The sequence below is a fragment of the Magnolia sinica genome, chromosome 15 (genome assembly GCF_029962835.1).
Source record: "Magnolia sinica isolate HGM2019 chromosome 15, MsV1, whole genome shotgun sequence".
NCBI classification, from domain to species: domain Eukaryota; kingdom Viridiplantae; phylum Streptophyta; class Magnoliopsida; order Magnoliales; family Magnoliaceae; genus Magnolia; species Magnolia sinica.
This window is the reverse complement of record NC_080587.1, coordinates 15,308,994-15,453,172: the sequence shown is the minus strand read 5'-3', so window position 1 is coordinate 15,453,172 and position 144,179 is coordinate 15,308,994. Positions and strand designations below refer to the sequence as shown.

At 40.0% G+C, this 144,179-nt stretch overlaps 5 protein-coding genes across 16 annotated transcripts; all 5 read right to left on the bottom strand.

Annotated features, from left to right (window-relative positions):
- Positions 1–2,785: 2,785 nt before the first annotated feature.
- LOC131227511 (glutathione transferase GST 23-like) lies at positions 2,786–4,318 on the bottom strand. The gene is made up of 2 exons (XM_058223296.1): positions 3,976–4,318; positions 2,786–3,249 (listed from the first exon to the last, which is right to left on the bottom strand). Exons 1-2 carry the CDS (start codon positions 4,282–4,284, stop codon positions 2,887–2,889), a joined length of 672 nt encoding a protein of 223 aa, XP_058079279.1. The 5' UTR covers positions 4,285–4,318; the 3' UTR covers positions 2,786–2,886.
- A 5,248-nt stretch (positions 4,319–9,566) lies between these two features.
- Positions 9,567–14,272, bottom strand: LOC131227651 (G2/mitotic-specific cyclin S13-7-like). Its single transcript, XM_058223451.1, has 8 exons — positions 14,096–14,272; positions 13,111–13,222; positions 12,912–13,005; positions 11,946–12,281; positions 11,517–11,765; positions 10,948–11,102; positions 9,993–10,178; positions 9,567–9,907 (listed from the first exon to the last, which is right to left on the bottom strand). The coding sequence occupies exons 1-8, from the start codon at positions 14,130–14,132 to the stop codon at positions 9,766–9,768; spliced, it is 1,311 nt and encodes a 436-aa protein (XP_058079434.1). The 5' UTR covers positions 14,133–14,272; the 3' UTR covers positions 9,567–9,765.
- Positions 14,273–33,691: 19,419 nt separating this feature from the next.
- On the bottom strand, positions 33,692–75,051 carry LOC131228196 (stomatal closure-related actin-binding protein 1-like). 9 transcript variants are annotated; one of them, XM_058224065.1, is made up of 14 exons: positions 74,882–75,050; positions 71,348–71,648; positions 70,563–70,691; positions 67,726–67,818; positions 64,638–64,778; positions 64,162–64,230; positions 56,405–56,488; positions 51,522–51,702; positions 47,677–47,793; positions 41,370–41,428; positions 38,395–38,529; positions 36,222–36,371; positions 34,751–34,825; positions 33,692–34,139 (listed from the first exon to the last, which is right to left on the bottom strand). In XM_058224065.1, the coding sequence occupies exons 2-13, from the start codon at positions 71,627–71,629 to the stop codon at positions 34,778–34,780; spliced, it is 1,488 nt and encodes a 495-aa protein (XP_058080048.1). In that variant the 5' UTR covers positions 71,630–71,648; positions 74,882–75,050; the 3' UTR covers positions 33,692–34,139; positions 34,751–34,777. The 9 variants fall into 9 exon arrangements, with proteins under 9 accessions (XP_058080048.1, XP_058080047.1, XP_058080053.1 ...); XM_058224064.1 differs by having other exon boundaries at positions 33,692–34,114; XM_058224062.1 differs by lacking the exon at positions 33,692–34,139 and adding an exon at positions 74,400–74,708 and having other exon boundaries at positions 34,233–34,825.
- Positions 75,052–101,694: 26,643 nt separating this feature from the next.
- LOC131226772 (uncharacterized) lies at positions 101,695–133,318 on the bottom strand. 4 transcript variants are annotated; one of them, XM_058222492.1, is made up of 10 exons: positions 133,181–133,318; positions 130,972–131,095; positions 130,799–130,882; positions 127,416–127,525; positions 127,254–127,304; positions 125,528–125,671; positions 125,357–125,446; positions 117,822–117,928; positions 115,593–115,677; positions 101,695–102,050 (listed from the first exon to the last, which is right to left on the bottom strand). In XM_058222492.1, the coding sequence occupies exons 2-10, from the start codon at positions 131,081–131,083 to the stop codon at positions 101,952–101,954; spliced, it is 882 nt and encodes a 293-aa protein (XP_058078475.1). In that variant the 5' UTR covers positions 131,084–131,095; positions 133,181–133,318; the 3' UTR covers positions 101,695–101,951. The 4 variants fall into 4 exon arrangements, with proteins under 4 accessions (XP_058078475.1, XP_058078477.1, XP_058078476.1 ...); XM_058222494.1 differs by having other exon boundaries at positions 130,972–131,090; positions 133,161–133,307; XM_058222493.1 differs by lacking the exon at positions 133,181–133,318 and adding an exon at positions 131,337–131,470 and having other exon boundaries at positions 130,972–131,115.
- Positions 133,319–138,690: 5,372 nt separating this feature from the next.
- On the bottom strand, positions 138,691–140,236 carry LOC131226775 (shaggy-related protein kinase NtK-1-like). The gene is made up of 3 exons (XM_058222499.1): positions 139,525–140,236; positions 139,353–139,445; positions 138,691–139,163 (listed from the first exon to the last, which is right to left on the bottom strand). Exons 1-3 carry the CDS (start codon positions 139,636–139,638, stop codon positions 139,110–139,112), a joined length of 261 nt encoding a protein of 86 aa, XP_058078482.1. The 5' UTR covers positions 139,639–140,236; the 3' UTR covers positions 138,691–139,109.
- Positions 140,237–144,179: the final 3,943 nt, after the last annotated feature.

The following is a 144,179-nucleotide window of genomic DNA, read 5'->3' as shown; positions in this document are numbered from 1 at the left end:
TCAGTTTTGAGTCTGAATGGATCCTACAAGTGGATTCTGTTACAGAAATTGACAAAAATGACGAATCCGTGGTGAAGTTGATAGAATCAAAAGAGGCTTCCGTTGCGGTTCTCAAATGTCGGAGAGTATTATCAAAGCATGCCTGCCCTGTCGCCGGCTGGTCTCATCTTCTGTTTGTGGTTGTGATTTGCCGAGGAGATGCTACAGCTATTTTTAGTCCCCAGTTTATGTACGGTTTTGCTTGTTTGGTTGTTTGGCTGTACGGGGCTACTTTCAATCCCAGTCCCTAGCTTCTTCAAGCTTGTTTTGAAAACTTTAAATAGACCATTAACTGTTTTATTGGTATCGTGCCGGTTGTTTTATGTCGAATGTTAAATGGGTGAAACATGCACAGGTTTGATCAACGGTTTATTGTGATATTGTTAGCTTCGGTTGATAGAAACCTAGGCTGAAGATGAATTTAGTCTCGGTTGGGATCAGCCGAGATGAAAAACTAAATTTAGCCTCATTTGTTGAGAAATGAGGTTAAAAACTGCCAACGGAGGCTAAATTCATCTTTAGTCTTAATTTTGTCTCAGTTACCTAAAATGAGACTACAACTCCTGTAGATAAGGGCTTTAAATTTGGTTGTTGAGAATCGAGGTTAAAAATAAATTTAGCTTCGGTTGGACACAACTAAGGCTAAATTTTGGATTTAGTCTTTGTTGGAAACAACGGAGGCTAAAATTTTGATTTAGCCTCATTTTGAAGCAACTGAAGCTAAAAAGGTTCTTTTAGCTTCACTTGAAGAACCGAGGCTATAAAAGCCTTTTTAGCCTCGGTTATTAAAATTGAGGTTAAAGCCTTTAGCCACAGGGGTTCCAGCTAGGGGTGTACACGAACCAAGCTAGCTCAGTTAGCTCGCTCGACTCGACTCGACTCAAAAAAGCTCGATTTGACTCGGTTCGAAGCTGAGTTCGAGTTGTGTTGAGCTGATTTTTTTAGCTTGAAAATGAGTTCGAGTTGGCCTCAGCTCAACGCGACTCGAATCAAATCCAACTCGAATTGAACTCAGATCAAACCAATTCGGCGACTCGGTTACGTTGATATTGATGTTGCTTACCAAGTGTTTGATGAAATGACTCAACGAAGTGTGGTTGGTGGCGTGGCTGGTGGCACGGAAGGTATGTACATGAAATAAATACCCTTTTTTCTTGGTTTTTATGTTGCTTAGAAGGTGTTTAATAAAATACCTTGAAAATCATTGATGTTATTTCCCATACAGTGGGATTTTGAAGGTGCAATCCAGGTGTTTGTGGAAATGTTGCACAGACGAACTCAGCTCAATCTTAGCTCGAACTGGTCCGAACTGTTGACTGAACCGAGCTGAGCTAGCCAGTCAAGTTCGAGGATCGAGCTGAGCTAAGTTCAAGCTGAGGTCAGCTAGTGGCCGAGCCAAGTCAAGATGAGGCCAGCTCGACTCAGTTCCACTCAATGTACACCACTAGTTCCAGCCTCGGTTTGGATAATTGAGGCAAAACTGAAGTTAAAGGCTTTTGCCTTAGTTTTAAACCTTTTTAGCCACGATTTTGAATTAAGGCTAAATGCCTTTTTTGTTGTAGCGAAATCAATTTCAATATTGTGAGAATTTTCAGATCTGTAAATTCGTAATTATGAAAATTCAGAATTAAAAATTAATTATAACAAAAATATTAAAACAAAATTAAAATTTTGAATAAGGAGGAATTTAGAAAACTTATTTGATTCAAGGCATGACAAAAGTCACTCGACTTGAAATTGATTTGTCCTCCTTTGGACGATGTCCGTACTACAATAGAAATACTGGACAATCAATCTCCAAGATACCCTCGAATGTTGTCTCGTCACACCGATACACTCGATGTACGAAGACCCGAACCATCACTATATGTATATACCAAAGATTGAACTAGATGAAATAGCTGTAGATATTAGAAGTGTGAGAGAGACAGTCAAAAAATTAAACTTAATTAAAAATTCGAAACCAAAGAAGTCTACTATAGACTTCAAAGGTTGCCTCAAATGGGTGTGTACGCACCCCTACTAATAGTCATGGCTATCAGGTTTTTTGAAAAAAGAAGCTTTTTCGTTTTTCGCCTCTGTTCGAAAATTAAAAAAACAAATAACTGTTGCAAATAGAAATTTTAAAAAAGCAACAAAAATTTTTAAGCTGTACCACACAACACCGCACTATGCCACTCTATGTTTCGGCCTGCACGTGCATATGGTTCATGGAATAGATTGGTGCCGATGGCATAGCCCCCAAACAACCAAATTCACAAGCCCCCTAAAAAGGGCCTAAGCCCTATACAAAATCTTCTTCTTATAAATGAAAAGATTTCTTCTTGCCTATCCAACATGAGACTAAACTCACACCACTACAAGACAAAATATCTTTGTTGCTTTTATAAAAACTTAAGAGAGAATTTTTCAAATCATTTTAATTATTTATTCTGAAACACGAGATTACAACAAAATCAACATCGAGGATATGCTTACAGCCCAGCTGATGAACCCACCATATCCATCTTTTTGGAGCGTCACCTAAGGGTGGGGCCCACCAGATACATAGCTTGAAAAGCCTTCAAAGGTTGCGAAATGTGGCCACAGAGATGCATCTCGCCAAAAACGTGTAGCCCACCTGTTTGTTCGATGGTTTACACCATTTGTAAGGCCCCATCTAAGCCCAAATCTCACTACACCTAATGAATGGCCCACACATGTGCTACAATCACTTCATCAAAATTTTCTCACAAGTTGCCCAAAATAAAGAGAAGGAAAGAAACCTTCTAAACTCCTAATCAATGCATTTTTTGGGAAATACATGGACTTAATTTCAACTACATCATATAAAAAAGAAAAGCTAGTTTATTTGCTGGTGGCTGATGAAACCATGTTCTTCATCTTGCCGTGGTAGGCTGTCATCATCTTATCACGAGGTGGGAGATTCTCTTTGATAACTGGAACTTCGTTGATATTCTTGGCCCATGCATCGAGTGATGGGAATCGATGAGCGTCTAATAGCTTCATGTCCGACACTTCCTCTAACACAGGGAGCCAATGCGGGATCCAACCAGCCACTATATCTACGAACCCGATCGTCTCTCCTCCGAAGAATTTCTTCCCTTCAAGCTCTGCATCGAGGGTCTTGAGCGCTTCTAATATGGATTCTATTGCTTGTTCTTGCTCTTTTCCTTGCGAAAATAAAGCAGTGCGAATGCTAGAGAAACACTGCATCATTATATAGGAATGTATCATTAGATCTAATTAACCAACTGAACAGATCTATAATCTTGTTTGGATTCTTCTTAACTTGTGGCATTGTAAGTTCCCATGTGGGGCCCACCAAAATGAGTGCAGTATGACCACAACAACCCATATCATGACCCCCAAAGAATACACTGAATGGAAGATCACAACCACTTGGACAAGGGTCTTCCATCTTACTTAGGACTTGGATGGTTACAATCATCTAATTAGCATGACTTTGGGATCATGTGCAATCCATGGTGGAACCCAACTACCCAAATGTACCATGATCGTAGGTGGGCCCACTCGAACACCACATTGGATACCAATTGAGTTATCAAGATTTGATTATGGATCATTGCAACCTTAGAATATATAACTGAAAGAAATTGATCTAATTCTCTAAAAAGCTCAACTTGAACGCGTAATCGGGTTGTGTTTGGATGCTCAATTGAATTAAATTCCAATAATTTGATTCAATTAAGAGTAACAACTAGCTTGACTCCAACTCTACTTTGCATCCCTTTTCATGTTAGAGGTAAGGGTGCGTTTGGTTGCATATAATATATTGAAATTTTGTGATATTTTATAATTAAATAGTCTAATTTAGTGCAATTTTTCATGTTATTTCATAAAACTTAGCGCAACCAAACACCCCCAAAAATGAATAAAATTAAAAACTTGAATAACAAATGATAAAAAGATTACCTTCTCATCAGCGAACTTGGCCCAGAACCGTGCCATTGCTCGCTTATAAGGATCTTCAGGCAATATGGGATTTTCCTTCCATGTTTCATCGATGTATTCGAGAATGACAAGCGATTCCGTGACTGGATTTCCATCGTGCAAGAGCACTGGAACCTTCTTGTAAACAGGATTGTACTTCAAAAGCAATGGACTTTTGTTACGTAGATCTTCATCGACGTATTCGTATGTGATTCCCTTGTGCTTAAGGGCCCATTCAATCCTATAACAGAAAGGGCTTGCGAATGCTCCAAAAACCTTCACTTCTCCCATTTCAATTGAAATTTCAAGCTGTGGAAGCTCATCTTCTTCCCCTCCCTATTTATATAGATAAATTCAAAGAACTGAACATGATGCATGCACGTACGTCATCACTCTGGCTATAAGAAGAATGGACCCCATTTGGGTAGACCTTTGCGTTGATTTGATGATCTCAACCATCTGATTTGGACTTTTTATGAAATTGGGCTCTTGATTATTTTATTTTTAACCATCCATTTGACTAAGTCAACAATAGTTGGATGGTTAGGACCATATGATCTTCGTGAGTCATTTCTACCATTTGGGCAGTCCAGATTGCAGTATATCTCCAACATGTGTTGATAGGATGGCCGCCAACCGATCGAATGAGGGTGATGGGGATGGTGATGGTGTCTGTTCAGTCAAACATGGACAGTTGTACCGACGAAACAAATGGTTTCATGGGCTAAGTGTATGAAAACCTTCCAATGCATATAGTTTCATTTGGACATGTCCAAAATCCATATCATCAATCTGGACCGTCCACTAGGTCAATGATACTCTACCATGCTTCTATTGAAAAATATCAGCAATTGAATGCTTCTAAATATCCCTGACTGGATCTCGTCCATTCATTTGTGATGCCACTGTCTAGGCTTTTTGGGTCATCTGAGTAGAATTATTTGTCAATATAGCCTATTAAGAGCAGCCTATACCAAATGGGCGGTCCAGATTGATGATATGGATGATCGATATGTTCAAATGCAATTAATTGCATTGGAAGGCTGTCATCCACTTTTGACGGCTCTTTAGCTAAATGCGACAAGTCAACTTCCTATGGCATCATCGCATACGCAACATTGAATAGAAGGGAATTTTACAAATAACTACCTTACCTTTTTCAAAAAGGCTTTCCAAAAGCTACTATTAATGTTATACTTATCATTCCACTGGCTTCGTTGAGTAAATGGCGTGGCCCATTATAATGTTTTCAACGGTGGGCATTCAATCGCTATTGTTTCCGGTGGTATGGTCCACCATCGCCGGTTGTCTCAACCAGCGTCGAGAAAAACAGAAAACCTTCATCCAGGTCTTTGTGACCTTATCCAATGGTTGCATGGCAGAAAAACATAATGCCGGGCTCTAGGAGATTTTAATGGTGAACGTTCAATCAACACTATTTCATATGGTGTGGTCCACTTGAGATTTGGATCTGATTCTCTTTTGGGTTCATGCCCTAAAATGAGCTGGCAAAACAGATAGACGGAGTGGATATACAAAACACACATCAAGGTGGGCCTATGAACAGGCTCAGATTCAATACTGGTTGGTGCACAATGACATGCGTTTTCCACTTAAAATAATCCTTTTGACCCCTCATTTCAGGGCATTATCTATTTTTTTTCCCCTAAACCCCAGCTGATCGGACTCAGATTTAGGGTTGTACATCGATCCGAGTCAAGTTGAGGTGGGCCTAGCTTGGCTTAACTTGTCCATGCTATACTCGAGTTTGAGCTCACCCTGGAGCTCAACATTGAAGCTTGGCTTGTTTGCCAAAGCTTTCGAGTCGAGTTCAAGTCGAGCCCGTGGTTCAAGTTGAGTCGAGTTTATCTCAAGTTGAGTCAAGTTTACCTTAGTAGGGTAAGGGAAAGAAAAAGAGGAAATGGGGACGGGTAAAGTCGGATAGAGTTTTTTAGTAAAAACTTTTAAATTTTAACTTCTTTTTTTTTTAACTTATATATATATATATATATATATATATATATATAAAATTAAAATATATTGCTTGACTCGCCTTGAGTCGGCCTTTCAAGCTAAGTCGAGCCGAGTCAAGCGAGCTTTTCGAGCTAGCTTGACTCGTGTACAGCCCTACTCAGATATGATAACAGTCAGTGTTGGGCCCACAATGATGCAAGGGAGAGCATTGCCTGTGACCTTGGTTGGGTTCCACGGAGAAGTTCATGACAAATCCAACTCCGTCCATCTGTTTTGAAAGATAATATAATAGGATCAGATTTTAAAAATAAGGCAGATCCTAAACTCATTTGGGCCACACCACACATCAAACTGTGGGAACATCGACATCCATCATTAAAACCTTCCTAGAGCTGACCATGATGATTAAATGCCATGGGCCACACCAACAAGACAGTAGGAACAGCAACATCCACCGTTGAAACCTTCCCGGAGCTGGCCATGATGTTTATATGCCATCCAAACTGTTCGTATAAAAGTTGTGTCACCACCAAGCATTCAACCCCCACTGTTTCAGATGGTATGGCCCACATATGTTTTTGGATCTGCCTTATTTTTATAATCGTGTTTTATTGTGGTCTTTTAAAATAGATGGACAGAGTATGATTGTCATGGATATCTCTGTGGCCCCACCCGGCCCCAGCCAGGCACAAAGATACACCCCTGTGGCAGGGTCACAGGCGATCCACTTCTATATGACGTATATGTTTTTTTTCTCCATGCTATCTATCCATCCATTTTGCAAAGGCATTTTAGTGCATTATCCTAAAAATGAAGTAGATCCAAATCTCAGTTGGACCACACCACAGGAAATAGTGGTCACTTGATGCCCACCATTACAAACTTCTTAGAAGCCATGGGAGTGTATCAAACTAATATTTCTGTTTTCCTTTCACCCAGGCCTGTGTGACCTAATCAACAGGTTGGATGGCTAAAAAACACTTCAGGGGCCTAGGAACTTTAAAATGGGGAGTGTTTAATCACCATTATTTTCCTATGGTGTGGTCCACTTGAGGCTTGGATCTACCTTATTTTTGGGCTCAAAGCTTAAAATAATTATCCAAAATGGACGGAGGTGTAGATAAAATACATACATCATGATGGACCCACAAAGCTTTTCCAGCACGGACGGGTAAGGAGATCTCAGCACGGGAGGAGTCACTACCAATCCCAATCCCAATCCCGTTTCCCTTAGTGTGGCCCACCTGAATCACGAGTTCTCTTGATGTTTTGGCCTTGGCTAAAATGTTTTTATTTTTTGAGTGGATATCACGTAATCATCACATTGGGCTTTTGTAAAAAAAATCACGGTGATATCTCTTTGGTGTGGCCCATCTAAATAACAGGTCAGCCTGATTTATCCAATGGTCGGAATGAATTTCACATGCACATCAGTGGGTTCATGTGCGTGTCACTGCACATTTTTCTTTAATACATGAAAGCAGTTGTGGCAGAGACACTGTATGGATTCTTGTCAGGGACCCTTTTTTTTAAGGTGCACTCATACCCCCACACACCCAAGCACTCACACCACAATGCGACTTGAAACCATAACATTGTGTTGAAACTCTTGTGAGTAGACCACTAAGGCATGAGTAAAGACCTGTGCACCATGATGTGATGTGATGTTCACTTCAAATATTAGATGTGTAATCCCGCATTAGATACAAGGCTAAATAAAATAAGCTGGCCCATTTTTCTGATGGTGATGTAGAGCGGGTTGCAGACACTTTCATGGAAAAGATAGACTAGAGAAAGTCCGATTGGATACGGAAATGATCCGGACTATCATAACTTTATATCAGTCATATCTTGCAAACCGGGATGAGATTTTTGACATTATATGTGATTTTAGGGTATGAGAACCTACTTAAGTCAACCAAACCCACTATGCCAGTTCCCCACCCAGGATTTGCGAAATTCCATCACATCAAAAGTCAAAAGTCCCATTTAATTTTGTTTTTTACTATAAATAGTAAGTTTTAGACCAAGTATAACTTTTCATCTATAACTTCTAGAAGTCATGCCAAACATGAAAATGGCTTAGAAAAATTAGGAGAATAACATAGTTGGGCCAAATTGGACACTTAATTTTTGGCTGAAAACCATGAAGTCTCTATTAGAAATAAAGGTCAAACTTACAGTAAGAGTTAGAATCTAAGTCTTTACTCTTTCCTAGATTATTCCTAAATTATTTCAAATTATTAGAATTATTCTTACTTTTATCTCTCGTGGATTCGAGGAATCTCTTTGAGAAGTCTAGAGAGCTCTATGGATTTGGAGTAGTTATCCCCTGAGGAAGACAGTGATCAACCTCATCACATCTCTCCCTGCGCCAAGTGGTATCAGAGCAAAGACTCCTATCGGTCCGATGACAACTAATGATGGAATGAACCAAAATCATGTCAACTAACGATTCATTATCTATCGAAAAGAATGGAAGCTTTCCACTGGGAGAGTCAATTGACATGCAAAGACTTCAGGCAACACTCGACCGTATTACGGATACACTAATTCCACCCCGAGCTTAGGGCGGCGCTCAGCCACAAGAAATCTGATACTTCTGCATGGTGGGAGCAATTATAACTCTCACTTGCTCAACAGAACAAGGCACTATCTGATCATGACCGCGGATGAGATGCCTTCTTCGATCACAATTCCTCTCCAATGATACCATGGTGGTCAACCAAGCAACTTATCAAACACCTGCCACCTGCACTTAACGCCCACTTGTTGGGACTTTGTTTTACACACACCACAATGGGTACTCGAACCCATGACCTCTCTATGTTGGAAACTCTTACGAGTACACTAAGTCATAAGGACCCAAAGAAAGAAAGACACGCAACTAAATGATGAGTAGCATACGGTGAGAGAGCAAAAACACTTTTGATGTGGACCGAATGCTTTAAAAGAGCTGACCAATGATTTTAATGGCACTTTCCATAGCTTAGATTTCAATCATTACTTTTTCGGTGGAGCACTCACTGGATCAACCATTTACTCTTTCAATAGCTTTAAATGTTTCAGGATCAAAGAAAAAACATATTCAATCGTAATGGCCAGCACAATATAAACAAGTCCAAATGAGAGGGGTTACAATTGAGAGGGGAAAAACACAATGGAACTAAATCAAAAAAATACCCAAATCAAACCCAAAATGGACTTTTGCAACCCAGTAACACAAAACCCCAGATCAAACCTGAAAACCAGCCTTTGCAACCTACTGTTGAAATGCAGAGTCTGAGCCATGAGAGTAGGATCCAGCATTTTGGAATTGGAGCCCTCAACCTGAAAATTGAATATCAATCAGGTGTTTTGACTGAAAAAATTCAGGTTTCAGATTAACTGTCCACTGCATCATTGTTTTTGGAGCGAAATTCACTCCCTTCTTTATCATGATGGTTCTTATGAAAGAAAAAACTAGGATTCCACTCCATTTCACTCACTTAATGATTTCAAACTTCAAAAACTATATTTAATGTATGGTATGAATTGGATAAGCTGAAAGAAACATGGATGACATCTCAAATTTCTCACAAGAGTTCAATCTCACAAATCAAAAAATCTTGGACATCATACATAAAAAATTCCAATTGAAATTTCAATCTCTCTTTTTTTGTTTCATCATCAAATTAGATGATTACAATCTTCATGCTCCATGACATGAAACTAATCACCAAATAAATCAAAAGAATTTGACCACCACCCCCTCATCCGAAGCTTGCCATGGCTTTTACATTGATCAGCAACCCACCTTCAACTCCTCTCTAGTAGCTTTTCCGCAGGAGGATGCAAAGCAACGGCCCCTCGTTGAGGGCACGAATACTTCCTGTAAACCACCTTCAGTTTGCCCTCTCCCCCCAAGGAATGGAATTTCACCAACGTCTTGGCACAATCCCTATATTAAGGCAGCAAACACAATTTACTCACAGAAGCTAGTATATGGTGGTGCATGTCTAGTAGGAAAAAATAAAATCACATACATGAGTTGTGGCTCAGAGAACCCTGTGTGGTGCTTGAGTGTTTCACTCCAAGAAGGAGTCTTTTTGAGAGTGCAGTGGGCCGCATAGACTGCAGAAGCTGCAACCATTGATGGGCAATACATTATTATTGTGGAGTACTGCATCAAAGCCAACTCCGCGTAGAAGCAAACCATATTCTCCATCTGCATTTTTTGTTCAAAGGATCAGCCGCATCCAACCGAATTTTTTATATATCAAGCAGATTGTTGTAGACCAAGATTCATGTGGGACCTGTTGGTTGGTCATCCAAAGTTTCCAAATTGTTGATAGGACCAATCAAATTAATGACATGAATCTTATCATGAGACCACTCACAAGCTAGGTGAATATGGGAAAAGAACAAGAGATTTTCATGCATGGGACCACATACAAGATCAATGGCATTCCCCTATGCTAGCTTGATTCATGCCTTAGCAGATATTGTGGACAATTCATGTGGGACCCGTTGTTTGGTCAACCAAAGTTTCCGAACTGTTGATAGGACCCATCAAATTAACGGCATGAATCACCTCTTATCATGGGACCACTCACAAGATAGGTGAATATAGGAAAGAACATGAGATTTTCATGCATGGGACCACATACAAGATCAATGGCATTCCCCTATGCTAGCTTGAGCATGTCTTATCAATCATGAGACCACATACAAGATGATCCTACATTCCCCTATTCTAGATAGGTGAATATAGGAAAAGAACATTTAGATTCATGTGGGACCCATCATTTGGTCGTCCAAACTGTTCATGTGGGACCCATCATTTGGTCATCCAAACCGTTGATAGACATCAATCAATGGGACCTAGTAGAATCAAACGCTTCCAGGAAAAAAAAAATGCATTAGCTGATACATCAAGCAAATTGTGGAACTAATAGAATCATGTGGGACCCATCGTTTGATTCATGCTATTTGATCTGATGGGATGCAGCAGCAGCTTTGAGAAACCGCACGAGGAATTGGTATTGTGTTGGGAAAGTTAAGCTCCATTCAAGCTTGTTCAAAATGCTTTTCTCCATACCCAGAATCTGTTCTCTGTTGTAAGCCCTGTCTGATATGCAAATGAAATCGTTCACCTGCCAATGTCCACAACCCAGGCCACCATCAATCAATCTATCACAATAACAGAATCAGAAATTGTAATGGTGTTTTTCCATTCAATTATCAGCTGTGTTTTTCCATTTGGGTCCATCTTTCAGTGATCCATATCATTAATCCGGCGGCCAATCCAGCATGATCTGATGTGGGGACTAGGATCCATTATGTAGAGTAATGGAAGAATGATTTTGGGACCCAGCATATAATGATCTGCATCACTGAAATGTAAGTGTGCGAGAACCGAATGAAAAAAATAAATAAATCATATGGCCCATCTTGATCTCCCCCATGGATTTGCCAAGGATGGGGTAGGGTGGACTGATCTCCACCATGTACTGATGTAGTGCACACATGTTCATTGTATATTTTGTATATTTTTCCTTGTTAAATACCTCTGGGGCCCAAATCTCCTCGTATTTGCAGGCGATGAGCATCGCAGTCATGCCCACCAACTGTAACTCCCTTCGCAGCACCGTTTTCATTGAAAGGTATCGATCGACGATGTGGATGGTAAGGTAGAGGGTTTCTGGCATAAGTTCAAATTTTTTATGGACTTCAATCAGCCAGTCGACAAGGATCGACCGCATCTTTTCGTTGATCTCGACCTGTGTGTCCATGTAGTCATGAACCCGACTGGCAGTCTGCATTAGAAATTTAAAAACCCATTCAATTAGCTAAAACAGAAAGGATTCAACATAAGATGAACTCTACCCAGGCAGCCCATCAGGTGGCTCACTTGCATTCTGCATTTGAACAATGGTTCACATTCACCAACATACACATATGGCCCACCTGACGAACAGCAAGGAGATTCTCAATACCTCAGCAAGCCTGTAAAATTTGTAAATGTCTTCAACATAATCGACAACCGCCAACTGATCCTCCGCATCCGCCGCATCAATATCTGTGACTCGCGTTGTTAGTCCACAGGCGACCTTGCTTCGTGCGGTGAGGATCGAAGTGAGGGTCACCACTTTCTTCCTTGATGATCCTTCATGTAATTTAGTCTTGTTTTCAAATTTCTTAGCTTCCTCCTCCGTATCGGGGCTTATCTCAATTACCTTCTCTGGTTTCGGCTTCACAGTAACTTTCTGTTTGGCTACCTTGGCGCCACCCTTTGCTTTGACTCCAACATCTGCAACAACTGCAACTGATTTCTGCACATGGGAAACCAACTCAATGAATGTGACATGATCATCGATCGAAAGAACATTATAGGTGGGACCCACCATCTCAATCAAAAGAACATTACAGATGGGACCCGCCATATCGATTATTAACCCACCATCTCAGTAAGCACAATATTGTCATCTGGGTAGGGGCCACATATCAGTAACAATGAATGTGACATGATCATCGATCGAAAGAACGTTATAGGTGGGACCCACCATCTCAATCAAAAGAACGTTACAGATGGGACCCGCCATATCGATTATTAACCCACCATCTCAGTAAGCACAATATTGTCATCTGGGTAGGGGCCACATATCAGTAACATAATAATTCATGGGATGGGCCATCATTGCATCTCCTGCTTTAAAATGAACATCAACCAAATGACCATCAAATTATAATGGGACCCACCATCTAAGGTTCTGGGGCCCACATATCAGTAACATAATAATCATGGGGTGGGCCATTCCATTGTATCATTGTGCGAGGAAAAATGAAGAATTACAATTGACAACCAATGGTCCAGATTTACTGGGGTACCAAAATCATCAGGACCATCAATTTAATCAATCCCAATTAAGAAAACAAAGAGAATGATTAGGAATTCCTATTACCTTATTATTAGCTGCAGCAGCTGCCTGCGCATTCGCAAGAAGCTGAGCGCAGAAACTCCTTGTGATGGGGCGAGTGATCTGCTGCTGCGGCTTCCTTAATCAATTAAGAACAGAAACGTTAGCAAAGGCTATGAAAAACCTGCAATGGCAGACAGAAATGCAATATTCCAGGTTGAGATTAGAGGCGGATGCAATTCACCCTTCAATGGCAGTGCCTCGAACATTGACAAGATTGCCAATATCTCCAAGAGCTCGCCGGTTGTTTCCGTCGGCTGGGACGGCCTTCTGTTTTCCTACGGCAGCCGCCCCACCTGCAGATTTTCGTGAGAGAAGGCATTTTTCGTTAACGGAATTCAGCAACAACAGCAAATGACAAAAGAAGATCCAATGAAGAGTTTGTCTAGAAAAGGAGAGGGATTGTATGATTCTCGGTTGAAAGAAACCATGATCTTTGTTCACCCCAAGTATCCTGACCATTAGATAGGTAGGCTTTTGCATCTGGTAGGCCCAATCGTTGGATAGCACATTATCTCCCTCTGTCCAACAATCCTACCCATCCAGTGGCAGCAATAAACGGATCCAATCATCCAATTCGGGGGTGTGACCTCATGAACGATTTTGATCAACAGAAGGTGGGCCCCACATTAAAGTTTGTTGAGCCCAGAAAATTGCTGAAAAGTGGCAAAATACAAGAGAAATCTCTAAGAAGAAAGAGATCCCCGCCAGATGTAAAAACAACATGACACTAGAATTCCAAATGGGGAAGAAAATCTATAACCCTTGAAAAACCGAAATCCCATGGAGAAACATTCAAAAAGAAAACCCACATTAAGAATTCCAGAGAGAGAGAAAGAGAAAGAAATTCCTTGGCAGAAACATTGAAATTTGTTTTTGGGCAGCTTGCAATTTGGGGTCAGACATCGCAAAATCCGAGCACCATAAAACATCAGCGGAGATGCATGAAAAAGAAGAATCTACGAAATGGGAAAACCCCCACATCTTTCCGATAAAAGAAAGGAGAAAAACCAAAGAGAAGATTCAAAGAACAGAGAAAGCAAACAATGCAAATCGCTTCGAATCAAAGAAACCCCACCAAAGAAAAGGAGGAAAACCGATCGAAAATAAAACAAAGAAAGGCACCCGACATTTCTTTTATCTCAGAAGCTATGGGAAATCTGCAATACCTCTCTGTTGCTGAGGAACTATAGCTCTTGATGCCATCTCTCCCTCCTTGAATTTATCCCAACACCCCTTTCAGATTCGATTCACGGGCTCGATCAATCGATCAACGGCAGAGAGAAGATGTCCCAATACAAAAATCCTCTCTCTCTCTCTCTCTCTCTCTCTCTCTCTCTGTGTTATGAAAAGGGTTAGGAGAAGTAGCTTTACTTTTATAAGATTGAAACGAGGAGACGCCTACCCCAACGGTCGACTTCCCTCGAATCTCCACCGTCCGGTATTCTAATCCAACGGTCCGAAACGGTTTTTATATAAAAAGAAGGATATGTAGCCGTTGTGGCGCTTTTGAATGCTAGCGGTCTGTTGACATGAGAGAAGAATAATCCGGTAGACTCGTCTCTCCATAGTACACGTGGCATGGATTCATATAATCTGAACCGTCCATCTAATGGGGAATATAATAGATGGGTCACTGTTCAAAAACTATCTATCAATTTTCTCGCTTACTCCTACTCGATGTCGGCAGTCCACTATTTTTGTTTTCAACCGTCGGTTTATAGTCCATTAATTAGATTGATGGGATAATCCAATCCCTTCGATTTTTTGCAATCCTTTTATTTAGAGTACGTTTGACTGGATGGACGGTACAGATTGATAAATTCCCTTTCCAGGTTCTCCGGATCTGCCGTATCCGTTGGTTGCTTGCCTCTCTACGAGCAAGGAGGTACAATACCGTCAAGTTTGAACAGGAAGCGGACTGCAGGGAGCCCAGTGACCTCCTCTGTGGGGCCCACCGTGATGTATTTATTTTATCCACGCCATCCATCTGCTTTTCCAGATCATTTCAGTGCTTGAGCCTAACAATGAGGCAGATCCAACGCTCTGAGTGGCCCACGCCACAGGAAATGGAGGAGATTGAATGCCTACCGTTGAAATTTTCTCGGGGCCATAGAAGTTTTGGATCAAGCTGATATTTGTATTTTCCATTCATCCTGGTCTTTGTGACCTTATCAACAGGTTCGATGGAAACCAAACATCATGGTGGGCCCTGTGAAGGTTTCAACGGTGAAGTCATCATCCCCACTGTTTCTCATGTTGTGGTGCACTTGAGATTTTTATCTACCTCATTTTTGGGCTCCTTCACTAAAATGAGCTGTTAAAATGGATGAACCGTGTGGATAAGCACATACATCACGGTGGGCCACAAATAGTTGGGTGGTCTAGAGGCAATGCCTGTCCGTTTGAACAGGGGCTATCACCTACGGTTAGGTGATCAAACCATTGGCATGGTGGGACCCACAGTAGATGGTCCATACACCAAAATCCATGTACTGGAGGCTCCTATCAAAATAATCTTTGGCCTTTGATGAATGCCAGCCGTTGCTCCATTTTCTGTCTGAATGTTCTATCTGCTAGACTGACAGTTAGGGTTTCCGATTGTTAAGATTTATGGGCCATCCAAAGTGGGTCCAATTATATTAACGGTTTGGATTACTTAACCATAGCCCCATTTGTAAAAACTGAAAATGGGGGGCCCATCTAAAAAGGAGGAAAATGACTTGAAGATATTCAGTGTAAACCACTAACCAGCTTAATCTAGAACGTCTGTGGCCCGCAAAAAGTTTTCAATGGCACGCATTCAATCCCCACTGTTTCCTATGGTGTGGTCCACCTGTATCTTGGATATGCTTCAATGTTATAATCAGGGCTTTAAATGAACTGGAAAAACGGATGAACGGTTCGGATGAATACAAACATCAGTGTAGCCCCACATAATCCTGCCACCATGGAGATCGGTGATGGCAAGGTAAACACCCAATCCGCGTCCGTTAATACCTGGGTCGAGTATTAGGGGAGCGGATTAGGTGAGAAACCCGCCTCACCCAAGATGTCACGGACTTACTGTGGGGCCCACCTTGATGTAAGTATTACGTGTCAACATCGTCCATTCATTTTTTCCGGATCATCTCAGATCATTATTCCAAAAAATTAGGCAGATTTAATAATCAGGTGGACCATATATCTTAGGAAACAGTGGTGATTGAATGCTCTACCATTAAAAACGTAGTGTTTATTTTCCATCATCCGTTGATAAGGTCACATGAGCCTGGAATAAGGGAAAAAATAAATATCAACTCAATTCAAAACTTTTGTGCCCATTAATAGTCAATGAGCAATGTTTCTTATGGTATGGTCCACCTATTCATTGGATCTGCTTCATTTTTTGTATGATGCCTAAAATAGTCTTAAAAACCGGATGAACGGTGTGGATACAGAATACATACATCAAGGTAGGCCCCACAGTAAGGGCCGCACCGTCTTGGGTGAGTCCGGGGGCACACTTAATCCGCTCCAGAGGATTGGATGTGCAACGTTGTACACGCAGGACAGAGAGTATTGTGCACATCCTCGGGCGGGGAATCATGCGAAGAGCAAGAAAAGGCGAGAATTAGTCAAAATATCACAAAAACATCGGGATAATTTGAAGTGAAATGGACGGACGAAAATGAATGCGCACACTTGTAGGGAGCCATGTGGTCCATGGAGGCCTGGTAGCTCATGGCAGGATGTGAGCACGATAATCGGGAGCAAATTAGGTGTGACCCATGTTCGAATATTTGGTTGAATTAAATATACTATAGAAAATTGAGAACAAAAAAGAAATTAAAGTTTTGAGAAAGAGGACTTATTGAATTGAGTCGAGACGTGAGCGAGTCACTCAGCTTGAATTTGAATTTGTTGTAACATCTTATCCAACCAGCACAGTGTCCTGGGGCATTCACATAGGATTTTCCGTAAGAACCCGGTCCCAGCGGTGCACTCACTGTATATGGGCTCGAACCACTTGCAGTTTAACCCGAAAGTGCTGAGTTGACTCAGCGACGAATTTAGCAATCAAAATGCTTAAAACAGAATATCAGAGAGTGTTTTATAAGAGAGAATGATTTTCATATTTGCAAACATAAATCGAAAGTCTTTATATAGACTTCGAAGTGGTGCATAAGCACCCTTTACAAAGGGTTAGGTCCGTTGGGTTTAAACCCAACAGATGCGACCAACCGGAACGGACAAACCTCTCTGGTTTAAAATGAAAAGGCGCAAGTGCGAGTACACTCTTGCAAATAAAGTCCTGCGAGTACCCATATACACACACACACACACACCCACGTGAGTACACTCACACCGCACCTGCACCCACACCCAGTCCAGCCTGTCCCGTCCCGTCGCATCGCATCGCGCACATGAACACGGACACGGACGTGAACTCGGCTCGGCACGGCTCGGCTCGGCTCAATCTGGCTCAGCTTGGCGCATGCGTGCGTGTGCGGTCAATGGTATAGATTAGAGCTATTGGCACCCCCCACAAGACTAAATTCACATGCCCCCTAGATAGGGGATTTTCTTTGTCAAATCCGATGTGAGACAAAACCCACAACTCAAAAACACCAACAATTTCAAAATGTGGAGGGAAACCAAAAATTGAAAAATCAAATTTTAATATTTACTTTTAAAACAAAATACAACAATCCCCCACATGTTTTAAAATAAAACTCTTTCAGGTTAAAGCATAATAGTTGTGCAATGATGTCGGTATCACCATAGACTTGAACCAACATTAGAGTAAGCAAGACAGGTCTATAGGAATCAGGTAACATCATAGTCTTGAACCTGAATCCTTTTAATGTAAATCGTAAGTACATGTCACTCACACAACTCTTCCTCTGCAAGTGACTTTGTGGTTTGGTGCGTTTCGGTGATACACCATTACCTGGATTTCTTAAGTGCTCTAGAGAATTCGACTAAATTCTCATAGGAAGCGGCCTCCACCTTCACACCCATATTGGTGAATTCCATCAAGTGTATGTAGCAATTGTATACACTACCAAATATATAGTTATGGATCCATTAAGAGTTCTGAAAACTCATCCTTTTGCGTTGCTGCTTGCACTGTACACCATAAAAGGGGCTCATATAATCAGTGCAATCGTCTACCTCATGTTTTGTTGTTTACCCATTGAACCTATCTCATGGGATCTCCACTTGTATAGGTTGGGTTGCCGACACTGGCAGTTCATATATTAGGCTCAGCCCCATTCCCTTTAATGTATCATTGACTAACTTTTTAGATAGTCTTTTGGTTAGAGGTCTGCAAGATTCTTTTCTAACTTCACGAAATCAATAGATATGACTCCATCACGCAACATGTGTTTCACTATATTGTGTCTGAGTCTAATATGGCTGATCCTTCCATTATATATTTTACTATTTGCTTTTGCTATAACTGCTTGACAGTCACAATGAATAGACACGGCCGATACAGGATTTGACCACAATGGTATATTAGCTAAGAGATTTCTAAGCCACTCGGCTTCTGATTCAGCCTTTTTTAAGGCAATAAACTTGGATTCCATAATCGACCGAGTGATACATGTTTGCTTGGTAGACTTCCAAGAGACTGCTCCTCCACCTAAAGTGAAGATATATCCGCTAGTGAATTTTGTCTCATTTGAATCACTGATCCAATTAGTATCATTGTATCTTTCCAATATAGGGAAATAACCGTTATAATGTAAACCATAGGCCATACTACCTTTTAGATATCTCAAAATCTTAGATAAGGCATTCTACTGCTCTTTTCCAGGGTTATGTGTATATCTACTTAGCCTTACTTCTGTAAAAGCTATGTCTGGTCTAGTGTAGTTTGTTAGATACATGAGGTTACCAATTATTTTGGAATACTCTAATTGAGACATTATTTTCTGTATTCTTCATGAGAGTCACACTATAATCATAAGGAGTACTGACAGGTAAACAGTAAAAATAGTTAAAATTTCTCAATATTTTCTCAATATAATGAGATTGTGATAATATAATAACACCATTTTTCCTGTTTACTTCAATACCCAAGATTACACTAGCCTCTCCTAAGTCTTTCATGTCAAACTTAGATGATAAGAATTTCTTAATTGCATTAACTAATTTAATATTAGTTCCAAAAATAAGCATATTATCAATATAAAGGCATATAATAACATAATCATTTTAAAAATTTTTACTATATACATATCTATCTACATCATTTATATGATAATCATTTGATTTTAAAATACCATCAAATTTTTTATGTCATTGTTTAGGAGCCTATTTTAAACTATATAGTGATTTAATTAGTCTACATACTTTATTTTCTTTATCTGATTTCTTATAACTCTTAGGTTGCTCCATATATATTTCTTCTTTTAAGTCTCCATTTAGGAAAGCCGTCTTAACGTCCATCTGGTGTATCACCAGTTTATATATGAAGGTTATCGCTATTAAGATCTTAACAGTTGTAATCCTAGTTACAGGAAAATATGTATCAAAGTAATCTATTTCTTCATTTTATTTAATACCTTTCGCTACCAACCTACCCTTAAACTTATCAATAGTCTCATCTGGTTTTAGTTTCTTTCTAAACACCCATTTACAGCCTATTGATTTGTTTCCAAGTAGTAGGTCCACAAGTTCCCAAGTGTTATTAGATATTATAGATTCCAATTCATCATTTATTGCTTCATTCCAAAAAGTTACATCTGAAAAGTTAATCGCTTCTGTATAAGTTGTAGGATCATCTTCTACTAAGAAGGTAAAAAACCATCTCCTAAGTTAGTTTCTCTTCTAACCCTATTACCTTTTCTTGGTTGTATCTCTTCTTCTACTTTCTCGTATGCATTTTTACTAGTAGATGTAATATTTAATTCATTGACTTCCTCTATTCCTATAAATTTAGATTTTATAGGGAATACATTTTCAAAGAACTCTGCATCCCTGGCTTCTATAATTGTATTAGGATCTATAATATTATCCTTAGTTTTTAAAACTAGAAACCTGTAGGCTGTACTGTTTTGTGCGTATCATATAAATACACAGTCGGTTGTTTTAGGACCTAACTTTCTTTTCTTAGTTTCAAGTAATCTTACTTTAGTAAGACACCCTCATACTTTAATATATTTATAGCTAGGAACATGATTCTTCCAAAGTTCATAAGGTGTTTGTTCAGAAGATTTAGAATAAATCTTATTTGAGATATAACTAGTAGACAGAATTATTTCTCCCCACATATTTAAGGGTAAGCCTAAACTATTTAACATAGCATTCATCATCTCCTTTAGAGTTCTATTCTTACGTTCTGCTATTCCGTTTTGTTCTGGTGTATAAGGAGCTGTAGTTTTGTGAACTATTATACTCTTTTCACATAATTCTCTAAATTGAGAAGATTCATATTTACCTCCTCTATCTATTCTAAGTCTTTTAATTTTTATATTTAATTGATTTTCAACTTCAATTTTGTATTTAGAAAAAACATATAAAGCTTCATCTTTGTTCTTTAATAGATAGACTCTAGTGAACCTAGAGTAGTCATCTACAAAAGTTATGTAATATCTTTTTCCTTCTTTAGACATGTGATTTTTAAAATCACCTAAGTCATTGTGTATCAACTCTAATAAAACAGATGATCTTTCTATTCGTTTAAAAGGTTTTCTAATAAATTTTGATTCTACACATATTTCACATTTATCGAATTCCTCATTAGATATATTAGCTAATAAACCTAATCTTTTCATTTTCTTCAAAGATACTACATTCATATGACCTAATCTACTATGCCATAGATAAAAAGGTTCAACGATATAAACAGAACTGGATGTCTTCTTATTATTATCATTGGATACATTTACAATGAATAAACCATCACTACAGTATTCCTTTACCAACAAAAGTTTCATTCTTAGTCATTAAAAGCTTATCTCGAATCAAATACTAACTTGACACGAGCCTTATTGAGGAGCAAATTAGAAACCAAGTTTCTTCTAATATCGTGCACATGTAGGACATCATTCAACATTAGAATCTTTCCAAAAGTGAGTTTCAAAAGTATTTTCTCTTTCCCTACACTGAAAACGTTCTAACATTACCCATAAACACATGTTCATCATCTCCCGATACTTGGTATGAGGTAAACATGCTACGATCCTTACACACGTGCCTAATTGTACCAAGTGTCTAGTATCCACTCCAAGTTATTTATAAGGAAGACTTCTAACACCATAACTACTACTATGTCAGACTCATTATCTGTTTCTTAAAAGTTTTATTAGCAATTGGTCTTTCATTTTTCTTAAGCTTGTATGTTTTAATATGATGCCCATACTTTCCATAGTTGTAACAATTTTTCTTTTCTTAAATTGATTATTTACATTCTTCTTTTGAGCCTACATTCATTTGTGTAATGTCCAGGTTTACCACAGTTATGACATTTGCTCTTTTTCTTATTATTTTTTTGACTTGATTCCACAAGATTCGCCTTTGAATCCATCTCATTTCCATTTTCTTTTTGGTCCCTGATTCTATTGGCCTCCTCTATTCGTATGTGTACGATAATAATTTTCAAAGAAACACCATTCTTTTTATGTTTAATTCTATTCTTATATTCTTGACATGAGGATGGTAACTTTTCTATTAGTGCTCAAAAATGCTTCATCTAACTTAATTCCTTCACTCGATAGTTCATGAACTAGATTTTGAAAATCATAAATCTGATTAGTGATAGGTTTATGAAAGAAATTAGCAATTGCATGTTTCTTAGCACATGCATCTTCCAATGTGGACTTCTTTTCTAAAGCAGTCCATATGTCTTTAGCAGACACGTAAGAAACATACATGTCATATAGTTCGTTGGATAAAGAGTTTATAATATAATTTTTATAATTATTTTCATCTGCTACTTCGGTTTTATTTACTGGATCTATAATAAATGATTCAGATAAAATGTATGAAACTTTAAGAGTGGTTAATGCGAACATTAGTTTCTGTTTCCACCGTTTAAAGCATTGTCTAGCGAACGGTTCGATTTTAGCTAACTCAGCAGAAGCATTTATTGTTACTGTAGTCATATACTATGTAATTTAATAATTCGATTTCAAGATTGTTGGAATATTTGGTTGAATTAAATAGACAATAGAAAATTGAGAACCAAAAAAGAAAATAAAATTTTGAGAAAGATGACTTATTGAATTGAGTCGAGGCGTGACTGAGTCACTCGGCTTGAAATCGAATTTACTCTCCTTGGACAGCGTCCTAAGTGCAACAAGTTTCCAGAGCAATCAACCTCAAGGATACAACAACTATGACACGGTCCTAATGATGCACTCACTGTACATGGGCTTGAACCACTTGCAGTTTAACCCGAAAGTGCTGAGTTGACTCAGTGATGAATTCAGCAATCACAATGCTTAAAACAGAATATCAGAGAGTGTTTTATAAGAGAGAATGATTTTCATAATTGCAAACATAAATCGGAAGTCTTTATATAGACTCCAAAGTGGTGCATAAGTACCATTTACAAAGGGTTAGGTTCGTTCGGTTTAAACCCAACAGATGTGACCAACCGAAACAGACACACCTCTCTGATTTAAAATGAAAAGGCGCAAGTGCGAGTACACTCTCACAAATAAAGTCCTATGAGTACCCATACACACACGTCCACGCGAGTACACTCACACCGCACCCGCGCCCACGCCTAGCCCAGCCCATCCCGTCGCGTCACGCACGCGCACGCGAACACGGACATGGACTCAAACTCGAACTCGGACTCGGCTTGGCACGGCATGGCTCGGCTCGGCGCATGCGCCCATTGAAAATCAAATTTTAGTATTTATTTTTAAAACAAAATATAACAACCCTTACCTTGGGGCTTACATTGATGATGTGTTGTATATCCATACCGTCAATACGTTTTAATAGACAATTTTAGGACATGGTCCTAAAATTTAAGCAGATTGAAATCTAAGGTGGATTACACTATAGGAAACAGTGGTTATTGAGCCATAAGAAGAGTTATAATATTTATCTTCCATCCAACCGGTTGATATGGTTTAACAGAAATTAATGAAAGGAAAATTAAAATAAAACAAATAAGCTTGTTCCAAAATTTTGTGGCTTTCAAAAGTTTTTAATTGTCATTCACCAGTTTTTTTCAATGATATGCACCACCAAAAATTTGGGTGTATATATATATAAAATAATCATATGAAGTCCACACAGTGGGGATAACACCACTAAAGCGTCACCCGGGTAAGAATAATCAGCCCTTACCAAAACTCAGGGCCTGTTTGAATCATGGGTCACAGGAGAAGCGGAATGCGAGGTGTGCCGTACACAATGTAATGTATGTGTTATATCCACACCATTCAATCATTATGCGAGTTCATTGTCATTGTAGGGCATGGGCATTCAATGGGAGGTGTTATATCTCCACTACTTTCTGCGGTGTAGTCCAATTGAGCTTTCTATTTGTCTCAATTTTTTGGTCCGTGGCCTAAAATGATCTTTCAAAATGAATGGACAATGTAGATATAACACACTACATTATAGTGGGGCTCACAAAACTTGGTGCCGTTAACACATCCACACCACGCAATCCGCTTCCCGATCCCAATGGAATGGAAAGTTAAAGTAACAATGATTTCCACAATCAGATGACTAACAATGGATTTCAAAAGTTGGGTTGTAAAACATATATAAAATCCTATATTAATTGGATGGTTTTTACCTCATTTCTTATATAGGTGAAAGGGAGCTGATTGGGTGTAGTCCTTACCATGACGCCCAACTTGATGTATGTATTTTATATCCATATCCTCCATCCATTTTGTCAGGTTATTTTAGGGTATCATTGAAAAATGAATTGAGATCCAATTCTCAAGTATGCTATGCTATGGGAAATAATGGTGATAGACAATTAATAAACCACAAAGTTTTGGATCAAGTTGTTATTTGCTTCTTTCCCCTTTGCCCAGGTTTATGTGATTTATCGATGGGTTATATGAAAAATAAGCATCAAGGAGACATTACAGTGAGCCCTAGAAAATTTTTAATGGTAAGGCGTTTAGTCACCATTGCTTCTTATGGTATGGTCAACTTGAGATTTGGATCTTTTTCATTTTTTGGAATCATGTTCTAAAATAACTAGTACAAATGATGGACAGATAGGCTGGATTACGTGTTACCCTTACCGTTTGGGGCCCAACTTGATGAGTTTCTTGTATATCCACACTGTCCATCCATTTTCCCGTATCACTTTAGGATGTGATCCCAAATTTTAAGTAGATTCAAATCTCAAGTGGACCACACAATAGAAACAATGGTGAATGACCATTAAAAGCTTTTTGTGGGCCACAAAAGTTTTGTATCAAGTTGATTTTTATATGTTTTCCTTCATCTAGTTTTGATTGACCTTATCAACTTGTTGGGGGTGGAAAGGAAATGTTATGGTGGGCATTACTGTGGGCCCAGTAAAGCTTTTAATGGTGAATATTCAATCAGCACAGTTTCCTTTGATGTCGTCCAAATAAGATTTGGATCTGCTTAATTTTTTAGAACAAGTCCTGAAGTGGGCTGTAGAAATGTATGGACCGCGTGGATATACAGAAAATCATTAAGGTGGCCCTCATGGCCTTGGTTAATCACCTTGAGCCGTACATTTATTTTGTACATGTGTGGGCCCACTTAACAAGCAAACTGGTTTCATTTTTGGGACGGAATGAGCAGCTTGATCTCGCTCATGTCCTCATGCTAGCACGTGTGAGACATGAGTGCCTAAAATGTATACTTGTGGGTTCAGTAGTGATGTACGACATGTCATCGTACATTTGTAGCATGGTTGGACCAAAAGAACACCTTGATCCAAAGCTCAAGTGGTAGACCGAATGGCAGATACCTCCTTTCAACACTGAGGTCTTGGTATCGATTCCCTAAAAAATGGTTGGACCAAACGAAGGCTTTCAACTCAAAAACTAAAATTTAAGAAAAAATTACAATTTTTAGTAATTTCGAGTTTTGTAATATTTTTTTTGTTTTTAAAATTTTAGATTTTTTATTTATTTTTTAGAAATAACTTTTAATCAACTCTTCTAACAAAAGTTTATTTGGAATTTTTAATTTAAAAAATTAGGCTTTAAAAGAGTTTTACTAGAACTAGGATTTTTACTATAGTTAGAATGTTGATATTTTTTATAATTACGAATTTTAGTTTTTTTCTTTATTAATGGTGTAACAGGTACCCCCATTAGACAATTTTATCAATCAATTTATTATGAATTTCTAAAATTTATTATATTTTCTTACTTTCCTAGTGGATTCCAGAAGTTCGGTGGATTCGGAATACTTATCCCTGTGGAAGATGGTGCTCGACCTCAAATGTCCTCCCTTGTGTAAGTAGTAGAGGACTGTACGATGCATGGCCCATGTATTTCTACTGTATTAATTCATGAATTCTCTACTAGGGTGGGGCCCATTACTCTGTACTCCGGGCCAATTGACTGGTTGAGTCAGACGGTTGATGGTCCACGTATTTCTACTGTATTAATTCATGAATTCTCTACTAGGGTGGGGCCCATTACTCTGTACTCCGGGCCAATTGACTGGTTGAGTCAGACGGTTGATGGAGCATTCCTCCTGAGTGTGCCAGATTGGGAAACCCCACCAACGAATATGAAGACCTTTTTTCAGTTAAATGTGGACCGTTATTTGATTGGGTAAGGAGATTTCAGGTGAAACAAAAGCCAAAACAAACGATGATCTAGATTATAAAACCAGAAGCTCCACTTGATCCAGACCTGTTATATTTTCACTCTCTCTAAACTATAATCTTGATGTAGAGCAGGTCACGGACACTTTCATGTCAAGATGGACTAGGGAAGGCCCAATTGGAGGCCGAAGTGATCCGGACCATTAGAACCTTAAAACAGGCGTATCTCACAAGCCGGAATGAGTTATTCGATATATCATATATGATTTTGGGGTAGGAGAAACTACTTTAGCCACCCAACGCTGGGTTGCCCACGCCGATTTTACAAGATTCCATCAAATCGACTGTTGAAAATACTTTTTAATTTCATTTTTATCATTTATAGTACATTTATTATTTATAGTAAGTCATGAAATTTAGGGAGGTTTGCGTTGGAGTTTGATTCTGAGACTTCTTCCAATGTTTGATATCACTATTTAAAGGGTTCCATCATGGATTCAAGGTATCTCTGTGAGGTCACACATGTGCCATATTCACATGTTGGTTGGTGTGCCATGGAAATGGTTTTTTATTCAACTTTCTTTTTTGATAAAGCTAGGAAATTTTTCCACATCATTTTTTATTCCTCAAACTTATGCAAATTGACTATAACCCTACAAATACCACTGTAACCTCACATAACGCAATGAAAAAGCTGTCACATGCAGCCCGCAATTGGGGGCAAAATCATCATTTCAAATAGGAGAATCTTCACTTTAGGGGTCATTTGAGAGCATGAAATATACTAAAAAGCTTATTTTCTTTTATTTTTTTTAAATCACAGCAACATCATGTAACTTCATTTCACATGGATTCTAATTCCCACCAGTTCATGTCACGGACTTCTCTGACTCTCTCTCCACCAACATATTTCAAATACAAGCTCTCAAATACATACACATATATAGATTCCTGTAGATTCCAATTACAAACTGCCAAAATTCCAATTCACATGAATACCATAGTAATTGCTAATACACATCAAATACAAGCTCCCAAATGACTCCGGTGCGTTTAGTCGCACCAAATATTAAAATTTTCATGATTTTGGTGTAACGAAACGCACCCTTAACCAAAGTTTCTCTTGGCTGCTTTGTGGTGCCAATGGGTGTGACTTCCCTGTCATAGTAACATTGTTATAAGCTGTGTAAATCTCCTCAGCTCCCTCTCTACTTATTTCCGAGTTGAAGATCTGAAATATGAATATTGAGCCACCACCCTTTTTACAAGTTCAAAAGGGTATTTCAAAATTCAAATTATTTGACTTGAAAGCTATCCCTGTCTAACATACAACAAGTTGGAAGATTCATTACTTTCCAGCCAGCAGCCAGCTAATAAATTCACAATGTACCAAGCATATACCACATCCAATCCATCTAAACGGTTGGCCCAAACTATGTAGAATATGCCATCTGTTTGGACGGTTGACACGTTATTATTTATGGGCTGTCAATGTACCAAAGATATACCACAGCTAATCCATCTAAACCATTGGCCCAACCATGCAGAATATGCCAGCTGTTTGGACGGATCAGATGTTGTGAACGGTTGACACATTGTTATTTATGAGCTAGTTGGTGGGTAACTTTTCAACCAACTTGCAATTTATGGCTTTGAGATCTCATCTCTATTAACTAGTGAAAATACCATCAGAGAGTATTTGAACAACACACTTTTGCATCTCCTCCACCAAGAAGAATGATTGATGGGTACTGTAAGAGTGTCTTGATGTGCTCAGTCCCTTTCATTGTAGCTCATGCTTGGGTTATCCAAACTGGGTTGATCAAACCGTAAGGATTGTTCCCCGGATCAATCAGGTGCACCCACTTGTGCTGGGATTCATAGGGACTAGATGGGAGCAATATCAACCGTTGGATTGAACTGGATTGGAGTGTATCTCATCAATTGGATTGCACATGGGTGCTATTGTTGTTTTTATGTGCACTAAAAAGCCAACCATGATGACTATAACCATATAAATATTTATGACTACATGCATTTGGTATACAAGCTATGATTTTGCAGGTTTTCAGGGAAGGATTCCTACAATTGCTTTAGGAGAAGATTAGTTTGTACACAACAGACATTAGTTAAGGGAGAGTTACGTTTCATAGATCTCATCTTATGACCATATTAGCAAATTTCGATAATCGAGCAACAAGTTTGGATGGAAAGTTGTGGGTCAAATATTGCATATCAGACCCGTTATTGCATGAATTTACAAGCATGATACCGTTTAATGGCTGCTTTAATTGTGTTTGTGATGCAGAGTGTATTTATGAGCATGGGTGAAAAAGGATGCTTAAAGCATGGATTTAACGCCCTCTGATGACACCAAAGCATGGAATGAATTCCAGGACCAAGATCAAAGGAATTACACGCCAGGATTCGAGAAAATTGAGAACTGAAGCTTAAGTGGCACGAAAGTTAGTCGAATGCAAGATCACGGGGTTTCCACCATCCACTCGCTCGAAACTTCATACATGGCACGAAGACCATAAATTAACCGTACACGTCAAATTTCAGCCATTAGATCCTTGTGGAAGTGGCCCAACAGAGAGATCAGAGGACAATAACCATTAAGAAAGCATCTTGGACATCCTTGGGAGATCTGGACCCAAACTGAACTGATGGAAAGAGCACGAAAAACGGTGGATATTTGTCAAATTTCACTTCTTTTGGATGGTGCAGTAGGGAGAAACAAACGGCAGAAGATATAACAAAAGAGAATGGCAAATCTGTAAATAGATGTGCCATGCATGCATACGTGAATCAAATTATATTTCTAACGGTGAATGTTGTCCATACATTGGTTAAGCGTGTGGCCCACCCTGAAGTCAAATCTACTTTAAACTAGAGGCCATGGGCCAACACTACGTACAGGAGCTAATGGAGGGAGTGGATTTCTACGACAGGCATCACAGTGGACCCCACCAGTTTTTTGCACAAAATGTCCAAAATGAGACTTTCGCACGTCACTGGAGGGACGTGCTCTCACCGGCTAATCACAGTGGGCCACATCCATCGCCCAAACGGACGATCTGAACCATCTATTTTCTTCATAGGGTGGCCAAGACCCTGTCCAATGTCTTCTTCTGTTCCCATGCGCGCACACACATGTAACTCATGATCAAATGCAAGACGGACGACTAGAAGATCTGGTACCATGGGCCGCATCAAACTCGAGACAAATCAGCCTGTCCCGAACGGTTTTCGAGGAGAATGCAATGGACGTGGTGGATTTCTCCTCTGACATTGATTTTGGACCCCACCAACGTCATAGCACGAGTCGCGCAGGCTCTGTTTCGCAATAGAGCCTGCAGTCGAATGTTGTGGGCCACCCTCTGCATTGATCAGTCCGATTTGGACCATTCAGTGGACTCCAAAGGGCCCTGTAACCATCGCCTAGGTGGCAGAATCCCAGAAGGCATCGAGAAGACGATTTCCAACCGTCTAAATGCGGGTTGGACGGCGGAGTGAAAAAGCCTAAGGACCACACTGTGATCAGTCAAGAACCGTCCTTTCCCGACTAGTATTTCGCCACGCTTCCAATGAACGGAGTAAATTTCTCCGTTAAGTTCAATAATAGGCCCCACCAATCAATCAGCGTAAACACCGTAAAGAATTACGCCTGCGTAAGAAAACTTACGCATGAAGTTTTCTTCAGCCGGCCCTCACAACTACAAAAGGAAGGGAGAGTGAGGGAGAGGGGCATTGAACTCGAGGAGGAAGATTGAAGATCGAAGCTTGGCGTGGGCAGCCGTGGAGGCCAGGAGAGTGGAACGTGTGCTCGGTCTTGGGTTTTGACGTGAGGAAGAAAAGGAAGAAAGGAAGAAAAAGTGAAAGAAGGAGAGCGCTGGAGCAAGGTTGCTGAGCCGCGGGGAGAGTGCAGCCGTGGAAAGAAAAGGGAAAAAGAGAAGTTGGCTGCTGGCAGCGTCACTCGAGCTGGACCTGGACCTGGTTTTTCTTGGCTCTTTTCTTTCTCCTTCTTCTATTTTTGATACTTGAATTTAGCCCATTCATGTGTGGCTAAACCTCTTAGCTAGGGCTAAGAGGTGAAGCCTGTAGTGAGATGGGAGATTCTACTTTGTGCCTTTAAATTTCATAAACTGAATTTGATTTAGTGATTATTATAAAGAATATTTTTCTTAGTCTTTAATGGTCTGTTGTGACTGAAATTACAATGGGTTTGCAATGGCTCTGAATATTTCTTTCCCTTTTTATGTTTATGAAGTCGGGAAGCCCTGTTGTTCATCATTGCTCCATGGGCATGGTAGGATGACAGAATCCTTCCCGATCCTCATACATTGTTGATTGGTTGGTAATTAGTTTAATCCTCTTGTTTGCTTGTCTCCTCGGCATGGTTAGATGATGGAATCCATTCTAATTCATATACCATTCACCTCTTGAAAACTATATCAAAGGAAGTCTAGTTAAATTCCATGATTTCTGAAGCAGGCATAATTTCTCCCTGATCTCTACAAGTGGATCCTCTGAATCCCTAGTTTCTTTCCTTTGAATTCCTTAAAAGTTTTACATTAATCTCTCACCATTATTCATCAAATTCTATTTGGTTTAGATCACATCTTAGTCTAGTTCTATTTCTAGCTAGTTTCAGATAACGTACAGGTATCAGTCCCTGTGGATTCGACCTCGGTCTTACCGAGTTTATTACTACATCACAACCCTATACTTGGGGAGTGAACAAGGAGAGTTGAGAATCACTTCTCATGTATACACCAGTTAAGCACTTGCATTGGATGATCGCATCAAGTCTTTGGTCTGGAAGACTCATCATATGCCTAGACTAAATCAATTTGATCATGTTTTAGCTTTGACTAATCTCTATACTTGAGAATATAAGGGAACACGAACACATGGTGTTTTAAGCTTTGGCTCAACTTGCACACGCTGCATCAATGACTAACATACAAATGTAGTTGAGTACATGCATTAAGAATACAATTATGGTCCATATGCTCCAATGTGGGATCCATTAGTTACCATGCGGAACTTATTAGTGGCTTAGGTCATGGCAATTAGACCATCCATCAAGTTTCTAGCTAGGCATGGCACTTAAAAAAGTTGTACAACTTTAACCAAATATTTTTAATTATTATTTTTGTGTTTTAACTATTAAAAGTATTTTATCATACTTACTGAGCACCTGACGATTAAGATCTTGAGGTCCACATCTTAATTAAGATGAGATTATGGTCAAGATTAGATACATCCGGATGGTAGAAGTAATTGGTTAATTTGGGTACATGGGTAAGACAGACAAGCATACAAACTTTTTATGTAATCAGACAGATTAAAGTCTATAGGGATAAAGAGCACCATAACTAGTGCATTCCTTTTAAAACCTAATTATCTTTCTAAATAGGTCTTATCCAAAGGTGGAAAGAACTAAGAGAGCCTTGAACATCTCCAACCCGAAGGACATTTGAGTGAGAGAGAGTGTTGAGGGTCAAATATTGCATATTATCCCCCATTTATATCTTGGTTTTATGAATATGATAATGTTTAATGTTCTATTTTACTCATGTTTGTGTTGCAAGGTGAATTTAAGAGATTGGATTGAAAATGGTACTAAAAGCATAGATTTGATGCTCAAGAATCACCAAGGCAATGGATGAATCTTATGAGACCAAGATTGAAGAATTCACATGCTAAAGATCCAAGAAAACTAAGAGAGGAATGAAGATAATCAAATATTTAAAGTGAAGAAAAGGAATCCTGAAATCGTCCTGAAAAAACGTATTTTGAAACTCTGGGTCATTTTGTAAAATTACGCGGAGTGAAGTCTATTTTGAGAAACCGCATAGAGTAAAGTCTATTTTAGCAAACTACGTAAATTTGAGGCGGTTTCTAGAGTTTTCCAACTAGGTGCAAAAGTTAGAGTTCTACAACTATAAATAGTACTCCCTAGGATGTTCATAGGCATCTTCTAGGATTTAAGGAGTGGAGCAAAAAGGTGGAGAAGCCGTCGCCAAGAGTTTTTCTTTTTCTTCCTTGGTTGTTTTCATGTTTTTCTTAAGAGACTTTGGTCCAATCATGTCTATGGTTGGCTAAACCTCTTAGCTAGGGCTAAGAGGTGAAGCTTGTAGCATGATTGGATGTTTCTATTGCTTTGATTCATGTTTATGTTGAACTCCATAGATTCTAATTTGATATTTAAGGAATACTTTCAGTTTTTAATGGTTTATTGTAACTCAAATTACAGTAGATCTGCAATAGTTTTAAGTATCTTCTTTTCATAATTTGAGAATGTAAAATTAGTACGTCATGTTGTTCCCCATCGTCCCTTAGGCATGGTAGGGTGATGGAATCCTTCCTAATCTTCACAATTCTCCTGCTTTGAGATTATGAGATTAGTAAATCCTATTGTTTGTCATTGTCTCCCGAGCATGGATTGGTGATAGAATCCCTGCCAATTATTATAGTTCTCCTTCATTGAGAATTAGGTCAATGGAAATTCAGATTTGGTTTTATTGATATATTTTTCAATTGGATAGAATAGAACTCCAATTCTAATTGTGTTACTTGAATCAAGCAAGAGGGCTCCCTGATATCTACAAGTGTATCCTTGGCACCCTAATTCCCACATTTAAATTCTTAGTTTTAATTACTCTATTCACAATTACTCTCTCAAATACTTTAAAATTAGTTTCACATCTTCTTCTAGTTCTATTTCTAGTTAATTTTAGAAACGTACAAGTTTCAGTATCTGTGGATTCAACCTCGGTCTTACCGAGATTATTACTACATCGCAACCCTACACTTGAGGTTGTGAACAGAGAGAGCGGAAAAGAGAATTAAAGGGAAAAGATGATTAGAGAGAAATCTCTCCCCTCCCTTCTATCACATGTTCACGTGTTGGATCTACCCTTTAGACGACTTTTAAAGGAAAAAGATGATCACATAGACCTACTATAGGGGTATTTTCACACTGGACTTTGAGTGGAGTGGCCTGTAGGAAGCAGGGGCACACTTGAGGTAGGCAGCCCATGTGAGGCGGGTGGCTCGTGGGAGACGGGCCCCACCCATGTGAGGCGGGTGGCTCGTGTGAGGCAAATCCTAACCCATGGGATGTAGGGCATGGGCTGTGAGATAAAGGGATTAATTCACCATGCTCTGTCAGTTCGAGCTTTTAGATCAAGTGGTTAATTGTCCTGCATCATCTCCTACATTAAAAAACAGGCATCGGACTTTTGCAACAATCATAGGCACAAATCTAAAGTAACATCTTGACCATTCGGTTTAGTATTTTAGGACTAGATTATCTAAATTGGGATCCTCAATTAACTTCTAGAATCTGGACTTGTGAGAAGTTTAACATTTCCATGTAGTTTGAAAATTCACCAATTGCATAGAAAATTCACCAATAGCCATAACATCTCTTGGTGGGTTATAACTATAAGAGGCATTCAAATTGAATAGGTGCAATGGTTGGCAGAATCATAACTATAATGAACCACCAAGAGAGACCAACAACAAGAGTTTATCTATTCATTTTGAATGAACAAGCACCTAAAGAAGCACCAAAGTGACACATCCAGGTCAATAAAAAAGAAAACATGGATCATTCCAGGATCAAAAGAACTTCCTCTCTAGTCTCTTTACTCCTCCAAAATCTCCTAACAGTTTGTTTATTTTAGAATTTCCAAGTTAGGCGTTTGAGAATTCTATAAAAACATTACAAAATACAGAGATTAAGGTGCATTCATTGCTAGAGTGTGTTCAGGGTAAGGTCTTTGGTTTCACAGCTAAAGCACACATTTCTATCACTTGAGAGGAAGGCCTGTTGTATCTTGAAGGTAGATATGCATCAGCCATCTTGAAAGCTGATTCTTTTATTGATATAGGATGCAAATATCACCTTAAAGATAGCAACACTGTACCCCATGCAACTCCCTCTCAAAGTACACATGAGAAAAATCTACCACGATCGGGACCATTGATCTAGTGGGCACCAAGTCGATGGGCTATATTACAAAATCAGCCATCTTGAAAGCTGATTCTTTTATTGATATAGGATGCAAATATCACCTTAAAGATAGCAACACTGTACCCCATGCAACTCCCTCTCAAAGTATACATGAGAAAAATCTACCACGATCAGGACCATTGATCTAGTGGGCACCAAGTCGATGGGCTAAATTACAAAATCCAGCGGCTGGAGTTGAGTCAACTCAGCTGAGTTTGGAGCAAGTCTACTCTTCCTACTTTCGAATCTACTAACCAAGTTTTAGAACTACAGTTGAATGTGGATCATTCCTCTATTTCCTCTATTTTGGTAGCTACCACAGTCAAATCCCCATGATTTTGGGACATGACCTATTCACATGGTGGGCCACCAGATCACCAGTAACGACCACTGTACATATTTGCCACATGTACGGTGCAGAGGGAGCTGCATAGAACTTCCATGAGGTTAGCTGCATAATAGCAAACCATTTATGCATTTAAAAATATTTATTAAAATTTTAAAAAAAAAAAAAAAATCTCTTATTCAACATCTGAAAGCTGGGTAAAGATAAGAAGGCAAATAAAAGGATGCCTTGGTGGGGGTGAGAAGCAACCATTGTAATGGTGGATGCCTCAACATCAAATTTATTTAAACTGTTACAACCATATATAGATAGTCATACATTTCACTGGAGTAATAGGATCCCCGGCCCAAGGATATGCAAAGAATCCCCAGGACCCTTTTTTTGTACAAGTGGACCCCATGGTTCATTACTCCAGACCATTGATATTATGGACCCCACCACAGGTGATGCCCCAGATATCTTACAGAGTGTAGCCTATCTGTTGAATGCAGATTGTTGATGTATGTTTTGTATTATTTGTCATTTTTCTTGCTGCCAATCGAAGGGTTTTGATTGTTCTAATGGAGATTTCAGCGCATGACCTATCCTTTGGTGTGGCCCACCAGATCAAGAAATCAAGAGAACTGGCCATGTCCAGAGGCCAAAGGATGTCATACATATATCCTCGTGCTGAGGATCATATAATTCCTCCAGTCCGAAAGCCTTGGAATACTTACATTAGTACAAGGAGAAGCTGAGCTAGTTTATTGGGTTCCTAGAGGAGCTCGATCATCCGGTCCAGCAAGCATGACCTGCGATTAAACATTTAAATCTTAGAGTTTGTATAAGCCAAAGATATAAAGATGATGAAACAAGTGATAAAGGGAAATGATCCATTGCCAAACAGCCGTTTGGGAAGCTTTTCTATCAGCAATTTGCCATCTAATCAAAGATAAGAGTGGCGATGGGAAGTGTGGTCGATCTTAACCCACCTGCTAAAAATGGTGCAGGTTGGCCCACTTCCCATCAGTTGCTGATAAGGTTCACCCTCTGAGAACTTCAGCCATAGGCATTTTGCATGGGTCATTTCCCATATTCATGTCTAACACGCATCTGAGCTTTGAATACCAGAGGCTGCATTAAAAAATTGCCGATTCAAGAAAAATTCAGTGAGACAATTATGCACAATCTGGAAAATGTGGGCGAAAGCTCCAAGGAAAAAAAAATTTTCAAGGTCTCACACGAAACAAGTTGTAGATGAAAAAAACATGCAACTAGCTGCGTGTGGGGCCCACCATCATGTATGTCTGCCATCCAATCTAACCAACATGGTAGCCCCATCATGAAAATAGTATGGCCCAAAATTCATACGAGTACAATCAATGGACAACCACTCAACAGTTTAGATTGCCGAACCATAGTGCCCTGCTCAGACGAAGTAAAAGCCTCAGGCTGTAAAAAGGTCAGGTTTGGGTCGGGTACTATAATACCCATAGCCGTAGGCCAACCATGTTTGGGTCTAGTTCTTGAAGCCCCAGACATGGATTCAATCAGGTCTAGATGCCCAATCTGGTCTTTGGATCTAAGTTCCGAGTTCAGTTTGGGACAAATAAGACCATTTACATGGTTGGGCCAACAGATAGATAGATGAGATCACACACGGATGTGCCACTTTAACACGTGCATGGTGTGTAAACGGTCTCACTTGCATGTGTGTGACTTAGGAAACCTCAGTTTTTTTGCTAGAATAATCAATATATAGTAAATATATAATTGTACTATAAAAACTAACTGGACCTGAACTGACCCAACCTTAACCAAGTCCATCACATGGACCCAACCCGAACCAGATTAGACCCGATTTTAATGGGGTCCAAAAGGTGAAACCCGAACCTGACCTACTTTCTTAGTGGGTCCAAAAAATGGGACTCAGACCCATTAAAATCGGGCTGGGTCCATCAGGTGCCCTCGGGTCTGGGTACGCATTGACAGCCCTATAAAAACCCTAGTGTACTGCAAAAAATCTCGGCCTGACTTATGTATAAACTATAACCTCAAAATCTGCCATGCTGACGTTTTCATATCTTGAAAGCCATGCTGGCTAGTTTCTGGCACGTGTCGATGATGTGCATGGCAGAGTAATCTATTAGAAAAATAGAGTATCATTTTTACATAGATTTGTATGATTTACAATCAAGAGATACTTACATTGCAATCAAATGCGAACCTCCTTGCAAGCATGATTGCCGCATTCCTTTCTCGGTCCGACTCGAAGGCTAACATGAAGAAAAGTCCTTTCTTCACTTGCCAAAACAATGCCTGAGCTGCAGCATTACCACCCCCTCTAACTCCGCAAATCTAGAATGGGGCAACCAAAACGAATATATCATAAATATCCCAGAAATACTATAAAAAGCTACTATTGGTGGAAAGAATTCAAATAAACAATGGGAAAATTGTTACCATTCAATTAGAGCCACATGGATCATAGTTCTAAAATTCAGTAACTCGAGAAATTCAGCCAAGTTGACTCAACTAGGCAAGATTTTGAGCCAGGTCATCATGAAACTCAGTTGTAAGCCTGACTCGGCACAACTCGTCAAGACCACCCTCTGACTCAGTCGATTTGACTTTACTCAACATGACTCAAAGCGAGTCACTCGCTCAAGAAGCGTTTTCAACAACAAATGTAATGAAAATGTAAGAACTGGGCTCAAACCTGAGACCTCAAACAGAAGGAGCAATGTTCTTACTAACGAGTCAAGAATTTGTTTGCATATATTTCCCTTGTGTATTTATCAACATTTAACTATCTAAAATATTCATAAATACTGTTAATTTAATTATTAAATAACGAATCGAGACAAGTAAAGATTTGTTTGAGTCTTCGAGTCAACCCAACCCGACAAACATCGAGTCAAGTCGAGTTTTCGAATTTTTAAACTACTCCAAGGATTGGTAATGCCACACCTGTACAAGGAAGCTCTTCTACATGACCCCCACTGAAGCTGTTCATCAGGTCCGCCCCACCATGCCCAAATCAGGCCACTAATCAAAGTGGTCACAGTTTATGAAACTATGAAATAAATGGACTGTTTAAAAAAATTGCTGTTTTTCAAATCCATTCATTTGTCTCTAATATTTGGGCTGACCTGATGACTGAACCGGCCTGATTTCCAGATCATGACAACTCTAAAGTCAACCCACCTGATGAACAGCTTGAACCTCACGCCAACGGGTAGAAGAGCTGCCCTAAGCATGCATGTTGAATAACAAAACCACTTTGGTGAGTTGCACACAAGACACCATGTCATTCTAATCGTAATCACATCATTATGGAATCACATAATAACGGTTTTGAAACATGGCAGTACTGCTTTAACACTGCAATTTTATCCTATCATGCTGAAGAAGTGCAGGATTCCATATATGTGGTGTGTGTTCAGTGATGCGGCCCATTGATCTATTTGGCTTTGCAGGTGGGGAAAGCCTCAACAAAAAAAACAAAAAGGGTCCCAGATTGGACGATCCAAGCCTTTTGATCTTTAGCCTTTCCTGGCTAAAATGATTGATGTATTTTATTCTCAAGAATCCATCTGTAAGCCACCGATCAAAGGATTTGCTTCTTCCACTCTAAGAGATTTTTGAGCATCACGCATTTGTAGCACAGTTCAACAGATCAATGATCAACAGGTCCCACCGCATGTTAAAAATCCAGTCTAAGGAAACTATAAATCAGCTGAGATACAGGACCCAATTATTCCACCATGCTGAAACTCACTAATCCTCATAACTACACTATGGCTAGATAACATAGGACAAGATCATCAAACAACATGAAGCTTATGTACTATGGCCTTGCACATCCATCAACAGGAATGAATTCGGATCAGCTCAATGGTTGCCAGGATCTTTGATGCAAGACAATTAACCACTTGCTCTAAAAGCTCGAACTGATAGAGCATAGCGAATTGATCCTTTTATCTCATAGCTTAGGCCCCACATCGCATAGGTTAGGACCTCAGCCGAACCCCCCTCGTGGGCCCCACGTCACATGGGTTCTGCCTCACACAAGCCACCCACCTCTCACGGGTGGCGCCCGCCTCACACGGGCCGCCCACCCCGAGTATGCCCCTGCATCCCACAGGCAACCCCACTCGAGCCCGACGTGAAAATGCCCCTGCATTAATCATCCAACTGGTGTGACCAGTCCATATCCAATTACCCATGCCACATGTACGATAAAGAGTGCATGCTATCTGACTTCAAAAGTTATAGCACCAGATTCATTCCAACTTGGAAATTCCTCATTTTGAATAATGAAATCTCAACTATAACCATCGAGTATGACATTCATTCTTCAGAATAAGTCTGCCAATACCTGCATTGAAGTGGAGTAAGGCTCTTTTGCCTTAGTAACCTTTCCCTTCCGAAGCTTTATCCTCATTTTTCCAACATGAAACACATGAATGGACTGCGATGGATGAACAAGTCCATTCATATGAGTAACAACTACCTGCCGAGCAACATGATAAACATCAAAAGATATATGAATATAAACAGTAAAAAGACAGCATGTATTATAATGTATTCTAGAGAGACAGCCTATACAAGTTGTCATATAATAAGCCAAGTACCTGGCATAAAATAATCTAAAACTGACTGGATGATTCCCCTTTTAGCATATTCAACTGAAGGATTAACTGTGGTTCTAAAACTTGTTGAATCAAAACAAAACCAGGCCGACTTGACCCAGTTAAATTTTTAGCTCGGTAACTTGGGAGGTAGTTAATTTTATTAACATATTTAAATAGAGAAAAATGGTTTATTCTGGATCTTTTCTAGAAATTTGTCATTTCATGTTTATTTAGTTTTGTTACGCCATACTTAATTATGAATAATGTTTTGCAGTTTAACTACATTCTTATGTTAATTCATGGATTACATTTAAAGGTTTTTGTTAACGTTTCCACTTTTATGAGGACATTAGCAACATCCCCCAACCTTCTGAAAGTCACGCAGTATGCCCAATCATTAATCGGGACGGTTCATTCAGTAGTACCATTGGGAGCAAGCCATGCTGCAAGAATCATGCCAATTAGATGATCCTAACTCTTTGAATGGGACCAATTTGTTTCAACCGTCCGTTCTTTATGAGCCATAGATCACATGGTTAGAATCATCAAACCAAAGTGCTACTTTGGAATCATAAGCAATACAAAGTGGGATCTACCAAACAGATGTTTAAAGATAATGGTCGGGACCTACTTTGTTTCGCTGCTCAACCTTGACTGCCCATTTTCCGTGCTATTGATTGTTGGTTTAGTATCATCCAATTGGCATGATTTTGGCGCCATGGCTTGTTCTAGCTGTACGAACAAATGAATGGTTCAAATTGATGATAGGTCAGCCCAAGTGGCATTTAAAAGCTATGGGGACATTGCTAACATCCCAATGAAGGTGGGGATGTTATCAAAACGTATATTTAAATATTTTATTTTTCTACCTAATTGAATCTTTCATTTGAGCTGGCAGTGTCTTCGAATCAACCCAGCCCAACTGGACATCAAGTTCCAGGTGACTCAATGATTTTATTTTTTTAAGCCAAAAATCTGAGAAAAAGAAAAGATAAATCAGAAAGAATGGAAATGTCTACTTACATATTTCATTTTTTGTTTTACGTATTGATCCAGTTTCTGAGATGGCCTATAGCAATTGGGTCTAGATAGTCTTTAATACTGAGTTCTGACTTTTTTAATAACTATATTTACTTTGTTTCTAGATTTGGAGTAGAGGATCCCCCAAATTGAGGGTAAGACTAATCCCAATTTTGGCAGGGCCAATGCCCACAACATCAGATTTGCCGCACCTTTCCTCTGATTTCTGCCTCTTAAATGTAATTAAGGAAGTTCTAAAAAATTAAAAACTAGCATAATTAAAATTAGCAGAGGAAAGGCACATCAAATCCGACATGGAGGCAAATAGGCCCGCCAAAATCAGCATTATACTTAATCCTAATTTCACGAGATCCCCTACACAAACTTAAGGGACTTAGTAGTTCACAAATCAGGCAACAGACAAATAAATGTATGCGTGTGAGAATGAGAAACATATGAACTAATATAAAGTTATAAACTTTTCATTGTCTATAACAACCTTACAACTCGTGGTTGCCAAAAAGAGAAGAACAAACACGACAAAACATGACAATCCCATGACAATAATTTTGTCGACAGAAATAAAATTCTATACGAATGATCTAACATCGACATCATGCAAACATAACGAATGTCTATGATAATGAAATTTGGAGAGCTTTGTGAAATATATCTGAGTGGTGCCTCCGGTATCAAAAATCCAACCCCCCGGTTTTAAGGGAAGAGTTTTTTTTTTTTTTAATAATGACAATAGGGTGTCCCGACCCTTTTTAAGGTGATACTAATCCCTGCGAATGTGCGCAATCACCCACAAACCACATGCATCGGGTAAATCACAAGGAGGAGAATCGATCTTTTGTCTAGGGGGACACAATGCTAGCCATTCGCCCAAACCCCGGGCGGGTTTTAGGGGAAGAGGTTTACCAAACTTTTTTAAGGTCCACCCATCTGGAAATGTGCAGTTTCCTAAGAGGCCGAGACTCGGAATTCCATATACATGGGGCATATTTTTCAGTAAAATCCCAACTGTGATATGATAGATCCGATGTAGGATGGAGGATGCCATGGAGATCTCTTATAACAGAAGATCCTGAACCCTTGGATAATCAGCCAATGTTCCCATTGAATGTGGGACCTTGATTATTCTCCTACCCAAATATCTGTCGGCAACTAATCAAGGGGTTGGGATTGTCCAATCTAGGCTATTTGGGAGCAAAGCTCGCCCACAATGGGACCCATCAGATAATAGTTCCAATTACCAAAAAAATAAGGGCCCCACATGTTATTCACTAAATGTTTGCACTGGCACATGTTATCTATTCCCCCAGATAAAAATGCACACACCAATAGACCGCCATGTGCTATTCAATAAATGCCTGGAAATCAGAACATAGAAAATGATGGCGGTGGTGATGATGGTAGTGATTATGATGTTGGTGGTGATGATGATGGCAATTATGATTATGACCATAAAAAAATAGAAGATCAAAGCACTGAAACAACTTAAATCCCATATCAAACATGCTAAAAGGAAAACCAATTTGCACCACCACAAAATTATTATCATGACTAATTAAGTTTTCAACCAAATCTTATCAGGGGCATACTACTAGAATAATCATTTTTTGTTAGTTGTTAAAGAGTATAACACTTGGGTATCTAAACACAAAGAAGTGTCAGAAGTGATGAGACTACATACATTGAACTCAGTATCAGGTTTCCTTACAAGTGCCTCTACATAGCTTCCCAACCCTGCAGCTGTTAACGATATGAGTCAGACAATTATGATAGAAGAAATGTTAACAAAATTGAGACAATACACACGATACTATAGCAAGACAATAAATGGGTTATTATACCAATTAGTACTTACAATACTCGCATGATTTAAGTCCAAAGCAAGGAATAAAGCCATGAGGACTGCCACTGTGACGAGCAGTTCATGATAGTCCCATCCCATGAAGCGCGGAAAAACCTCTCTAGTGTACATGTGGCACTTTTTTGTGGTGGTCAGGACCGTGAATTTAGTGGGCACCGTGAGGACAGCTGTTGAGGGTCAAATATTGCATATTAGACCCCAGTTATTACCTGAATTTACGAACATGATATTGTTTAACGGCCTATTTTAATTGTGTTTGTGATGTAGGGTGTATTTAGGAGCCTAGACTGAACAAGGGTACTAAAAGAGTGGATTTGATGCTCTGAAGTCACCAAGGCGAGGGACTGACTCCAGGGGATTGAAATCGAAGAATTTACACGCCCGGGATTCGAGAAATTCCAGTATGTCACGCTAAAGAGGCCTAAAATTCGTCCAGAATGCAAAATCACAGGGTTCTCACCATCCGTTTGGCTTGAAACTTTATATCTGGCCTAGGGACCCTAAATTAACCGTACACGTTGAATTTCAGCTCTTGGATCCCTGTGGAAGTGGGCCAACGGACAGATCAGCCCATAAACCGTCGATTTTGGGCCCACTTGATATCTGAGTGTGCTTCAATTTTGGTCTCAGCCCCTTAAATATGATGACAAAATGGATGGACAGAGCGGATTTTATCTAGACATCACGGTGGACCCCATCATTGAGTGCGTGTGCATGCACCGCACGCACACCAGCAATGCACTAAAACCGTAGGACCGGTCAGCGCATGCTAACCCGTCCTCTGTTTTACAGAAACGGAAGTTTCTTTTTTTTTTCACCAAACAGAGCTCGTAGTTGGGTTCTTGTGGGCCACCACCATGCATCAACAATTTGATCCGGACCGTCCATTAGAATCCCTCGGTCCTTCTCATCCAAGCCTAGGTGGCGGAATTGAAGAAGATAACGGCGATCTGTTTTTAACCGTCCAAACAGAAGATTGACGGTTCCATGAGAAATCCCGTGGGCCACACCGAATTCGATCTAAAAACCGTCCATCTTGCTGAATTTCCAAGGGTGATCCAACGGACGGACTGGATTTCACAGATAAGTATCAATCATGGCCCAACTGACGCCAAAAACAATCCAAATTTCGCATTCCTTACGCAGGAACGTGCGCAACGCTGTCTGATTTTTGCGGGTCATTCTGCGATCATTGACGTGATCAGATGACCGATTTGGACCGTCCAGAAACTCAGAAAGATGGGGCCGACCACCATTACAAAGGCAGATCCAATCTCTTTTGGCCACCGACTTCACCCACAGCCGTCAAACGTGGCTGTATTCCGTGTTTTCTACTGCTTAATGAAAGAAGCTGCGTATAAACACCTTCCACCGACTCCAGCCAAACAACCGACTCCATTCCCAGCCTCTATAAAAGGAAAGAGAGAAGGACATGGAGGAGGGTGAGGGCAGCCGTGGAGGCTTTTTGGACGTGAGAATTTGGGACGTGAAGTGGAGCATCTAACGTGGAAGAAAATAGAGGAAGAGAGAGAGAGAACTAGGTACTGCTAGCAAGAGGAGTCTTCTCTCCTTTCCCTTTCATTATTTTATTCATGTTGTTTAAGAGATTTAGCATGATCTTGTCAGGCTAAACCTCTTAGCTAGGGGTAAGAGGTGAAGCTTATAGCGTGATGGAGTGATTTTTACGGCTTTCATCCATGTTTTATGAAGTCTCTTTGATTATAGTTTGATTATAAGGAATATTCGTAGTTTTTAATGGTTTATTGTGACTTAAATTACAATGGATCTGCGATAGCTTCGGGTATGTTCATCGCATTATAGGGATTGTGAACATGGGACGCCTGTTGTTCACCATCGTCTCCTGGGCATGGTTGGATGATGGAATCCTTCATAACATTCATACATCTCTTAGATTGGATGTGAATTGGCTAAATTCTGTTGTTTGCTTTGTCTCATGGGCATAGTTTTGTGATAGAATCAATTCTAATTCTCATACCTATCTTCTATTGAAAACTATATCAAAGGAAGTTCAGATTTGAATTTTAATGTTATACCTTCCAACTGGATGAAGATGGGACTCTAAATCCAGTTGTGTTCTTGAATCAAGCGTAGATCTCCCTTATGTCTACAAGTGGATCCTTGAAAACCTTAGTTCCCAACTTTAATTTCATTAGTTTTACTCACTTTAATGACAATTATTTCCTCAAATTATTCCAGATTTAGATTTCATCTTCGCCTAGTTCTAGTTCTAGTTACTTTCAGATTACATACAAGGTTCAGTCCCTGTGGATTCGACCTTGGCTTACTGAGATTATTACTAAATCACAACCCTATAATTGGGGTGTGAACAACAGCAAAAAATCCACAATCCGATCGGGAACATGAAAGGGGTCTGCTGACTCAAAAGGAGCAAAAAATCCACAATCAACAGGCCAAACTCACAACAATCGGATGATAAAGGTCTACAATCACTAATATTTTTTAATTATGGATATCAGTAACTCACCAAATCAATGAGCTAGATCACCACACACATTATGCGACGAGCATGGCATGATAGCATTTCTTAGAACGCACATCTCAAAACACTTTTTTTGGTCTTGTTCCAGAACAAAAAAACTCAATTAAGACAGGTTGGGATGTCTCAGTACAGCATCCCAGCACAACCTATTATCTAAATATACGATTAGAAGAAAGCTATATGCCAAAAGTGTGAAGCAAAGCAGTGACCGGTTCGAGTGCAGGAGATGGGAAGCACTTGTTTCAAAATGTTACCAGGTAATAGTATAAACAACCATGGGGCGATGCTGGGGTGTGTTGAGTCCAAAGCATGATTCGAACAGGGAGCAGGACCTAGGTCCCTAATCCCACCTCCCAAACAGGTGGTATGGAATTGCATTCGGTCCTAAGAATTGAAATTGACGTTGGAAACCAAAGGATTGGATTAATTCAGGTATCATACCATCCAGTCCTAACCAGTGTTCGAAATATCGGTATCGCACAATGTATCGCACCCTTGGGATACAGATACGTATCGGTTATCGCACGGGATATATCGTTTGTATCGCATAGTTTATCGCACTTTTTGGGAAACATGGGGAAACATTGAGAAAATGGTTGAATTTTTTAATGAAACTTTGAGGATTGTTAAAAAGGCCCTTAATACACACTTTTAAATCATAATATCTCAAAAAAAAGATGCACATAATAAATTTCCTTTGTATAGGTTCCTAAGTTATGCGATGTTTAACTGAACTAACGCAACTATTTTTAAATTGAACGGTGTAGATATTGCTCTAATATGATCTAATATGATCTCTAAAAATAGATGAACGGTGTAGATATAATAAATACATCACTTTGGGCCCATGTAACTTTAATCTCCTTTGAACCGTTCGTGCAACCGGAGCACGAGGAGCATCAGTGCTCGTCTTTGCACGTCACGGACGCGGATTGCGTCCTACCCCTGCCCGTCTCTAGCCCCGAACGGGCAGTTCTGTGGGTTGGGCCCACCTTGAATGTATGTGATCTATCCACACCATCCATTCGTTTTTCCATCTAATTTAAGGGGTTGAGCCAAAAATTGAATCATATCCAAAGATCAAGTGGACCATACCAGAGGAAACAGCAGGGATAATGATATCCACCGTTGAAACCTTGTTAGGCCCAACAATGATGTTTATTTGTCATCCAACCTATTCATAAGATCGTACAGACATGGATGAAGGGAAAAAATAAATATAAACTTGATCCAAAATTTATGTGGCCCCCAAGAAATTTTCAACGGTAGACGTTCAATTCAACTGTTTCCTATGGTGTGGTCCATTTGAACATTGTATATGTTTCATTTTTGGGTTGAAGCCCTAGAATTATCTATTAAAATAGATGGACGGAGCAGATAAAATACATAAATCATGGTGGACCATACAGAGTTTACTCAGCACACTAAGCGTAGTGAGTTACTCCGTACAGTAATTGGATTGCGTACTAAGTTACTCAGTATGCTTTTATCGTACTGAGTAAACTCAATTGGGCCTACTATGAATTTATGTGGTTTATCCACACCGTCCATCCATTTTTACAGATAATTTTAGGGGTTGATCCCAAAATTGAAGTAAATACAAAGCTCAAGTGGACCATTACATAGGAAACAGTGTGGAATAATGATTTCCACCGTTGAAACCTTCCTAGTGTCTAAAGTAATTTTTATTTGTCATCCAACCTGTTCGTAAGATCACAAAGACATGGATGAAGAGAAACCACAAACTTCAGCTTGATCCAAAACTTCTTTGGCCTCCAAAATTTTTTTAATGGTAGAGGTTCAATCAAACTATTTCCTGTGGTGTGGTCCACTTGAGATTTTAATTTGCTTCGTTTTTAGGTCAAGCCCTAAAATTATCTTTTAACATAGATTAACGAAGTGGATAAAATAAATAAATAACAGCGGACCCCACACAGTTTACTCAGTACTTACTCACTCAGTACGCAATCCGCTTCTCAGTACGCAATCCGCTTCTAGCGCGGATTACTGAAGTCACGTCACCAAGTTACGTGGGTCCCACCACGATGTATTTTTTCTATCCACACCGTCCATCCATTTGAACAGATCATTTTAGGGGTGAGCCAAAAAATGAGTCAGATCCAGAGCTCGAGTGGACCCCACCACAGAAAACAGTGGAGAGAGTGACGTTCACCATTAAAAATTTCTTGAGGGCCACAAGAGATGGATGATTAAGATGATATTTGTGTTTTCCATTATTCCATATCTTTCTGGACTTATGAACAGATTAGATCACAAATAAACATTATGATGGGACCTCAAGAATGCTACGAGTTTCAATGGTGGGCGTCACTCTCTCCACTTTTTTCTGTGGCGGGCTCCACTAAGTATTTATATCTACATCATTGTTTGTGTCATGCCCTAAAAAATTATTTCCAAATTAATGAACGGTGTAGATACGACACACACATTACCGTAGGACCCACAAAACATGGACACCACTTCATATGATTGTACATTGAGTAACTCAGTACGCTTAGCGTACTGTGTAAACTCATGTGAGGTCCACCACGATTTATGTATTTTATCTGCTCCGTCCATACATTTTAATAGATAATTTCAGGTCTTTAGCCCAAAAATAAACCATATACAATGTTTGAATGGGCCACACCTTACAAAATAGTTGAATTGAACATCCACCGTTGAAATGCCATTTTTGGCCACAAAATATTAAATTTAGATGACTAATAAACATCACTGCAGGGCCCATATGATCTTATTAAATTCGTATTTTCTTTTAATCCACGTCCATATGATCTTATTAACGGTTTCGATGACTGATAAACATCACTGCAGGGGCCAGAAAGGTTTCAACGGTGGAAATCAGTGTCACCACTGTTTCCTGTGGTATGATCCACTTCCCGTTCTAATTTTTGGGATCAACCCATTAATTTAGATGGGAAAACAGATGGACGGTGTGGATAGACCACATACATTAAAGGTGGGCCCCAACTGAGTTTACTGAGTACGATAGGAGCGTGCTCAGTAAACCACACCCGCGCTGATCCCCATTTTCACCCCTCCCGCCCCATCTTCTTCATTATCCCTCTCTGTCACGAGCGCTCTCCCTCTCCTTCACGCAGCGAGGTACTCTCTCTCTCTCTCTCTCTCTCTCTCTCTCTCTCTCTCTCTTCTAATTCAAATTTTTTTTATTTTCCACAACCCACGGCATCGGGGTGGGTTGTATTGGTGATATCGGCGATATCGACGATGTATCGCATGATGTCGACGATATATCGCACGATATCGACGATAATATCGTACGATATCTGAAGTTTTGGATTTTTGGTATCTTCCGGGTGTTATCGGCGGAGTTTCGTCTCGCACTAGTGCGATACCGACAATATCGGCCGATATATCGGCCGATAGTATCGATATTTCGAACACTGGTCCTAACAGAACAACTGTATTCCTCTTAGACCAGTAATATTTTCTAATCAGTAATGCTTATATACAAGATAGTTACGGACTTTCCTAGTTACAAGTTAATTTGGAAGCAGAATCACAGCATTGACCTTTCTGTATTGTGTGTCACAACAAAGAAAAAGAACCAGATCAAAATCAAACCAGGATCTATGGGGCCAGTGGTTGTTACTACAACTCTTTGGTCATCTGAAACAATTTCAGCTTGCAAAAATCGCCCAACATCAAAAGGTTCTGGAGCATAAACTGATTTTGTGGCCCCTGTATATAGATGAAAGTTTAAACAAAGAAGAGTTAGCACAAACTTATTTCAGACATTGTAATGAAATTATAGAAGGCATTTGCTGCAAGAAAAATTCAATGTATAAATGATAATGGCCTGATAAATATGTGCCACGAGGTGTGGGATATGATGCTACACTGGAACACAGAAATTACAACGTCTCGATACATGATGATAATCATGACATCTCCTGCAATATTTGTAATATTTCCCATGACCATGCCACCCTTGACCCCTTCATTATATTGAAGGGTTTTCTTCCTTTTGTTTCTAGTTGAACAAACAATAGACTGCTGCATATTAATTCCGCAATCCATTTTTGGATATTTTCTTGTGTATTTAGGGTAATTAAGCAGGAGTCCGGAATCTAAAGTTGCTTCTATATACCTTCTTGCCTCAATATATGTTCAATCCTTCGCCCGTCAGGCGATAATAATAATAATAATAATAATAAAAGAGGAAAAAGTTCAATTCCTCTCTTTGCTACTTCACAAGGGCAACAATGTGATTGATTAAGAATAGTGTTGGAGATTACATTTACCCCTCTCTCAACAGGGTCAAACAAAATGTAGGTCCTTGAAGCTAAATCATGCATTTCTTCAATCATAACAGCCAATCTCCCTGGTTGCATAACTCCATGTGGATCTAAGGACAAGGTATATTTTTTGTTCCTTTTAGTTTTTGGTTCTATTAATTGTGTTTTATTGCTTGTATCGTATGACATTTGAATAATTTGAACTCATGCAATATTATCAAAGATGACATGTAACCAAGGTGTCCCGTATCGGTATCAGTTGGCGTAACGGTGTCCTCCGAAACCGATACGGATACGGGGGCGTAATGGCAATACGAGGGAAGTAACGGCCCGTAACGGCGCAAATTATTATTTTTTTGCCAAAAAAAATATGAAAAATATGGATTAAATCCAAAATATTCTAAGCATTCCAAATATACATTCATTTATAAATTGAAACATGTTTATGGTGGTGTAACGGTCCACTCTTTGGTGAGAAGTTGTATCGGACTGTCTGATTAATTTTTTAACCAGGTAACTTGAATTTGACTACAAAATTCATATATTTAATTCTCTAAATATGTAATTTATATACTTAACAACTTGATATCATTTCTCCCAATAGTTCTTTAAAAAAATGAAATTAAATTCAGGTAGATGGCGTTGCCAATTTGGGGCTGACTTGGAGGACCAATCTATTCTCCAAATTAGCCTCAAATTCATGCCATTTATTGTCATTATCCCACTTATAAATTGGTGGACATTTATTGGATAGTGAATCATAAAAAATCAAAAATCAAAAAATCAAAAGGCCCTATTTAAAAAATAAAAGTTCACAAATTAACAATTAAAACTATTCAAATAATTTGATTTTGGTATTGTGAGTTAGCAATTGCAGTCCATAATTTAATTGCCAAATTTTAAGTTAATATGTCTCTTGTACAATTTTTTAAGGCTTGAATTAGGAGGGACTCAGATTATAAAGTGCAGCACACGTGTCGAAGTTTTTTGGGCCCCACCCGTGATGAATGTGTTATATCCACACCGTCCATCCATTTTGCCAAATAATTTTAGGGCATGAGCCCAAAAATGAGGCACATCAAAGCTCAAGTGGATTGCACCATAAGAAACAACAATAATTAAACGTTCACCGTTAACAATTTATTGGGGGTTAGAAAAGTTTTAGATCAAGCTGACATGTGTGTTTTCCCTTCATCCACGTCAATGTGACCCAATTAACAGGTTAGATTGAAAATAAACATTACAGTGGACTTTAAGAAATTTTTAATGGTGAGCATTCTATAACCACTATTTCCTATGGTGTGGTCCACCTGAGATTTGGATATTACTAATTTTTTGGATCTTGACCTAAAATGACGTGGCAAAATGGATGGACGATATGGATAAAATATATACATCATGGTGGGGCCCACTCAGGTCTGATCAGATTGGATGGAAAATAAACATTACCGTGCGCCCTACGAATTGTTTAACCATGAAAATCATTATCTCCACTGCTATTTTTGGTGTGGTCCAGATGATCTCTGGATATAATTCATTTTTTGGGTGGTGCTCTAAAATGATCTCTGAAAATCGATGAACGGTGTAGATGTAATAAATACATCACTGTGGAGCCCATATAACTTTGATCTCCTTTGAACCGTCGTACAACTCGGAGCTCGAGGAGTGTCAGTGCTCGTCTTTGCGTGACACGTACCTACAGCAGCTAGCTGTTGCAAATAAAATATAAAAAAAAATGTAGGGAAACGAAAAGAAAAAAAGAGGGAAAGAAGAGAGAAGAAAAAAAGAGGGAAACGGGGAAAGAAGAGATTGAGAGAGAGAGAGAGAGTGAGTGAGAGATAGAGAGGAAGAAGAAGAAGAAGAGGAAGAAGCCGCAACAGGGCGCAGCCGCAACCGCAGCTGCCCGAGAAGAAGAAGAAGAAGAAGAAAGAGAAGAAGAAAAGAAGGAAAAAAAGGTAAGGTTTTTTTTTTTTTTCAGGGCCCGTAACAGTCGTTACGGGTCTGTTACGGCCGTTATGGCCCGTAACGGCCGTTACGGTCACAGAATTCCGTAACGGCCGTTTCGACCCCGTATCGTGTAGCGGGTCCCATCGTTACCGTTACGCATCGGCCGTTACGGCCGATATGTAACCGATTTGGGATACCCTGCATGTAACACATTTACACTTTCAGATTTACCATATACAGGTTCAAAATTGATAATTTCATAATACATATTACTTTTCTTGATTCATATTAATGCAAAATGGATGATTAATGAGTTTTTCCATTTTTCTAATTTTTTTTATATTTTTCACTTTTTTTAAGAAAATCAGAAAGAAAAAAAAAAAATTTATGATTTCAATATTATTAGTAATTTCCATATGATTCGGACCCAAATATGAATATGGTAGTGTTATGATTTTGACAACATTGGGTACAAGAGGAAGGATATGATTTTACTTTTCTCAAGATCTAGGAGACTAGGAGTCTAGGACACGTGTACAGGTACAAATAAAGAAAAAGGAGTATTGTGTCTTATCACATTGCATCAACAGTGCTAACTTGTAAATAAGCTATCATACAAGTCAAATAACTCAGCTAAATGAAAAACATCCACAAGATGAACATGATTAACATAAATCCATCAATAATCAAAACAAATGTAAGAAATGAATGGAAATTTTTGTGAAGGATGCAAATCATGGTGTGTCATAAAGGCCGTTAAGGGTCGTAAAGGCCATTACGTAAAGGTAATGGTGGCAACCATTACACATTATGGAGTTGTAATGGCCGTAACAGCCCTTATGGAAAAAAATGACCCGTAACCTCTATTAACGGCCTGTTACGCCCCCAATAAAGGCCATAACAGCCCTATAATGGTCTGTTGAGAGGCATATACAAGTTTTTCGGACTTTTTTTCAACGTTACGGGACAAATACAGGTTTTTTGGAGTTTTTCTTTTTCCAATAAAAAATAGACTGTAACGGCTGTTACGGGGGCTGTAACAGCCATTATGACCCTTATCACAAAGGTAATCATGGTGGCCATTACGACCACTGTTACCATTACGGAATACCTTGATGTAAATCTGAATGATAGAATGACCTAGTAAAGCATCCAACTTGAGGGCGAGGAACTTCATCACACAGAAAGAAATGAAAATGCAAGTAATAAGAAACGCTTACATACCTGAAATCAATTCCTTCTTGTCTCCTTCAGATGCTATGCGAAACCATTGAATAGTACATTTTGAAATGTCAGGTGTGTTATCCGTGCAAGGAATGATATGTAAATATGAACCTAATCTTTCAAAACCATCTAATTCATAAAAATGGGGTATGTTTTCCTCAAGCCTTTTGCTCATTGCCAGCTGGAAGATGTAAGAAAACAAGATACAAAAGAAAATCAGTCATAGCAAGAATTAACTATAACCTTCAAAATATCAAATACAGATTTCATACAAAGCTATTAAAATTTGTGAGCAAAGAATAAGAGGAAGAGAAATGATTCTCGAATAATAGAAATCCAATACATTGGCATCATATGAAAACTGTGGTTCTAACAAGACAGCTTAACAAATATATAAAATAATGAAATTGGCAATCTATCAATGAGTATCAAGCATGAGCACTAGACACCAATCACAAAGTTTATTTATTTGTCTGGATTGGCATGCTTATATGCCATTGCGTAGATGAGTTGCCATAATTAATGCTTTTCGCAAACGCACATTAGAGTCTATCCCTCAAATCAGGAGTGTGAAACTTGAGCTTAATAAAGGTCCTAGGGAGAAGCTCAGATGGACAGCTCTTACCTAATGTATCAAACTTAAGTGCTTGGAAATTACAGTTTTTGGGGCAAAAGAAGCTTTCCAAATTCACCTACTGGTCTGAATCATAACAAAACAGTGAGTGGTTTGAGAAGTAGCAAATGTTGCCAATGTTTGCCTAACAATTCAGTACCACATTCACCTCCTTGTAGAAAACAGTAACATGACCAGCACCAACCAAATGGTGATCCAACAACTGAGGAGGGAGTCTTCCAACACCTTGAAAATGTTGACGAACTGAAATTTTGACGATAAGATCTAGAAATCCTGCATCTTCAATTGTAGGGTGTGAGACTTGAGCCTCGTGAATCTCAATGGAAACTCATTATCTAATATATCAAACTTTGGCATTGGATTCATCATCCAGTCTCATCTCCCAATATTGGGATGTGAGCCAAAGAAATCAGATTTTATGTCAATTATGCTAACCCAAGGTGAAAATTAGTATTTACCAGTCACTGCTCTTCAGCTTTTGTCAAGGGAAGGTAGCTCAATCAGCAAACCAATTCTGACTCCATGTCACTAAACCAGAAAGATCATCTAATTTAAAGTCTGATTACCTATAGTTTCTTTAAAAATCAAAGCCCACATCAATGTTTTCAGTATCGGTATTGATGAATTGAATGTATTGCACCCTTGGGATACGGAAATATATTGGTTATCACATGGGAAATATCAGATGTATCGCGTAATGTTTCGCTGTTTTTGTGAAACATTGGGAAATTGGTCGAATTTTCAATAAAACTTCAGGGAATGTTAAAAAAAAAAAACCATTATTACACACTTAGAAATCAATAGATTGCAAAAAATACATGTACATAATAAGTTTCCCTTGTATAAGGTCCTAAACTATGCAGTGCCTGACAAGTGATGCAACTATATTCAAAATCAACTAATATAATTTATAAATCACAAAATACATGTATGAAAACACAATCAATTAATTATTTTTAAAAATTCCACACGTGGCATGTACACAGTTGAAATCAAATTGTCCATATTATGTCTCGTAACCCAAAAATTAAGTTTATTTCCTCAACAGACGATGAGATTGGTGGACATTTCTTGGATAGTTAAGAATGAAAAATATCCAATGGTCCTGTTTTCAATAAACAAGTGTCCACGAATCAAAGGTCGGGATCATTCAAACAATCTAATTTTGGGATCGTGACTTAACAACAGCGGTTCCATAATCAGTTGGTTTAATTTTAGTTAATATATGACCGTATATAATTTCTAAGTGCATGCTTATAAGTGTTGTACATGCATCATATGCATGTACAATTTGTGCATGCCTTTAAATAGAGAATAAGGATCCCGGCGGCTCAAGTGGGCCCCACCATGATGTTTATGCAAAATCCACCCTGCCTCCAAGTGTGTCACCCCATGTTACGCCCAGGGCTAAAAAACAGCCCCATCCATGATTCAAGTGGATCATATGATTGGAAATAGTGAACAAGGCAATGCTCTCCCTCAAACTATTTCCCTTGGTGCGGCCCATATGAATCACAAATCGTCCCGACTTTTGGGCCCCATTTCTAAATTTTGTTGTGGCATCTAATGGTTGGAGTGGATTTCAATAAATCATTAGGTAGGTCCAGCAAAAATCAACAATGGATGTCTCTCTATCAAATGTTTCCTTTGGTGTGGCCCACCTAAATCACAGGTCAACCTGATTTTTTTTGCCTTGGACCTAATGTGGGATTACATATATAGCAATACAACTGAATCTCACGTACATATCAAGTTGGGCGCCATAAAAATCAGGCGGTCTATATGTTTTTTCTATTTTAAATACATTAGCTAAAATCAACCATGCCACCCATCATTTTTTCAAGGCCCATTGTGATGCGGTATGTGAAATCCACTCCAACCATTAGATGTGTAACCTCACGTTAGGCCCACGGCAAAAAAATAAAAAATAAATAAATAAAAGCCGACCTATGATTCAGGTGAAACACACCAAAGGAAATGATTGGTAAAGAGACTTACACCCTTGATTTTTAGAGTGCCCACCGTAATGATTATAAAAGATCCACTCCAACCATTAGATACCACAACAAAATTTTGAAATGAGTCCAAAAATAGGCCCATCCGTGATTCACGTGATCCACACCAAAGGGAAATAGTTTGGAGCATGAGCATTGCATGTACAATGTTTCCGATCATGTGGTCCACCTAAATCATGGATGGGGCTGGGGTTGATTTTTGGGCCCTAGGCCTAACATGGGGTGACTCGTGATCGATTAATAAAGGCTTGCAATCTTTCTTTCTTTTTTCAAAAAGACCGTGTAAACTGCAAGGGGAGGAAGGGAGGGAGGGAGCAGAGAGAGGAAAAATGAGAGAGAGAGAGAGAGAGAGAGAGAGAGAGAGAGAGAGAGAGAGAGAGAGAGAGAGAGAGAAGGAAGAAGAGGTAAGGTTTTTTTTTCCGGTGTTCTTTTTCTGTTTAGTTTTTCCAAACTATTATCAATAAATGTATTGATAATATCACCAATACATATAAAAATAACAAAGGGCATTTCACAATATCTCGTGATATCGCCGATATTTGACGATATCAACCAAGATTTTCAACGACACAAGGGATTTCTAACTCTGACCTAGAAGTAGCACTTAGCTTACGATCCATGCTATGTAGCTTACGCTGTGAACACTAATGCTACACGCTATCCGCTATTTAAAACACCAGTCACACCTAATGAACAGGGTCAATGAAAGATACATACCATGGTGGCCGCATACACAAATCTAATGGTTGGCATCCTAACCCTATTTTTCCCTGTGGTGTGGCCCACCGGAGTTGTGAGTCTGGACAAATTTTTGCCTAAGATCCTAATATCAAGGAGGCACCTGATGGACAGAATGGATGTCACATAGACAACAATGGTCACCCCACAAAGCGTGGGCGTTTTATGCACTAAAACAAGCATTGTAGAGGAAGCCTCTTCATATATGTGGGTGGAAGGGTATTTTCATCATGTAGTAAGGGTATTTTGATCATGCAAAATCGATGATTAAAACAAAGTACAAAGTACTTCCGTTCAACTGATTAGCACCATACTGGTTTTCTCCTAGCTCACAATACCACTGGTGGTGGGCGACATGGGCTGAGAGGAATAGACGATGTTTTCAAAATATATCCCTCTCGATCGAGACAGTGATAGCTAACGTCTCAGCACTTGTTTCTGAGTGGAGTTCCCTTGTTAAGACCCCAGGATGATGAGATTTTTGGTCTTCCTTAGTTTTGTCTCATTTGTATTCTTTTCTCGCCGGCAATAAAATTCCATTTACTCTTCAAAAAAAAGTACAACAGAACTGTGTGCTAGAACAGAAGTTATGGTGCTCCATGCATGTATGAAAGTACTGTGTACTCTAACATATATCATAGATATGGTTTTATCATTTATTTTTACCCCACTGGTATTTTCAATGCATAGCTCCAATTTTCCTTTTAAATCTTCATTGCTTCTCTAGGAATAGAAGTTCACTCTTTTCATCTATTGATAAGCAACATCTGCAACCATATGATCCTTTTCTGCATCCATCAAAGTGCTTTATATTTCTTTCATTGAACCTATGAAGTAGCCTTAGAAATAGGTCAATTTACAAACACTTAAATATTTTTTTGAATGGTTGTTTTCGCAGCATCAATGATTTTTAGTTTTAGTTTTACAGTTCATAAACTATTACAGTAGCTTATGTTATAGATTTTAGATCTAATAATTGTTATATCATTAACGATATTGATTGAAGCAAAGTCATTCTTTTGGAATGCCATTGCTCTCGAATGCAATACACGCTAACAATGCTAGTTGTGTGATCCTTTAGCAGCTATAACTTTACATGAAAGTAAGGAACTTGTCATCCAAATTTTTAAGACATTAGCATTAGTAATTGCACCGAATAAGAATCAAAAGATACACTGGATGTGGATGTGAAAATAATAAAAGATTTGAACATTAGTCATCAAATTTTCCACCCAGATTAGCCTGACAGTTTTAATGATATATGCAAATATCGCATATATAAAGGATTCGGGAGACGGTATGACTTTTAACTTAGAAAGACCTATAAACTTTATAAGAGGCAAGAAGATACATGAATCAGACGCAAGCAACAATAGCATCTAAGAGTGGTGGAAAAATAATAATAAGATGCTTCAAATGTCCAAACTGACAAAAAAAAAATATCCTAAATCCAAATACGAGGAGTAAAAAGAATAAACTATAGGATTGAGAATAACCTCTTTCCGAAGCTGAAGAGAATACATAGACTTCTCAGCAAGCTGGAAACGTAATGCTTGGAGTTCATGTTCCATGTCCATTACCTAGGGGTCATGTATAGATTTTCATTACCAAGAAAGAAATCAGATATGGTCAACAGAACATATTGGAAACACAACTGATAACAAAATCACACTCAACCAAAGAAAAAAAAAATGCAGTCATGTTATTACGAACAATGTTCTACTTTCAAAAGAATGCAATGAGCACTAACTGAAAGAAATGCCTAAAATTATTCAAACCAGAAACAGAAGTCTATGATTTGCAACCAACACTGAACTCAAAGAGTAAATGTTTCTCCTAGCCCAAGTGCAATTTGGTTGAGCTAGGATCTGAAAAACCAATGGAAATCTTACAATTGTATAAATATATTGTGCATTTGTGATCAAAATCAACTAAGGAACGTGTCTCAATCATCACCATATGTGGGGGGGGGGACAAACTCTCAGACAATAAACGATGAAATTAACAGTTAAAAAATATTTTTAAAAAATAAAAATAAAAAAACTTCAATGCATCCTTACACAAGTATGGATTTGATTGCTAATGATCTTCACTTTGTTTCTGAAAAATAAGAATTCAACTTGTGCACGGATTGAATAAGACATTTGCAACTTCAATCATGCATGGTTTTAAATATTCTCTAATATTGACTAGACCCAGTCAATAACAATGGTGAAGAACAAGACAAGTCTCCCCACCAAAACATGAGCTTGAATGAAACCACACCAAAATTTATATTTAAAATGTTGTCAATTTTTCAAAATGCAATGAAAACAGAATTATTTGCAAAATTCCAGATTTTTTTATTAAAATCTAATTAGGATCCCTGTCTAGATATTATCAAGTGTTAAAAGGCATAAAACCATTGTCACAATATAGAGCCTTGATGTCCCCACTCCTAGAGACATCTAGAGAGAGAGAGAGAGAGAGAGAGCGATAAGGAGAGAGAGGAAGAAGGAGAAGAAGGCAAAGTTTTTTTCCTTCTTTGGAATTTTTTTTCTTTTTTCAAAAATGGATTTTTTCAAGTTTTTTCAGGTTTTTCCGAAAATGGGTTTTTGTAGCTCCATTATGCCATTACAATGGACTGTAACAGACCATTACCCCTCCTAGTGGCCGCTATGGCCACGCAATAGTCCGTTGTGGTGCGTTTTTTCGGGGTGACCCATCAAACCCCCGTATCGTGTAACAGTCACGCCATTACCATTACATAACAGCCATTATCAATTTGGCATACCTTGTTACTACCTCCACCCCTGCCCTTTTGGGCCTTCCCATTTTCCTTTTAGAGAGTTCAACTTGTACCAACTCACTCCGAACCAGCACAAAGTCTTCATTACAGATGACCAAACCATTTAAATCTACTTTCCCTCGTCTTATTACCTATCTGTGATACTCCTAAAATCCCTTGAATGCAATCATTTCAAATTCTATACACACTACAGTAATAAGGTACGTTAAATTATTTCTCAGCATAATAGTTAGCTCCTCTTGGGCCGAAAGCTATGGTTCCCCATCAGTACAGGCCTGGTAAAAGGATCACATTCAAACTACAAAACTGCAGGTTCCAGATGGAAGAACATCACCTTTGGCCAATGACACTCAAGAATCAGGTAATAGATATCAGGGGGGAAAAATCAGGTTGAATATTATGTACAACATATTCTTCCGGGATGCCCTATATCGGACATTAACTCCACTCTACAAAGGGCGAAGTCATACCAAGATGCCCTAGCGAACCCCTCCGTAGTGAAAGGAACAGCGACTACCCAAACAGCCACCGACAATGCAGGAGAAAGGAAGAAGGATTTAATTAATACCAAGGAAGCATACAAGATCACGATCAATGCTGAGCGCATAGCTCAATCCAAGAAGGAACTGCAAGATTCCGTGGTTCTGATCACGAGAGAAGGGGTTTCTCTTCCCCAGGTCAAGCAATGGATAAACAGCGTTTGCCAAATCCGACCTGCTCAATTCTCTATCAGGCCAATAGGGTATAATGAACTCTGGATAAAGCTCACACCGGGACTGAACCCGAACACCCTCAGAATAGCAGGAGCTCTTCATAACGACGGACCTGTTCGATCAGTCCTCAGCTGGGACGAATTTTCCATCTTCGGATACGAGGAGATGTGGATCCTAATTTGGGGGATTCCGTTAGAACTTTGGTACAGCGAATTCTTCATTCAAGTGGCGAAAGAGTTAGGGCAACTGCTAGAGTTAGACCAAAAAATAAAACTCGGGGAGGAGATGGCCGTTGCTAGGATGATGATCAGAAGGAAGAAAGGTGTTATCACCCCTCCTCAGATCATGGTCATAGCTGAAGGCAAGGAGATCCCTCTCCCAATTCAGCAGGAGGAGAAATCCTCCCATTCCCCAAGATGGGGAGACTTATGGCGAGCCAGGGAACTTCCAGCAGCCTCCGACATCCTCACCGGTGTGGTGCACGAAGGTTCTCCCCCTCAGTACTCCCGCAGAGCACCGGATGCTATGTCAGCGTCGCAGCAAGTGGCTTTTAATGCCTCCACCTGCCATCTCTCTTCACGTCAGACACGTGGAGCCCTCACTCCCGCTCATCAAGCTAGAGGAGTTGCACACGTGACAGGTGGCACGACCTTTTCTCCTCGAGCGGCGCCCCCGCCAGTTCATATCTCTGAGATCAACCGTCCATCGGGCAGGAATGAAGACGAGAGGTGGGCACGTAGCCACATCTCGGCAGACGTGCCAATGAAAGATCACGAACCCCCGGGGGCCCATTTGCGCAATTTGGATACCGGACCCGAGTCCGATATATCTCCTCGTTCGGGGCCAGGTCTCGTGGATCCGTCGGGTATTTTAAAATATCCTTCGGGTCTGACGGGTTTCGGATCCGTGGTCACAGACCCAATAGGTCTTAACTTATATCACCCGACAGACATTACCCAACCCCCTCCAACTTTCACCGACGCTCTAATTCTTCATCCAGGCGCCTACGGAGAACCGATTCAATACGAAGAACACCATCAGCGGGACCAACTACTACCACAGCCACATACTGATCCAAGGATGATGATCTCGGGAGTAGAAATTAATCAAGGCTCTTTCTACTCAGAGAACCCGCCTACGCAGAACTCCGTTCCCTCGTCTCCCGTGTCCTCAGCTACCCAGTGGTCCGACCATGGCCTCCTTGATCTATTCCAGGAACATCCAGATCTTGAGGTAATAGATGCGGAACCTTTACAGACCAGAGGGGGCGTGACGTTGACTTGCAAGGAAGAAAACTCCCAGCAACTGAAAAGGGTTAGATGTGAAGTAGAAATTGAGAAGATTCCTCACAAGAAATGGATAAAAGACACTATGGGACACGTGGGCAAAGCTCTTGGACTTTCCTTCGGGGATTGCCCGAAGGACTTCTTAGCGTTATTCCAACGTGTTGAAACAAGTGGCAGACCTCTCGCAGAGCACAGATCCCCCATGATGCGAAGATCAATGCCAACTTCCAACAAGTTAGTGCGGAATAATCGCAGCAATAGGGAATTGCACAACTTAATTACAGGACAGGGACTTTCGGCTACTCCTTCGAAAAGGAACTCCTGCCAGGGTACTCGAGGAAGCTATGTTCCCAAATGAAGCTGCTCTCTTGGAATGTCCGAGGGGTGGGGTCCAAACAGAAAAGATGCATCATCAAGGACACCTGCGACAAATATAAACCTGATATTATCTGCTTTCAAGAAACCAAGTGCCCCAACTTCAACGATAGACTGATGGGTTCTCTCTGGCGGGCCGCAGATGTGAGTTGGGTGGCTAAAGATTCTACGAGTAGTGCAGGAGGTATTATTGTTGCCTAGAAGAATTCAGCATGGCAGATTCTCAACAGCTGGACAGGAAATTTCTCTGTTTCGGTTATCCTTCAGGACATTTCGTCTGGATTCACTTGTTGTTTTTCCTCTATTTATGGGCCGAGTCAAGACGGGGACAGAAAAGCTTTCTGAGAAGAACTTTCCCTCTCCAGGCAGAATTTCACAGGTGCATGCTGTATAGCCGGGGACTTCAATATTGTCAGGAATAGTCAGGAAAAATCACACGGCAGATCAAATACCCCAGCCATGAAGCAGTTTTCTGATTGGATCGAAGAAGAGGAACTAGTCGATCTTCTCCTTCTTAGTGCTAAATTTACTTGGTCCAATGGGAGAGAGTCCCCTACAATGTGCAGGTTGGATAGGTTTCTTATCTCCCCCGACTGGTTAGATCAGTTCCCTTCTTCCTCTCAGTCCGTGCTTCCCAGAACTACTTCCGATCACAACCCAATATCCCTGGAAGTGGTGGAGCAGAACTGGGGTCCAAAACCTTTTCGTTTCGAGCTCTCGTGGCTTTCTATCAAGGGGTTTAACACCAAGATTGTTGATTGGTGGAAAGGCTTCAAGATCCAAGGCAATGCGGACTTTATATTGTCAGTCAAATTGAAGATGTTGAAGAAAGAGCTAAAAGAGTGGCACAAGAGTGATATGCATAATAGAGACCTCGACCATTCTAAGCTTCTAACCGACCTGTCTGTCTTAGATACTCAAATGGAATTAGGGGGCTTTTCTCCTGATTTGCAGGCCACAAGGATAGAACTGATTCAGGAAATCGCTAACAGAATTATTCAAAAAGAAATCTCCTGGAAACAAAAGGCGCGCTTGACTTGGCTAAAGGAAGGGGACAGAAATACTCGTTTCTTCCATGAGACGGCAAACTAGCACGCGACAAATAATAGAATCAATAGTATCTTGCTGGAAGGGATTCGATTTGAGGACAAAGACGATATCTCGGACATTATGATTTCCTACTTCACCTCGCTCCTCAATGGAAATCAGTGGCACAGACCCAAGCTGGATGGTATACATTTTAGTGTGATATCGGAAGATGAAGTGTCCTCCCTTGAAGCCCCATTCTCGAAAGAAGAGATTAAGAGAGCCATAGATGATCTAGGAGCTGATAAAGCCCCAGGGCCGGATGGATTCCCGATTGCGTTCTTTACTCACTTCTGGGAAGTGATCAAAGCAGATGTCATACACTTTTTCAAAGATTTCCACCTGAAAGGAAAGATTTCTACCAGCCTAGGGGCAACTTTCGTCGCGTTGATCCCGAAGTTGGCAGGAGCAGCGTCCCCCAAGGACTTCAGACCCATCAGTTTGGTGGGGGGCCCTTACAAGATCCTGGCTAAGGTTTTGGCTACTCGCATGGCGAAGGTTATAGGGAAGTTAGTATCAGAAAATCAATGTGCTTTCATTGCTGGAAGACAGATTGTAGACGTAGCTCTAAGTGCTAATGAAATTCTAGACTCTTGCGCAAGATCAAGCCAGAAGCATATTGCTTGCAAATTGGACATCGAAAAAGCCTACGATCATGTTGATTGGGGCTTCCTTCAATACTTGTTAAAGTGCATGGGGTTCGAGGTCAAATGGAGAGACTGGATGAGAGAATATACAGGATCAGCCCCACTATTCTATTTTACTTCATGGCTCTCCTAAAGGCTTCTTCAAAAGTAACAGAGGTCTCAGGCAGGGTGACCCTCTCTCCCCTTTCTTATTTTTGTTAACAGGAGAGGCTTTCTCAAGAATGCTTTCGAAGGGGCAAGAGGAAGGTCTTCTAGGTGGGATCGAAATCAATGGCCTGACACGTCCTATCACCCACATCCAATATGCGGATGATTCCCTTATTTTTTCTGAAGCGTTGTATGAGAAGGTGGTCAACCTGGGCACCACTATCCGCTGTTTTCAAGCTATTTCCGGCCTAAGAGTGAATATGACAAAATCAAAGATCTTTGGGATTAACATGGAAAGCGACGAGGTCAACAGACTCGCTTCATCTCTTGGCTGCTCCGCAGAGTCGCTCCCTTCTTCATTCGTGGGCTTACCGCTTTGCATCAGAAAACCTCCTACGTCTTCTTAGGAAAAAGTCATCTGCAGATTTCAATCTGTTCTCTCCAGATGGAAGAGTCGTTATTTGTCTCTTGGCGGGCGTCTCACGTTAATTAAAGCCGCTCTCTCAAATCTCCCCATGTATTATATGTCTCTCCTGAAATGCCCGGTTACGGTTAGAATGTCGATCGACAAATTGAGACGTGACTTCCTTTGGCAAGGCAAGGAAACAGGCAAGAAATTCCACCTCCTTAACTGGTCGGAGGTCCGCACCCAGTTGTCCCATGGTGGAGCAGGGGTTAAAGACCTAAAAGCTATGAACAAAGCTCTCCTTGGAAAGTGGATCTGGAGGCTGGGGCAGAAGAAGGTGGTCTCTGGAGCTCTATAATTAGGGGCAAATACGGCAACACTTCTGATGGTTGGTGGGTGAAAGACTTACCGTCAAACAAAGTTACGCACATATGGCGGGATATTATGAGAATGAAAAAGGAAGTTCTCCCTAACATTGGTTATATCCTCGGCAATGGTAAAAAAATCCGCTTCTGGGACGATGTCTGGATAGGAGACCAACAATTAAAACTCAGATTCCCCCTCTCCTATCGGATCACGACGGCTAAGAACAAACTTGTTGTTGATTTCCTCCACGTCAATGGGGGGAAATTCGTTTGGAATGTCAACTGCAGAAGAAGCTTATATGACTTGGAGATTTCGGAATACACAGGTCTCTTAGAATGCCTTCATTATTCAGCTCCTTCTACTTCCTCAGAAGACGAATTATATTGGAAACTACAAAAATCGTCCTGCTTCTCAGTCCGCTCTCTCTATAATCAGTTACGCAAGCTAGAATCTGTGTCGCAATTCAACCACTCTTTCATATGGAATTATGAGGCCCCTCCTAAAATTCTGGTGTTTGGATGGCTGGTAGGGAAAAAGAAAATTCTGACAATCGACAAGCTCAAGAAGAAAGGTATGATCATCCCGAATATATGCCTATGTTGTATGCAATCAGGAGAGATTGTGGATCATCTGCTGTTGCACTGTCAGTTTGTCCATTCCATCTGGGCTGAGTTTATGAACTCTTTTAACATATCTTGGTGTTTCCCGGGAGAGGTAGATCAGTTCCTTCTTGCGTGGCAAGGGATGTACTTGGGTAAGACGAAAACCACAATCTGGAGAATGGCAGTCCTTGCAGTGTGGTGGTCTGTGTGGAGGCAAAGAAACAATAGATGCTTTAGAAACCTTTCTAGCGCAACCGGATTCGTGGCGTCTTCGGCTAAGCGTCTCATCATCGAATGGGCTCTGAATGTTAAGGACCTATCGAGTCAGGACTTCTATTTTTTGGGCATGTAATCTAAGGACTGCTTTCTCAGCAGCCTCCCCTCTTGTTTTCTCTGTTCTCTTTTTCTTAATGAAATCTTCTCATCTTTCAAAAAAAAAAACATATTCTTCCGTTTTCCATGATTTTTCTTTCCTGAGAAACAAAACTCTCTTCATATCATTCTATGTATATCACATATCGTCAATATGTATGTCTAGGAGCCAGCAAACATTGATATTTAACTTTATACGTAATGCACAGTTTCCCAAAAATAAGATAAAAATAAGTGTATACCTTTGGCCCAATCAGCACATTTAAGAGTATGCACTCTTAGCAAATCAATAATACATTCGAAGTACGTAATTTGCAGTTTCAACAATGGGCAATCATAATCATAGCAATCCTTCTTGTTACCATGGAGAATATTCAACTCGACATTATTGCACCCAAATCACAAGAATTTTATATATACAAGAATATATGTAAATGGAAACTAAGGGTCATAATTACAACATACCTTGCTTGGTTGATGCAGCATTTTGATTCTCCTAGCCTCTTGAACCTCCTTCATTAATTCTTCCAAGTCCTAAGCATTTGAAACAGAAACTACAAAATCATCAGCATAGAAAAAAGGGAGTATGTAGAATATCTGAACAAACCAATCTTCATATGAAAGACCATATAATAGGATCCTAAAGCTAATGGAGAATGAGGTCCAAGGTCCTATAAAATAAAAAATAGAAATCATAAATTCACAGGGGCTGCAATCCAGAAAACACTTTGCATTATTCCTCTTCATTTCTTTATCTTTTTTATCAATAGTTAACATTACCTAGTAGTCCTCAAAAACAAATTTTTGATCAAGAATGAAGTTGCTTTCTGACATTGAAAATGAGCCAAAAGATTAAAGAAACAACAAAGAATCATAGGAACAGCAAACCAGAAACTGCTATCACATGTATAATGAAAAGACTATAACATTAGCAGACAAACCTGTTTTTCAGAATTTTTTAAAATCTGTTCTTGTTCCAGAAAGGCTTGTTCAACTCTCTGCACTGCCGCTCTAGCATTTTCAATTTCAGCACGAGCAAAAGCCCTTTCCACTTCAACCACTTTTTTGGAATCCTCTGAAGCCTAAAAATAAATAAGACAATGGGAGATCAGTAAACTTCTTTATGAAGGATGATGCAGGACATGAAATTCAAATATGATGTGCAAGATTTTCAAGCTTTAGATCACACTAGTTCAGAAACAATTACACAAAATTCCACATCCCACACAAAAGTTCCAACACTCAATCAAGGGGAATCTTATACGGATCCAGGCCTACACCTACTAGGGCCGGATCAATCAAAATTATACACCAAACAAGAATTAAAAGAGGGAAAATTCATCCACACATGCACAGAAATAATTCCCCAATCCAAGGGGTTCACAAATTTCAATTCGGGGAACCCTAAGGTTGAAGAAAGGGCATGAAACTGGGGTTTTGAGTAATTTAGGGTGAGGGTTAGGGATTTGGGGTGAAAGAGGGGTGAAAGAGAGGAGAGAGACAAACCAACAAAGTACCGCACGTGTGGACAGTAGCAATGGCATAGACACATGTGTGTGTGATCCCGGCGGCGCGTGTGTGGGGCCCACTATTCAGAAAAAGGACACCTTGGCCCTGGTCGGCCAGGAATAGACTCCAAAACCCCCAAATTGCGGCTCAAACCGATGCACGGTTTGTGCATGGTGCTCCGCCGAAGTTCCAACCCTCCTATAGGGCCAAATTCTGAAAATTTGCTATAGATGAGGAAACGTCTGCAAATATTGATGGATTTGCAAATGGAATGCTTATCGAAGAAGAGAAATATGGATGGAAGAAGGTGGGGGCGAATCGGGATATGTGTGGCTTCGCACCGCGGTAGTTAGCCCTTCAAGGAAGGGGGGTTTCACATCCAATTGGATATCCACAACTCAGGAATTTAGATGTGCAGAAAAACGCAAAAAAAAATATTATTCTTCATTAAAAAAAAAAAAAAAGACTACAAGGGGTGCCAATTTATAATAAAACCCTATAACCCAAAACTCACACCATGTGTGCAACCTATCACTTGGAGACGAAGTAATCAAAAACAATAACTAATCAAAGCAATCTAAACTGTCCATGATATTCCTAATAACAATAATAAGCAAAATCCAAAGCAATAGATTAATTAGAATAGTGGGCCACTATCATGAGAACCCATGGTGGGATTCACATGACTATCGTGTCCATTCCAACGAACCAAAACGCGGTCCTCTAACTAGGAGGCCCTCCCTGGACATCGTCATCGATCCAGGTCGATGGTGGGGCCCTCCTCCTCCTTGCGTACATGCGTAGAGGGGCGTGCGTGTGCGCATAATGTCCCCATCAAAGGAACTAAGAGAAGCAAGGACTCCAGCAGATAACCATAAAGTACATCAACTAAGGAAAATTCAATCCAGCATTCAAGAAAGTTGTAGGAAAGAAAAAAGATAAAGACAAAGGATACATAATAAAGTGAATTACAAAGGCCTCCAAAGAAAAAAATGGAGCATGAAATTAAACATTGAATAAGTTGATAGAAAAACACAACAATCACAAATTATCAGAAAAAAAACAAACTCATGGTAAGCTAACAACCACTCAACCAAAACAAAAATAGGAAAAGTGAATTTTGAAATGTGCTCATTAAGATGTAGACAAAGGAGTTCAATGATTGTTTAATGCCACTCTCTTTAAATGTCACAACCCAAAAAGGAGATCCAGGACCCAATATATGACTTGTTAGCAACCAGGCCCAATTTTCCAACTGAGAATAGATACTCCCTACTTAAGAAAGATGACTATTTATCGATGCCCAACTGGAAAAAAAAAAAAAAAAGGTATACAATTATACAAAAGGCAATTGCGTTAGGAATGAATATTATACGATGGTAGACCTGAGAATATTACACTGTTCTCAGGTTTTCAGTGGCAAAAGTGAGCCTACTGAAACGATTGATATGATGGGCCGAACTTGGATGGCACGTACACAAACATCGCTCATATGGGAGAGTCCCTTCAATTCTTGGATCGAAAATAGATAATTACGAAATAAAATACAACAATACTGGACATTCAACCCAAAAAAAGGTCAAAGATTTGATTTCTATGATATTCACTCTGGAAGATCTTTTTAGTGCGTGATGGAACTGTCAATATCAATGGTTTGGATCTCTAAACCACAGGCCCCACTAGTACAAACTGGAAACCCAACCGTACTATAGATATTATCTTTTGGAATAGAGTGACGGGTTGTAACCCATTACACATTTCAAATGACTGTGAACTTTTAAGCAAAAGACAATGATTTCATGATATAAAGAATCATCTCAAAATGATGGAAAAGCTAAAATTCCTAATCTTTCATTTTAATTAAACAAAGCTTGGGAAACTCTAGCCAGAATTATGTTTAATATTGGGATGTACTGGTTTTGAATAATATAAATATTAGAAGAGAGAAGTGAAGGCAACTCACAAGAGTGGAACTTTGAATCATACATTTCGCATGCATGATAATGCTGGGGAGATCAAGGGCATTCATCAAGTGGTCCCACCATGTATGTGTGTGGTCTGAATATGAGGCCAGTGAGGCCATCAGGCATGCCATGCATGTCCAACAAAATGAATGGTCAAAAATAACTTACCAATGACCCAATAGCATATACATGACCCAAATGAGTAGAGCAGTCAGATCATTCCACACTGAAGATATGCAGTGGGTAACCTGATGAACGGACTAGATCTTGCACATATTGGCCTGACTGACTTCAAACTGGAGAGAGTGGGATTCAGTATCCTACTCTAACCAGTAGGCTTGGCAGGCTTTGATCCTAAGCTCATAATACTAGCTATGTTATTCTTCAAATTCCACAAGATGAGTGGTTTTTTTAGTTAAAAGCTTTTTGCTAGATAGGCTGATTATGGGACTGGTGATAGTGAGAATAATGGTGCATTTAATAGATGAAACAGAAAACTGGAAAAATCACGAGCCAAAAGCAATGATATAGATGTCCACAAGTGCCATGACATCACCTGCTTGAGAAGATTTGCCAGCCTTTTCATTTCTGATTTTTCTTTAAGTAGCTCTCCCTCTCTATGAGTCAACTGAACTGCTAAAGCTTCCACCTGTGTAAGTGAGCATATATTGGCACATTGATCATACACCCAAGTGAAAATAGCATAAAAACCATGAAGATGCTAATGTGTAAGAGAATAATAACTGGTATTCTAGTACAGACTGAACCATTTAGAAGAACCTTTACCTATAAGGATCTCATCAGTGCCTAGTCCCACTTTCTACAGCCCACACAACACTTCAGACATATGTAATGTAACATGGACATGAACAGATGAATTGGTTTCCACCGTGGATAGACTACCACTCTACTAGAAGAAAGTAGGTAGCACTTGGAGTCGCCACTAACCAAATTGGACAACCAAGGGTGGTTAGAAACCAACAATCTAGAATTTGCAAAAGATGTTTGAATTTAATAAAAATTGAGGGTCTCTAGCTCGTGTTTTGGAAGTGTACAAAGTAAAGAAATGCTTAAACTGAATAAACAAACTTAGAAGAGAAAGGGGTTAAAGATTAAGAAAACGTGGATGAATGCGAAGGGATGGTCACCGGAGACTTCACTTAATGGTAGCTTCAATCCTAGCTGGGTGGTCTTGCCTTATAATAACTTTTTAAATTCAAAAGGGAATTGGGTAATAGTGGACGATCAGGGAAGTCCTCCTCTGCAGGGGATTTTTTAACCTGGTGCTCAGTACCCAAAAGTTAAGTCGTACTTCTTGGCCACTTAGGATTGGTAAGTTTCTCTTTTCTTTAATGTTGGAGCCATCTTTTGCAATTCAATCTATTTTCTCTTCTTCTTCGACTTTTGCAGGATTTTAGCCAAATGGATAGCTAAGATCTCCTAGAGAGGGAACTCTAACTGTACCTATTAGACTAAGTAAAGAGACACCAGGACAAGACATGAGACTGTGATTCGTACCACCATACGGACCCTTATTTTATTCATTCAAGTGGTTCATACAGTTGGTGAAGACATCAGCAGGTTGATCCTAAGACTGAACAAACGGCGTAGAAATTTCACCGCTAGCAACCTTCTCACGTATGGTTGTCAACTGTAATATACTTGGTTCTCTCATGATAAGCTAGATTGTTGCAATATGACAGTCTGCTTGATTATTACAAAATAACTACATTTGTAGGTTCATTGCAAAACCCATTTCCTACAATAATTTCTTGATCCACATGAGTTCACAAGTGCCATGAGCCATCGCCCAATATTCTGCTTCAACACTTAATCGGGCAACAAAGCTTTACTTTTTACTCTTCCACGTAACCAAATTTCCTCACACAAATGTGCAGTACTCAATGATAGACCATCCATCAGTCGAAGAGCCTACCCAATCTACATCAGAATACCCTATAACTTGAATATGATTATTCCTCTTATATAAAATTCCCTAGCCCGGTGCTCCCTTAAGATTCGCATAATCCAAACAACCGCATCCATGTGATGACATAGAATAACTAACTAGAATCAAAGAAAGTGGCCAAGTTCAATCACCTATTAACCAAAGCAGTCTAACAACCACATCTTCTTTCACAAGCATTTCATCGAACAATTTCTGCACATAACCCACATTATCGTCTCCTTCGATGTTCCATCAAGCAAAAGCGAGACTGCCCTGTATTCCTCATTGGAAGCTCCACTAGGTTGACCACTTGCCGGTTAATGGTGACACTAAAGAAGCGAGCCACTACAAATTGGTGAAAATGGTGTCAAAATGGTGATGGACAGCAACTCGCACTTGGACAACAATCCACCACAAAGCTGGGCTTCTCGAACAACAACAATGGCCATATTTACAACAACAGGAGGCTTATTGCCAAGAATAATGACTAGATGGAACGGAGGACACAACAAAAGGCATCAAGGATGTCAAAGAAGAGGTCAATCATGGAGATCCCTGTGGCTGCATCGATCGACCGAATGGATGAAAATGAAAAAGAAGAACAAACCAAATAGGCAAAATCAACGTGATCTAGCCCACTCTGGTACTATGCAAACAAAATTAAAAATTAAAAATACGAACTATTTATATTAAAATAATGGAAGGGACCTTCATACTCTACCAAGTGCACAAGGTGCGACACTTGATTACACAAACTCCTACTTGAGTAGATAACTTGAGCCCCTTCATGCAGATAAGGAAGAACAAACCAAAGAGGCAAAATCAACATGATCAAGCCCACTCTAGTACTATGAGAACAAATTTATAAATGAAAAATACAAACTATTTATATTAAAATAATGGAAGGGACCTTCATACTCGACCAAGTGCACAAGGTAGAGTATGAAGGTTCCTTACATCATTTTAATATAATGGATTGTTGTTCATATTTTCTCTAACTATTAGTTCTTCTCATACATGTATGGCCCACCTGACATGTGGGCTGCCCTGATTTTTTGAGGCCAGGGCATAATCACAAGGGAACCCACCTGACAAGTGACACAGACCTCACACACCGTATGGCACATTGACATGTCTGCTAGGAATCACCTCCTCTCTCGTGCAAGTCGTCTTCGCACTAAAATTCCTCCAATGTGAAGTTGAGTTTCATTTGCCATTGGATGTCCCTTTTTATCATAAAAGTAAACTTCATAGGTGATTATCAACATTAAAAGGCATCCCAAACAATAAATTCATGTTGCATATTTACACTAATATATTGAGCTATTGGAACAACAACACCACAATCTAACTGTTTTAAATGCATTGTCTGTGGCATGGAGACAGTTAAAGGCAATGGCTCCTAACACTATACGAATGAGAAAATAAAATTATAGAAGACCGACCATAGAGATAGCTTCCTCCACATCATCCTGGTTTCGACCAGCCACACGGCCTTTCAGTGATTCTAGAACATCCCTGAGCTTTTTAAGAAGGGCATGCCGCTCCAAGGAAGCTGCCTTTCTAAACTTAGCCTGAAATAGCGATCAAGAACGAACTAAAACTCACTGAAGAATACCCATAACACAGGCTGAGTTCAAATGCAAAAGTGAACTGAATTGTAAAAATATAGCTTAATCAAGAGGAAATGAGAAAAGTTAATGATGTTTCCAAGTATTCATGATGAGGAAGTAGCCCTCAAACTACAATTGTGAAGAAATGCAAGTGCCATTTGGAGCCGAGACCCTCAAATGAAAGAAAGAAGGAAACTACAATTTGGTCACTTCCACCTTATTAAACTATTCAATTTTACAATAAATCAAAGGGCCCGATTGATAAGTGGAAACCCATGGAAAAAGAAAGTAAAAGTGTAATCATTATTGTTTTCTCTTGTTTGATCTGCAAAAAGGATCATTGATTCCTAATGTAATCATTACACTTTTCCATTTCCACAATTTTCAAGCACAAAATCCAAGGTTACCCTTGTGAGATGAAGTGGAGATTTCCACTTGCAAATCAAAAACCCACTTAAATTGGAATCCATTCCTTCCTCAATGGCACCTAAGGAAATAGTGATTATAAATTCCTTTATTTTCCCATGGATTATCGCTTATCAAACAACCCCTAAATGCGCCACAAAAGATGTGCATCTGAACCTTAATAGAAGTACACAAATTTATCCAGCACAAACCTCGTCAGACAACTCAGCAGCAACAGCCAACCCTTTCTCGAACTTACGAGCAAGGTCACGCACTGACAGACGCTTTTGCTGCTCTAGCAACTGAGCAGTTTCCTGTGCAACAACCTCCTTCATGGACAATACTTCTGTACCCTCATTTGCTTCAACAATTCGATTGTTAGCTCCTATCTTATAATCTGGAAAACCATTCGAAATAAAGCTCACATCGGTTGACACCGACAGAACGGCCTCTTGCTGCATCGTGTCTCCAAAATCACGGCTTACCCTCGTCATCAACCCAAACTAAATATGCCTGTTCATCACCAATAACAACAATAGTAGTAACTCACACCTCTAAACAAACAAACGCACACACCTGTAAAGATGTACGGAAATACATGCATAAACATAAAAGTATTAAAGATTCACACACACAAAGAAGTAATGGAAATACATGCATAAACCCAGAAGTATCAAAGATTGATACTATAACAGTGTATGATATCCATTGCATAAAATCAGAAAACAACTCGCTTTCTCCACAATGCAAATTATAAAAGTAGAAACTCCACCAATGGGAACAACTGAAGTGTACTTAGAGTACACATGCATGCAATACACATGCTGTGTATGGTTTACTCTGTTTTGGGGTGTTTTGGTCTGGAGTCTATGTAATAAGGGCAGTTTTATCTTTTCCTAGCCCATTATAATGGAACTGATTGGCCCTAATCCTTCTCTTCTCTGAACACCTCTTCTCCTCTCTTTTGCTGTTTTCTCCTTTTCTATTCTATTTCTTCTTCTCCATCTTCCACAGCCTATGTAACATACAATTTCTACAGAAATAACAACAGAAACCCACACCTCTGCACCTTAGGCTAGTAGATAATGGGCCCCGCAAAATAAAAATAAACAAAGGCCCAGTTTTCCAACAACTTGAGAAAAAAACAGATTAAACTAATCAGTAATGACTGGAATACACGCCCAATAATCTAAATTAAAGAAGCAGAAGGGAGCACAAAAAGAAAAAGAGGCATGCAAACCCAAAAGTATGAGATTTCATACTGTAACAACAGCTTATGATGTCGGCCACACTAAATAATAAAGATGAAATAAAAAAGAAAGAGGGAGGCTCCCTCTTTCAACAACATAAAAGGGAGAAAAAGAGAGAGATCTCCATCACTATCAACTACAGTATATCCCCATGCCTAGTTTAAAATAATAGAAAACAAAATGCAGCCAAAGTATCAATTATTACTACCATAACTGTGGCCTATGATGATGTCAATCATAGACCAATGACACAAAATTATAAAAGACCCACCTTTTTGACAAAATAAGAAAATAGGAACCCCACATTATTTCTACAATTTACACACTACCAATAAACATTGTGACATAAAAATAAAAGGTGAACCATTTTGACAACATGAAAAGATAATCAATCTGCTGAGACTACATGCAACATCAACACTCAAATTTCAAAAAAAAAACAAAACAAAACAAAAATAAAACAAAAAACAAAACAAAAAACGAGAGAGAGAGAGAGAGAGAGAGAGAGAGAATCTGAATGAAGAAACATGTACATAAAGAGAATGTATATAAAGGATAGTGCATCAAGAGGCAAGTAGGCAACAAGCACGGGAGAGACTGAAGCGGGAATTCCTGGCACACATTGCTGGCATGCCACATGCACAGGATCAAGCCCATTCATCAAGAGGCCCAAGATCAAGATCCATCCATCGGGAGGGCCACACATGTACATTGAACAGACCATCAGTCCTCATTTTTCTAACCTTCCATTTTCCTCATACATGAGGAGCCATCCTGATCAATGGACCATTTCCTACCAGTACCAGGATATGTCCATGGTGGGGCCCACCTGACAAGTGGCCCAAAACCAGCACAGTGATGCCACATATGCTTTGAATTGCCTCTTCAACTCCTCATACAATAAAAAATAATAATAATAAATAAACAGGCATCAAAGATCAGACACCAACTACTTGCAAATAAAAACTGAAAGGGGGAAAAAGCTTATATTTTGACATTGCAGAAAAAACTCCATTAACAATGATCTTTCACTCGTCCACCAGCTGTATCATCCACGCTTCGACAAGAAATTCAAACATCTCTTTCAAAATTTTTTAAAAAAAAAACACTTAAAATCAAAAAAGGCTGAAACAGAGAACCCAAGAAATCTTTATTGTAATACATCAACAAAGATTGATTCAACGCACATAATAAATGATGTAATTGTTTAAATTAATTATGGATCCGATTTCCAACATCCAAAAACCCTTTACATGTGACCCATCAAAAAGATCCAGACAGTTCATCATGCGTGCGACACCATGGAGAGCCTATAGATAATCAAACTGATCAGACAATCCTAGTTCTTAACTGTCCAATCAGTGGCCCACATATACCCACTATAACAGAAGAAGGAAAAATAAATAAAACTAAGTAATGGTTCGCTCTCAACTTGAAACAGTGAGAATGATCTTTGACCTACGAATCACCCATCATAGTGCCCAACCTGATGATCCATCCTAACGTCTTCCACTGTTCAACACGGAATCCCATGTTCATTGCCTACACTATTCAAACCGAGGGTACATAAACCTTCCGCGGTGGGGTGGGGATCCCAACATGAACTCCAAAATGGGATTTTTAAAGTCCCATTTTTGAAGATGAGTGTTGGGAATCCCGCCCATGGGATATCCAATTGCAACAACCTCCAGCTCTACCCACTGAATTATCCACAATTCAACATAGAATCACTAAAAATCCAAAAACAGCAAAAACAAAAATAACCCAAGAATTTTTTCTCTCAAGGGCACATCAACAGACTGATTCAAATCACATAATAAATTCTGCAATTTCCTTATACAATTTAGGATACTGCATCCAACATCCAAAAACCTATATACATGATCGAAAAAAGCTCCAGACCATTCATCAATTGGCGCTTACCATAGACACAGCATAATTTAAATTTAAAAATTTTTAAATAAAATTAAATTAAATTTTAAAAAATTTTAAAAAAATTTTAAAAAAAACTGACCAGACAATCCTATTTGTCCGACGACAACAAAACAGCCAAACTGACCCTTAACCATCTGTATCGTCCATCCATCATAGGGCCAGCCAAATGAACCGTCCCGATTTCTTCCGCTACCGCAACCCGCGGTTTCGGATTCTACAGACGCAGAACCCCGCAAACCGCCACATCGACAGCTCAGGCAGACGATAAACACAGGCGGGAATCCCGACGCGCGTTCCAAAATGCCATTTTTTGGAATCCCGTTTTGGATGGAAGTGCGTCGGGAATCCCGCCGGCGGCGGAGTGCACGGAAGGTGGAGCCCAAGGAAACTAGAAATGCATCATTAGTAACCCATAAAACCCCAATTATGAGAGCCTTGACTTTCTCTGAAATCTCGCAAAAATCATTTAAAATCTCTGGAAAAGTTGGTAATATTTACGAGAGTGCCATCGCGAGAGCTAGAGAAGAAGAATCCGAAGAAAAGAGGGAAGCTTTTACTCACCGATTTTCAGAGAAGTTGGATTACTTTACTTTTTGGATTCTTCTACAGCAGAACTTCGATTTGAGATTGGAATTTGAAGAGAGTCTGCTTTTTTCAAAAACCCAAAAAGAGAAGAAAAGCCGCCCTTTCTCTCTCTCTCTCTCTCCGTCTCTCTCCACTCATAAATGCGTCTGCTTAAATCCTACGTAGACGACTAGTAGCGTATTCCTCGGGAGCATTTGAATTTGTAGAGAGTCCGGATCCCCCATAGAGCACGAATTGCCTGTGCCCGTCGGAAGCTATTTGGGGCCCACAGAAATTGCTATGAGAAATCCACACCGTGCATCGGTTTCTCAAGATCATTACAAGATAGAAATTTTAAAAAAAATCCAAAACTTAGGTGGGCCACGTGACAGGGAACATAAGAGATTGAACACTCACCATTGGAAGCTTTTTGAGGGCCACAGAAGCTTAAGATCACGATGATATTTGTGATTATAGTTCATCCCAGTATTAATAACCTTATGAACGGTTTGGATGGCATATAAGCATAGTGGTCCTGCTCCATGAAGGTTTCAACGGTGGATATTTCTGTTCTCACTGTTTGTTGTTGTGTGGCCCACCTGATTTTAGGATTCCTACCTTACTTAGAGCTATAGAAAACGATGGATGGAGTGGATTTCTCACAGGCATCTTTTTGGGCCCCACATAGCTTTAGGCAATTCAGGTCTCCACTACAAAGCTGTGTAGGTTCAGCCTAAAAGCCATGTGTGGGCCCATCGTGATTTTCGAATGGCATCCAATCCGTCCATCATGCGTGTAGCCCTCAGTTTTGCATTGGATGAGGAAAATGAAGTGGGCCATACCACAAGAAAAGTGGGGATGAAGACACCCACAAGTAAGGGCTTGTTTGGACAGACAGATTGGATAGGATTGGACGGTATTAGAGTGGATTGCATGGATTTCAAGGTAATAATAGTTGCATCAGTAGATTGGTGCAAGATGCATGGGATTATATATTTTAGAATTGTTATATTTGATCTGTTTGGCACGCCTAGCCAATCCCCAGATTAAACCTTCCAACTCCTTTCATTCCCTGATCTAAACACGTTCCATGCAATTTTTAAGGGATTAGTGTGGATTGGATGGAATTTAAAGGTAATGATGATGATGTCAGTGATTACCTTAAGAACCATGGGATTGCTATATCCCGGGATCAAGATCCCGTGTCTGTTTGGCCCACCTGGCCAATCCCAAGATCTATCTTCCAATCCCTTCCAATCCCATCCAATCTACCCGTTAAAACAGGCCCTAAAAACCTTGTGTATGTTTTTTCATGTGCCACTGCCATCTAGACCGTTCAGAATAAGTGGCCCAGCAGGATGAACGGTGGCCACAAGAATCAGACCATTCCATAATTCAGGTGGGCCATACCACGTGACTTGGGAGGTTTTAGGTATGATGTTACGTGGTGTGGTCTCCATGAATTACGGATCGGCCTGATTTGTGGAACGTACGAAGAACGTGAGAGTGATGCAAGTGAAGGACGGATTGGATGTCACGCAAACTTTACTGTGGGCCCCAAGGGAAGGATTAACCTGCATCATTTGTAAATGTGTTAGGCTCCTGTGTTAGTTTAGCACCATCTTTGAAATGGCGATGGCTCATCCTCTGCACACGTGGCACTGATGTGCCACAATCTAGACCATCCAAATTATGATTCCAATCATACCTAACATGGCACTGACCAAGAAAATCTAACCATACAATTAATGTATATGAAATGGGTGGTTAAGGATGAAGTAGCGATTGGTCCAAATTTGAAGTAAAAATCCGATGGTTAACATAATCTTCTTGGTCCAAGAATACACCATCTACAGTTGGATCCATCTTATGGACGGTCGGTAATGTCGTGAAACCATTACACGTGTGCATTTGAGAGCCACCACCACTTTTTATACGACACTAGACTAACACAGGAATCTAGACCCTAGAGTTTTGAATTTAGGGCTGTACGCGAAACCGAGTTAGCTCGGTTGGCTCAGTTGACTCAGCTCGAAAAAGCTCATTTGACTCTGTTCGAAATTAAATTCGAGTTGAGTTGAGCTGATTTATTTAGCTCAAAAAATTTTCTAATCAAGTTTGAGTTTGCTCGAGCTTGACTCGGGTCATATCAAACCCCAACTTGAATTGAACTCGAATCGAACCAATTTAGTGATCCAGTTACTTTGGTATTGATGTTGCTCAAAAAGTGTCCGATGAAATGACTCAATAAAGTGTCAATGGGTGGTAAAAAAGAAATTTTTATGAAACAAATACCATTTTTCTTAATTTTGATGTTGCATATGAAGTGTTTGATAAAATATATGTAAAACTCATGCTGTTATTTTACATACAGTGAAAATTTAAAGGTTCAGTTTACATGTTTGGGAAAATGCAGCACGGGCAAACTCAGCTCAATCTTGGTTCCAACTCGGCTCAAATTAGCCTAAGTTGTCAAACCCTGAGCTGGCCAGTCATGCTCAAGGACTGAGCTGAGCTGAGTTCAAGCTAGGGTCAGCTATTGGCCCAGCCAAGTTGAGTTGTGCCCGGTTCAAATCGTGTACACTTCTAGTTTTGATATGAACCACAATTTTTAGACTCAGTGATTCGGGTCAACTCGTTCGGCCTCAACTCACGACTCACGCGAGTCAGTGTGACTCAGGGACTTGTAATATCAAACTGATGTTTAAACGAGTCCCCACGATTTTTAAATCGGCCACAGCTTGAATGGTCAGGATTGTCTCGTCGAGGCAGCCTTTCGATGAGTAACCAATCAACGGTTACGATTTTTTCATGATACCTGGTTGAGTAAGTTCGTGAATTTTGTAATATGGGTCCCATAGAATGGGATCCATCAGTGCGACGATCAGAGGCTAATGAAGTTACTAACCGTTAAAAAAATGGCACCGTGGCTGTGAAAAGCAAATGATTGAACGGTTAGGATTTTCCTGATATTACAATTTGAACCCACCTCTACTAACCGTACAAGTCGTCATCATTTTAACGGTTTCGATCATCCACAGTCCAACGTGCGATCGTCTCTTGAACGGCTTCCTGATCTCGAAGACAACGAATTCCAGTGCTCACGAGGAGTGCCTGAATTTTTCCAGATATAAATTCGATCTTGGCGGGTAGGCCGGCAAAGTACCTTTATAGAATTACCATCAGGCTGTTGAGAATATTACGAAAGTACCATTTTATAATTAGGTTTGGTGAAAGTTCACCACCAGGTTTTTTTATCTTCAGAGTCTCATCAGTCATCACCACCGTACACGTGGCATAAATTTTACAAAAAACAGAATATCCAAATAGCATTCGGATAGGATGGGGCAATCAGAGGTGGGACTGCAAGATGGACTGTCCATATCAATGCTTATACCTCTCAATTATAATGAATAGAGATTAAATGTTTCCTACGTCACTCATCCAACGGTCATGATCATTTGTGGGCCCATGTGATAAACAAAATGCAACAACATTAGAATTCTCTAGTATGTTTAATACAAACGACTCATTTCCAAGACCACCAATCCAATGTTTAGGATTATATTATCAAATTGGAGAGATGAAATATTAAAGAGATGTTCACGTTGTCAACTGACTTAAACGTCTCCAATAGGTTCAACATGGGCCATCCATTTTTTTAACCATTAAATTATAAGTAGGATTATCTGATCAAAACGCTTTGAGAAGCAAAGGCTACCAAACGTGACTACCGTATGGGGGACATTTGGCGTTATACCTGTAACTCTCTAACGTACTTAATATGGAGCACCCATTCTCTAACCACTGATCTCATGAGACCTAGACGAAGGGAAAACACTTATATCAAGATATCCAAAAATGAGTGTGAAAGATACCTCCTTAAACACTATGGTCTTGATATCAACTCCCTAGAGGGGGTGGCTAACAGTGAAGTGAACTAACATTGGGTGTACTCACAAGCAAACTATAAAAAAAAAAATATATCGAAAATGATTGTGCACATGAAAAGTCATCAAGTCATCAATCGGTGGGTAGGGGTGTACATCAAGTCGAATCAAGTGGAGCTGGCCTCACTCAACTAGGCTCCGGCCACTAGCTAACCTCAGCTTAAACTGGGCTCAGCTTGGTGCTTGAGTCTGTCTAGCCAGCTCGGCTCGGTTTAGTCAGCAGCTCAGGCCGAGCTCGAGCCGAGTTCACCATTGAGGCATTTTCACAAACACCTAGACTGCAACATTAAAATCTCACATTGTTTTACAAATAGAAGCAATGGCTTTATAGGTATTTTATCAAACATCTTATGAGCAACATAAAAATCAAGAAAAAAAGGGTATTTGTTTTATGTACATACCTTCCTTGCCACCAGCCACATTTCATCGAGTCATTTCATCAAACACTTGGTGAGCAACATCAATAGCAAAGTAACCGAGTCACCGAACTAGTTCAAACCGAGATGTACGGCTTTAGTAAAACACATATATATCACGTGAGCCAACAATGCACTGCCGGTAGCCCCCTCGCAACACACGTTGTTAGTACCAATCCACATCCCAAATTCTCTGCACGCAACGGATTGTCACTGGGCAATGGCCAGTGGTCGATGCTCCGTGGGCTCCACCATGATGTATGTGTTTTATCTATGCCGTCCACCTATTCTTAAATATAATTTAAAACTTTGGCCAGTGGTCGGTCCCGGATTTAAAACTTTGGTGGGCCACTTAGTAAAGAGAGACGCAAATTAAGGGAGGAAACTATTTTCTTTTGCTATGGCTTACCATAGTTTTGAATCAAGGTAAAAGTCAAGCTTGGAGGTTTTCTTGGGGTGCTGCATCAGGAAGTTTTTAATGATGGGCATTCAATCGCCACTATTTTTCTTGTGGTGTGATCCAATCGGGATTTGGATTTCCTTCATTTTCAGGCTAGTAATCTATAATAATATGAAAAATAAAATAAAAATAAAAATAAAATAGAAGTACGGCTTCAATAAAACACATATATATCATTCAGGCCAACAGTGCACTGTCAGTAGCCCCCTCGCAACGCACGCTGTTAGTACCAATCCACATCCTAGATTATGCACGCAACGGATTGTCATTGGGGAATGGCCAGTGGTTGGTGCTCCGTGAGCTCCACCATGATGTATGTGTTTTATCTATGCTGTCCACCTATTCCTAAATATAATTTTATGATATGAGCCTAATGTGGTTGATCAAAATTTCAAGTGGACAGCACAGTGTTGATTGAACACCCAAAAAACTTCACGGGGCCACAAAGTTTTCGATCGAGCTGATATATATTTTTTGCCTTCATCAAAGTCTAATCAACAGGTTAGATGTCAAATAACCATTTTACTGGCCCTTTCTGTGGGGCCCTCCTTGATGTATTTATTGTATATTCATGGTGTACATCAGTGACCTCAAAAAAGATTTAAATCCATTCATCATTAAAATTTTGATACAGGCCACAAATGTTTTAGATCAAGTTGATATTTGTTTAACCTTTATCGAGGTTGGTGTGACTTTATTAAGAAGTTGGATGGCAAATAAACATCACGATGAACACTAGTAAATTTTTAATAGTGGGACATTTAATCATTACTGTTTCTTCTAAGTTGGTCCACCTGTAAAATGATATGAAAAAACAGGTGAGCCGCATGGATTTACAATCCACACATCAAAAGTGTGCCCCGTGGTAGGGGACGCAACGTCTTGGGTGAGGCCAGGGCTGCACTGAATCCGCTCCCCTTTTTATCAGTGGCCAATCAATGGCTGGGCATGTAGGATGCCTGGTTTGGATCATCACGACCCTATGACACATCTATGATATATGATATAGAGGTACTATGGAAAGCACTACCTGCCCTCAGCAACTTTCAGGTGCTGATGATGAATTGGAAAGATCCGGACGCGAGTTCCCTACTTTCCTGCACCACATACACCTGTGGAGGCCACCGTAATGTAGGTGGAAAATATAAAATCCAATCAATTCATCAGTTTCTAAAGCTTACAATATGACAGGAATCAAATTTTTAGACAGATCCAAAACTCAGGTGGACCATTCGACAGAAAAAGCGAGAATGGAAATGTCCACCGTTGAAACCTTCATGGAGCCAACGATGATGTTTATATGCCGTCCAAACCGTTCATAAGGTTACTAAATCTACCACAAATAGCAGGCAGAAATCTCATCCTGGTCTGATACTTCTGTGATCCCACTAAGATTTCAATAGTGGTCGTTGAATATCCACTGTTTCTTGTCTGTGGCCCACATTAGCTTTTGATAAGATTAATTTTTGGGCTTCTGTTCTATTGTGATCTTTAAAAGATGATGAACGGAGTGGATTGGTCAAGGAATATATCTGTTGGGCACACCTAGCTTCCGAACTTGGTGTGGGCAGGGAAAGGCAAATCTATCTTTACTTACTCTTGCTCGTTCTGGTGGTATACTCCCAGGAGTTTTAACGCCTGATCAAGGGTACGAGTATTCACTGGTATGAGTGTCTGTATGTGTGGGGGTTATGTGTGCATGTGTAAAAGAATAATAAAAAATAATAAAAATTTCGGACCTTGAAAGATCCAACCTTTATAATTCAGCCCAATTACAAGCCCATGTCTATCCATGTTGTGGTCCATTTAATGAATGGTTTAGATATTGTCTAAGGTGTGCAAAAATACATTTACGAAAATAATTATTCTAAAGAAAATAATTATAAGGTGTGCTAAAATACATCGGTTTGGTTCCATGGTTCGGTTCCACGGTTCGGTTCTACGGATCGGATCCACGGTTTGGTTCTACGGATCGGTTCACGGTTCGGTTCGGTTCTACATACCCCTAAACCGAGAACCAAACCGATGTCACCGCGTTCTTTGATTTTTGGAACCGAACCGGAACCGTGCACTCTAGAACCGGACCAAACCGGAACGTTTGATCGGTTCAAGGGTACGAGTATTCACTGGTATGAGTGTCTGTATGTGTGGGGGTTATGTGTGCATGTGTAAAAGAATAATAAAAAATAATAAAAATTTCGGACCTTGAAAGATCCAACCTGCAACACCCCTCACAGTGACTTCCCGCAACTCAAGAGCATGGTGGGCCCATGGTAACTTAGCTGTTAAGTCCACTCCATCCATCAGTTTCTTCGGATCATTTTACAATGGGAACTAAAAATGAATCAGATCTAAGACCACAACACAGAAAATAGTGGAAATTGAACGCCCACCATTGAAACCTTATTGGGCCTAAGAAGCTTTGGATCATTCTTATATTTACATCATCTCTTCATCCTTGTCAAAATCACCTCATGAACGGGTTGAATGTCATATAAACATAACAGTAAGCCCTAAAAAGATTTCAATGGTAGAACTTTCCATCCCTACTCTTTCCCATGGTGTGGTATTGGATCTGCCTTAATTTTATTCTATCTTCCTAATGTGAGGGGAAAAAGCTTATGGATGGATTGGATTCATATGCACACCTCGGTGGGGCTCCCCAGAGCATCCAAAACCTAGCCAGCTTTCAATACTTCCATTTCTCTCCTGCCAACATGTCATTAGTAAAGAATATCCAATCCAAGAAAATGGTAGGACACATCATGATTCTCAACTTCCATGAAAATAATCCCGATCCACTCATTAGATGGGCTATACTAGTGTGGAGTCATAAAATCGTCCGTCCATTGATTTTGATTGTGTCCCGATCGATGGGTGGAACAGATTAATTTTCATACCAGCTAATCATCATGCTTTCCTACAACGTTTGCACGGATTGGATTTTCCACAATCATGAAATGTTGACCGGAAAATATTGGTCGTATGTGAATGTTCTCGTACAGCGGCTGCATATGATCGTTTCTGCCACGAGAGACGCCCCAACTTCCAAGATCAGTGGCATTTTTGCAGTTTTCTAAACGATCGGGGTCGATTTATATGGGTCTGGTGTAGCCTCAGGATAACGACGCTCTTCCCGCTTTCGGTTCGAATTTCTTCGAATCGGATAGGTGGGTCCCACCGTAAGGTGATGCGCGTGCACGTCGGGTTATGACGAACGACAAAACTATATATGATATTCGCAGTATCATATAGTACAGGTGGGGCCCATATGATCGGTTATCGAGACCATTGATCCAGTGGGCCCTCGATGAATTCCCTAAAAATAGCCCAGATTAGAAGATCATAGCCATAGAATTGTTTTGGATTCTGACCACTAATATTGACTGTGGCTGCATTTTCTCCTTTACCATCTATTCGCAGGCTTCTGATCAAGGGTTCGGATTGTTCTTTCTGGGATTTTTGTAAATTCCCAATCCACATTGGGGCCCATCATATCAAGGGTCTAGATCAGAGATCCATGTCTCCCAACAAAAGAAAACAAAGTCCAGTGTCGAGGTTACTGTGCAGATTCTGGATAAGTGTCAATAAAACAGCTCCACTCCAAACAGTGGAAAGGAAGATCATTCAAACAAGGTTGGTGTGACTTTATTAAAAAGTTGGATGGCAAATAAACATGACGATGAACACTAGTAAATTTTTAATAGTGGGACATTCAATCATTACTGTTTCTTCTAATGTGGTCCACCTGTAAAATGATATGAAAAAACAGATGAGCTGCATGGATTTACAATCCACACATCAAAAGTGTGCCCCATGGTAAGGGACGCAACGCCTTGAGTGAGGCCAGAGCTGCACTGAATCCGCTCCCCTTTTTTATCAGTGGCCAATCAATGGCTGGGCATTTAGGATGCCTGGTTTGGATCATCACGACTCTATGACATATCCATGATATATGATATAGAGGTACTATGGAAAGCACTTCCTGCCCTCAGCAACTTTCAGGTGCTGATGATGAATTGGAAAGATCCGGCCCTGAATCTCCTGCACCACGTACACCTGTGGAGGCCACCGTAATGTAGGTGTAAAATCCGATCAATTCATCTGTTTCTAAAGCTTACAATATGACAGGAATCAAATTTTTAGACAGATCCAAAACTCAGGTGGACCATTCGATAGAAAAAGTGAGAATGGAAATGTCCACCGTTGAAACCTTCATGGAGCCAACGGTGATGTTTATGTGCCGTCCAAACCGTTCACAAGTTACTAAATCTAGCACAAATAGCAGGCAGAAATCTCATCCTGATCTGATACTTCTGTGATCCCATTAAAATTTCAATAGTGGCCGTTGAATATCCACTGTTTCTTGTCTGTGGCCCACATTAGCTTTTGGTAAGACTGATTTTTGGGCTTCTGTTCTATTGTGATCTTTAAAATATGATGAACGGAGTAGATTGATCAAGGAATATATCTGTTGGGCACACCTAGCTTCCAAACTTTGTGTGGGCAGGGAAAGGCAAATCAGTGGACTCTCACTGTCCTTACTCTTGCCCGGGTGGTTGAATCTCAGGAGTTTTAGCTCCCGGTCAAGGGTTCGAGTAACCATAGGTGGTGAAATTCCACAAGCGTGAGTGTGTGGGGTGTGTGTAAGTGCGTAAATAAAAAATTAAAAAAATTAAAAAAAATCTGTAGTCTCTCGTGAGTTTTAACGCCCTGACTATGTGTAAAAAAATAAAAAAAATAAAAATAAAAATCTCGCCCAATGGAAGATCCTACCTACAACACCCTCAGAATGACTTCCCACAACTCAAGAGCACGGTGGGCCCACAGTGACTTAGCTGTTAAGTCCACTCCATCAGTTTCTTCGGATCATTTTATAGTTGGAAACAAAAAATGAATCAGATCCAAGACTCGAGTTAACCACAACACAGAAAATAGTGGAGATTGAACGCCCACCATCATTCTTATATTTACATCATCTCTTCATCCTTGTCAAAATCACCTCATGAACGGGTTGGGTGTCATATAATGTGACACCCTGAAAATCGGGGGTCGTGCATACGCTCGACTCCCGAGTTCCCGGGGTCACTTGTAATCGGTTTTCATTAATATGCGATTAATCTATGTTTAAATGCGCAGCCTGGAGTTCCTGGAACATAAAGCACAAATACACCTGCCAACTGAAATGAAAGAGAACTAGCATACATATATATATACACACATATACATGACCAAGAAAAATATAAAGGGTCACACATGGTGTCACCCAACAAAATCACAAAGAATAATATGTCAAAAGGAATAAAGCTGAACCCTCTGCGCAGCGATCCAACGACTCATCTACTGATCCGACGGGGTCCTGCTCATCAACTGGAAGTAAGTGAACTCATCCTCCTCCTCGAGGTTCGCATTGCCAGGCTCCATGAAATCTGTATTACCTGCATCTATGAACGGGTCGGTTGGTGTTTTAAAACACCGTCCCAAAGTGGGAGTGAGTGATCAACTCAGTGGGTGCTATTAGCCTTAAGTCGCAACAAGCATCAATTATAATAAGAAATTAATGAAAAGCAATTAATCATAAACATCTATCTAGTCTTGTTAATGTGCATGGATGCAGGATGATATGATGTATGCCCTCACCACAACGCTCCCTCGTGCGACAACATCTAACGATCGCCAATGCAACACTCCCTCAGTGCGACCTCAACTGCCGAGTCGCCAACCTAGCTAATGCCATGCAATGATGATGTTAACCAGGTTCTTAGTTAAGTTCATTCATCCAGCAGATTTAAAAATCTGATACACCCCACGTATCAAATGCCCTGAACTAGTTGCGAGGCCAAGACCCCCCAATGTGTGAGGCCGAGACCCCGCGATCCTTGACCCCGTCGGGTTTCTCCCATCCCCGACTTCAAGCACATGGGGGTGCTGAATGTGGGGTCACTCGCGGTCACTACGGGGAGGCGCGTCACCCCAGCGTAGGCCGACAGCTCGGACATAGTGTCCCATTCCACCATGCCCGGCTCACGAGACTGTAGATCAATATTCCATCCGGTATCAATAGGCTACAATGGTAGTAGGGTATTCCAGTTTTCATACATATGTGAGCAAACAAGGTTAACAACCAGGTGGGTCAGCCAGTGAACTAAACCGCACGAGCCCAGGCAAGTATGTGGCGGAACGACATCGGGTACAAGCGACCCATGTAGCCTAATTACTGCCGCCCACACGTACTCACCCAAACCCATGGGTTTATCCTCAAGGTGGTCCTACCAACGGAACCACCTTTGCTCTCCTCATGTTCCTGACCAACCCAAGGGTAAAAGTGACTCATAGCATGCCAACTACCAATGTAACATCAAGCATATTCAACACCATGTTCTCATGTTGCTCAACATACAATTCAAATTTCTCTAACAAGCAACTATTAATATCATGAATAAAGTGTAGGTGTGTGGTGTGGGTTAGTGAGGAAGTTAACACTTCCTTCATGTTGAGAAATCATATGTACAAGAGTAATAAATCATACACAAGATGAAACAACACATATGAGAAGAAGAAATCAACCATACATGAGCATGTAATCATCCATACACTAGATTATGAGAGAGGCAAGATTAACATCAAAGAGAAATAAACATACAATTCATACAATTCCAACAATATGTCATTCCTAGGTTTTTCTAGATTCTTCCATACAACACACTAAGCAAACAAAATCATTAAACTCCAACTATAATTGGTATTAGGCCACCTAAGGATAATTGTCCGCACCTATGGATCGTTGAGATCTTGGAAAACGACCTAGAAGCGCCAAACTCGATATTGATCGGCCGGAATCCTAAGACAATACACTTGCATGTTAGGATTTCATATAAATCCTAGCTCAACACAAATGATTACAAAAAGGATGGGTGCTTACCTCCCTAATCGGATGAAAATTGCTTGCATTTGTGGATGTGGGGTTTCTTGAGGAAAGGGAATAGGGGTTCCTAGATCTCACCTCCCTTTGGCCCACCTTTCTCTCCCTTCTTCCTTCTCTCTTTCTCCTCTTTTCTCTTCTTCCTCTCTTCCTTCTCCTTTTTCTCTCCTCTCTCCCTTTTCTCCTTAGGGCAAATTCGTATGGGGAGAGGGGTGCCCCAAATGAGGCCTTTATATAATCTTAGGTTTGGTGTAAATGGCCCTAAGGGATGGGTTTTCACTATACTAGACCTATGAGAGGGTCTTTCTAGCTCTAGGGCCTACTATGGGGCGTACAAGTCAATATACCCCGTAGGATAACTAGCCCTAATGATGATCTTCGTATGGATATGATCGGCCTACCATTTGGATGCGCCGATCGACAGATATGATAAGAAGTCTATTCAACGGTCACCGATAGTCGATCAGGGCCGCGGCTATACGGATATGAGCAGGAAAATATTCTTACTCCATGGGTAAAGTTTGGTCGGTCCGAAATCCTCAACTTTGCATAAGAATGGACGACTCAATTCACTTAAGTTCCAACTCATTCCTTTAGGGTATTTGCACTTCTCATGCACTCATCCTTCAGCTCAAGTTGACCGGTTTTGGACCGTACCCAGGTCTGATTCCCGCGATGGACATCAAGCCCAATGGGATGGGCATTATTCTATAGTTTTGGAACCAGTGGTCCACCAACGAGCGGTCTAGAGCTTGTTTGGATAACCGGGGCAGTTCTGGTGGTCATCTGACTATGAAACTTATAGGATAAGTGCTCCATGGCCCGATGAAGAGCTATGCAAAATTTGTTGATGATCAGATATGAGGTTTGGTCGCACAGGTCTGATTCGCGATCAACGGTCACTGTGCCACGATCGGGACCCAGATTTTGTGGGCGGGTGTAGAAAAATACATTAGACCCTCATCGTAAATTACGAAGAAATCTGATGGCTGAAATGTCTTACATTTCAATTTTTATTTACACGTGCCAGATTCTAATTTTGGCATTGGTGCGGCGCATCTGGCAAGTGCTCGATTACACTTCTGGGTGTCCACTGGGTCCGTGGTTCGCGATGGTCCCTAAGCCCAGTGAGATCTATGCTCCCCTCAATTTTTATAATTTTCTGACCTTCCTATGTCGCGGTATAGCCCGCACGGGCTGCTGCCAAGTGTAAATGGCCATTTGGCTTGACGGCCCGCACTTGGCCTAATCACAACTCGACTGGTCTACTCTAATGGGCTAATCCTAACTTAATTTAGTTATGGCACCAAACCATGAGTAGTTTAAACAAACGGTCCTGCTGCAAATCCTATGAGGACGCCTCAGTACACTGTTCTGGTTGGACAGGACGTTACATGATTAACCGGACTTGTGCGGTTCTTCACTGGTACACCCTGTATAAACTGATATTGAGTGCTAATGGTCATTAAGTAATATTTAGGTTAATTAAATAAAATAAAAATTGATGAATTTTTGGAAATCCAAAACAATGAAAATCAAGGATATTACATATAAACATAATAGTAAGCCCCAAAAGATTTCAATGGTAGAACTTTCCATCCCTACTCTTTCCCATGGTGTGGTATTGGATCTGCCTTATTTTTACTCTATCTTCCTAATGTGAGGGGAAAAAGCTTATGGATGGATTGGATTCATATGTACATCTCGGTGGGCCTCCCCAGAGCATCCAAAGCCTAGCCAGCTTTCAATACTTCCATTTCTCTCCTGCCAACATGTCAATAGAAAAGAATATCCAATCCGCGAAAATGATAGGACACATCATGATTCTGAACTTTCATGAAAATAATCCCGATCCACTCATTAGATGGGCCATACTAGTATGGAGTCATCAAATCGTCTGTCCATTGATTTTGATTGTGTCCCGATCGATGAGTGGAACAGATTAATTTTCATACCAGCTAATCATCATGTTTTCCTGCAACGTTTGCACGGATTGGATTTTCCACAATCATGAAATGTTGGCCGGAAAATATTGGTCGTATGTGAATGTTCTCGTACAGCGGCTGCATGTGATCGTTTCTGCCACGAGGGACGTCCCAACTTCCAAGATCAGTGGCATTTTTGCAGTTTTCTAAACGATCGGGGTCGATTTATATGGGTCTGGTGTAGCCTCAGGATAACGACGCTCTTCCCGCTTTCGGTTCGAATTTCTTCGAATCGGATAGGTGGGTCCCACCGTAAGGTGATGCGCGTGCACGTCGGGTTATGACGAACGATGAAACTATATATGATATTCGCAGTATCATATAGTACAGGTGGGGCCCATATGATCGGTTATCGAGACCATTGATCCAGTGGGCCCACGATGAATTCCCTAAAAATAGCCCAGATTAGAAGATCATAGCCATAGAATTGTTTTGGATTTTGACCACTAATATTGACTGTGGCTGCATTTTCTCCTTTACCATCTATTCGCAGGCTTCTGATCAAGGGTTCGGATTGTTCTTTCTGGGAATTTTTGTAAATTCCCAATCCACATTGGGGCCCATCATATCAAGGGTCTAGATCAGAGATCCATGTCTCCCAACAAAAGAAAACAAAGTCCAGTGTCGAGGTTACTGTGCAGATTCTGGATAAGTGTCAATAAAACAGCTCGACTCCAAACAGTGGAAAGGAAGATCATTCAAAGGAAACCTGCATTCAGTGGATCTGGATAACCACCGAGTTCGGTGGATCCGTCGTTGTGGGGCCCACCTTGATTTATATGTTTTATATCCACACTTTCCATCCGTTTTTTAAACTCATTTTATGGCATTTCACCTAAAGTGAAGCTGATATAAATCTCAGTTGGAACACATCATAGGAAACATTAGTGATTGAATGTCCACCATTAAAAACTTCTTGGGGCTACTAAAATTCTTTGTATTTTCCCTTCATCCAGGCCTATGTTACCTTATCAACAGATTGGATGGAAAATAAACGTTACGGTGGGCCACTAACAAGTTTTAATCATGGGCGTTCAATCACCCGAGATTCCGATCTGCTTCATTTTTTGTCTCGTATCCTAAAATCAGTTGATGAAACCGATGAACGGCTTGGATATAAAACACATACCATCTCAGTGGGCCCCATGGTTGCGGAACCACTGAATCAGCGTCCTACAAATGTGTCAAGCGAGGCCAACGGAAATCGTGTCCCGCACAAATTCCACGACACGCTGCTCATCTGTTGGTGGTACTGATTGGTATGTACCATTCAGTGGTCCTCGGCATCGGCTGATGAACCGTTGTGCAAAAATAAAACCACACCTTAGCCTGGAAGTTATCATTTGGGATGATCCAATCGGTACAATCTGTTGCAGTGGTCCATTTATGTGGACCCACTAAATGTACAGTCCAGATCATCGAGCTGTGCAACCGTATGTACTGTAAATGAGCCACATAAATTTGTTTGTCCTTCGGAGTACCAAAGTCTACCCTATATATAAAAATACATACTAAAAAAACAGCACTAATTAATTATAATTTTAGAATATGAATTAATTAAATTTATTAGAAATATACGGCCAGATTGGATTTGTCTTTTTCTTGATATTATATGGCATAGTCGGAAAATTCTCAATTTCTATTTGAGAAATTTGCGACTGTACGACCCATTTAGGAAACTATATATATATATATATATATATATAATTAAGCTATTTGGCCCACCAGGTGGGCCACAAGATACAAAACAAATAAACAACTAGAAAAATAAAATAAAATAAATAATCCTCAGTTTATTTTGAATGATGTGGCCCACTTGAGGAGTGAAATATCCTAATCATTGTCCCCAACCAGATGGAAAGCTGAGATCTCACACTTGTGCACCATATTGGGGCAGGGTTGCACACGTGCCGGCATATCGAAGAGTTAACGTATGCCAATCTCCTACCATTCACATTCGTTCGGAAACGAACGCTTGTATGGCCCCAAAGTGATGTTTGTGTGGAATCCAAACCGTTATAAAGCTCAGACACTCATTTTCACCGTACATCCAAAAAGGCAGGATAATCCAAAAGTTAGGTGGGCCACATCCCACGTAACAAATGTAAAATTACAACAAAAACTTCGGGGCGAGTGCTCACTTTTTTCACAGATTGCCTGTCGTGCAGGTAATAAGGTGGGTCCCACATGCAACAGTTGTAGAGTAAACTTCATACGGAAACGGATTGGCTACTCCCCCTGACACCAGCCCCGTGGCTGGCAGTCGGTGCTCTGTGGGCCCCACCATGATGTATGTATTTCATCCTTTCCGTTCAGCCATTTTTACGGATAATTTTATTGCTTGATACAAAAATTGAGAGGTATATATATCTCAAGTGGACCACACCACATGAAAATAATAGTGATTGGATATCCATCATTAAAATCCTCCTAAGGCCCACTGTAATTTTTATTTGACATCCAATAGGTTGATTAGGTCATACATTCTCAGATGAAGGGAAAAAACAAAAATCAGCTCGATCCAAAACTTTTATGGCCGCAAAATGTTTTTTAATGGTCGATGCTCAATCAACACTGTTTCCTGTAATGTGGTCCAATTAAGATTCTTATATATCTAATTTTTGGTCTTATAATGTAAAATTATCTGTAAAAATAGATGAACGGCATGGATGAAACATATACATCATGGTGGGGCCCACGGAGCACCGACCACCAGCCATTGGCTGGTGTCAGGGCGAGTAGCCAATCCGTTTCCTAATCTACAACATTGGTTCCATCATGTTTGTTCTGGAATATTCACCAGTGGTCCCCATGTTTTCCCCTGGGTTGAAAATAAGGCTGGTTCAGTCATTAAGTGGGCCATGTGCATATTGGAGCCAACCATGATATATGTGTTTTATCCACGCCGTCCATCCATTTTTCCAGATCATTTTATGGCATGAGAATATAATTGAAGAAGATCCAAACCTCAAGTGAACCACACCACAGAAAACGGTGGGGACAGTAATGTCCACCGTTGAAACCTTCCTAGGGCCCATAGAGATATTTATTTGTCATCTAACCTGTTCATAAGGTCACACAGACGTGGATGAATGGAAAACAAAAATATCAGCATGATCTAAAACTTCTCTGTCCCCCGAGAAGTTTTCAACGGTAAGAGTTTAATCCCCACTACTTCTTATGGTGTGGTCAATTTCAAATTTTTGTCTTCCTAATTTTTAGGATCGTGCCCTAAAATGATCTGGAAAAATGGATTGACGGTTTGGATGAAATACATACATTATGATGGTGCTCACAGAGCATGAATGTCAGCAGCCGAACAGGGTCCCAATAAGCAGGCTGAGGCTGGTCTACTAGTTACATGACCCACACCACACATTCAAAAGAAAAATTGCTGACCGTCCATATTTAATAAACACGTGTGGCGTGTGGCCTAATTTTTTATTTTTCATTTTTTGGACCCCAAATGATGAAGGTTGCATCATGTACATATGCCATGCTGGTGCGTGTGGTGCACATGTATGAGATCTAGACCCTTCATCTGTTGGCCTTACCAACTGATCAAAGATCAGCTGAAGATTACTACGGAATTTACAACCAAAGGTCAACGTTTATAGCAAAACTAAGATAGATAATCGACTCTATATACATGGAGGCCGACTGTCTGCACTGGGCGGTGTTCTGTGGGCCCCACTATAATGTATGTGTTTATCCACTCCGTCCATCCATATTTTCAGATCATTTTATGGCATGAACTCAAAAATAAGGCAGATCCACATATCCTGTGGACCACACTACAGGAAACAGTGGTGATTGAACTCTCACCATTAAAATCTTCTCGGGACCACAAAAATTTTGTATGAAGCTGATATTTATTTCCCCCCTTCATCCAGTTCTGTGTGATATAATCAACAGGTTGGATGGCAAATAAACATTATAGTGGGCCCTAGAAAGTTTTTTAACGGTGGGAATTCAATTACTATTGTTTTCTTATGGTGTGGTCCATTTGAGAGTTCATTTGTCTCATTTTTGGTCTCATGCTCTAAAATGATAGTTAAAATTAGATAAACAGAGTGGATAAAACATATATTATGGTGGGGCAGCCTCAGTAGGCAATCGGCATCAGTGATGCATTGCAAGTCTGCTAAGATTGAGAATATACTTACAAACAAACGAGAATAATATGCCAATGAGGTATATTTCTGATATTAAAACTGTCCAACAGATATACCGTATCATGATCACCAAAAGGACCAAATCTCACATAAAATGATAGGATGGGTTAAACCATAAAAACTAATATACACCTTTACATCTAATTTCTAATTATCTTGTTGAGTTTCATATGTTAGAGAGTTTAGATGTCATGCACATGCCACATGGGCTACATCATGATAGGTTACATGTGTTGGATGAATTGGATGCCATACACATGCCACAACATGTGCTACATCTTGGAGATGTTGATGGGTACTAACCCCACCTATTCTCAGCTAGGGAAAGGATGGGCCTCCGTAGGTCTGGCCTATTGTATGGCTTTAATCCATACCGTTCATCCATTTTTCCATATCATTTTATATGATGAAGCCAAAATTAAGGCAGATCCAAGGCGCAAGTGGGCCACATGATGAGGATTAAAATGCCTGTCGTTGAAAATTTCTTGGGGACCACAAGTTTTGGATCAAGCTGATATTTGTGTTTTCCCTTCATCCAAATTTATATAATCTTCTAAAGATATTGGGTGGCAAATAGATAACACGGTAGGCCATTGGAAGTTTTCAACGGTGGCATCAGCACTCTGCTTCCTGTGGTGTGATCCACTTCAGCCCTGGAACTGCCTCAATTTTGAGTTCGTAATCTAAAATGAAATGGATGGATCATGTGGATTAAAACATACACGAAGGCCGACTATTGAAGCTACAACCTTTCCCGTCATCGGAACAAGCTGGGATAGTACCTAATCGGCCTCCACATCGTGGTAGGTTTCATATGTTAGATTGTATGTAGGGGTGTACATCGAGTTGAACTGAGTCAAGCTGGCCTTAGCTCAACTTGGCTCGGCCGCTAGCTGACCTCAGCTTGAACTTGGCTCGGCTCGGTCCTCGATCCTGATTGGCCAGCTCAGCTCGGTTCAATCAGCAACTTGGGCTAGTTCGAGCTGAGTTCGAGCCAAGATCGAGCCGAGTTCACCATTGTAGGGTTTTCATAAACACTTGGACTGCACTTTCAAAATCTTACTATATTTGAGACAACAACAATGGTTTTACAGATATTTTATCAAACACCTTCTAAGCAACATAAAAAATAAGAAAAAAAAAGTGTTGGTTTCATATACATACCTTCCTTGCCATCAGCCACGCTTTTTTGAGTTATTTCATCAAACGCTTGGTGAGCAACATCAATATCAAAGTAACTGAGTCATTGAACTGGTTCGATCCGAGTTCGATTCGAGCTGGGTTCGCTCCAAGTTGAGTCGAGTTGGGGCCAGCTCAAACTCGGCTTGAACTCATTTTCGAGCTCAAAAAATTAGCTCAACTCGGCTCGAACTCAGCTTCAAACCAAGTTGAATTGAGCTTTTTCGAGTCGAGTCGAGCAAGCTAACCGAGCTAGCTTGGTTCGTGTACACCCGTAATTGTATGTTATACGCATACCACATGGGCTCCACCGTTCTTAACTTCACAACCTTAAATAAATAAAAATAATAATGGAGGGAATTTTGGTATTTTTGCCTTTCAGAAAAGCACCTCCAAATTTTATTTGGTAAAAGCATTATTCTATGCACTAAAAATTAGAACGGACACAAACCAAGTCATCTCAAAAGCCTGGCTTCGATTGGTTTGAAAAAGTTTGGCTTAGATGGGTTCAAATAGAAGTTCAAACCAAACCAAGCCTCATATTCAAGCTTGTTTAAAAAAACAAACCAGGGTAGCATCAACTCAGCTCAGCTTGATTAAGTTCAGTTTGATTCAACTTCATTTGCCTCATAAATTGTATGTATATTGATTCCCGTGGTGTGATCCACTCGAGAATTGGATATGATTCAATTTTGGTATCTTATCCTAAAATGATATGCAAAAATGGATGGACGACGTGGATGATACATAATACATATGATGGTGCTCACAGAGAATGAATGTCAGCAGCCGAACAGGGTCCCAATAAGCAGGCTGAGGCTGGTCTACCAGTTACATGACCCACACCACACGTTCAAAAGAAAAATTGCTGACCGTCCATATTTAATAAACACGTGTGGCGTGTGGCCTAATTTTTTATTTTTCATTTTTTGGACCACAAATGATGAAGGTTGCATCATGTACATATGCCATGTTGGCGCATGTGGTGCACATGTATGAGATCTAGACCCTTCATCTGTTGGCCTTACCAACTGATCAAAGATCAGCTGAAGATTACTACGGAATTTACAACCAAAGGTCAACGTTTATAGCAAAACTAGGATAGATAATCGACTCTATACATGGAGGCCGACTGTCTGCACTGGGCGGTGTTCTGTGGGCCCCACTATAATGTATGTGTTTATCCACTCCGTCCATCCATGTTTTCAGATCATTTTATGGCATGAACTCAAAAATAAGGCAGATCCACATATCCTGTGGACCACACTACAGGAAACAGTGGTGATTGAACTCTCACCATTAAAATCTTCTCGGGACCACAAAAATTTTGTATGAAGCTGATATTTATTTCCCCCCTTCATCCAGTTCTGTGTGATATAATCAACAGGTTGGATGGCAAATAAACATTATAGTGGGCCCTAGAAAGTTTTTTAACGGTGGGAATTCAATTACTATTGTTTTCTTATGGTGTGGTCCATTTGAGAGTTCATTTGTCTCATTTTTGGTCTCATGCTCTAAAATGATAGTTAAAATTAGATAAACAGAGTGGATAAAACATATATTATGGTGGGGCAGCCTCAGTAGGCAATCGGCATCAGTGATGCATTGCAAGTCTGCTAAGATTGAGAATATACTTACAAACAAACGAGAATAATATGCCAATGAGGTATATTTCTGATATTAAAACTGTCCAACAGATATACCGTATCATGATCACCAAAAGGACCAAATCTCACATAAAATGATAGGATGGGTTAAACCATAAAAACTAATATACACCTTTACATCTAATTTCTAATTATCTTGTTGAGTTTCATATGTTAGAGAGTTTAGATGTCATGCACATGCCACATGGGCTACATCATGATAGGTTACATGTGTTGGATGAATTGGATGCCATACACATGCCACAACATGTGCTACATCTTGGAGATGTTGATGGGTACTAACCCCACCTATTCTCAGCTAGGGAAAGGATGGGCCTCCGTAGGTCTGGCCTATTGTATGGCTTTAATCCATACCGTTCATCCATTTTTCCATATCATTTTATATGATGAAGCCAAAATTAAGGCAGATCCAAGGCGCAAGTGGGCCACATGATGAGGATTAAAATGCCTGTCGTTGAAAATTTCTTGGGGACCACAAGTTTTGGATCAAGCTAATATTTGTGTTTTCCCTTCATCCAAATTTATATAATCTTCTAAAGATATTGGGTGGCAAATAGATAACACGGTAGGCCATTGGAAGTTTTCAAAGGTGGCATCAGCACTCTGCTTCCTGTGGTGTGATCCACTTCAGCCCTGGAACTGCCTCAATTTTGAGTTTGTAATCTAAAATGAAATGGATGGATCATGTGGATTAAAACATACACGAAGGCCGACTATTGAAGCTACAACCTATCCCGTCATCGGAACAAGCTGGGATAGTACCTAATCGGCCTCCACACCGTGGTAGGTTTCATATGTTAGATTGTATGTATGTTATACGCATACCACATGGGCTCCACCGTTCTTAACTTCACAACCTTAAATAAATAAAAATAATAATGGAGGGAATTTTGGTATTTTTGCCTTTTAGAAAAGCACCTCCAAATTTTATTTGGTAAAAGCATTATTCTATGCACTAAAAATTAGAACGGACACAAACCAAGTCATCTCAAAAGCTTAGATTGGTTTAAATAGAAGCTCAAACCAAATCAAGCCTAAGAGACAAGCTTGTTTAAAAAAACAAACCAGGGTAGCATCAACTCAGCTCAGCTTGATTAAGTTCAGTTTGATTCAACTTCATTTGCCTCATAAATTGTATGTATATTGATTCCCGTGGTGTGATCCACTCGAGAATTGGATATGATTCAATTTTGGTATCTTATCCTAAAATGATATGCAAAAATGGATGGACGACGTGGATGATACATAATACATATGCATGAATGCACATTGTTTCCTGTGATTTGGTCCACTTGAGCTTTGGATATGATTCAATTTTGGATCATATCCTAAAATGATATGTAAAAACAGATGGAAGACGTGGAAAATACACACACACACACACAGATATATATGATGGTGGGCCCACATAGTTTACTTCAGAACTAGGGTCGTGAGCAAGCATTGTAACTTACAACAAAAATAATTGAGGCCCTCATATATTGTCAAGATTGGTTGCATTTGGTTTGGAGAGATAGTAGTTGTGATTTTGAGGAGAATGATGAAGATAAGAACGAGGGTCAAGGATAAATTTCATATGCATGAAGGTCATTTTTTTATTTGCATTGAGATGTTCCTTTTATGCAATTATATTACTTTGGTCATGGGCTTTTGTGATTGGAACCTTGAAACTCATATATGCTTGTGTTTTAAGTCATAAATTTTTTATTGTTGTCTTATGAAGGATATTGATTTTTTTGTTATTATTTAGTGTTGATATTTTTGTATTAATCTTTTTTACTATTATTTATTAGTGTTATTTTTGTATATAAAAAAGATCATATCATGTATATTATTTATTCAACAAAAAGAAACGAGTTGACTGTTGTTCGAACTTGGCTCAGTTCAACTAAACTCAGGTATTTGAACTAAAACAAACAAAGCTCAAGCCCATATAATTTGAAACAAGCCAAGCTCAATCAATAGGGATAGACTCGAAGCTAGGCTTGCGTAAAGTTCAAACAAAGAGTGTCCCGAAAACAAACTAAACTTGAGTAAAATCTTCATTGGGCTCAGCTCGTCCAACATTTTTTTCTAGCGGCACAGGCGAGCAGCACGTGTGGATCCACCAACCCCAATCACTTTCAATGGATGGCCATCATTTGTGGTAGCTGTCCCATCAGATCAAACGTCCATGAAATCGTTATACGTCTTAGTTTAATGCAGATTTCATGATGCATACTGACCAATAAGCAACAATTAATAATCAGATATTGACAATGAGGATGACCGTTCAAATACGACCCCTTCTTTAGAACATCCATGCCATGCAAAAGGTAGGCCACACCGTGGAGATCATGTTGATCGAAAATCACGCGAATCTGCTCGTTGGAAGGGACACACTAGAAATAAATTAGATAGCCGATGGTCTGACTTCAACGTACGGGTGAAGCCAAACTAACAAGTGGGTCAACCTGATTTTCTCATAAGTTAATCATCATGGTGTGGTCCACCATTTTCACGGCTCGGATGCGCTTCTCTCTCTATGTTTAATCAAATAATGGAAGGCAATTTTCACCTGTGAGAAAAAGACCAGAGATCTAAACTGATAGCGAAGTATCACTAGCGTCTACAGTCACACACTGGCATTCGGTGCAAGTGTTTCACGCCAGATTATTTTCTTGGTCTGGTGCTATATGCTTGTATCTATGTTTGTTATTGAGCTATTTATATCCGTACAAGTAAATGAGATGTAAGAGTTTGAGATCGTTCATGTACTGGGCCATGTATTGGATGGTATATGATTCAAAAGTCACAATTGTTGGACCATCTTAGCTGTTCGAATGTTGATCACTGTTTAACATTCTCTTAACCTTCTATTTCTAGTAATTAAAAGTCCTCCTAACTAGTGCCTAGGAGCGTCCTACATATGTATTTTTTTAATATCAGCCAATCCGTGGTATGGGCCAGAGGATGAACGGTCTTGATTCCTCACATTTTCCCTAGATGTAGAGAGATAAGAGTGGTTGATAACTGAGTCAGATACATGTGATAGCATCCTATGCTTTTCCGCTTACCAATGACCTTTCACGAGTATTACAGGAGTGAAAAAAAAAAAAAAAAACCTCACTACAATACGGACGCAGATTAGGTGATCGGTCATGTGTTAGGCGCTGTGGGGCCCACCATGATGTATTTATTTCATATCCATGCCGTCCATCGATTTTTTCAGCTCATTTTATGCCATCAATCCAAAAATAAAGCAGATCCGAAGCTCAAGTGGACCACACCACAGGAATCAGTGGGGATAATGACACCCACCGTCGAAACCTTCCTAGGGCCCACCATAATGTTTATTTGCCATCCAACCTTTCACCTTATGGTCTGCAAATAGACGGTTAAAAAACAAGATAAAAACAACAATCCTAGCCTTTAATAGGCTTGAGGACCCGACCATGGCACCCATAAATTGACATGTGCTCAAGTCAGACATCATACCCACACTTATTACATCCTGCATCAGCCCAGCCCATTTGTCTGTTGGATAAATCCCAAGGGCTCAAAAACTTAGTTCCCAGCCCAAAAATGTTACAGGCCGTCCATCCAATCCATCTACAATCCTGTCCAGATGATCTAGCAATGTTTACTCACCCCACCCCACCTATGGTATGGAAGGAATCCTTAGAGAAGCATGCCTGATTGCATACCTGTTGTTTTGGGTTAGAGAAAAGACTACAAACGGGTGGGATATAGAACGTTAAAACCAAGAAATTGAGTCAACACGCAAATAAAAATAAAAAGAGACCCTACGATGTCCAATCGCTGCTCCTATCAACCCAACATCAACCCAAAAAAAATCATGGAGATTTGTTTCTTTCAACACTAAACACCGGTGATTAAGGCGGTTTGCATGCATGAATACACCTAAGCAGGTTAAGTCAATAAGATCAATGAGATCCTACTCTTCAGCTTCTTCTATATAAATGGAAGTAATCCGCAATTGGCGGATTGGAGTCACTCAAACTTTCGTCCCTAAGTGAAGGGCCTTATGCTACTTTTATCATAGGCTAGGTTGGTTAGATCATGGCACTATAATGACATGGTTTTGTCCATTTTCCAGACTTGACTGATTTGTCACTTTGGGGACTGAATAAGGTAGGTAGTTAGGACAGATGAAGACCAACCCATTGGGAAGGAGTTGGTTGGCTATTGATCTTGATCTAATTGATTCAATTGCTTTTGTTCATTACCAGATAGCACAGATGAGAAATATCCAAATCCCCCTAATTAGATTCACTTGCAGTTTTATAGTGACTCATTATCAGAGCAAGCAGCATCTGTGACTACAAATACAGGCATGGAATCATTAGTAGTTCTGGCAGCACAGTAAGCATAGGTAGAGGGTGGGAGTTGAGAGATATCTGGCTGTTGGGATAAAAACGTAGGTAGAGGCACGACGGGCGGGAGTAGAGATAGTGGGAGAGACCAAGTCAGTTGTAGGGGTAGGAGTTTAATTACTGTCTGGAACACAATGATGTTTCGAGATCAAGGAGCTGCACGGATGGACGTGATGAGGTCGAGCACCGTTTTCCTCGGAGGATGATTGGTCCGAATCCACATAGCTTCTCTGGATTCCTCACGTATATTCCTCTAATCCATGGGGAGAGAAAAAATAAAAATAAATTCTAATAAAATCTGAAATGAATTAATTGATCATAAAAACAAGTTTACAATCCCTTAAATAGTGATACGAACCTTAGGAAAAAGTTTCGGAATCAAACTCCAACTCAAACTCTCTAAAATCGTGACCTACTATAGTAAACTTACTATTTATAGACGGTCATGATTTCCACTAGACTTCATGATTTTTGACAAAAAATTAAAAATAAAATAAAATGTCCTATTTGGCTTAACCATGTTATTCTTCTACTTTTTCTAAGCACTTTTTATGTTGGACACAACTCCCAAAACTCAATAGATCAAAAGTTATTATCAAACTAAACCTTGGTATAAATAGAAAAAACAGAAATAAAATGGATGGATCCTTACTCTTGCTAGTAGACTCTTAGGAGATCCAACACCTGGTCAAGGGTTCACCCATGTGTAAAATGGATTTTCGACAATGGATTTGATGGAATCTCGCAAAGCAAACCCAGCGTAGCAGGGTTGGTTGGCTAAAGTAGCTTCTCATACCCAAAAATCATACATGGTACTATTTTAAGGCTCTGACAGTCTGGATCACTTCTGCCTATCAGGCCTTCTTTGGTCCATCTTGGCCATGAAATTGTCTGCGGCCCGCTCTACATCACTACATAATATGGAACCATGGAGAAGGGCTATTTAATGGGTAGATATGAATCTGGATCGTCAATATTAAGTGGATCCTGTTATCATATTGCATGCTGGTTGGTCTGGCGCTGCTTCCGGATGTTAGATTTAGTGTAGGTGTGGTGAATACGCATACTCACAGGTGTATCAGGCCACATTGAATTATTTAATCAGGTCTCCCTTGAACCCAGCCCTCAAATGTTACCTCCTTCCACAGAGTTTCGTTATTATTCCTGTGCATACATGCTAATCTAGCCTACACACCTAACTTCAAGCTCATTTTCCTATTGATCCCCTATCCTTGGAACAAAATGCAGGGACGACAATGAGCTGATTTTGGTGCAACCCAGCATGATAACATCAGATCTCAACTTGCCCATTTCAAATTGAATAGGATCTGTTAAAGTGTTGAAGGCGAACATTTTAGTTTCTAATTGGGACTAAAAATCAGGCCCGTGTGGCTGAATTGATGCTTCTAGTTATGCTCAAACTCATTCAAATCATTAATGGGCCAGATCCTGACACATTTTCCTCCTCTGGAAATCAGGTCCATGCCCGACCCATGTACCTAAATACCAGGCCTGAGCCAAACCTGTGTTGGACCCAAAAACGTATGGGCCAACCTGCCCCAGTGCTAGCCCAACAGAGTTCAATTTCCCAAGTACTTTGATCTCCTTGGTTACACACAAACACCTAGCTCTAAAAATAGCTCATTCTGTACAATATCTATGTGGGGGAAAGGACCGAAATCAATTAACAAAAATTTACTTTTATCAGTAATGTATAACAATGAAAATTTCCTCTCTTTCAAAGAAGATATATTAAATTGATGGGAATGTACCAAATCTGTTGTGATCCTTAGAGAACAATCAAGGTGTAATGTCCAAAGGTTGTATCATAGCTTCCAGGCTGAAAATGGAAGCACCACACCCATGCAGAGGTACCTCATTTTACAAAACTGCTTGTGTTGCCCAGGCTTTGATGGCTTGGGAAAATTTAAATTAGTTTAATCTCCAAGGATTTTCTGTTTCTTTGCGGTGTTCATGTACGGTCTGATGACCCACTCGTTTTGGGCATCACGCTGATCAACCGTCCCCAGTTTGATCTGGAACACAACAGAAAAAGGAAAGAAATGTCAAAACCAGTCAGATATCATGCACGTAATCTTTCGTGTCAAGAAGAAAGCATGGCATGATGCAGAGAGTTCATCGATATCTAAAATCTTAATTGATAAGCTGGTTGGTGGGCCACCATCATAAACAAATTATGTAACAAATTCTTTTCCACCGGCAGATCAGAAACTCTACGCAATTCCTAAATATTGATGTGAGTACAAGCAATTGAACAAAAGAGACTGCGTGCATAAAAAAGTTGCAAGTACTGTCTCAACCACACAGCCATACGTACTAGGGTTGCAACTTGGGTGGGTTGCGTTGGGGGTCAACCCGAGCCCAAACAGACCTCAAGAGGACCCAACCCGAATTCCAAACCCAAGTTCTTTACTCAACCCAACCTGACACAAGCAAATGTAATTGTTCCCAACTCAACCAAACCCAACCCAAACTTGCTCAAACCGAACCCAACTCGATTTCAAATCTGGTTGGATTTCCAACCCCAACCCAACCCGAAGACCATAACAACTCAACCAGACCCAACCAGAACTCAGGTTGGGTCAGTTGCATTGGGGTTAGACCCAAACCCAAGTTGCAGCCGTAATTTATGTATGTAAATAAGTACATAAAAGATGCATGCATTTCATTTTATTCCTAAATCCATATGCAGGCATAGGCATATTTAAATATTATGAACCTATGTACCCACATTAATTCATATAATCAAAGTGCAGAGATGGCATCACTTGCATGATTTTCTGTTCACATATGCATCCCATGTCTCATCACCATATGTTCCTATAAATGGGATGCCAATGAACATGCATGTGTATATCCATCGGTTGTTGGTTGTACATATATTCATGCTTGCATGTGTTGTCATATATGGGCTGCAATTTCTCTCCCTCTAACAGTCCTACTGGGGCCACACTTTGAAGCCAGCTGCTAACCTGACGCAAACACAGCCCAGTTGACCCACCCAACCTGAACTCAGGCTGGGTTCGGGGTTTAGCAAATTCAGGTCGGGCTGGGTTGAGGTTTTGTCCTCGAGGTTGGGTTGGGCTCAGGTTGACCCTCAACCCAACGCAACCACACAAGTTGCACCCCTACCAGGGTTGCAAGACCCAACCCTAGTTTGGGTCAAGTTGCCAGGGCCCTCAGGTCAGATTGGGGTTGGAAAACTCCAACCCAATCTGAAGCAATCAGATTGGGTTAAGTTGGGATGGGAACAATTAATGTATTTGAGTTGGGTTGTGCTGAGCCAGGTCAGGTTGGGTCAGTTTAGGGTTCGGTATATAGAGGAATTCGGGCACCTCAAGTTGGAATTTGCATCGGGTCGGGTCGGGATGCATGTTGGGTCCTCTTGAGGTCAGGTTGGACTTGTGTTGACCCTCAACCCGACCCAAACCCCCAAGTTGCAACCCTCCTTTATCTGGGCTTTGACAGGCAATGAGAGCACAAAACTACTGACTCAATTAATTGGGATAAAAGGCTTAGATGACGACGATGGCAATGGTCTAACTCTTTCATTGCATGAACCTTCAAACCAGGCAGCCACTCCTTTGCTTGGCACTTTGGATTTATGCCCATGCTTCCTAGCTGTTTATACTTTGCTAATATTTCCAAATAAACAATTCGCTGCTTCCCTAAACGCTTCGTGCAGCCATAGTCTCACTTGATATTGCCTTAGATATATATATATAGTAGTAAATGGATTTCCTAGCCCATACATGTATATGAGACACACCACTACATGTGCCATTCTCACACTAGGAAGACCCAACCCTTCCATCAGATAAGTCAAACCATATTAGATGATTTGGGCCACAAAAAAGAAGAAGCTGGTCTACTCTTTAGGCGGGCCTCAATGTAAGAAAATGGCACGCAGCCTAGCCAAACTTTGCCAAGATTTTTTCAGCCATCCATTTGTTTCATCAATTGCGGCCAACAAGACAGGTGGACAGGCCTGATTTTTGCACCAAGACATTTTCACAGTTGGACTGACCTGATGGACGGCTTGGATCTTATATCCATATATCACATGGCAAACATGTTGACATGTGGGCGTGTTTCCCTGTAAGGCATGTGGGCTTGGTGACGAGGACATCGAAGCACCATTCGGGGTCTACCAGAGGAGGAGGAAATCATCACTAGTTTCTCTCTGGATGGATGACCACTACGTGAGCCCAAGTGGATCGTTTTGAAGACCCTACATGCATTTGATGCATCTTCGAAGACCCTACACTAGGAAGATGCATGTGGGCTGCATTCTTAAGGAGTCTGGACCGTTGGATTGAGTGCACGCATCGATCGGACCGTTGGATCGCATATGATGGGCCATTGGACCACTCTTGATCGTGGACCACCCCATTGGCCATGAATAGCTTAGGATAGTTTAGATTTATTTATTTTGAGTAGTGTTTGTCATTTATTTGATTATTTTTGGACTATTTTATGTTTTACTTGAGATATGATTTTATTATGAGAATTCTTTCATGAGAGGTTTTTTGTAAAAGTCTCATTCTAGACTATAAAAGAGAAATGGGAGGCATGTGGCGCCCTAATGCCTTTATTTTGGAAAAAAAAAAAAAGAACTGTGTTTTCTCTTCTTCATGTGATTTGAAGAATAGTCCATGTGATTTAGAACTTGGGTGTGGTGTGATTCACCACCATTACCGATACGGGTATCGGCCATAACGGCCAATGGGGCGTAACGACCGTTACAACCCCCGTAATGCTTGAAAATTTTCTTTTCCTCGAAAAATTCTGAAAAAATATCTAGAAAATCAAGAATAATGTAAATATTTCAAATATGTATTGATTTTTTGTTTTGAACCTGTTTATGGTAGTGTAACGGTCCACTCTTTGGTGAGAGTGTTGTATCGGGCTGTCTAGTGAATTGTTCAATGTGATTATGTCTTTAATGTTTATGTTTACACATCACAATCAAGTATTAGAACTAGAAATCAGAAAAAGGCATAAATAATGCTTTGTCAATTTTTTGAAAAAAGGCCCTCAGAGATTCTATTCGTTTAAATCACTTCAATCTACAGTTTTAATATTAAAAGCTATAGTGGTCGAAATCTGTTGTAAAATGATATAGGAGAGTTTTTGGAATGAGAAAAGTGAAAACGAGGAGAAAAATAAATTTAAATAGAAAAAAGTGATCGTCTTTTGACTGTTACGTTATGCCCTGTAACGGCCTTTACGGCCACCGTAACGGCTGATACGGTCTCGAAAAACTAACTGCCCCGTTTCACCCCCGTATCACGTAACGGTCATGACTGTTACCTATATGTATCGGCTTTTACGGGCGTATCGTAATAGATATGGAACACCTTGCATTCAATGGAGGTGCGGGGCTTCCCATCTATCATCATCCTTTTCTCTTCTTTTCTATCCAAAAGAGATATTTTCTCAAAACTTCATCTTTCTTCTTCCCTTCACATCCAAAACCATCCAAAATCTTATTTTCTTCAACTTTTCATCATCCAACTTCAACCCCAACTGAACCCAACCTTTGAGGATTCCAAAACCCTAGCCAACGACCCACACGTGTGACCGTATGGCCACACGTGCGAGCCCCTAGGCTGGCCGTATGGTCCAACACTTTTCCCTTTTGGATTCTCTCTTACCCCACATCAAAACCCCTGAATCCATTTCTAAAACCCTAACCCTATCCCTAGATTCCCTACTACCCAATTTTCCCAAAATCTTACAAACCCTAAAATCCCAATTTCCCTAATTAAGCTAAAGTCCAAATCCCCCAACCACTCAAGTCCCTAATTCCCCTCAAGTAAGGCTCAATCCCCAAAATCCCTAAACCATTTGAACTGTCTAAACCTTAATTTCCTTGAACCCTAGGTTAGCCTACATTCTAATTGAGCAAACCCTAGGCAGTAATAGTTCATCCCTTTTGAAATAGGCTTATTCCTATGCTGTTTGGGTGTTCTCACATCCATTAGATCCTAATTTCTAGTATTCGATGATCATGCATGGCATAGTTTGTTAATTGTGGCCTAGACTATTCATAGTTTCATGTTGGATTCTTGAGATATTTGATGATTTTGGCATGATTTGTGAGTTTTATTATTTCATTTAATTTGTTGATTGATCTCACTTCACCATTTAGCCACATGCATGCGTCCTGCATCACTTGGCAAAGCTCTTTTATTAGTATAAGTATCACCGACTATGTATAGAAAGGAAGTTTCAGATAAGAAATTTTTTGTCCATCTTAGAATTAACAAATGCTCTCGTGATTCGCCTAAAATCGCACACTATCAAGCAAGATAGTGGCAATCCCTAGACACTAACAAGATACTTGCACGCCAAATCACACAAAACAGTTGTACCATGGCGGCCAACACCTTTTAACGACCATAGTAGCTCTACAAGAATGGATTTTGTTCATTCTTGTACTAGTTTGAGTGTAAAATAACATTAAAAAACGAGTCAGGCATTGACAAAGATAACTTGAAAAGACAGTGGCAATATACATTAGAGCAGTTGTCCCATATAGGTTGTCTTGGATGTTGTTTATCAAACACCTAGATTGAGGATCACAAAATGGATGTTGGCACTTGAAAGAATGGGTATTTTGTATTTATGTGTTTTTCTTTGTGTGCATGTACACAATATTATGTTCTCTTGAGAAGTATCTTTTTGTGCTCTAACATTATAATAAAAGTGAGTGTTAGGTCTTGTGGGCCCTAACACACAAAATCCTTTTTCTTCAAAACTCTCTCTTATCCTCATCTCTCCTTTCCTCTTTACACTCCTAAAATCATCCAAACTCAACTTGGTATCAGAGAACACATTTCAAGTTGATCAGACCTCCATGAACCTGCTGACGTTAGCAACCGTACGACTGACATCAGCACTGTACAATTTGCACGGGCTGTTTTAGATTGGGAAGAACAACATTTGAAGTACCTCAATTTTAGAAGATTTATAGTGATTTTTGTGGAATTTTTGGAGCTCATCCGAGGTATGTTTAGATCACTTTTCTCATCCAACAGAAAAACCACAAATTTTAATTTTTCTGCGCTTTTGCTCAAATCGGTAGATGTTTCTTGGATATCTCTCCACATGATGGGTCAATTTTACCCTATTTGACTGTCCGATGAGTTATTTTTTTATTGAGGGGGAGATTTGGATGAGTTGTGAGGCCAAAGGTGGTTCGGCTGGGCCGTTTCTTGGGTCCTGGGGGTTCTCGCGATACACCAGAACTTTCGGTGTATGCTGGGTTGATGTTTTTGGTGCGTGAGATGTCACCATGCTCGATTCAAGTCTATTTCTGATATTCGAAGTTGTTTTTCATTTCAATGTTGTTTCTGATTTGCGTGAATTTGTAACTCTTGTATAGTGTGTGCCTCCTTTTGAGTTGTTGCTTGGCTTTCTTCTTGGTGGACCTTTATGGAGGACAAAATCTCTTCTGGATCCGGTGTGGGATTTTCATAATCAAATCCCCTGTTACTTACCATATTAAAGTTGAATGGTAACAGTTATCTACAGTGGGTTCAATCCATGAAATTGTTTTAGGAGGAAGAGACACTTTCCTACATATTAGATGAACTGTTGGATCCTTTAAATGGAAATTTCAAGACCCGGACCAAAGAGGACTACCAAGTCATGGCTTTGGTACTTAATAATACGGACTCTACTATGAGTAATTCTATCATGTTCCTGAACTCTGCCAAAAGGATTTGGGACACACTTCATGATATGTATTCAGAAGCATAGAATATATCCAAAGTTTTTAAGTTCATCTCTAATATTGGCAAGTTTCAACAAGATTCAAGATCACTGAAGGAGTATTTTTCGACTCTTCGGGATATGTGGGATGAGCTAGATCTCTATTAGCCCTTCCCTTCCTACTACGTGAGGGATTATGATCATGCATGAAGCAACATGAAGACACTCGAGTCATGCAATTCCCCTTTGGCCTTAAGCTTGAGTATTACAGTGTTCGGGAACAAATTATAGTTATAGATCCCCTTCCCTCTCTGACCGCTATCTATGCTATGTGTCAAAGGGTCACTACCTTAGTGTTCGGGAACAGATTATAGTTATGAATCCACCTCCTCTGACTATCTATGCTATGTGTCAGAGGGTCACTACCGTACACTAGAACTTTCAGTGCATGTTGAGCTGATGTTCTTGGTGTGTGAGACGTCTCCAAGCCCGATTCAAGTCTATTTATGATATTAGACGTTGCTTTTCAGTTCTAAGGCTGTTTCTGGAACTCCCGGCCTCTATCTGGAACCCATATTTGCATAAATTTATGACTTTTGTATAGTGTGTGCCTCCTTTTGAGTTATCGTTGTTTGGGTTTCTTCTTGGTAGACCCTTATGAAGGACAAAATCTCTTCTAAATCCAGTGTGGGATCTTCAGAATCAAACCCTTTGTTGATTACAATATTAAAGTTGAATGGTAACAATTATCTACAATGGGCTCAATCAATGAAGTTGTTTCTAGGGGGAAGAGAGAGACTTTCCTACACATTTGATAAGCCTCTGAATCCTTTTGATGGGAATTTTAAGACCTGGACCAAAGAGAAGTACCTAGTCATGGCTCGGCTACTTAATATTATGGAATCTACAGTGAACAATTCTGCCATGTCCTGACCTCTAGGTCCTCTACTAAAAGGATTTGGGACACCCTTCAGTGAATAATTTTGTCATGTCCCGACCTCTAGGTCCTCTACTAAAAGGATCTGGGACACCCTTCATGGCATGTATTTAGAAGCATAGAATATATATATATATATATATATATATATAGAGAGAGAGAGAGAGAGAGAGAGAGAGAGAGAGAGAGAGAGAGCTGGTCTCTAATATTAGCAAGTTTCAACAAGATTCAAGATCCTTGAAGGAGTATTTTTAGGCTCTTCAAGGTATGCGGGATGAGCTAGATCTCTATCAATCCCCTCCCTCATATTGTACAAGGCATTATAATCGTGCATGGAAGCAACTTGAAGACACTCGACGCATGCAATTCCTATTTAGCCTTAACTCTGAGTAATATAGTGTTTGGGAACAAATTATAGTAATAGAACCCCTTCATTCTCTAACTGCTATTTATGTTGTGTCAAAGGGTCACAACCCCATCCACCTCTAGTTTTGTACCTCCTAATCAATCTACATATGCAATTGGAGACCACCCCTCCTTTAGCCATGGATTTAGAGCTTCGATATTGGGTGCACAGGGACATGGTCATGTTCTGGGCCCAATAATCAAGACAAGAGTTGTGATAGTGAGCATTGTGGATGTGGTAGTCGTGGTCGCAGTGGACGAGTACATGGTCGTGACGGACCTCGCACCCGTACACATTATGGAGGGCACAAAGCACATTGTTGATCAATGTTGGGACCTTATTGGACCTCCATACTAGGCAGGCACATCCTTGGCCAGTAGTGCCTCGGGTAATTTTGAGAAGTCTTCACATACGACTGCTCCTGAGAAGCCTTCTTCAGGTGACTCTGTTCTCTTATCGCATGAGATCTATTAGGCCTTGATGCGACTCTATGTTCGTGATACTCTTGATAATTCCAGAGTGACTATAGCCCAATCAAGTATTGCCCTTTATGTGTCCTCTTCTTATTTCTAAGTCATTGACTCTGGAGCCACCTTGCATATGATTGGTAAGCCTTATTTGTTAAGCTCTTATCTTCCATCAAGTCAATCTCACTTTGTCACTGTAGCAGATGGAAACCAAACTCCATCTGGAACTGGTTCCATTAATCTCTCTCCTAGCATGTAGCTACCATCTGTCCTAAATGTTCCCAGCTCTCCTCTTAATTTCTTATTTGTCAATTCTCTTACAAAGTCTTTGAATTGTTCAGTAACTTTCTTTCATTCATTTTTTTTTTTTTTTTGAAAGGTGAAGAGATTTCATTAAAAAAGAGGGGAGCCTGCTGAGAAAGCAAGCCTCCAAATTACATGCCCAAAAAAAAGAAGTCAGGGCCTGAAAGATCTTTAACATGGAGAGCCCACTCTATGATGAGCCGCTTAGCCGAAGACACCACAGATCCTACTGAATTGGAGAGATTTCTAAAGCATCTGTTGTTTCTTCCCCCCCAAACAGACCACCACACTGCCAGGATCACCATTCTCCAGATAGTAGTTTTTGTCTTACCCAAATGAGTTTCGTGCCACGCTAGCAAGAATAGATCTGTCGTTGCCGGGAAGCACCAACTTATATTAAAATTGTTCATGAACTCAGCCCAAATGGAGTGAACAAACTGACAGTGAAGCATAAGATGATCGACGGTCTCTTCCGAACGCATACAACATAGACGTATATTGGGGAGGATCATACCTTTCTTGATGAGGTTGTCTATGGTCAGAATTTTCTTTTTTCCTACCAGCCAGTCAAATATGATGATTTTCGGAGGGGCAACATACTTGCAAAGAAAGGAGTGATTGGAATTAGGTGCAAATTCTTGCTTATCTAGCTGAATGTATAGGGAGCGGACTGAGGAAAGGGACGACTTTTCTGGTTTCCAATAAATTTCATCTTCTGAGGTTGAGGGAGATGAGGAGTAGAGACATTCCAATAGGCCTGTATAGTCCGGAACCTCCCAATCTTCTAAATTTCTTCTACAATTCACATTCCAGACAACCTTACTTCTAGCAAAATGAAAGAAATCAACAACAAACCCTGTTCTTGACGTCGTGATCCAGTAGGAGAGAGGGAATCTAAGTTTCAATTGTTGATCTCCTATCCAAACATCGTCCCAAAAGCGAATTTTTTCACCATTACCGAGGATGAGGCCTATGTTAGGCAGAACGTCCTTTTTCGTTCTCATAATCTCCTTCCATATGTGGGTGACTTTGGTGGACGGTAATTCTTTCAGCCACCAGCCATCAGAAGAGCTGTCGTATTTACCCCTTAGAATACAATGCCAGAGACTTCTGTCTTCAGCCGCGAGCCTCCAAATCCACTTTCCAAGGAGAGTTGTATTCATATCTTTAAGATCTTTAACCCCTGCGCCGCCATGAGATAACTGGGTGCAGACCTCCGACCAGTTAAGGAGATGGAATTTCTTACCTATTTCCTTTCCTTGCTAGAGGAAATCACGTCGCAATTTGTCTATCGACTTTCTTTCATTCTTATTGTGTGTTTTAGGACCTTCGGACGAAGTAGGTGATTGGTGAGGGCCATGAGCATGGAGGAGTCTATTCCTTCAATGATGCACCTGTGATGGCATTTAGTGCCCCATCCTTAGAATGGGTGTTCGTGTCCAAATGACATTGTCGCTTAGGACATACATCGTTGTCTAAGTTAAAACTTTTGTTGCCTCCAATTTATATAACTAAAATCCTATGTTGTGAGATTTGTGACTTTTCAAAAGATCACTGGGCTGTATTTCCTCCTAGTTTATTTGGGAGGAAATCCAAACCGTTCGAACCTGTTCATTCGGATGTTTGAGGCCTTACATCTATTATCTCTTTTTTAATATAAATATTTTATACCTTCATTGATGATTGCTCTCAAATGACTTGGGTTTATCTTCTGAAATCTAAACATGAGGTGTTTAATATATTCAATTTTTATTTACAATAAAGTGGTCACTCAATTTCAGTGTCCTATTAAAATTCTACATTCTAACAATGGGGGTGAGTACAAGTTGAATGCATTTTTACACGATCATGGTATCTTATCTCATACTCCATGTTCATGAACCCTCAACAAAACAGTGTCGCCAGGTAAAAGAACCGTCATCTCCTTGAAGTGACGCGTGCCCTCTTGCTTAGTATGAATCTTCCCAAACATTTTTGGGATGATGCTTTGCTTAATGCTGCTTTTCTTATTAATTCCATACCATCCCAAAAATTGTCATATAAATCCTCATTTGAAATCCTAAATCCGCAAGATAAACCTTTTCCCTTACCCCCAAAAGTCTTTGAGTGTACGTGTTTTGTTCAAGTTCTTGGTAGCAATGACACGTCCTTGAGCTATTCAAATGCGTCTTCTTAGGTTACTCTCGTTCTCAAAAGGGGTATAAATATTATAACCCTCATACCTGTAAGAACGTCTCAACTAATGCGACCTTCTTTGAAGAGATTCCTTACTTTCCTGATGAAGGGCGATTGCTACATGATCCTCTTACTCATCAGGGGGAGCTTGTGCCATATAACTTTATACCCCTTCCTGTCTCTTGTCTTGAAGATACCCCTACTTCATCTGCCTCCTGCAAGCCCATTCTGGTGTATCATTGATGAATTAAATCCTCCACCACTCAGCCACCTATCATTCCATCTGCTTTTGCTAGTGGCTCCAGTATTGTGTTTCACTCTCAAACTCTGGATGATCTTCTCATTGCCTTGCGCAAATCTTCCCACTCATGTACAAAACATCCCATTATTAATTTTGTTTCCAATCAGCATTGTTCACCCTCCTTCCAGAATTTTGCAACATCCATATTCTCCTTTGTTGCCCCGTGTAATTTGAAGGAAGCTATGAATAGCTTTGATTGGACTCAAGCTATGATGAAAGAAATGCAAGCTCTTGAGAAGAACAATACCTGAGTTAGTTCATCTACCTAAGGGTAGGCAAATTATTGGATGCCGATGGCTTTATACCATCAAAGTATCTTCATCATCGTTCAGTTGACCGTTATAAGGCATGGTTGGCCGCCAAGGGTTATACTTAAATCTATGGCATGGATTGCTTTGAGAAGTTCTCTCCTACGGCCAAACTTAACTCTGTTCGGGTGGTGATTTCTTTGGCAACAATTTTGTCTTGGCCCCTCTTTCAACTAGATGTGAAGAATGTATTCTCACATGGTGACCTCGCTGAGGAAGTTTATATGCATCAGCTCCCAAGTTTCTCGATATCAAACACTTCTGTTGTGTGCTGGTTGAAGAAGTCTATCTATTTATATGCATCAGCTCCTGGGTTTCTCTATATCAAACACTTCACTTGTGTGTCGGTTGAAGAAGTCTATCTATTTATAGTGTTCGAAATATCTCCGATATTATCTTTATTTCCAGTTCAGCGATACCGATAATATTGGTAGTATCATAAATTCTAGGTATTAGCAATGTATCGCTAAATATCGCCAATGTATCAATATCGCTAATGTAATCATCAATATTTTCAACTATGTAAATTCTAAGTGTCGCTTATATTGCCAATGCATCAATATCGCCAATATTTTCGACTATTTAAATTCTAGGCAATGCTTGTATCACAAGTGTATCGACAATATTTCAATACATATTGATATCATCAAAATTTTGTTTATGAGAATTTTTTTTTTCGTGGGCACATGGTTGTATGTAGTGTTCGATTTGTCATTGATAATATTGATAATATCTCGATATTATCGATATCCCAACATACGAGATATTGAGACCACAATCTTTTGTTTCCTTTCCAAATGTTGATGATTTCTTGGTGAAATATTATGTGTTGTTGATATTTTGCAATATTAATGGATGTTTGGATGAAAGGTTGGATGATTAAATAGGCCAGAGGGCATAGTTGGACTGATTTCTTACAACGACACATGCTTTTAAGGCCCCATTAAATGGAAACTTGTTACGTATGCAATATTTTTGCAATTTTGTTTTATTTCTAAATATGCAAATATGTACATTTTAACATCTCCTGAAGTTTCTCTGAATATTCCACCATTCTTCTCATGTTTCCCCGCATTTCTGGTTATCAGCGATATTATCCACAATATCGATATTATTTTTGTATCCCTGGCCAGCGAAACTTGTAACAATATCGACACTTCGAACACTGGCATCAACTCCCGGGTTTCTCTATATCAAACACTTCACTTGTGTGTCAGTTGAAAAAGTCTATCTAAAGCCTCAAACAATCTCCACATGCCTGGTTTGATAAATTTAGTCACGCTCTCCTTGACTTTGTTTGAAACCACGCAGATCACTCTCATTTCATTTATCGGCGGCCCACAGGAATTATGGTGTGGTAGTTGTGTATTTTGATGACATTGTGTTATTTGGCACTGATATTGAAGGTATGGTGGCCATTAAGTTTTTTCTCAAGACTCGGTTTGAGATGAAAGACCTTGGGACTCTTCGGTATTTCCTGAGAATTGAAGTTGTTTGATCAAAGTCTAGAGTTGTGCTGTTTTAAAGGAAATGTGTGCTTGATATTCTCTCCAAGACTTGGATGCTAGGATGTAAGCTTGTTACTACACCAAGATTGGGATGCTAGGATGCAAGCCTGCAACTATACCAATGGAAACTAACCAAAAAATACCCTTAAAGATGTTGAACTCCTCTCTAATCCTGGGATGTATCATCAGTTGGTTGGCCGACTTATCTATTTAACTATTACCCAACCAAACCTATCCTATGTTGTGGGCATCGTTAGTCAATTCATGCATGCTCCTTGTACCGCACATCCGACTGCAATGTATCGTATTCTTCAGTATCTCAACTCTGCTACAAGTTTATTGTTTCAACCGCATGGTCACCTTCATTTTTCTTGTTACCCTGGTGCCAATTGAGTTGGCAATTTACATGATAGACAGTCAACATTAGGGTATCGTACATTTCTAGGTGGAAATCTTATCACCTATAAGAGTAAGAAGCAGTTCACCATGGCATGATCTTCTGTTGAAACTAAGTATAGAGCAATGACTCACGCAACATGCAAATTAGTTTGACTTCACACTATTCTGATGGAACTAGGTTACAATTCTTTAGGTCTCATTCCCTTGCATTGTGATAATCAAGCTACCATTAACATTGCCCGCAATCCGATATTTCATAAACGCACGAAGCACATTGAGATTGATTGTCATTTTATTCGGAAAAAAGTTGCTAACAAGGGGATTGCGGCCCCTTTTATTCGCTCTAGTAAGTAGTTAGCCAATTTTCTCACTAAATCTCTCAATCAAGATGCTCTTCATTGTATCACTAACAAGTTGGGCATGATCAACATCTATATGCTCCAACTTGAGGGGAGTATAGAGATGGGTAATTTTGTATTCATGTGTTTTTTGATGTCAGTACACAATGTTATGTTCTCCTGAGGAGTAAGTATTTGTGCTCTAACATTATGATAAAAGTGAGTTTTAGATCTTGTGGGCCCTAACACACAAAACCCTTTTCTTCAAAACACTCTCATCCTATCTCTCTTCTCCTCATCTCTTCTCTTCTCTCTCCTTTCCTCTTCACACTCCTAAAATCATCCAAGCTCAACCAGTACGTGCACATTGGCACATTTGGAGTATGCTAGAAGGGTACCAAATGTGTATGGAACATCATGTTCCAATGGATACCGAGACTGGAAAACAACTTCTACACATTTTTCTATTGGAACAAGCCATCCATAAAAAAATGGTCAACTATTGGAAACAACCTATCTAACTTTTCCTTGGTTCCCATACAAAAAACTGGGTTGAAAAACCAGGAACGGGCTGTCTGCCCTGAACAGCCTGTCCAGTATAGAACTTTGCTTGCAACCAACAGCACCAATAGGTAATTAAAATCCAAACTTCCATATGAAATATTAAAGAAAAAGAATAACAAGTAAGACAGTCACCTGATAAAGCCGCATCTCGAAACGAGGGCCAACCTCCTTCAGTTCAACTGATTTTGGACCCCCACGCTTTTCATAGACATGATGCCTGTCCATATGAGAAAGCATTAAATGCAAAGCCATTATCAGGGTCACACTTCTATCAACTTCTACTATTTTTTGTTTTTGATAGATAACGATAACTTTATTAGAAATCCACACAAACGAAATCCAAAAATTTGGCATTCCATTATTTTGGATGCCACGTTAATAAACATACTTGATGCATTTGAATGAACAAAGAAACAATCCTGCTGATGTACATGAGATGCCATGCAGTCCAAAAATCACCCAAAGAAGAAATGATGGTGAACATAATGGAAAAAGAGATGGAAGAGTCGCAAGTGACATAGCATGATACCATAGCAAGTACTGTAGCATTGCCAACACAGCTATTTACAAAGACTATAGCAAAATAACTACTAAAGTCCTAACAAAACCGGCCTCCTTTTTATCTTTGATACATGCCTTGCAAACCTGGAGTCAATGGGCTCGCAACCATCCAATAGTACTATGGCCCAACTTGGGGCGCAGAAAAAACAAATCATTATCAGCATTATAGCCTTCTCCCAGCTATTTGGGGTAGCATTATGAATCCTGTTTCACTGATCATCAGGACTCGAAGAAGAGCTCTCATGATTGCTCGGCAGTCCCATGAAATCCAAATTCCCTCAACAGGCTCAAGAACTTCAACAGCACTAGAACAAGCGTAATCTAGGTCCCATAGATTTCAGTGATAGTGGAAGATTACCCAGTGATTCAGTGCAGGTCTTAGCATGCAAATTAGATACAGGTGTGGTCTCCAATGATTCCTTTAATCCTTTCCTCTTTTGATATTTTGATTTTGCATTTAAATATAACTTGTGCCATTATCTAAAAAAGAAAATGAAATGATAGCTGCACCTGTCCCACACACCCAACTCAGTAGTCGAGTGGGGTAGTGTATCTAAGGTGTTGCCCAGTATTGAGTCTCTTAGTGTGGCATTTGGAGAGGTAGTGGCCCAGATGCCACCTCTCCTTGAAGGCCTTTTTCTTTGATGAACAATTACAGATACCGCTATCAGTAACCATACAGTTTGCTGGAGGACTCAATACATGTGATGCTCATGTCCGTGGCTAAACCATAGACCTGATGGGGCCATCATGGTTGGGGATTTGCCGAAAATCCTGCAGATTGAAGGTCCTATCCCGTCAATCACAGGCAAGCAACGAAGAAAATACAGTGACTTCCGCATTCAACAGGAATTCAGGAAATGTAATCCAAAGATCAATGGATTGGGATCTTCCAATCCAGAGTTTCCCGGGCACCCTCCATCCACAAAGGGGCCCATCAAACCAATGGTCTGGATCCTTCAACCATGGGGCAACACCCTTGCAAAACAGGAAGTGATGACAGGGTCTCTCACTGTTGGCTCTTCCTATCCATTCCCTTAAACTACTTGCTTAGTTTGTAGCTCCCTTCAACCATGGGGCAACACCCTTGCAAAACAGGAAGTGATGACAGAGTCTCTCACTGTTGGCTCTTCCTATCCATTCCCTTAAACTACTTGCTTAGTTTGTAGCTCACTTCCTCTAACAATAAAATTAAAGTAATCGTTCAAAAAAAAAAAAAAAGAACCATGGGCCGCATGTACAGAATCCAGCAAGCCATCCAAACTGTATGTTTGCTCATCTGTGAGACGTCTGTGATTCATCTCTGTTTGACAGTGGAAGCAAGTACATAAATGGCTCTTTTAAAAAAAATTATTGGGAATCAATTGCTGGGAAGCTGAAACCTTTATAGTCTATCGCTACTCGTGAAGTTCGGAAAATGGAGAGTAAAATTCAATTTGAGATGGAAACTGGACATGAAAGTGACACCAAGGCTTGAAGAGAGAAGAATCAGCTTCGCTTCGAAGTAAATACAAGACAGTTATCAGCTGAAACAATGTTCCATGGAAGCAAACTATGAATTGCAAGGTTTCCATCTTCTTTTTACATTGATAGACATGAAATTATACTTTGAGTGACCAGATTATGAAAAGATTTCCACTTATATGCTGTATGAAAGGCATATCAAATTTCACATGATCACTAAGTAAAATGGTCCAGTGTATATTGAACAACTTTTATGCCATTTTATGCATCTATATGAGTACGGTGCCACTTTTGAGATATGTGCACAAGGAAGACAAAACAACACAACCCACTGACCTGAATGAGATGTAATCGGACTGGTTGGCAAATGTGATAATGCGTTTTGAATCTGGCTTGGGTACTGGAAAGAGATGCTTCAAAATGTTTGCTGTCCTTTCACCAACCTGTCATAAATCACCTCATTCAGGAATATAATATGGATTAATATGAAAACTATGTCAAAAGAACAGAGATCAGATGTAGCAGCTACTGCTGTATAAACACAGACCTATACATTCCTCTACATACACCCACAAGGACATGCTTGAGCAGAAGAAGCAACCTTTTCTACCCGTGGATGGCACAGATAGGGTTTCGTAATCTAAGCCATTGTCTACTGGATTAACATGGGATGGGCCATGGCTAATATGTCTGGGGGTGTACATGCTCGAACACTGGCTGACCTCGGCTCGAACTCGGCTTGGCTCGGTCCTCGAGCCTGAGTGGCCAGCTCGGCTCAGTTCGGTCAGCAGCTTGGGCCAAGATCGAGCCAAGTTCGCCATTGAGGCATTTCCACAAACACCTGAACTGCAACTTCAAAAACCCACTGTTTTACAAACAGAGGCAATGGTTTTACAGGTGTTTTATCAAACACCTTCTAAGTAACAAAAAAACCAAAAAAAAAAAAAGAGAAGAAGAAGATAAAAAAGGTATTTGTTTAATGTACATACCTTGCTTGCCACCGGCCAAACCTTCCTTGCCACCAGCCACATCTCGTTGAGTCATTTTATCAAACAGTTGGTGAGCAACATCAATGGCAAAGTAATTGAGTCACCAAACTGGTTCGATTCGAGCTGGATTCGATCCGAGTCGAGTCGAGCTGGGGCCTGCTCGAACTCATTTTCGAGCTCAAAAAATCAGCTCGACTCGGCTCGAACTCAGCTTCGAACCGAGTCGAATCGAGCTTTTTCGAGTCGAGTCGAGCGAGCTAACCGAGCTAGCTTGGTTCGTGTACACCCCTAAATATGTCCCCTTTCAGATGAACCTAGCCATCCAACAAAAATGGACAATTACAACTGATGGTCCATATTTACAGGGAGCCGATTGGGTGGGTGGCGGAGGAGATTGTCAGTTTCTCTCATCCAATTGAATGTCAATCATGCAACAATTTGGATCAGTAGGATTCACATGTACAGTTTGTTGGGCTGACCAAATGCTTCAGGAAGTTGCATATTTTGTGTACAGTTTGTGAGCCTCTGCCATGGTCAGTGCCAAAACCTTGGTACTAGAGGAAGGTTGATATCTAGCGGGCAGCCGACCAAAAAACTTTCCTCAATCTACCATGTAAAAGCCAACCCCAAACCAATGTTACCTAAATCACCAGACGCCCTATGTCATTCTGAATCGCACGATCCGGATTATGGGTCATTTGCATTCTGGATCATTATATTTCACTACTCAAATTACATATTTTTTTTAATGAAATTTTAAATTTTTAAAAAGAGGAGAAGCAAAAGCCACTAACAGAGACAGCCACAAGGACCTCAAAACAGAATACAACAGCTATCTCATATAGATATCCAGAGAGAAGAACTAAGTGCCCAACTTAGTGAGGCAATCAGCATCCTCATTGGCTTCCCTTGGGACTTGTGCAAACAGCACCGGACAATCATCACAAAGATCAAACACCTCCTTGAGCTCATCCACAAACCTCCACGGCATTCACTCCCCTTTCCCCAAGCGATGGAACTAATTAGTCTCCTTCGATAATCACTAGGATGGAAAAAGGAAAAAAACATTTGTAGCCTGATGAGCTGCAACTGTAAAATCCAGAACCGAAGCTATGTTTGGCACCAATAGAACTAGAAAATTCAAGCAGGACATCCTATTTTGGCATCTCACCAAACCACCCTATGGAAGCTCTCCCACGAGCGGGATAACCCGCACGCAAGGGCCTAGTGCATGCGGTGGTGTGAGTGTGTTGTAGACGCATCCATATAAATGCTTGGTCAGGGGTAGAACGTTGACTCGAGTGGATGATATACTTGACTTAGAGTCGCCAATAATCAATAAAACTCAGAATCTACGATAAGTTAATTGTAAAATTGCTTTTAGCTGGGGAATCAAAGACTCCTCAAATAAAATGACTCCTTGAATGATCTGGGGCCTAGGATTCTAAGTAAGGACCTTGGTGACAGAGAATGAAAGGGTTAGGCACCCTTTCTCCGCCGCACTCGCGTGCGATCTCTACTTTATACAATTATAGAATTTTCAAGAATTTTCGGGATTCCAGATAGCCAAATTAGTTAATCAATTGTGGACACAGTCCGAAACCGATTAAAGAACCATTACTCAACTCAAGGCATTACTTGGGAATTCGCAATGTCTTAACCTCAATAGTAACTTGAGAAGACAATGGTTGTAAAATAAAATAAAATGAATGTGGTATGTGCGAGTTATCCTTGTTCCAAATGATTGGTTGATGATAACACTAAGATAGCAACCAATTTGGACTACAACAAAGTCTGACCACAATGGTGGGGTGTCTATCGCTAAAGAGGGGCATCTATAAACACCCCACCCTAATACACCGTACATTCGATATTGATTCGGAACTAGTGACAAACCTGAAACCTGTAACTCTTGGGAAACTAGCAACCCAGAAACCCTGATTAGGAACCCTTTCACCTCAAACTTGCCAAACCACCCCATAACCCAAACCTAAAGTAGTGCAAAGACCCTAAAAACACACTTAAACCCAATAAAAAAGGCCAAAGTGCACATTCTGGCCACACTAGGCCCACTGTAGGGGCACCCCAACTCATCCCAAAGCAACATACATGGAGGAAATGCAAAATATGAGCCAACAGATAAAAGTTGACGAAGATCTCCACAAGGTTGCACATAAATCTTTGGGATCTTTAGGGCAATTGTACTAAGATTCAGCCACCGAGCGACGATCCCATTGTCGTCGGAGGGCAAAAGGATATTTTACTCTTGAATCTCAATAAAATTATAAGTCCTACCACTTACTAAGCCAAACAGGAGAAGTTGTGTGTCCAATAGCCAGTCAAATCTCTCCACATGGCACTTTCACTCTTAAACTTTTCACTTATCATCAAAGTGCCATAACCTCATCTAGAAATACCCCTTACCCCTTTTTCATGTCATAGACACCATGTTCTCTACAAAAGATCATTAATGCTTGGTTATGGTGTGAGGGAGAGTAAAGGGGAGAGTGAGAGTGAGAGTAAGAGAGAGAAGGAAAGCGCGAGCGAGTGAGCATCTCCCATCCATCTCATTCATCAATTCAATCCAAACCATCTAGTCTAGCCCGTACCCACATCCAAGCCATCTCAATAGTTTTAAGTCGAATGAAGTAAAGTCGGAATTTGAGATCCACGATCATCATCTCTTAAGAGTTTTGTAGCTCTCACTTCTCTTAAATCTCCACGTGCACGGGTAGCAATATGACCTATCACTTATTTTGCTTTATTTATATTATGCATTTTCATTCTCATACACCCGTTACTTCTCTTTTGAGTGGCACTTGAGTGTATGCTCCACACTTGTCGAGTTCTCGAATCCTGGCATATCAAAAACCTAATGTCACTTGACCTTCTTATTTTGTTCATTTTCCTTTATTTTACAACCATTGACTCTTCAAGTCACTATTGAGGTTAAGATATTACGACCTCTCAGGTGGTGTCATGAGTCAAGCAATGGTTATTTAATCAATTTTGGACTTTGACCACAATCGATTGGCTAATAAGGCTATCCAGAACCACGAAAATCCCCAAATGTCTTAAAATCCCATAAAGTAGAGACCACACGCAAGTGTGAGCAAAGAAGGGTGTCTAACCCCTTCCTTCTCTGTCATTGTGGTCCTTAGTAAGAATCTCCCACCACAAACCATTTACGAAGTCATTGTAGTTGTGAAGCCTTTGCTTCTCCAACTAAAAACGATTCTACGGTGTCTAGCCGACCAAAGATTCTAGGTTTTATCAGCTAGTGGTGATTTCAAGTCAAGCATACCATCTACTTGAGTCAACATTCCGCCCTCGATTGAGCATCCATATAGAGGCATCCATGACACACCACTGCACGTGCAGGCCCTTGTGTGGGGACGATCCTACCCACAGGAGAGTGTCCACACACTCATACCTGTAGGACCGGGATTACACAAAGAACAACCGCAAAAAATACATTTTCATTGACCCAACTAAAGGGGGTGTCCAACAGGGAACACGCTTAGTGTTTTTCCATCCATTGAACAGGACCTCCCACCAATTAGAGAGGAGCCAGGAGACTTGAGAAAACTGAAATCTCTCATCGACCTTAGATCACTCCACGGCGAAGAAAGTTTTTCCACAATTGAAGCCACCAACGAGCATTTTCCCTCAAAAGTCCTGCGATTCCAATCCAACCAAATGGACCACGGGCCACGGCACAACTAACAGAAATTTACTCCACAACAATCTTTTGAGGGGACAACACATGAAACACCCATTCCTCAACAGGAAATAAAACCGACTTCAGAGCCACCAATACAATATCAAACTTGGCAAAAACTGCGATGCAAACTCCAGAAGCAAGCTTGCAATGAATTAGTAAGTGGTCCACTGATTCTTCATTTTGGCAGCATGAAGGACATGCATTCGGAATGGCCATGTCCCTATTTTTCAAATGATCGATGGTATGAATTTTCAATAGACCCCAACTTATGGTTCGATACTCTTACTGTTAACAATATAATATCAAGCATGCATGGTCTATAATAATAATTCATAATTTCAAATATGAATTGCAATGTGAATTCACTAATAAAACTATGTTGTATGCACTAATGTACGTATTGGAGTGGCGCAAATGATCCTACCCCTAGAGTACCCTGCATTGAAGGAAGTAGCATGCCACATACCCATTCCAGTACCATGTACTGAAGCGACCCAAATTATGGTTTGATACTCATATTGTTGATGAAGATGCAATGCAATGTACAATGTAGAAATTCGTGCTTTTTTTTATTTAGTTGTGATATTTATACTAAACATCCAGGGTGTATAATAATAACATTCATAATTTTATATATAAGTTGCAGTATGAGTTCATATATAAAACTATATTGCATGCACTTATGTATCAACTGGAGTGAAGCACATAATCCTACCCCTAGAGCACCACATATCGATGAAGTAGCATAACATGCATCCATTCCAGTACCATATGCTGAAGTGACCCATAACTCAGGTAACATCATCATCATCATCATCATCTAAGCCTTATCTCAACTAAATCGGGTTGACTACATGAACTTTATTCAACGATTTCGCTCTATCAAGGGTCATAACCTCAGTCGAACCATAGGTCATTAAGTCCTTTCAATTTCTTTCTTGCATGGTGGAAGGAACTCGTGCTAGATAAGGGGCTAGTCCTGGTTTTGATTGATAAGAAGCAGGTTTATCCTGTGATTGGTATGACTACTCTTGTGACTATTCTTACTACCTCTGCTCAAATCCTTCTGGGCCTTCCCCTTGCCCTTTTAAAGTTATGAACTTGAACTAACTCCCTCCTAACAAGTGCAATTCTTGGTCTCCATCGCAGATGGCCAAACCATCTGAAGTGTATTTCATCTTATTACCTATTGGTGCTACTCCTAAGTTCTCTTGAATGCATTCATTTCTAATTCTATCCTTGTGTTGCCGCTCATCCGTTTCAACATCCTCATTTCAGCTACACATCCTACGAACATGTTGTTCCTCGACTGCCCAACATTGTCTCATACAGCAGGGCTGTTCTCATAGTTATCCTGTTAGATTTCCCCTTAGTTTTCAATGGTACACGGTGATCATATAAAACTCAGCCACCCAACTCTAATTATATGAACAACATCATTCTCAACCTCCCCAACCTCCTGAATTGTCGACCCAAGACATCAAAATGGCCATGTTGGGGCACTTATTTGCCAAAAATCCTCATTTCCACTCCATTGTTACTAATGGAATTTCACATACTCTATATTAGTCTGATTAATTTTGAATCCTTTAGATTTTAAAGCAACCTCCACAATTCTAGCAGTGTTTACCCCCTCCCTTGTCTAGCCAATCGAAAGTCAAAACTATGCAGTCTGCAAATAACATACACCATGAGCTCTTTTCTTTTTCTTTCTTTCCTTCTTTTTCTTTTTCCCTTTTTCGAGAGAGAACAAAATTTATTAGAAAGCCCACCGGAAGGCAGGAAAAGAATAAAACGCCACACTAAGAAAACAAAAGGAGATAAAATGAGGCAGCCTTAGCTGCGTGAACAAGGAGCCCAATCCTTAATAAGCCCCAAAACTAACTTTATCACCCCATTTACCGTGGACCTCCCATTTTTGAAGCACCACTCATTCCTTTCTTTCTAAAAAGCCTAAAGAATAGCCATAATGAGGAGACTCGAAACAACTTTAGAGGCTTTCCCACTACCCCCTCCATGCTACACCCAAAGAAGAGCCTCCACGAACTCTGGCATAACCCAGGCTGTATGAGACTCGACTGGGAAGAACTCCTACACTTTCCGAGCAAAGGTTCAATGGATAAATAAATGGTTGATAGATTCGGCATCCTCCATGCACATCGGGTAGATGTTGGAGAGGATAAGAGATCTCCGTTGGAGGTTGTCAATGGTTAGAACTTTCTTTCAACCAACCAACGTTGTAAATGCCTCGCTAACTCATCCGTAACTAATGCAAAAAGATACATGCTCAATGCCAACCCCTAGCGTAAACATATAGTAATTGGAAACTCACTTATCTCTCCACTAGTGGTCCTCACATTCGTTACAACTCCTCGTACATATCCTTAATAATGTCAACATACCCTCTTAAGACTCCTTGCTTTCCCAACACCCACTAGATTAACTCTCTAGGACCTATACTAGGCTTTCTGCAAGTCAATAAAGATCATGATACAAGGATTTATTTCAACAAACAAGTGTCCACAAATCATAGGCTAGGATTGCTCAACCAATCTGACCTTGGGACTATGACTAAGCCATAGTGGATTCCAAAATTCAATCGGTTTAATTTGAGTAATGTAAGACACTCTACAATTTCTGAGTCCCTGCATATCAAATACCTGACTGCCAAAGTTTCAAATAAATCCTCTAAAAAAATAGTTCAGATGTTTAAGATCATCCAATCAAAAATTTCTGGGGTATGCTCCATCCACAACAGGGCCCATTATTTGGTCGGTCTGGATTGACACACATATACCATGTGTACAATGAACGAGTCAACCTTCTTTTAAAATTTAATGGTGAACACGGTGTGGACAAACCCAGAGAAGAAACAAAAAGTAAATGTAGAAAATACAGTCATATGACCATGATCATTTAAGGATTGTTTGGATGGGTAGAGTAATAACCCATAGAAAGGAAGCCTTTCTTGGAAATAGATTATCTTTACCATGTTTGGGTGATAAATTTGGAATTAAATGGAAATCTGAGTTCATGTTTTGGAAGTGCAAAAAGAAGCCACCAGGTGCAAAGTTATGACCGCTAACAGGTCAATATATAAAAGTATTCATGCATCCTAGTCCATTTGAAGTATGCATAGATTAGAGTCACAGTTGTACCTTCGTGGCAAAGTTGTTAAGAATCAGATGAGGGTAAGCCTCAGACATGGTTCCCATAGACTTCCTGTCTTTAATGTCATGTCTTGTAACCTGCAACCAAGTCATTGATCAGGAACCTTGTACCTTGAAATAATATTGGCTCCCAATGAAACAAGAAAAAATATATCATACCACATTGAGCAATCCAAAGTATGCTGTTGGACCAAATGGTAAATGGCATATGGTCAATCCATCTGGCTGACCACGATGCTCATGCACCAAAATGACATCCGTAAAATCATGTGCACGGCAAGTTTCAATAATTTCCGAAATGACCTGAAAAAGAGCAAAATTCCAACTTTTTACACAACTGAAATTAATGTGTTGAATTCACTCCATGTAGTTCCATTAGGTACTCCTATGAGTCTAATCAGTTCAAACTTATACATATGTATGCATTTTTTTGCCTTTTGAACGAAAGAGATGCAATGAGCGGAATTTCGACTAAATTCAGACAAGAAGTGAAGGAATATAAATAATCTGAACTTCCCACAACATGAGACTAGTGAAAGAAAAAGAATTATAGGGTTGATGGATGTCAAAAACAAAAACCAGTATGCGAGCCAAGCCATATCCATGTCGAACCCATTTATAATACTTAAATCGAAGTAAAATCTATACTGGTGTTGTAGCTGTGTAGATCTCTGTACAAATGCCATATCTGGTTACCATAGTCAAAACTAACTCCTTTTTTTCTGATTGCTAGTCGCAAGTCATTAATTCTCTAAATTGTCCACTGAGTTGTTTTCCCCCCGTATGGATCAAACGGCAGTCTTGATCCCTAGGAGACTGTCCAAAATATTGGGTAACAAATAACTAATTGAAATGCCTTTAAACCTCGTACGAATCAGGTAACCATGCCTTCTACCCAAAATACCAACATCGTAACAGAAAACCAACATCCTTTTGTTGAGGAAAAAGAGGAAGGTAATCCACCAATAATTTTTTTTCAATGGTTAACCACCTAAGACCTCCAGCTCCAACTCTAGCTAAAATCATTTTTTAAAAAAAAAAAACATGAAATGGCTATCACTTTCAAAGGTTTGCTACTAACTCATGGGTCTATACTCTATAGTTCAAGGTTCTGAAGCCCATTTGTGAAACTGCCTGATACAGGGATCTAAAGGAGCCAATACAGGCCGTATGATACACCCATGAGCATGACTATGAACATGCTCGACTCAAGATGGTACAGACATATATGGATTCGATTTTTGCATCCTTAGCTCAGTCCTATACAATGTACACATGCCAAGTTAACATGTATGGTGAACATCTGAACGGCCATTAGGTGGACCCATCATGTAGATTCCCTGCCTCAAAAATCAGGTTGCATCCTTAGCTCAGTCCTATACAATGTACACATGCCAAGTTAACATGTATGGTGAACATCTGAACAGCCATTAGGTGGACCCATCATGTAGATTCCCTGCCTCAAAAATCAGGTTGGTATACTCATCAAGTGTGGGATGCAATGTACAAACAAGTTCATAGCTAAAACCTTTTTTTTTTTCAGAAATACTTTTATTTTGTACCCTGTAGCCTCCCTGAGGAATGAGCTAGCTGCATCTACATGGTGAGGCCTATCTGATGGAGGCTAAAATATTCACCCAATGTGCCAGCATGTAGGCAGTTTGGGCTATACACGCGGGCGGGGTCTCTCTCACTCTCTCTCTTAATGATCACATACATGCATGCAGGATTAGAAAAGCTCTTACCATGGAGTATGGATAAGTGAGCTGAATAGATGGTTGCATAATATAAGGGAATTGATGAAGAACATTTTCAATATCATAAGGTCAAAGAAAAAGATCAGGATACATCCTTAGGGGGGAAAAAAGGGAAGGAATATACTGACCTGGCCACCACGGTTCATTCTTTGTGCATTCGGAAAGACAATCTTAAGTTCCTGAGGGAGTAGTGGAATCCAAGCTTAAACTGAAGTTTGAAGTTCAAAACCAAAAGAAAATATATGCCTTAAATATCATTCACATGACAACAAGAGAGAGGACTTGCTAACCTTTACAAATTGAGTAAGAGGAGCGCTTGGATTACGAGACGTAGTTAACAAAATTTTTGGGTCCCTTTCTGATGCATTGGCATACTCATCATCAATGTGACTCCTTGGCACTAAATCCATGAAATACAACAAAACAACATGTCAGCTCCAATGTCCATTCAAGTGCCCACTTAGAATGAAATATTGAAATAAAACAAGCTACAGTTTTGCGAGTAAATGTATATTAGTAGTTAGTGTGCATACATTCTTTTCTGGTGGGTAAGCTGGAAATGGAACAAACACCCAAGCACAAGTCTAGATACATTTGCAGGTAAAGCGCGCGCACCCACGCGTGCACACGCACTAGTCACAGCATGTACAAACTGAATCAACTGGGCCAATTTCCAAGTCGTTCAGGAACTGGTTGATGAGCTTATTCAGTTTGTACATGCTGAGACTAGCAAGCACTGAGTACGAATTCCACTAGTTGCATAAATTTGTTGATTGAATGCTTGATTCAGTTAATGTTTTACTGGTGGGTTTTTCATTGAAATGACCAAGTCAAACCAGGAAACCAATAGACCAACCTCTAGGTTGAGTTTAAATGTAGAAACTAATTCATGAGACACCTTTTTTGAGAATTAAAACAATTTTTTACTGTTGAATAAAGACGAAAATTTATTGATCGAAGCAAGAAAGATACATCAAGATAAAGGGAAAGACTTCCAAATACATTAATAAAGGCAGAAAACTCCCTCTTTAGCTAACCGATTGGCAAGACAGTTGATTCACAAGGCAGGCACCAAAAGCATTCAAGGACTTCATTCACTACATGCAATCTAGAAGGAATAACTAAAATGAACTGCTTATCTGTTAGGCCTCATGACATATGGAATACAACCCAAAATTCTCATGGTCATCCACCACAGATGACTGGTTGAAAACAGAAAAAAGGGCTAACTGTACTCGTTTAACAGGGTAAGTCCACCCGTGGTTAGGATTATCCGATGGTTGCAATATTCAAACTCTAACCCATCCATAAATGGAAACAATCATACTACATGAGTAGACTTCAAATGAGCAGGCCACGGATATCATGTTATTTTTCTTATTAGAACACTTTATAAGCATAATGTAATTACAGAGATTTGTGAATCCAACATGTGAATATACACAGTTACACACCCATCAAAATGTGTTGGCATGTTGGATTTCCCAAGCCATGCAGCAAGTGGGACCCACCAAGTAGAGGATTTAGCCCAATAACCAGGCCTGTTCACTCATGGCAGGCCATGTGTGTACGTTAAACATACATCACCCAATTTTTTAAGCCATCCACTTCTTGTCTCATTCGGCCCATCCGATGACTGTACCAGCAGAACTTTTGAGCAAGGACGCTGGGTCCCACCTACTCCACAGTGTAGGCTCATTGGATGGACATGTATACAGCAAAACCTCTAGCATCATAATACTGCAAGTAGATATGGCAGGTGCAATGCACATGGAGAGGGAGGAAGAGCTTTGCCAGATTTGGGAGGGGAGGAGAAGCAGTTGTGAAAAGCAGGTCTCTTTTACGGAGGATGCTACAATAAATCCCGTCTATTGTTCTACGATAAAGTCAGGACTACAGCTGTTGGATCCGGGTTCATATTTAGTAGAGCAAACTGTTTATGTGATGGGACTTAAAGTGGAAGGGGAATACACAAAAGAAAAGTCAAGTTAGAATATTTCAACTCTTTGATCGTCTCTCTCTTTTCTCTGCAATATGGAAAATTTCCTTAAATGTTGTTTTGATGGGTCATTGATTGAAATATTTGATCCTCCAATTTTCAATATTTCCCAGCACCGGAAAAAAAATAAAAATAAAAATAAAAATAAAAAAAGCCAGCCACCATCAGCTGTATATTGTTAGATAGATGGCTTGGATCACCGACCCAAATCCAATAGCTTCAATCATAATCTATTGGCACAACCAGCTGATAGGAAGGATCAGCCCAAGTGTAGGCACCTTCAATCTAAGCACGAGAACCACACAAAGTAGAAAGAAGCAAGCTAGAAATTCTCATTCAATTCAAAAGGTATCTTGATAATACTTATCCCAGGCCCTTATATAAGCCTTAAAATGTACATAAAAGGAAAGCTCATAATGTCATTGACAACCAATAACTTATTACAAATATGAAAAATAAATAAATGGGATTTGACTAGTGGATTATTCATAATTAGCTTATTATTTTCGCTAGCTAACTACCTAAATAGGGGGCTTGGGCCTCCTTATTGATGGGCCAACTACTGGGCTTGGGCTTAATGGGCCTGGTCCTGGGCCATGGATCGTGGCACAAATCAGCCTGCATCATCTATCCCCTATGACAATGCATCAGGATGTATTGTAAGAAAGCCACTATTTTTCTGAGAGAACAAAAAAATTATTAAAAGAACAAAAACTTACAAGAGGTAAGGGACACCTAGAGGGCGACCCGAAAACTACCCAAGAAGATCAAAATAACAATCCCTCAACTTAGAAACACAAGAGGCCCATTCGATGGTCAACATCCTTGCCCTATGGGACATGCCTCTTGACGGAGAGTTTTATTTACCAGGCAGCTTCACCATGTAAATTACCTAAATACCCTCTATTTTGGTTTGAAACCAATCCCATGTTGCTTGAAATAAAAAAAAAAAAAATTTAAAAAAACATGTCCTTTAATAATGCATAGCTTTTATAATTTGAAAAACTGATTGCATACAAAAGTTCACCCCCAGCTATACTCATGGAAATGATGACGAGCTTTTTGTGGGGGAAATAAAAAAGCTTTCTTGTCTGGCACTACCAAAGGACATGGAAATCATCCCTCCATGGATTCTCTTTCCACAATTTCTCCCCTTTCTGTTTTCCTCGATAAAGCCAAGAAAACTGAGCCAAAGAAAAGTTTTTCCATGCTAAAACTGCATCCTTTCTAAAAATCCAAACGAGCCCCGTGTTTGGGTGCCCTTAAAAATCCATTTTAACAACTTTTTTCTCTCTAAAAGAAGCATACCAATGGCTGCATTTACACTTAGTGTTGTTTCTCACTCAGCCATCCAACCGGCGTGAAATTTCACTGGAATGGGTTTTCCACAGTGGTGAGCCTGATGAATGGTTTGGATTTTCCACGCCTCACTCACTGCATTTTTTTAAAGGAGAGGGAGCAGCTTACCCAACAATTGTACACACAGGTACAGATTTAATTAGAAATGGAAATGCATAGCACCCAAACACACCCTAAATTTATCAAGCTTTTCCCTATAAAAACTAAAATTCAATCCGACCCAGTTCTGAGTTCTAACAACAAGATTAAGTCTGAATCGGTTAAGGTCTCCGAGTCGGAGAGAGAGAGAGAGAGAGAGAGAGAGAGAGAGAGGACCTGCGGTCTGTTCATCTTCGAGATCGATTTCCTTGCGCAGGGCAGCCTCTTCGTTCCGGAGCTCGGTGGGGATGGGCTTCCCCTCTGTCCAATCATCAGAAGACGCTTGAATCCAACGGCATAGAAAAATCGAAAAATCGAAAAAAAAATGGAAAAAGAAAAGGAAAGGGAACCTTCTAGGGCTTGTTTGATCTTGCGTTTCTTCTCGTAGAGGAGCCGTTCTTTTCCTTCTAAGCTCTTCCTGTAGAGGTATTCTCTCCTCAGCCTTATATTCCTCCTCAGCATCTCTCCTCTCTCCTAAGGGCCTGTTTGGATGCCTGTAAGTTGGGTAAGTGGGAAGTGACTTACAGGGAAGTCACTTACAGGTGGTGTTTGGGGGAGAAAATTCACCTGTAAGTAACTTACAGCCTGTAAGTCACTTACAGGCAAATCTACCAAAAAACTGCAGGGCGATGGGGGTGAGAAGTCACTTCCCTGTAAGCCACTTACAGGCTCAACGGTCGGATTTTTAAAAAGAGGGGAAGATGGAGAAACGCACTCTCCCTCTCTGCAATCTCTCGCCCTCCGTCTCTGCAATCTCTCTCTGTCTGCAACGACCACCCTCCCTCTCTGCAATCTCTCTCTGTCTGCAACGACCGCCCTCCCTCTCTACTCCTCCCCAAAACGGTAGGGTTTGATCGCAATGTTACTTTTCTGCTTTGAAAACGGGAGCGGATTAGGTGTTACTCGTACGCATGCTCACCTGTGCACGTGCGTTCCTTTCCACACCTGTCATGGGACTCTAATCCGAGCAGTTCATGTGATGAAACATCCTAGTAAAGCCCAGGGACTAATTTTCACCCTGATCTAAAACTCCGGTGGGCCATAGAAAAGTAATATGAAAATCAAGGGAGGAAACTGTTTTCCTTTTTCATGGCCCATGAAAGTTTTGGATCAATGTAAAAGTTGGGCCCTGTAGGTTTCATGGGATGTTTCGTCACGTGGACCGTTCAGATTTTGGACTTACATAATGTATCATGAGTTCTCAAAAAGTTCTCACAAGAACCCGTGCCAACTGCGCGGCTGAGCATTTTGATGGCAGGGATTGCGTACTGAGTAAACTTGTGGGATCCACCCCGTCCATCCATCTTAATAGCAAACTCCGTAGATGCTTTAAAGTAAGACGTGTCCAGTGGTATATGTACAAGAGATTTTATCGTATAGGCCCAATATAGGCCCAATTTATTACGTATCTTTTTTTATTAGACGGAAAAAAAACTTAAGCATCAAGATAGACCTCCGTTCGTACAGACGAACTTAGAAAGATGAAAATACTCCTACTTTTTTCAGCTACTTACCCTACAAATAGGGATATTTTCGTTAAAAAACTAACGTCCGCAATCTCAAATTTATCTTTGGTAAGATAAGTTTTCGGCCGACAAAAAAAAGAAGAAAAAGAGGCGTTAAACGAACTCATCTACAATACTAATTTTTTCTATATACAATGGTACATGCAAGGTACACTCATTAGATAGCTGGTTTGTTTGATCCAATTCACAGTGCACCAAAGATATGATCTAGATCACTAAAAGGTGGGTGCACTTGCATCATATGCTTCTTACATCCTGTGTTGCTGCTGTCGTTTGAGAACAAACTGCCAATTTACCTTTAAAAATTCATGTGTTTTTTCAAGTAAAAAACACTACATGATCCAAATCTCATGTGAACCCCACTACAGAAACAGTTGTGACTAGTTTAATGAACCCATGGGCTGTTTGCCTATTTCTAATAGTGTGGTCCACCTAAGATGGATTCTTTTTATACATTTATTTATTAATGTATTAAGGTGGGCCGCATATGGATTCTTTTTATGCATTTATTTATTAATATATTAAGGTGGGCTGCACGGATCTTATCCTAAAATGCTCCCTTGGATTCTTTTAATGCATTTATTTTTAAATTTTTATTTAATTATTTTCATGCATTTGGATTCTAAAAATTGGACACCAATGATAATTCTGATTTTGTTATATATGGACCATTTATGCTTAATGGTATGTATTTCATCCACTTTTATGACCCACTTGATAATTAGTTTGGCCTGAGAATTAGCTTATATATTCATTTTGATGGGCTTAGTAAAATTATATATTTCATCTCATGCATTTTTATATGCTCATAACACTTTGAAACAATTCCCTAATTCAAGTTCTGCTCGATGTGAATATACGATTTTTTACTTATAAGTAACTTACAGGTTACCCAAACAAAAAACACTAACTTACCTATAAGTGACTTACAGCTTACATCCAAACAGGTTACCTATAAGTAACTTTCACCTGTAAGTGACTTACAACTTAAAAGAACTTACAGGCATCCAAACAGGCCCTAAGATCCTCGCTCGAACACCAAACCCCTTTCTCTTTCCCTTCCCTTCTCTCCAACAGTAAACACCAGCTCTGTAGAGATTGATGAAAAAGAAGCTCCTACTACTAGAGGGGTAGGGGTTAGAGCTGAGGGTTTTCTCTGCCGCACACTTGCCTCCCGGCACGCGTGTAGGAGTTCATGGGCATGAGGATTGGGAAGTTATTGATAGTCCAGCTGAGTATGACACTTGATGCATAGGCAGTCTATCTAAACTGACAAATGGCCTGTTTGATTTTCCCAATTACACTGTTTGCTTACGTTTGCTTTCTAATTCATTGTTGTAAATACATGTAAATCAGTAATAATTATTTACTACCTTATTTCCAACACCATTCTCAAGGCTAACAATGACCTTTTGATTTTTTGGTCTTTAAAATTTATGAAGGGTGCGAAATTTGCATAGGGTCCGCTGTGATGTATATGGCTTATCCACACTGTCCATCCATTCCACTTGTTGATTTTAGGGCGTGATCAAAAAAATAGGCAGATCCAAAGGTCGAGTGGACCACATCATAGGAAACAGTGAGAATTGAAGCATTAAGAACTTCTTGCCAACCCTAAAATTTTTGGATCGAGCTTATTTTTGTGTTTTCCAATTATCCATATCCATATAACCTTATAAACAGGTTAGATGACAAATAAATAATCTTATAAGCCTCAGGAAGTAAAACTTTTTAAGTTGGAAATACTTGAGCTGTAGGCTACTTGAGCTTTGGATATGTCTCAGCATTTAGCCTATATATGCCATAAAATATTCTGGTAAAAATGGATAAACAGCGTGAATATATCACATACATCATGGTGGGGCCCACAAATTTAAGTTGGTCCTTTTCTGATGGATTTTTAAGATGGAAATACTAACTTAAAATCAAGGATGTAAGAAGCAATAATAACACATTTACCAAGTATTTACAGTGGAAATTATTATTATTATTATTATTTTTGAAAAAAAAACAAGGGGAGGAATTTCTGTCTGGAAAACTATATGAATCATTTCTCCAAAAGCAATGAATTTCAGTGTTTAGAAACACTGATAAAAATTATGAGGCTTTATGAGGCCCACCATAATTAATATGCTATATCCATGCAGTCCATTTCTTGTACCAACTTATTTTAGTGGATGAGTCAAAAAATGAGGCAGATTCAAAGTTCAAGTGGACCATACCATAGTACCAACTTATTTTAATGGATGAGTCAGAAAAATAAGGCAGATTCTTAGCTCAAGAGGACCATACCACATGAAACAATTGTCCTAAGGGAGCTCAGCTGTCCAAACCTAAAACCTTCTTAAGGCTTAGACCGATGTTTATTTGTCATTCAACTAGTTCATAAGTTCATACAAACATGAATAAAAATAAAACATAAGATATTAACTTGATCCAAAACTTCCATGGTCCACAGGAAGTTATCAACGCAGGCATTCAATTCCCACTGTTTATTGTAGTGTGGTTCACTTAAGCTTTGGATCTGCCTTATTTTTTAGGCACATGCTCTAAAATGTACCGGCGGAACAAATGGACAACATAGATATGACACATAATCTGTGGAACCCACCTTCTTCTTAAGTCACAATTCCAAAATCAAAGTGGTTGTACAACCCTAGCCTCTATCCATGGACACTCGTTTATTGAAATCAAACCATTGGTGCAGGCAACTAACCCAGTCCGCAGAGCCCAACCCAGCTCTGCAGCAAGCTTGGCCCAATGGCCCTGGAAGATATGGCCAGATCAGATTTTGAGCTGCACTTGCACTCTCAAGTAATTTTAGCCTAATCATGTTTCTAGACCAACCTATCTGTACGTCGCTACTCCATGCATATATGTCATGCATATATCTTATGAATATGTTATTCTAATCCTTAATTAGGCAACCCATATTTAATATAGGCCGTTGATCTCGTTCCTTAGGATGGCTTGTTTTAACGTGGGGCCTACCTGATCAATCGATAGATTACTAACATCCAGGAGAGAAATATAGATTTTATCAATTTTTTGTCAAGACTGATAAGGTTGGGCCAACCTGCTAGGCTCGGGTCATGGAGCTTATCTGTGAGCCGGGCCCAACGAAAACCAGCTGATTGGTGGCGCTCATGTGTACAATCTCTATAAGTTCCATATCACTTTAGTCAATTGTAATTATGACATCAGTAATTAAATGTTTTATTAGAGACCACAATCTCTAATACATGATATGATTAAGTAAAAGGAAATGAAGTTATTTTTTGGAATCTACTGGACATCTTGCATGTAATCCATTTGATTGTGCTAAGTATTAAAGATTTTCTCTTGAAAATAGAGTAGTTTATTACTCTGGCAGCATAAGATTCTTAATACCCTGGCACATAGAAATTGCAAGCACTCCCTTTAAATTGTAGCAAAGAACGAGTTAAAATCCAAAAAATCATATTACTTAAATAATTCTAAACTATGATCGTGGCTGCTTGTTTTTTAAACTGGACTACACATTTTCTATCTCAAGTGTCCAATGAATGTCCAAATTTTTTGATAGTTTAGATTAAAGAAATATAAACTTTTATTTATTTCCATTATATATATGATGGTAGAAAGAAATGATCATTTTTGCTTATACAATTAAGTTTTGGCAGAGTAGGAGGCTTTTGAGATTTTATGAGACTTTAAATGAATTTTTCAAGATGGATAGGAATATTTAGAGCCCATTTAAGTCTATTGAAATATAAATTAAGGAAATGTTATTTCCATGAATCTAGCACTTCATGGTTTGTATTTGTAAATTTCATGAAAACACAGTTTTTTGTCTCTCTGATTTTCTAAAATTGCTTTTTTATATTATAGTTTGAACTTTTGTAACATCATTTTAAAAAAATCGACGGAAATAAGAGAAAATTACCCATATTTGTATAAAGGACCTTCAATTGTAATCACATGAACCACTGTTGATTTTCTAAATGCCCTACATGTGTAATTACATACCTTTAAATTCCTTACATGTGCTAGTGTACTACATGAGCAACATGTGCCACCATCAATCTTAAAGTGCCACACATGTGCACCATGTGTAATCATAATCTTTTAGTGACTAACATTTCAACATGCCATGTGCCCCAATATGCTGTGTAACATGTGCCCCCCTCATCTTCAAAAGCCTTAAACATTTGCCACGTGCGTTATCGAGGCAGACATGCCACGTGTTACTGATCCATACATGCCACATGACCACCATCCATATATAAGTGCTTCATATGTGCTATATGTGTCAGTGTTTAACATATGCAACAGCTGTTAACAACCACCTCCAACAACCCCACATGTGCAAGCATCCATTCAAGTGCGTCACGATGTGCTAATGTGCCACATATGTTACAATCCATCTTAAACCTATACACGTGCCAATGTGTCACCTATGACATGTACAATATTGTGCCATAGTTGCAACATGTGCTACCTTCATTTTTAAGCAACCCACAAATGCAAATGCATAGGTCCTATTATACCACACATGCTACATTTGCCGACATCTATCTTTAAGTGCTTCGCATGCACCTAGGGGTGTACACTAACCGAGCTAGCTCAGTTAGCTCGCTCGACTCGACTCGAAAAAGCTCGATTCGACTCGGTTCGAAGCTGAGTTCGAGCTGATTTTTTGAGCTTGAAAATGAGTTCGAGCCGAGTTCGAGCTAGCCCCAGCTTGACTCAACTCAGATCGAATCTAGCTTGAATCGAACTCGGATTGAACTAGTTCAGTGACTCGGTTACTTTGCCATTGATGTTGCTCACCAAGTGTTTGATAAAATGATCCAACGATGTGTGGCTGGTAGCAAGGAAGGTATGTACATGAAACAAATACCCTTTTTTTTTTTCTTGGTTTTTATGTTGCTTAGAAGATGTTTGATAAAATACTTGTAAAACCAATGCTTCTATTTCACAGACAGAGGGATTTTGAAGGTGCAGTCCAGGTGTTTGTGGAAATGCCTCAATGGCGAACTCGGCTTGATCTTGGCTCTAACTCTGCCCAAGCTGGCCCGAGCTGCTGATCAAACCGAGCCGAGCTGGCCAGTCAGGCTCGAGGACTGAGCCGAGTTCAAGCTAGGTTAGCCAGTGGCTGAGTCAAGTTGAGCTGAGGCCAGTTCAACTTGGTTCGACTTGATGTACACCCCTACATGCACCCCACATGTTAACATCCTTCACGTGTTACATATATAACCATTTATCTTCAAACGTCCAACACAGATTTTGAAGGTGCAGTCCAGGTGTTTGTGGAAATGCCTCAATGACGAACTCGGCTCGATCTTGGCTCTAATTCTGCTCAAGCTGGGCCGAGCTGCTGATCGAACCGAGCCGAGTTCAAGCTAGGTTAGCCAGTGGCTGAGTCGAGTCGAGCTGAGGCCAGCTCGACTTGGTTCGACTTGATGTACACCCCTACATGCACCCCACATGTCAACATCCTTCACATGCTACATATATAACCATTTATCTTCAAACATCCAACACATACAAATGACCCACATGTGCTAATCTGTCACACACGACAATGCAATCATGTCCCAATCCATCTTTAGCATGTGTCACCTTCCATCTCCGAGTAAATTTTATTAAAAAATTATTTGTTTTCTAATAATAGATTTAAAAATGAAGAATTTCTTTCATGAGAATCTTAATTAAAGGGAAATGAGTTTTCATTTCCCACCATTTTGTAGAAATGACATTTTTTTAGAAACATCATTTTTCTCTTTTTTTTCTTTCTACAAATCTAAACATGCCCCTATAAACTAAGGGCTCGGATTTATCCAAATAATCATGCAACTTAGATTTTACCTGCTTTTCACATGCTTCTTTTTGTGTGTGAGTGGCACACTCTCATTTCTACTGTCATTTCCCTCCAATTTCCTTCGTCCCATTAAAAAAAAATTCTCTTGTTTTTTTTCTCCCTAAAAATCTCGATGTGCATTGCATGTGTCACTTCCCTAGCAATCCACTTAAAATGGGATCTATAATTTAGCTAGTTGAATTCAAATTAACTATATGGCTAGTTCAAGTGGAAGTAGAACAACTGGGACTTGTACCGTTGTTGAATTCAAATTAACCATATGGCTAGTTCAAGTGGAAGTAGAACAACTGGGACTTGTACTAGCGCCACAAAATGAGCATATCGGGAAAAGTATTGCCGGTTATGAGCGCCGGTAATTTCAGTTTTCCCAATGCGATTAAGTAAAAGTGGTTTCTGACTGTTTTTCCCATGAAAAAGCGCCGCTAAAAGCTTTTATATAGATTTGAGAGGCCCTAGCATGCTAGTAAGTTTTTTACTTATATATAATTCAATCGAAACCTGTATTTTTTAAATATTTGAAACATAAAAATGATGCCATACAAATAAAACTGAATATCAAACAAAATTTATATTACTAGATAATAAAAAAATATAATATTTATTACAATAAATTGAAAATGGTCTTGAATATAAATAAATAAATAAATAAAAACAAATCCATTTATCAAACAAAGTTCTTGCCCTCTCCTGGACTTTCAAGCTTTTGTTGCCATGGAGATGTTTGATAGTTTCCACAATTCTTGAAGCAGTTAAGCTCTCATCTAGAGGCAGCTTCTCAAGTGCTCCTAGCATTGCACTGATTGATTCTTCCACAGAACTGTCACTTCTGCGACCACTACACTTTTGAGCTTCCTGGAGCCATTGGTTGAGAAACCTATGCCTGTCTAACTTAATAAAATGATTAAGGCAACCATTCTTCTCTGTCACTGATAAGGTACTTGCTACAATTGACCTTTGTCTGGATGCATTACCTACATTCTTCGTAATATTTTCTCTCTGCCTCTGCATGATGGCAACCAACTCTTCGACTCTAGTAAGGTTTGTGAGTCCATCTTTCATCTTAGTTGGGGTGAGGAAATCTTCTAACGTCATATTGCTTTCATGCACCAGCTAGGTAATTCCAACACGCTAATACTCTCATCATCTGCTGTTTCTAAAATACACATCTTAAATTTGATGAGTTGGCTAAAAAATATTAATGTTAATTGATAACTAATACCAAATAATCCTGAAAGCAAGGGATAAGGTGTGGTGAGCAACAAGTTTAGTGAACAACAAGATATGTCACATTCCGGGATGAAAAACCAAGCACTGATTATTTTAGAATTCATGTAGTGATTACCTGCTTTGGTTGGCCATTTCTACCCCCAATAGTTGTCACGATTATATGACCCGTCTCTGTGCCATTTCCATCGACCATAGCAGTTTCCATTTCCTAGAAGAAAAATTCACATTTCATAGAGAAGGCTAACATGCTATCAAGCAAGCAGAGATACGGTTATATTAAAACCTACCTTGTCATCCCTTGTCTTCATATCATTCATTTCTTTAGGCAACCTATCCATGCTGATAGCATTTCCACTTGTGTTTCTCAATCCAGTCGCAGGCACCACACTAGCTGATGCCATTTGCTGCAAATGGGGAACCAAACAGATCTAGTTCCAGTACGTTGCAGAATCACCTTTTTTTTTCTCAATAACACCCAATCCTTCACCTGCTTAAAAAAATGCAGAGGACCATTTCAGTAAATAAAACAAGCTGAAAAAAGAAAACAGTGGATTCTTCAGGCTAATCCCTCCCCAAGATTTAAAATATATATACAAGGAAAGAATCTGAGTCTTGCAACAGAAGTCCAATGCATGGACCACTGCAAACTGGTCAATGACCATAACTCTGCCAGCCAACGCAATGTAGTGTTTTGAGGAACCCTTACCAACATTTTGTAGGGCTTGTTTGGCTAATGAATTGCAGTTTCCTTGTTTGCTAACTATCATCCAACCCACCAACTAAGAAATCCAGGCCCACCAATGTTTCTTTGCAAAAAAAATAAAAATAAAATCAGCAGGGATCTGTGGCAGTAGAGATTGTTTGCAGTTTCTACTCATACAGGAAATGACATTTATCAAACAAAAGGCAGGGTTTCTTTAGGTCATCAGCTCTGCAAGGAAGAGCTAATCCAAGCCAATGCATTCACCTTTTAACAATAGATGGCAATGCACTTATGTATGCCACACCACATGCACTCAATATGCTAAATTTTCAAGGCTGAAAGAAATTTTGTATCAAAACCAACAAGAAAAACAGCCCACATGTTTTGAAGTTCATTATTATCTTTTTCTTGATCAAGGGAAAAGACTTCTAAAACATTTTGCTCTGATCAAGAGCCATAATTTACATAATTCATTATGCATAAAGATATAACAGCATATGATTTCCCAATAAAAGCATAGAAATCCCCAATAAAAATATATGAGTATGCATATAATAATAGTGTGACAGTTCACTTGATCATACCAATTGGAGCAACTATCGGTGCAAAAATCATGCCTGATCGGATGATCTTAACCATCGATCAATTTTATTTCTGTATGTCTTTTGCAGATTTTTTTCAATTGAGGACTACTTCCTTATCATGAATAGTAAGGCAATGCACAGGTGCCATGAAATGAGCACCAAAAGGACCTCCACTGTAATGTGGAGCCTGTGCATGGTGATTAGGAATAATGTTGATTTTCCGACTTAGTGGCTATCTTTTTCTAGTTCAATCAACAAAATCCTTACATGATTCCAGCTATTTCCGAAGAACTCATTCACTGCAATCGCATTTTGTGCATACATCAGGGGCGAGGTCCAGTATCCCCATTTCCACCATTTCTTCACATCAGCTGCAGTCAAAACATAAGGTTTGGTTAGTCAATAAACCCCTCACAAGTCCCAATACTCTCTGAACTCTTAATCCAAAAATGAAAGCTTGGCATTCAATTGCAATTAACAGTCTGACCAAGCAACATGATTACGAGTTGCGCCAAGGCCCCAAAGCTTGGCATTCAATTGCAATTAACAGTCTGATCAGGGAGGATTGGGATCATTTTCTATAATTTGATGAGGACATCGTGCACACGCGCGCCCGCACACCACCACCCCTACGCACGTACGTACGCAGAAGGAGGACCCCACCATCGATCTGGCTCGATGACGACGTCCAGGGAGGGCCTCCAGCTAGATGACAAGTTTTGGTTCAGAAAAGTGGCCCGATAGGCAAGAAAAGCCCACCATGGGATCTCATGATCGTGGCCCACTCGTCGGATTGATTTTATATTTTAGGTTTTGCTTATTGTTATTATTTAAAACATCGTGAACGCTTTAGATTTTCTTGTTTGGTTTTTATTTTAGTTTACTTCATCGCCAAGTAATAGGTGTCGCACATGGTGCGAGTTTTTGGGTATAGGGTTCTCCCTATAAATAGGCACCTTTTGTAGTTCTTTTCATTCATTGAAGTTAATAAAAAATTTCTGCTTTATTTTTCTGCTCTCTTCGTGAGTTGTGGAAGAATTCAAAAATGGGTGCGAAGCCCTCCCTTTTCGAAGGGCTAACTACCGTGGTGCGAAGCCACATCGATCCCAATTCACCCCCATCTTCCATCATCTTTTTTTTCCATCTTCCCCCACCATCCGTACTTCGAATTTGTCCTTTTGTTGCATCAGATTTCTTCATTGAAGCAGGTTTCCAGATTTCGGCCCGCAGGCGAGCTGAAACTTCGGCGGAGCACCACGCACAAACCGTACATTGGATCGAGCTGAAATTTGGAGGTTTTGGAGTCCATCCCTGGCCGACCAGGGCCAAGGTGGTCTTTTTCTGAATAGTGGGCCCCACACACGTGCGGCCAGGATCACACGCACGTCCGTCTGGGCCATTGTTGCTGTCCACACACGGGATCATCTTTTGGCTCAGGTTTTTATCTTCTTTTATCCTCTTATAGCCGTTTTTTATGAATCATAACCCTAGATTACATGATCCCTAATTGATTTGCCCCTTTTTATCACCTTAGGGTTCCTTGAATTGAAATTAGGGAATCCCTTGGATTAGGGACTGATTTTTATGCATGAGTAGTTGATTTTATTTCCCTTTGACATTGTTTGGCTTATAATTTTATTGGTCCAGTCCTAGCCTATGTCGGCTTGGACCCGCATAGATTCCCCTTTAATTGAATGTTTGGATTTTCATGTGGGATGTGGAATTTGTGTGATTGTTTCTGAATTGGTGTGATCTAAGCCTGCAATCTTGCATATCATATTTAAATTCACGTCCTGCATCAAATTTGGTATCAAAGCCTAGGGTTCTTATAGGGGAATTCACCACATATTTAGGGTTTAGTTTGTTTGAGTCCTTCATGCATTCAGTCCATCATATATAGCTGAATTTTAGTAACAGTATGTAGTCTGCTTCATATAGAGTCTCGTAGGGTCATTTAGTTTTTAGATGCATATAGTTGTCATAGCAGGTCCTTAGGTTGAGCAAGTCAGTGTATGCCCACACGTACGGGTCGCGACTTCGGTTTGCACCCCACACTAAACATGGAGCAACTACAAGAAACAGTGGCCAAGTTAGCCCAACAAGTTGAGTCCTTGAATAAGCATTTGGAACAACACATAGATAAACGCCTCGAAGAAATAGAGGCCTCCTTCAGGGCAAACCCCACCACTGGGGAGGATGCCCAATCTCAGGCAGTTGGTCAGGAGGTTAGACCAAGGAATGGAGGCGGCCAAGGAGCTGATCATGGACGCGTACCTGTGCACCCACCCCGTGAGGGACATCATGATCAATATGACCCAGAGGCACAACTCCTCAAGGGAGTTAGGGTAGATGCCCCTACTTTTGATGGCCACTTGGACCCTAAAGCTTTTTTAGATTGGTTGGCGGATATGGACCACTATTTTGAGTGGTATGATATGTCGGATGCTCGACGAGTCCGATTCGCCAAGATGAAGCTTGTGGGTCAAGCAAAGAGGTTTTGGGCGACGAATGAGCGAAAAAAAGAAAGAGCAAGGGAACTTCCAATAGTCCATTAGGGAGAAATGAAAGAAACGTTGAAAGAGAAGTACCTCCCTTTCTCTTATTGCATGTGGTTGATTGAGGAGTGGCAGTCTCTTCGACAGGGTTCCATGAGTGTTGCTGACTATATTGAGAAATTCGAAGAGTACTCGACCCGCTGTGAGGTTGATGAGGACCCCGTACTCACCCTTGCTCGTTTTAAAATGGGCCTCCGTCCTGACATTAGGAGAGAATTGCTCGCCAAAGACATAGACACTATCGAACAGTTGTACCAAGTAGTGTTAGATGTCGAGCAATACCTTAAAGCATCTGTGGGAAGGCGGTTTGACTTTCGCGAATCCGGTACTAAGGCCAACCCCTCTGGGGCTAGACCTAACACGGGATTCCAAAACAAACCTTCCCCTAATGTTCAGCCCAGACCTAAGGATGATAAGGGTAAAGAGATTGTCGGGTCCAGTTCACGTGGAAGTGGGGCCACTAGGTGTTTTAGGTGTCAGGGGTTTGGTCACTTTGCTCACCAGTGCGGCACGAGAGAGGGCACCAAAGTACTCCTTATTGATGTGCAAGTAGAAGTAGTGCCCCCAGAGAGTGATAGTGAGGAGGAGGAATATGAGCCAGTTGGAACCCCTAGTGATGAGGAAGAGGGAGCACAAGAGTCTGTGACCCTCGCAATTGTGCGTTGCGCCCTGGCTCAAGCCAAGAACACTGATGACTGGCGCCGCAACACGATCTTCTACACTTATGCAAAATGTGGGGAAAAGAGCTGTAAGATGATCGTGGATAGTGGTAGTTGTGCCAACGTGGCATCGACTAGCACTGTGAGTCGTTTGGGCTTGAAGCTGGAAGCCCATCCTCAGCCCTATAGAGTCTCCTGGGTTGATGAAACATCCATTCCAGTCTCGCACCGCTGTCTTGTCCCTATTCAGTTTGGATCTTATAAAGACACAATTTGGTGTGATGTTGTTCCTATGGATGTGGGTCATGTCATTCTGGGTAGGTCGTGGCTCTATGACAGGGATGTTACCATATTTGGTCGTTCAAATGTGTGTACATTCTGGTTTGAGGGCAAGAAAGTCAAGCTAAATCCTCTGCCACCCAAGAATACAACTGGAAAAGA

What these genes read in the sequence shown, in the direction of transcription:
- LOC131227511 (XM_058223296.1), bottom strand. Translation starts at nt 4,284, where the DNA reads ATGGGAGAAGTGAAGGTTTTTGGAGCATTCGCAAGCCCTTTCTGTTAT. An exon ending in CCAAGTTCGCTGATGAGAAG is followed by an intron (nt 3,250 to 3,975) that starts GTAATCTTTTTA and finishes ATAATGATGCAG; the next exon opens with TGTTTCTCTAGCATTCGCAC.
- LOC131227651 (XM_058223451.1), bottom strand. Translation starts at nt 14,132, where the DNA reads ATGGCATCAAGAGCTATAGTTCCTCAGCAACAGAGAG. An exon ending in AATTTTACAGGCTTGCTGAG is followed by an intron (nt 11,766 to 11,945) that starts GTATTGAGAATC and finishes TTTCTAATGCAG; the next exon opens with ACTGCCAGTCGGGTTCATGA. An exon ending in AAAGCTGCTGCTGCATCCCA is followed by an intron (nt 10,179 to 10,947) that starts TCAGATCAAATA and finishes TGAACAAAAAAT; the next exon opens with GCAGATGGAGAATATGGTTT.
- LOC131228196 (XM_058224065.1), bottom strand. Translation starts at nt 71,629, where the DNA reads ATGACGAGGGTAAGCCGTGATTTTGGAGACACGATGCAGCAAGAGGCC. An exon ending in TGGCAAATCTTCTCAAGCAG is followed by an intron (nt 64,779 to 67,725) that starts GTGATGTCATGG and finishes ATTTATTTTTAG; the next exon opens with GCTTCAGAGGATTCCAAAAA. An exon ending in CAAGAAGGAATTGATTTCAG is followed by an intron (nt 47,794 to 51,521) that starts GTATGTAAGCGT and finishes ATCTATATACAG; the next exon opens with GGGCCACAAAATCAGTTTAT.
- LOC131226772 (XM_058222492.1), bottom strand. Translation starts at nt 131,083, where the DNA reads ATGCTGAGGAGGAATATAAGGCTGAGGAGAGAATACCTCTACAGGAAG. An exon ending in GAATGAACCGTGGTGGCCAG is followed by an intron (nt 125,672 to 127,253) that starts GTCAGTATATTC and finishes GCTCTTTTTCAG; the next exon opens with GTCATTTCGGAAATTATTGA. An exon ending in ACTTTGGATTGCTCAATGTG is followed by an intron (nt 125,447 to 125,527) that starts GTATGATATATT and finishes ACTTGGTTGCAG; the next exon opens with GTTACAAGACATGACATTAA.
- LOC131226775 (XM_058222499.1), bottom strand. Translation starts at nt 139,638, where the DNA reads ATGGCATCAGCTAGTGTGGTGCCTGCGACTGGATTGAGAAACACAAGT. An exon ending in TGAAGACAAGGGATGACAAG is followed by an intron (nt 139,446 to 139,524) that starts GTAGGTTTTAAT and finishes TTTTTCTTCTAG; the next exon opens with GAAATGGAAACTGCTATGGT. An exon ending in GAAATGGCCAACCAAAGCAG is followed by an intron (nt 139,164 to 139,352) that starts GTAATCACTACA and finishes TGTGTATTTTAG; the next exon opens with AAACAGCAGATGATGAGAGT.